Below are 144179 nucleotides of genomic sequence, written 5' to 3' on the forward strand. Positions count from 1 at the left end.
CGCACTGTCACTGGAACTCGGAGCGGCAAAAGCACCACGAGCGATAAATGAAGATACCGTAATACCGTACCGTATTTGCGTACCGTATTTCCGTAACTTGCTAAAAGATTCTATTAGCGTGCGTACTGTAAACACTACTGGTCGTTTAGCGTACTGAGCATGCGCATTTCGATCCCGCTATTCCCCTAAGCCCCTTAAGCTATAACTGTCTATTACAGCGTTAGCATAGTTCGAAGCGGCCAATGTTACGCGCACAGACGCTCCTTTCCTTGCGGCACGGTTGAGGCATGCACCCAGAACCGAAGCTGGGTTAGAAATTCAGAAAGCGATGCGCACGGGGCCAGATTACGCTACCGCGTTCCACCCTTGAAGGCGAAGATGAAGGATTCCCCAAGTTTTTGTGACAATCCTAGACCGATCAGCTTTCTTTCACTGCCATACAAAATATTTACGATGGCAATTTCAGACAGGATAAGAAAAGCATTCCACTTTAACCAACTTAGAGAACAAGCTGCTTTGGGAGGGGATACTCTACAAGGGATCAGAGAAATGTGATCAACCACGCAATTGGAAATCTGCTAAGTACAACAGCCGCCTTTCTATAGCTTCAAGACTACGCAAAGGCATTCGACCCAGTATAAATACCAGCCATTTTGGAAGCATTGCGTCACCATTGTGCATTTGTAGCCATACATAAATAGTTAGCCAACATCTACAAAGATTTCACGGCTGCAATGCTTCCCCATAAGAACAGCAATATAATTGCGATAAGTCAGGGGTCTCAAACACGCCGCCCGCGGATCTCTGGCTGTCGGCCCGCGGCCGGAACATGAGTGTCTTCGTCCGATTTTATTTTATTTTATTAGCATGTTCATGAGCTACGCAGGCATAACTGGCCTAGAGGACAATTTTTTTCGTGAAGCATCCCCTGCGTGCTACATAACCCTGAAAGAAAACATATTTCAGAATCGGCGTCCAGATCTAAGTCATTTTGGAGATAGGTATCGAAATCTTACTGGGACCATGGCGCCCGCCAAATTCATTTCAGAAATGACCCATACATGATATATGGGAAATGTCTTCTTGCAAATGGAAATGTTAGCTGACATTTTGCACAACCTACTCCCCCACCCTCGCTCCTAACTTTCTCACTGCCGTAGCCCTTGCGGGAGTGAATTTGCATGACAGCGGCCCCTTAGCCGAGGTGCGTTTGAGAACCCTCCCATAGATAAAGGTGTCAGCACCAATTTATATGGTCTATCCAATGTTGTTAACTGCATGCCTAGAAGTAGTGTTTATAAGGCTACACTGGGAAGAAAAGGGAAAACTCACAGGGCCCCTTATACATTCACCTAAGACGACTCGACACTGGATCACCCGCAAACGTGTGAAGCCAGCACACCGCGCAGGCAAAGAGTGGCTGTGATTACTTACGTTCACAACCTGTCGCACAACTTGAAGAAGGTAGGCCAGAGGTACGATGCGAAAGTCGTATTCTCCGCCCCCTACAAGACTTTCGAAGCTTTTCAGAATGACCGACTAGGAGGCAGGTAAGCAACGAGTCTGTGACGTGTGATTTCTTGGATGACTCATTGCTTTCAGTTGCTTTGATCACACAAAGCGAATGACGTAATCACAGGCAGCTTGTGATTTGTGCAAAAGGGATAGCATACGAAATTCCTTTAAGAGTATACGGAATGATAAGATAGCGGGAAGTGTTTTGTAGCAAAACAAGAGTTAAAGTGCTAAAAATGGCAATAAGACAGTGATTTGAAAAATGGACCGAGAAAGATCCTTTTTTTTTTTGCGATTTTCAGTATGCCTAGCGCCCGCGCGGCCGCAGCAGCCGGGAGGGCTGCGGTGCCTGTTGTTCATTGCTGTCGGCGCTACTCCGCTTACCATTGCGGTGCGTCTGAAACGTCGGCGAAACTTATCTCTTTGCATGGCACAAGTTTTCCCGCGGTCAGTCTTCGGTTTTGAAGCGTTCATTGTGGAGGAAGGAAATGCCTAGCTACTGCTGCGCCGAAGGCTGTCATAACAGGATCATCGGTCACGACACACCGTCGCATGCGTTTCCTAGAGTGCCATGCGGCGTAGACCTTGGATATGTGCTCCTCAGCCATCACGCCATGCCTGGAGACATTTAAAAATTGACTGCATTTGTTAGCTCGCAACACTTCGTCGCTTCACTTAGCTGCGCCGGAAGAAAAAGAACAGCAAAAACTTGGGATCGTGGCGCCATCTATCTATAAAGCGCGCAAACGAGACTTGCTTTCGAATATTGGCCTCGAGGAGTTAGGGAGTCGCCCTCTGTCGGACGCGGCTTGATTGCGTGCTAGGCAGGATACCGCCGGCGCGCTCACCATAGGTTTTGCTGTCGGCGCTCTACAAAAACACCTCGCGGAAGCCCTCCAGGCCATTTCTGTAAGTACTTTCGAAATGAACTGTGTTCTTTACTGTCAAAATAATCATTTTCGACGAACTGAAAGCACGAGATAGTCTACAGTCGCTGTCTCTTTGCAGAAAACCGTGCACCCGCGTCACTCTGTCACCGCGTTGGAGACCCCTGAACCGGCTTCTTGCGTGAATGTCATTTGACAAGTTGTCTCGCACTGCGTATTGATCGGTCTTCTCAGCGGGCAAACGCCGCTGCTTCTGTTTCTTTATTCAGCGCATTCGTTTTGTTTGGTGCTCACACAAAACGTGAGCAAATGCGACGCCTTTTTTTAATGCTCCTTAATTATCGTTCCGTTTCCATTCCAGTGAACTTGCCGCTCTCTGTCATCAACAAATTCATAGACCAAAGCTTCACCACTTCGAGATTGCTGGTGGAAGAAGAACCAGTCTACGAGACCGAGCATGTAGTAGCATGCGACGCCTAGGAAAATAAAGAAAATACAGTAACGTTTGCCGGACTTGTTCTGCAAACGTCCGCTGTGAACTAGGACCCATATGAACTTGAAATAGTGGTCAATAAAATAGAAGGTATTGCAGCAACCAGCAGCCGCGAAACAGGATAGTAATTATTTGGCGTGTACCCGAGCAATTTTGGCAGCAGTGTCGTGTCTAACGCCAACAGGGTGGCATCTTTCCCACGTAAATAAATGAGGCTCCAAGAAAATACATGGGGTTGGCTGGTGGGCCGATCACGGAGGCAATGCAAAATTTATGTAGCTTATGAAGCAATCCATGCCTCATGAAATGGGAAGGTTGCCCGTCGGCGGCGTCAACACGAGTGATGCAAAAAATAATCGTCACGTGATGGTGTCACCATATGACATCATCTTGACGTCACAAATCGCCAATATATATAGAGTCATTATGACGTCACATAATGTGACGTCACATGATGACGTATTCACACGTCATGGTCGCTTTGCATTGCCTCTGTGATCGGTCACGGAGGCCATGCAAAACCGCGTTAGGTGCACAACGCTTTTGGAGGGGGGCGCGGGAGAATCAGTACATCGACTGACAAGAGGAAGATAGCTTTCTCCTTCTAGTCATCTTTAACGAATGCATAAGGGACCCTGTGCGTTTTTTAATTTAACGTATCTAAACAATGACTTGCGCATCTGCAGCCGATTTGTGGACGCTGAGCACGGGGCCGACGATCAAGAGGTCGCAATGGAGGGTTCTGAGATGGCATCGCACGTGGTAAAAGGTAGCGCTTTTACCATCCTGTGGCAGATAAGCATCATTTGCCGGCGGGAAGCGCGCGCGAGCCATCGTCTCAGTGCGCGCTGTCTGCTACTCACCGAACTTCGTAGGCCCGACGCAGTAACAAAAGTCTTCTTCGCGGAAGTGCTTGTTGCACACAAAACTCGTAGCGGATGGATACTTGCCGGTTCTTAGCTTTACAACCCATGCTTCACGCTGTTTCTTGTCCCGCGGTTACCGGTGCCGCGGGACAAGAACACTGGGCTCCGTTGCGTAAACGCGGCACTGCGGCGCCGAGCGGTAGAGCCCCATGTTCGTCGCCTTCGGAGGCCGCCACTCTATTACAGTGGTTTCAATTGAGTAGAAAATGAGAGAAAACTTCCGAATTTGAACAGACCGCAGCGCATGTGGTACTTGAAACTCGTTTTCAAAGCACGTGACAGTGCGCCACAAGCAGCCGACGCGGCCGCTGAGACCACGTGATCCTTCCAAGCACGTCACGCCGACGGTGGCGCCGGCGTTTCCAGTGATGGGCCTCGAGGCCAATTCCGCGCTCTCCATCGCGACGAAGCCAACCGATTTCGATTCATTCAACCTCTAAATGCCTTGTGGTCGCGTGGACGTGACCGTAGCTGCCGTATGCACGCATCCATGAAACGGTTAGGAAATTCCACACATTCAGTGCCTCGTCGCGCAAAAACGAACTATGCAGTGGCCGAACACCACCCGCATAGGTAAACACAAAGCGACGAACTACGATGCTTCGATTAAGCTGTAATAACTGCCTTTCTGCCTCAACCAAGCTGATGAAAGCGCGCATTTTACAACCTCCATAACATAAGTTTAACTACTGCTTCCGCTGCACGTTGGACCATGTTGCTGGCCCGGAATGCCTGACTGGCACCTCCGCGGCCTCCTGTTCCTCTTCGTCGCTTGGCACGGGAGGCTCGTAAACATAAGCAGTTATATTTCTTGGCATCCACATCAACCATGCCTTTTATTGCACTCTGTTTCATACCAGCTGTGTCTGGGTGGCAAAGGAGGGGTTGAAGCAGGGCGTCCAATGAGCGCTGCGGATGCAGAGGCATTGATTTGCTCCGGTGGCCTACATTGCCGAAGCCGCAGCCACGCGGATCGGCGACGGCCGGTGCAAACCAGAACACCATGGAATGCATGGACATAACGGACGCAGCTTGGCCTTCTTTGCCGAAGTCGCAGCGACATGAAGATTCACAGTGCACATCGGCAAGCATGAATCCACAATCTCCGACTGACAAGTTGCCAGAAGAAGACAAATCAATCCTCATAGTGCTTCAATCACTGTTAAATACACTTTGCGTGTTCGTCAGGAGGCTGAAATCACTATACGCTGATTCCGTACAACAGGTACTGGATGTTCTATGTCCAGTACTTGCAAGCCTTCAGTAGGCATCATGACTCGACGATCTACAGTGGAACGTGATAGGCCCCGTGGTCCTGCGTCCAGTATTATTGAACGAAGGAGTGTAGTTTAAGCTCACGCGTGCCTTTTTTGTATGTTGCCTTCTTTCTATCTCTATCTTTTCATTCATTTATCCCCTTGCTCCAGCGTAGGATAGCAAACCTGACATGCTATCCCCCCTCCCTGTTTTTCTTTCCTTTCCACCCTCCTCTTTTTTGGCTCCTCTTTCTGCCTCATCACAGGTGAATTCATCAAGGAAATATATCCAGCCAAAAACGGACGAACACAGGAAACGTTGAAGGAGACATCTAGCCGCTTTCCTGTCTCGTTCACTGTTTCCTGTGTTCGTCCGTTTTTGGCTGGATATAATATTATTTACTTGATTCAATGCACCAACTAGCCCAACAACGAGTTCCACAGGTGAACTAATGCACACTGTGCAGTGATGTGACGGCGTGCGCGCTTCAAAAGAACGCGGCCGGGCGGCCGGCTGTCCTACGAGGGTGTCATGACGTCACGGCTTCCAACTCGCGTTGGCCGAGTGGCTTGGCGCACGCTTATAAAAACGCAGCAAATGAGACCACCCGCTCAAAACTTCGACAAGTGATGACTTTTAAATGCGGAGCATTTCTTAGTCGCACCTGCGGCGTCAGCCGCCGTCCACACCACCACTGCGCACGCTCGGCTCGTCTCGTGCCGGCAGCAAGCCTCTCCTCACCCTCCCTCACATGCTCGGCTCGGCTCGTGCCGGCAGCAGGCCTCTCCCTCCCTCCCTCCTCTCGATCGCACGCGGGCGGTGTGTATATAAGCGGCGGAGCGCGCGCTCGGAATTCAGTCAAGGGCGTCTTTACTTGGCTTTCGCTTGACTGGACGCTTTGCTTGACTCGAGTAGATGCGATGGAAGCAACAGTACCTTCAATCAGCGTCCCACCACTCGTTGAAGGCAACGTTACTCCACCCTCAGCGTCGGCGTCGACAACAGCAAGCAACGCAGAAGACAAGGCTGCGAAGAGACGAGCATACGACGCTGAACGCAAGCGTTTGAAGCGAGCTGCGGTCCCGGAACTTCGTGCACGAGAAGCTGCTGCGAGACGGCAACGACGGGCTGCGGATCCTTCACTCGTGGAACGAGAAACAGCTGCGAAACGGCAACGACAGGCTGTGGATCCTGAACGTCGTGCTCGAGAAGCAGCAACCGTTCGTGAACGTCGAGCAGCGGATCCATCACTCGGGCAGCGCGACGCTTCTGCGAAACCCAATTATGCAACATTCACCGATACCCCCACCACTCTGCGACGCATTTACTCGAGTTCCACCGTGGAAGATGCGGGCGACATTTTTTTTCGGTGTAATTGCACACTGAAGTTGCTATTCTGGACATTGTCAAATTCCGCCATGTTGTCTAAATTGATTGGTCACGCGAGGTGCGGTGCTTCGTGATATGTCGATGCAATAGCGCTACGACACAGGAACTTGCTATGACGTGCCCCGATCAAAAATACTCATTTTTTTCCGAAGAAGCGCTTCGCCGTAGTCTACGACGTAGAAATAAAGGTTTTCACTGAAGAACTGAAGCGAAATATGGTACTAGGCTGTGCGTACCGTTAACTTACGGCTTATGGAAACTACCGCTCACTCGACGATGAGCCGCCATATCTGCAACACGATTGGCCATCGAACTGATGCTGTCCATTGCGTCACATGACTTTGCGTGACGTCGCATCAGGCGAAATTTGCTGCTTAAAATGTGAGAACGACGAACGTCCCAAAATTGGCCGCCATATAGTTGTAAGCTGAGTTGCATGTTCGATGTGTCGCCTCGCATACGTACGAGTAGATGTCATTCCGTAAGCTATTTTACAAGCATGATTCGGTTAATAATATTACAGGGTATTGTGTATAAAGCTTGCTTGTAAACATAAAAGGCTGTTATTTAATTTGAATTGTTCGAAGTTGTTGTTCTCGCCGCAAGAGGACGCTTGATGTGCGAATAAAAATGGCGCTCTCGTTCATCGTGGAGTGGTTGGAGCTGCAGCAGGAAAGATATTTTCGCGAGGACTGCGATGCCCGATTAATTGTTTCGACTGCGCTACCTGCTGACGAAGGACATCGTGCGATGGCTGTGCCGGGAACGTCACCAGGACCTCTGCAGAAGCGGCGTACGGGCACGAGAACAGCCCTGACCGTTGAGCTGCAAGTGCTTTGCGCCCTTCGGTACATAAGTTTTGCTACATAAGTTTTACTCCACCACCACCACCCTTCAAGAAAGGGACTCGATGACAGAGCTGACACCAGCGATGGCCTCCTTTATTTCACGGACCACCCCCGTAGTTTCCTGTTTAAAGTCACTGAAGTCCTCGATATCTACCGGAGGGTCAGTGGCTTTTCGCTTACCGTCTTTAGGTTGTTCCTCGGCCTGCTGCACTTTCAATGCCCCTTCCGGCGTGCGTTCGCGCTGCCTAAGCTCCTCAACTTCTTCTTTAATATCCTGAAGCTGAATCCTCAGAGTTGCATTCTCACGCTCTTGCTGCTGTATTCTAGCCGTAGCTTGCTCTGACAACTAGCGCTTCACGACACTGCGAGACTCACGTTTTGGGCCCACTCGTTCAGCCCAGGTAGGTTCCTGCTGAGTCCGGACACAGGAGGCAGACCTATCCCTCGAACGAGAGCGGTGACCCGCACCCCGCCCAGGGGTATCAAGTCCACCCCCCTGGTTTAACCCAAGCCCGGCAGCTTGCTGGGGCACGAACTCCGCGCGCTGCTTGTTTGTTTTTCTGCGTCGTTGCCTTCTACGCCGAACGAAGCAGGGGACCTGGTACCTGCTTTTGCAGGCCCGATCCGGCGCGTCGGATGTGCTCCTCCACAGATGGAGCACTTCGGATGGCACGTGTGATTCTCAAGGGGCGATGAGACCCCACAGTCCGGGCAGGTGATGACTGTAGGAGTAGGACAAACGTCCAAGCGATGACGCAGCTTTCCGCTGGTTCGACAGGCGTCGATTTGTCGTCGGTAGAGCGTGCACCGGATCATGTTCGTCCCACACATGACGTAGTTTGGAACTTTCATACCGTCGAACAGGACGATCACCGTGGGCGTTTGCTTGATGCGCCGTACTCCAAGAACCTTCGGAGTTCTTGCGTGCACGAAGAGCTCACCAAGCCGGTCATCAGAGAGCTCAGGGTCGATACCCCGAACAACTCCTCTGCACGTATCCCCGGGTGGCGTCACGTAAGTAGAGACTTCATGAAGTGTTTCTCCCACCCGAATCCGCTTCATTTTAGCGTAGGCTTCCGCGTGCCTAACGTGTGGCGTGCTGATCACAAAAATGTTCTGCATTTCATTGGCACAAACAATATTCTCCTCAGCCTGCGGCGGGCTGAGACAAGCAGCCGTCACCAAAGCTTGGGTAACCTTGATTCGAGTGACCTTGCGCACACCCATACCTCCCTGTGGACGTACGACAACCCGGCAGTGATCTTTAGGCAATCGCGGCAGGCGCGATGCGGCTATGAGCTTGTTTATCGGCCCCTTCGGGTGCGCTGGACGGGCGCTACTATTACCGGCACTGCTGTAGCCGGGCGTAAAATCCTGACGCTGTTTCTTCCGAGAGCGGGCAACAATCCATCCGGAGGCTTCATCCTCCTGCCTGGAGATTTCTTCGCCGAAGGCCATCTCCTCGAGCGGCATCCTCGAAGCGTCTCTCTCGGCCTGCCGAGCTGAGCGCCGACGTGGCACGGGGTGAAAAACCCCAATTAAAGAAAACTTGACCTCCCCGCAAAAGTCGGGTATCCACTCGATGTTTGAAAGAAGCTGGATCAGATGAGTCGAAGAACCGAGGTCGATCGGCAAAGTTGCGGTCAAAAACATTTAAAAAAGCAGGAACCCATGCGAGCGCGTCCGGCTCGCGTCTAGCAAGCGGCGTTCTCTCAAGTGACTAGTTGTGTTATAAGTGATGTTAGTCACGCGACTGTGTTACGTCTATGTTCTGTGATTTTATTCACGTGGTTTATCGCGGGAACATGTAACGTGACTACCTGTTACGTAGTTTTAGTCATGTGACTAGGTGACTAGGTATTAATGAGCACTAACAGACAATAATGCCAAGGAAAGTATCGGGGATGTTTTTACTAGTAAATGTAAGGTAAATGTGAAGAAAGAAAAGTGGACGAAAAGATAGCTTGCCGCGGGCAGGGACCGAACCTGCGACTTTCGAATAACGCGTCCGATGCTCTACCAACTCAGCTACCGCGGCGGCCATCCCCCGTCCACTTTATAGGGTATATATGTACATTTAAACGTGGGAGCGTCAGTCAGCGCCGCCTGTAGCCATGACGGCGAGTGTGGAACATCCGCGGCAAGCTATCTTTTCGTCCACTTTTCTTTCTTCACATTTACCTTACATTTACTAGTAAAAACATCCCCTATACATTCCTTGGCATTATTGTCTGTTAGTGCTCATTAATATTGTGTATAACAAAGAAAACGAGCCCTTGAAATTAACACTTCTTTCCTTCATTCATAATGAGGGTCTCGTTCTGGCAGACTTCATGCTTTCAGGTAATATGCGAGGGATTATTGGTCAGCTGCCAGCTCGTAATAAGTTCACGTGCTACGTGACGCCAACAGGCAAAGAAAAGGGTGTTCCACACTCGCCGTCATGGCTACTGGCGGCGCTGACTGACGCTCCCACGTTTAAATGTACATATATACCCTCTAATGCGGACGGAGGGATTGCCGCCGCGGTAGCTCAGTTGGTAGAGCATCGGACGCGTTATTCGAAGGTCGCAGGTTCGGTCCCTGCCCGCGGCAAGCTATCTTTTCGACCACTTTTCTTTCTTCACATTTACCTTACATATACTAGTAAAAACATCCCCTATACTTTCCTTGTCATTATTGTCTGTTAGTGCTCATTAATATTGTGTATAACAAAGAAAACGAGCCCTTGAAATTAACACTTCTTTCCTTCATTCATAGGTGACTAGATGTCACGTGATACTTTGTTACATGCGCAGTTGTTACGTGATGTTCAGTTACATTCGTCACGTGACTAGTCGTTCGTGATTTTAAGTCACGTGACTAGCTGTTACGTGTTTTCGGCGGGAACATGCCACGTGACTAGCTGTCACGTGATTTCAGTTACCTGAGTAGTTGTCACGTGGTTTGCGGCGGGTACATGTCACGTGTCTAGCTGTTACGTGATCTTACGCGATTTTAGTCATGTGACTAGTTACGTGATTTTTATTCACATGACTAGCAGTTACGTGATCTTTAGTTACGTGACTAGATGCTACATGATGTTACGTGATTTTCGTCACGTGACTAGTTACGTGACCGTACGTGATTTTTAGGCATTTAACATACTCGCCCATCATAGTTATTGCCTTCTATGGCCGGACAAATTGACGCATGTGCTGTGGGAGGGAAGCACAAGATGAAGAACAGGACGAAGCTAGCGCTTGCCGGTTCATTTCTCTTCGCAATCCGCGATGCGCAGCGCCTATAGGGGCACCACTGAAAGCCGCGTAGCGGCGGCCGTTGGAACCGCTCGCGGGTCGCGTAGCAGACGACTCATTTGCGCGCGTGCGATTCGCCAGTTGTGCGCGTCCCAGATAATTACTTTTGCGGCAACAGTGTGCGCAAAGGAGCCGCACTTTATAATAGTGGACATGTGTCGAATGTCACAGCTGTGTGGGACGACAATGTCCCCTACGCGACACGTGTTTGTCACAGACAATCGATAACAAGCTTCTCCTACGAAGTGGAGCTCATCGTAAGTACATCGCTTTCTTTATAACGTCCCGATCACTAACGCCTGCATGCGTTGACGCGTGAACCAATGTTTTTTTCTCGATACAGTAGCTTCGTTTACGTGCCATGTGCTGATATAGTAGATTTTGAGGGAGCACTGTCGCACCGGCGTATAGATTTCACAGGGTCGGTCACGTGAAGGGTCAGCGTTGGTAAAACTTTGAAACCAGCACGATAAACTTGTGAAAAAATAAACTATAAGCTTGTCATCATCGGTGCAGAAGCGCACAGCGAACATTCTGCACCGATGATCGCATTCCAGTGCCATCAATAGGTAGAATGCAGCCGATTTCGTACAGCACACATGTGATTCCACGGCGCTTTTTTAAAGGAGCCGTCACCTGCCCTACATTCTCTCGCATTGCGCTTCGCGCCATTCGTTTTTCAAGAGAGCCAAGGTATCGCGTCTTATCAGTAATAACAACCTCATGTCAATTGTAATGTCTACAATGCAGGCGAGGCGACCAAGTGTAAACGTAGTAGCGTTCGCTGAAAACGTAGCGACAAAAAAGAAGAAATAAAAACACGGTAATCGTTCTAACACTGCCGTAAACAAAGCGCGATTGCTTAGCTTCTACGTCGTACAGCCGCAATCCACCGCCGCCGTCGCTTTCGCTCATGAAATAGCACCGGAAACCTGTAGATGTGCGTTCCTGGCGATTTTTTGTGTGTGTTTGAGCAGCCGACAACGCAGCAGTTATTTTTCGACATCGCTGAGGCCCGCAAGAATCGTTAAATCACGATGAAAAACACATCCATCCGTGCACTCGCGTATAGACGCTCGCGGGAACACTGCTCGCCGGTCCCCGCGAGCGTTCCGAGGCGTGGCGGCAGATGGCGTCGTCGGCGCTTTGCGCATCGCCTATACCCGGCGCAACGAAAAGCTTCAACGGCTCCGCTTATTAATAGAATAGTAGCTGCTTAACTGACCACAAGGCGCACTGCCATCTACGTTATTTCCGCAGGGCTGTGATTGCGAAATAAGCACTTTTAGGTACTCTGAGTACTAAGATTACTCCCGTGTGTTCCTGCTGTTATTAGTTTATGCTGGCTATGTAACGCTAATCTCACATTGCAAGCCTACGGCAATCATAATGCAAAAGAATCTTACAGACCATATGAGAGCGCGCATAAGTGCATACATAGTAGTGCAGAGGTTATCTCAAAGGTTTCTGGCAGCTTTTCGCTTAAGGAATAACTCCTTCACGACAGTTCAAAACTACGTATTACTATTCTCTGTTCGGTCTCAGCATCATCATTACAGCAGTAGAGGTGTTCGTGTGACGCTACCCAGCTAACGAGAGCTTCAATAATTGTGCGCCATTGAAACAGTTTCATAACTTGACAGCTCCTTAGACGAATTGCTAACTGAAACAGGTTGAAATTCGTTTGTGGTAGCTCCGGCGCAAATTAGAAATGCAAAAATATGCGAGAAATAAAACTTCAGGACAAAGCGCTAGCAATCAAACGCTTTTTTGTCTGCGCTTAATTCTGTTTCTGGCGCAGTCTTTTAGTGATAGAAAGCTATCACGCCACAACACATTGAAACGCATCGTCATAATATTGCCAAAACCTTAACGGCATCAAATAATTCCTCTTCAGACAGCCCTCCCTCGCTTATTCGCAGGATGTAAAGGTTGTCATTGTTATCTTACCACAGGTTGGTTACAATTTCAAATGGCTATTTGCACTTCTCGTGGGCATAGTTACTAATTATGAATGTCTGCCGTCCCAGCTGTGGCGCGAATAGAACATGTTTATCTGAACGTAGGGATTTAAGAGTGAAGATAATTGCCGCCTAGTGCTTATGGCATTGCTACAGTTAGCATCATACTAAAATTCAAAACCATGTGCATGCGCAATCACCAAACTCATTGACGCGGCCGCACCATCAAATTTCCTCGTTGAACGCACGCATAGCATAAGCACCATTTATTGCCCAGACAGACAGACAACGAACTTCATTGGATCCTGAGGAGTTACTGACAGGACCCCCTAACTGGAGGCCGTTGTAACCGCTGGCCGCGCCCACGTAGAGGACAGAACGCCGTGACGCTCCGCCCTTTGCTGGGCCCTCTGGGTAGCCTCGGCTTGCTTTCGGAGTGCAGTCGTGCGGAGATTTTCTCGAGATTCTTGGTGATGATATGAAAGGAATAATTTGCTGTAGGGGAACGCGCCTGAAAATGTGATCAGTGCAAACACACTCAATGCCCGAGAAACGGGTGTGCTCTTTGATGTTAATACTATGAATCAGTATGAACAAGGCAGAAAGTAGTTCTAAACTGAAGCACTTAGATTCAAAGCTACGATTGAAAACTCAACATGGGACTGGTTGAGCTATGACGCCACTGGCGTGAGAGAAACAAGGTGTGACTTTGGTGACATTACCTGTCAAAGCTTCGATCAGTTTTAACATTGCAGCTGCTTAAGCGAAGCGTTTGTCCGTCCGTCGTGGACGAAAAACCTCGCGAAGCGATGACGTCACAGCGTTCAGCTGCGGCGGACCTTCGGGCATAGGAGAGTACACGTAACCATTTGAGTGCTGAAGGTAGGCAGCTTGCATTGGACCTCGTTGAAAATTGGCCTCGTTACGATGGCAGGGCCCCTGGCCGTCTACCACAGTGATCACAAGGCAATACTGCGAAAGTTTTGAGTCGTCCGTGAAAGTTTGAGTCATCATCATCATCAGCTTGTCTACGCCCACTGCAGGGCAAAGGCCTCCCATGTTCCGCCAATCAACCCGGTCCTGTGCTTTCTGCTGCCACGTTATACCTACAAACTTCTTAATCTCATCTACCCACCTAATTTTCTGTCTCCCCCTCACGCGTTTGCCATCTCTTGGAATCCAGTCAGTTACCCTTAATGACCACCGGTTATCCTGTCGATGTGCTACGTGCCGGGCCCATATCCATTTCTTCTTCTTGATTTCAACTATGATATCCTTAACCCCCGTTTGTTCCCTGACCCGTTTGTTCCCTGAAAGTTTGAGTATGTGCGTGTAAACAACCGGCTACATGATTCAAAATAAACGCTATACTACTTAACGACACGTGCCTTCATTCAGATTCAACATTTAGAAAATGCAATCCTAAACAAGCAATCGAACCACATATGCATCGCATTGGGTCGCTCATCATTTGTCGGGTTCGTTGCGTGGTCGTTGGCTTTGGACATTGATTTTGACTCAGTCTACATGGGAGAAGGCTTCGCAATCAATCTTTCCTTAAGAAGGGGCTTTGATTTTTTTTTTCTGACGGTGTCACAATTATTCTTGCGTTATTCAATGATGCTTTATCCTGTAAGAGTACTTTTACAACTAGCCATTTCGCTTTCGGATAAGCCATGTGTCGGCGCCAAGCATATTGGTTTTAAATTGTCAAAGTGCTGAAAACTACATGACACAAGAAGGAAACCGTGTAGTAAAGGCTTTCATGCATTCTTCCCCTTCAGTAACTGCTCATTGTAATTGTTGTGCGAAAACGACAGTAGTCCGGTTGTATTACCAAATAATGCCGCAGCCAACAAAACAACAAAATTTCTCAAATCAAGACTTTTCTTGGTGGATAAGCTACCATAGAGAGTTTATTCGCAAGACGCAGCCCCACACCACCCCTCCCCCGTGCAGAAAAAAAGACTGCCCGGTCGACATACCCGTACAGACCGTACTTCAAACGAAAGTGTCTGGCTCTATTATCGTAGCCTGTGCGATGAAATAGCGAGCTTCTTATGGTTTCTTTCATATAATTGGATACCGCGGGCTAAAAATACGGCCTGCTTGCATCGCTACAGCTGCGCAGAAATTATGCTATATATGTGCGGAAACGAAGCCGCGTGCAATCACAGGCGATTGCGAAGGAGACCCTTCCGAGATGCTCGAAAGGCTCGGCCAGAGAAAACATGCCGGACTAACAGCACCAGCTGCCGTAGCTGAGCTCGCTTTTCTATACGGCTCACCTACGTAGGCAGCTGGTCTTGCCGATTCACTCGCAGAGACAAATCATATCTGGATGACGATCGCCCATCTGCTATTGTTTCGCAAGTTCCCTTTGAATCTCCAGCTGGTGCCCTTTTGCCGCTCGAAGCAGTTGCCGGTCTTGCTCTTGATGCCGTAGTGATACGTTACTCGTGCAAAGTGACCGCGTTTCGAATACATTCCAATCTGAGTTTCCCTACAGTACGCTCCTAATGAGGCAACCTGTGCGGGCTTTTCTTAATTAGTTCAATCACTAAAGCTTCACGCACGCATTACATTGGCGGAAAAGTTTCGCTCGAGCTCTTGAGATGCCGCGTTACATGACATTCATATGAGTGGGAGGTATGCTGTCTCTTGCGAGGAACAAGCTAACCCGAGGTATACTTGGGGTAAACTAAACAACAAAGAGCTGAAAAATTGGGGGACTTTTAAGCTTCGCCTTTAAGAGTTGAACACGACAGCGATATCCGCACTCACGCACGAACGCACACACACAAACACGCACACAGACACACGCGAACACTATCGCTAGCCTGCCTTCGCTTCTCGGTGGATACCTAAACTGTGCTGCAAGATAGAGAAAGAGAAGAGGAAGGCAGGGAGGTTAACCAGAAGGTAGTGTCCGGTATGCTACCCTGCACTGGGGTTGGGGAATAGGGGAGAAAGCCAAAGTGCAAGCACCCTCCGGCTCCCATCTTTATTTGCATATACCTCGAATTTTGGCTCACGGTTAACGCTGCTTTTTCGCTCGCAAGCAAAGACGCCGCCGCCGACGCCGCTGACACCACTATTTCGGCGAAATGAGCTCTTTAACTCTGCGGTATTGCGTTAAAAGGTGTAGTGAAAGGTTTCTGCTATATACAGTGCATTGAAACAATGCACTGGAGCTTAACAGCGACAGCTAATAAAGTTTCTTCATCGCAGTGTTCAACCATGTCTGCCGCAGATATAATTTTCACGTGTGCCACAATGATTATCCAGAAAAGAAAAAAATTGGGGAGGTGCGAAGCATGTAGGGAAGGGTGTTTAAGCTCCACCAACGTGAGGCCTGTGGAGGGGCGAAGCATGCAGTGTGCGCCGGTGTTTCCCACAGCAAAATCACTGCTCATGGGTAATGAGAGACAGCAGAAAGATTAGACACAGAGACCCGCAGTCCGCCTTTAGTTACCGTGCATGCTGCGAATCTTTATTGTTCAACACCGCACAAAGGAAATCTCCCACCGGCACTACATTGCAGGTCAGGATCCCGTGCCTATGTATCAGCGTTGGCGGTAACGCGTTACAAGTAACGGCGTTACCGGTAACGCGTTACTTTTTTCGGTAACTTAGTAACGTACTCGTTACCATTTAGGAACTGTAACGGGTAACAAACTTACGTTAACGTTTTTCGGTACGTGAGGTGCCACGTTACTCGTTACTTTTTTTTTAATTATCCCGGAAGTTTTACACAAAAGCTCACCCCGACGTTCTATTGTCGCAGCGGAGTACCGTGCTGGCCCGCCAAGCGTTAAGAATAGTCTGTTGGGCGAGTTGATAATTCATGATGAATGAAAATAGCGCAAAAAAACATAGGAGGAGACGAAGAAGGCTGCATCACTTGCGCTTGTGCTGTAGCCTTCTTCGTCTCGTCCTACGTTTTTTCGCGCTATTTTCATTCATCAGGCGTTCAGAGTACCATCCAATGCGTCCTTCGAATGCCTATTTAGTGTAGGTGCAGACGTAGTCATTAAAAAGAGAGGCAATCTGTGCGATGGCAGCTTTGAAATGCAGCTGTTGCTTTATTTCTATACAAGAAGTTGTAGTTATTAGAAAATTCTCCTTGCAGTAATCTAGCGATGGTTATCGACTTTGTTTCCAAAATGAAATTTGCTTATTTCTATCGGCAACTGTGGGTACACGTTTCTATAGTTACATAATTTTTCAGCGAACGAGGCTGACCTTGAACACCTTCACACAGGATGTCGGAACGAAATGTTTTTCGTTTCGGTTTTTGTTTCGTTCCACCGCAAACAGTTGCGTTCCGTTTCTGTTCCGGAAGGAAGGAAAAAAAACGTTCCGTAACGGTTCGTAACGGTTTTTTTAAGCAAAAATTTGAAGTTACGGTAATCATAAAAAAACATTGGACTTGTGCTATAGTTACTTGCCCTCCTCTTAAAGGGGCACTGACACCATTTTTCGAAGGTGATTTTACTCTGCCATACAAATCTCCTGTATGCAGAGACGGCTCTGTGTAAGTGTGAAGCTCAAATAATATCTGGGGTTTAACGTCCCAGAACCACGATATGATTATGAGAGATGCCGTAGTGGAGGGCTCCGGAAATTTCGACCACCTGGGGTTCTTTAACGTGCACCTAAATCTAAGTACACGGGCCTCAAGCATTTTCGCCTCCATCGAAAATGCAGCCGCCGCGGCCGGGATTCGATCCCGCGACCTTCGGGTCAGCAGTCGAGCGCCATAACCACTAGACCACCGTGGCGGGGCAAGTGTGAAGCTCAGCAAATGCTGATAAGATATTTTATTTTGATATCAAAGTCAATTTTTCCATGGCGCACCTACTGACATCGACACAAGCTTGACGACAGGCTACAGCAGAATCTAAAAACGTTGGCCTACAGTACAATTTCTGGTGATTTCACTCAGCAGTCTGGCTAGTTGTGATGACGTTAGGTACCAAAACTTCCAAGATGGCCGCTTGTGCGTCATCAAAACTTCCAAAATGGCCGCTTGTGCATCACTAACAGTGCGAAGGTGCGGAGCGACCGTGGAAACGTCACTATATATTGTGCGAGCACGTGACAAGAAGCTCATACCGTGTTGTGAGGTCAGGGTTCAGTAGGAACCGAAAGTAACTTTTAAAAACATACTGTAATTACTGTTTCAGGACGCACTCGCGCGTTGCACTACGTTTTCTACCAGGCGCATAGCCAAGGGGGGGGGTTGGGGGGGTTCAAACCCCCCCGAAATTTTTCAGTTTCGCTTGCGTATATAGGCAGGCACACATACAAACGCACGCACGAACATACATAAAGTATGGCTGAATCCCCCCCGAAAAAAATTTCTGGCTACGCCCCTGTTTTCTACGCTCTTGAGTGCCTGACCTTTCATTTGACGCAAAAAACGACAACTGGAAATATTCGTGTCCGTACCCCTTTAAGAAAATGGGACAGGGGTAAACCACGTTCTTCAGAGGAGCGAAAGTAACTGTACCACGAATTCCTGCCAACTAGCACTAACCGGCATACCCTTCAAAGTCATAGTATTTATATTCTCGAAAGTCAATTATGATTTTTTTAGCGGGCTCAGTGCTTTGTGTAAAGGGAGTGAGCACGATCTCAGAAACAGCACGTCATTGTTGTACTCTGTGATCAGACCGCTGTTCTGATCAAAAAATCACCAGGCTTGCGCGGAACACGCAGCACAGTCACAGCGAAAGCTAGACAAGTGGCCTTTCCAGAGCCCGTTGTAGACTCTGTTGGGGCAACTAATACAAGTACACATGTAAGGTACTTACTACACTATGAATCATCGAAAGTTTTCTGAAGTAGCGAAGCACCCACTATGCCATTTTTCGTCATTATTCGGATAATCGTGGTACCCGCTACACATCTGTAAGGCATTGTGTGCACTTTGTGCCGCGGCTCATGACGATGAAAAATTATGGCTGAGCTCTTTGTAAAGGGTTGGAAACATTCAACGACTGACTCGTTGCGCAAGTCGCTCTGTGTGACGCCAGGTTGTTATTTTACAATTCTGCCACGCTATATTACATACGTTAACACGATTCCTTGCCCGACATGACGCCTGTATACAGTATTTTTCCGAAGGAGTTACAAGCACCAGCGTGGCACTGTGGCGGAATACTGGACTTCTACGCAGAGCGCGCGAGTTAAAATCTAATCCGATCCTAGTAATTCGTTTCTCATTTCATTTTTTCTTACTTCACGCGATGGCGGTTACGGACACCGGTGGCGGCGGAAAATTATGGCGCAAAATCGGCTGTTGTGATCTCATAACAGCTTTTGCTGTAACAAACTTCAGCGCCGACAATGCCCTCTCCACGCTGGCCTGCGTGACAGGCGCGCAAAAGCCCACTTGCGTTACTATAAAACGTCTCTGGTTGCCACTGCTTTCGTTTCTCGCACAATTTCAACACGTTTGCCGCGAATTCCTGCCTGAGGTGCACGCTAATACTGTACCCTGAGATATGCTCAATTGCTCACGTTGCATGACCTCAGTTGTTCCGGACTGCCAAGTCTTCTCGTGAACGGAAAAGCGATTTAAAAAATTTCGGTTTCACTCCGGAAAGAAATAATAGTTAGTTTCGGTTACGTTTTCGTTCCGGTCAAAAATATAGTTTTTTTTTTTCGTTTTTGGTTTTCGTTCCGTTCCGACACCTTGCCTTCACATAAACGCTATACTCGCGGACAACGTTTCTTGGCAATGAGGGAAGGCTACGGGGGCGGAGCTACTGCACATGTACGGCTCCGCGAAGTAGTCCGGTTCGGCGCGTGTTTCGAATTTGGTTTTGGTTTGTGAACCTTCCGTACTTCCTGTGATGGCCATTTGATTATTCGAGCGGCCATTACAGGCTTACACAGCCATTTGTTATTGAACTTCATTACAAGCTCCCTCGGCGAATCATCGGGAAAGCTGGAGGGTGACGAGCGCTCACCTGAAGACGAAGACGCCATTTTGACTGTGAGGTGCACGTAAAAGGTGCGACGTTTTCACAGGTGCAAAAACGTGCAATTACACTGCATAGAGCAAAACAACAATAAATATCTCCTTGGTGCGCGCTGACCCTCTCTTCAAACAGCGCCCCGTAAAAAATGAAGCAATGTTGTTTTCTTCATTCTCACGCAGAAAACACGGACGCAATTGTGGGACTATAATCTTCAGCGGTAGCACACGCGTAGTTCGGCTCTCTAGCTTTCCCTTCATTGCCAAGAAAAGTTGTCCGCGAGTATAGCCATTTTGAGGCATGTATACAGATTTTGAAAGGGGGAAAATGCATATCTGTGCAAATATTTTATTCCCCAAAACTAAGCCGTTTAGGCATTTCTTTATGACTATTTGATCATCTGTCTTGTTAGTAGAAGCGCACCTTCAGAATTACTGTAAATTTGTGGAGAGTTGTGGTGTTTTCTTGAAGAAGAGCGTTGATGATAAAATCTAATTTTGTGTTTGACGTCACACTGAGAAAATGGATTTACCATGTGCTTCAGAATTAGCAACCATCACATGCAACTGTACAGGCGAGTTTAGGTCACTCCACTATTGCCAAGCAGTGGCGTTGCCGGGGGCGGAGGTTGAGGGGTTCAACCCTCCTCCTCCTCCTCCCTCACCCCTGAAATCTTTCAATTTTCCATGTGTATATATATGTACAGGCACACATACAAACGCACGCACAACAATAAAAGTATGGCATAACGCACCCCGCCCAACCCCGGAAAAACTTTTTGGCTACGCTACTGTTGCCATGGTACGACACATTTGTGCACCCTATTCTCGTTAAATCGGTACTTCGCGCAAAAAATTGTCGTCTGTGATAGAAGTTTTGTGTGAAATATATATATCAACTTTGTAAAACTGTTTGGGGTTCGTACAGTGGATATGCGGTGAATAAAATTTCACCATAGAGTAACGGCAGAAGTAACGTCCGTTACTTTTTTAGGGTAACTGTAACGGTAACGCGTTCCTTTTTTACTAGCGTAATGGGTAACGTACTTAGTTACTTTTGTTTAGGTAGCGCCTACAACACAGCTATCCATATACGAGGTGGCCGGTAAACGGTTGTGCCGCGGAAGCAGTCGGTTTTTTCAATCAACCAACTCGCTATCAGATGCTGCCTGCGTCGGCGTTGTGTCTCGCGGGTGAGGGTGCGTCCTCCTTCCTTGCGTGTTGGTAGTTCTGCGTTCATCGCAGAAAGAGCCTCTCCATAGTCAACGCGCCGTTCACTCTCTCTCGCCGTGTGGCGAGCGCTGAGGCTGTTCCCCCCCCCCCCCCGTCTTTTCGTGTTCCTTCTTTCTTTTACCCTGTGTTGTTTTCCTTGTTTTTTCTGGCCCGTGTCCACTGGTAGCGCACTACAAGCATGAAGACGCACCAACTAGCCTCTGTTGCCGCCTTATGAGCATGTTTTCCGCAGACACCGCAGGGGCATCTGCACGAGCAGGAGTGTGGTGAGCGGCGTCACCACTAACCCGAACGAACGGAGGATTTCGACCTCCTGCCACGTCTTCACCACGCTTAGGGAATCCGTGTATATCAATGTACTTTCAAATTTCATTCTTTGACGTGCTTAACGGCCGCAAGTATCGCATAAGTCTCTGCTGTGAAGATGCTTGTACTGGGGTGCAGAGCGCCGGCATCTGAAAAAGATGGACCGACCGATGCGTAGGACACAGAAGCGTGAGACTTTGAGGCATCTGTAAAGAATTCAGGGTATGAGTACTTGTGTTGTAATTCGAGGAAGTATGTACTGATACGTGCAATAGGCGCGTGCTTGGTTACTTCCACGAATGATATATCACAATCTATGAGCTACCACTGCCACGGCGGGAGATATGCAGCGGGAGGAACCAAACGGTGTTGAAGAAGTGGTACACCATTTCTTCAGCTATACCCCTCACACGAAGTGCGTAGGGCTGTCTCATGGCAGGACAATTATCAAACAGGACTGAACTGGACAAATCATTGATAGCAGACCGTAAGGGGTGATCTTTGTTCGCGTTCACCTTTCGGAAATATACAAAGGATAGGTAGGATTTCTGGAGGTTTACCTACCACTCGTTCGATTCAGCGTAAAAGCTATCTACAGGGCTAGTACGGAAAGCATCCGTAGAAAGGCGAATGCCTAGATGGCGGACAGGGTCAAGCATCTTCAAGGCGCTTGGTGTTGCAGACTGATAGGTTATCGCCCCGTAATCTAGGCGCGTGCGTATGGCGCGCCTATACAGATTCATCAGGCACTTTTTGTCACTACCCCAGGTAGTGCGTGACAAAACTTTGAACCGTTCATTTTTTTTATGCTCTTGTTTTTTATATACTTGATGCGTGATATGAAGGTCAGCTTCGTGTCTTAGATAGGCCTAGGATTTTATGCCTTGTTTTACAGACAGACGGTTCACCATGAAGGTCAATGTCAGGATCGGGATGAAGGTGCGCTTGCTTTTTTTGTGAATTCTGTCTGAACCCGTTTCCATCTGCCCACTTAGAAACCTTGTTCAAACCAAGCTGAACCTGCCAATTACAAGACTCATAGCCATCCTGCACACCATCTTTATATATGGAATAGAACATGTTACGTGGAATGCACAGTCGCAAGGAATTCATTTTGATAATAAAAAGTGTACAGCTCAGGACACCACCTAGTGGCACTCCAGTTTCCTGGGCAAATGTTCGGGAGAAAACATTTCGTACTCGGGCACAGAATGTACGCTCCGACAAGTAACTCTCTATAATAATTAACATTCTTTCACGCACAACTAAGTGTGACAGTCTCTTCATATTTCAAAGCGCCATGTTGTGTCGTAGGCCTTTTCCATATCGAGGAACACAAAAAGAAAAAATTGCTTATGGACCAAAGCATCACGAATTCCTGTCTCGATACGTATCAGGTGATCGGTCGTGGATCTACATTCTGGAAACCCGCATTGATATCGGTCAAGTATATTGTTTGTTTCAAGGAAGTGTAGGGGTCGCCTGTATATCATCTTTTCGAAAACTTTGCATAGACAGCGTGTTAAGGCTTTAGGCCTGTAATTGGAAACTGAGGATGCTTCCTTGCCCTCTCAGAATTGTAATAATAATGGCTTCTTTCCAGGCAGAGGGGATCTCGCCGGAAAACCAAACAGCATTATACAATGAAAGGAGGGCTTTTTGAGTTTCGCAGGGCAGTTGTTTCAACATTTCATATACTACATGATCGCTGTCTGGCGCGGACTTATTGCAGAATTTTAGCGAGGCGTGCAGATGAGCTAGACAGAAGGGTTCATTGTATGCCTCGTGTTTTGTGCATTGGCGCTGTAGTTTCTGTTTTTCGATTCTTGTTTTGTATCGTTGGAAAGCTTCAGAATAGTGCGACGAGCTGGACACCTGTTCGAAGTGTGCGCCGAGGAAGTTCGCCTGGTCTTCCATGCTGTCGCCTTGTGTGTTTACTAGAGGAAGTGAATGTGCTTGTCGTTCTGCTACCCTACTAAGCATATTCCAGATTTAACCGTCATGTGTATATGAATTGATGCCCGATAAAAACTTATGCCAATTTTCTCTTCTAGCCAGTCGGCGCGCTCTCCTACCTTGTGACTTTATGTTCTTAAAATTTGTAAGATTCTCCGCTGTCGGAGAATCCTGAAGCAACTTCCATGGTTTGTTTTGTTTCTTGCGCGCATTTCCGCACTCATTGTTCCATCACTCATTGTTCCATCATCACGTCGTTTTCTAGATAGTCCACTTGTTTGTGTTATGCACTTGATTGCAGCGTCAATCAGAAATGTTGTAAAGTAGTCTACAGCTGCATCTATGCTTAAGGCACACATGTCCGTCCCACTTAAGAGTGTAACTTTTCGAAACTCTTCCCAATCGGGTTTGTCAAGTTGCCATTTGGCAATCTGTTGAGGACATTCATTCGCTATTTGTGTGCTCAGAACTATAGGAAAGTGGTCAGTTCAGTAAAGATTATTAATGACTTCCGTTGAAGTAAGGTTAGAAGCGATGCATATGTAATGATGAGATCTATGGACGAGTTGGTATTGTTAGCGAGGCTATAATATGTTGGCTCTTTCTGTTTCAACAGACAAGCGCAGTAGGAAGAAAGGAATTGTTCAATTAGACGACTTCGCGCATCGCAGCGAGTCACCCCATAGACTGCTGTGTGCGTTGAAGTCTGCAAGGAGCACAAGGGGCTCTGGTAGTTGATCTATGAAGGACTGGAATTCGTGTTTTCTGAGATGGTGGTGTGAAGGTATGTAGACAGAGCAAATTGTGATGAGCTTATTTTACAGAACGGGTCGAACGGCGACTGCCTCAAGGGTCGTTTGAAGAGATAAATGTGTACATGCTATTCCTTGATTAATTCTAAAGAGATAGGGCGTGCAAACACGGACACAAGAAAGAAGTCAGGACACCACAAACGCCGACTAACAACTGAATGCACAACGGCGGAAAAGAAAGAAGGCACGAAAACTTATCTGCGCATGACCAAACAATAGGCGAACCTATCAATCCGGCACGTGTTGGAGCCGACGCGAAAGATAACTGTTGAGGCATTTGATTTCATCTTTATGCAAGTTAATCGAAGGTTGGCTCACGCATGCGCTACCACTATTCTCGTAATGACATGCTTCAATCATCAGACGCGTTTCTTCATTCCTACGTCAGTACAAAACTGCGCATTCACAGAATTTTGGCGTGCACTTACAATCTCGACAATGTAACGATAGATTAGAAGGTGAGCCGCCGGTTAGTGATCTTTTGTACATGAAAATACTACATGAAAATAATTTTTAAAAAAGCCCCGGTAGAAACACCACATTTATTTGTGAAAACCGTCTCGTGCCCTTGTTCGTTCATACATTCATTAACACATTTTAACAAGTACTCATGCGACAAGGAGTAATAAATGTGTTCAATATCCACACTAAAAGCTTTACAACAGCCGGGGTTCTCCTCTGAGAGGATCTGAACTAGCGCCTGAGAATTACGCATACGAAAATGTCTGGAAAATTCAACGAAGTTAAGCAGTTCTGCAAATAACTAGATACAGCGACTTGCCTTAGGCGACGTGTAAAAAACGGTATCGCCATGTCCTGCCTTAAGTCTGCCCTCACCAAGTAGTGTGAGCACAAAATGAGCGATAGCTTTAACGCACAGCTTAGGCGTCTTTTAGATGTAGGTTATCCCCGTGATGCAGTGGCAACTGTCGCTGAGCGTTTAAAGAAATCCATTATGTTAAGTCCGAGCATGGTTGCAGAAAGCAATAGGAAGAAACGTGTCGTAGGTATACCGTACATTCATTGCGTATCTCACAGGCTAAAGAAAGTAGGAAGTAGATACGGCGTTAATGTATTTTTCACGGCTGCCTAATAAGCTAGGTAAGATATGTGCCGCGCTGCAGAAAAAGAATGAGCGAGTAAAAGACAAGAAGCGAACCGGTATTTGTTTCGTAAAACACACAAACAAATTCACTGAATGGCGTACAAGTGTGGTGTATAAGGTTCCTTGCAGCTGCGGCAGCTTCTACGTAGGACAGACGGGCCGCTGCATAAACCAGAGATTATTAGCACATAAAAGATCACTAACCGGAGGCTCACCTCCTAATCTATGGTTACATTGTCGAGATTGTAAGTGCACGCCAAAATTCAATGAATGCGCAGTTTTGTACCGACATAGGAATGAAGAAACGCGTCTGATGATTGAGGCATGGCATATCGAGTTTAGCGGTAGCGCATGCGTGAGCCAACCGTCGATTAACTTGCATAAAAATGAAATCAAATGCCTTAACAATTATCTTTCGCGTAGGCCCCCACCCGTGCCGGATTTACAGGATCGCCTATTGCTTGGGCATGCGCAGATAAGTTTTCGTGTCTTCTTTCTTTTCTGCCATTGTGCATCTATTCAGTTGTTAGTCGGCGTTTGTGGTGTCCTGGCTTCTTTCTTGTGTACGTGTTTGCACGCCCTATTTTTTTAGAATGAATACTTACCAAACAGCTCAGCTCTCTGTTATCCTTGATTAACTATAACGGCTACCCACCAGAAGACGCTATGGTATCATACCGGTCCTTTCGGAAAATTACGTAATTGCGTGGAAAGTTTGTGTTGTGATTTTAAGTGGGTCTCTTGTACACACAGCACTCTTGAATAGAGTTCGTGGACCAGTTCTTGTATGCCATCGAGGTTTTCAAGAACGCCTCGGATGTTCGAATGTAATATTTGTGTCTGCTTGTTAGGCACAAATTGGTGCTGTGTGTACAATAAGAAGCTGTAGGGCTGTAGGGTGTTCATGTCGGGCACTTTCTCTTTCAGGCAACAGGACCGTCGTCCCGCCCCGTTATTGGCTTGTTTGTTTTCTTGGCGCGCTCCAGAGTACCTCGCTGGTCTTTCGGCACTAGAGGTACCGATGTGGTGTCATAGCCTCCTAGGAGGCGCTGCATGCCCGCACGCGCGGGCTGGTTGTTCGAGTTTGGGGGCTCGCTTGGTGAGACGAGGCCTTGGGACCCAACGACCCTGGAGTCGCCGGTACCTGTTCGCGAGTTGGAAGAGTCGATTGAACTATTGCCGCCATGGGGGCAAGCTTCACGGGGTGGCGGGGGGTGGGAGGAAGGATTTGACGTTGTCCTCCGGCGCGCCACATCAGCGTAGGGTGTAGTGTGAAAGGGTGACCACCTTTTACGGGCTTCGCTGAAAGAAATGTTCTCTTTGTACTTCAATGTGATGATCTCCTTTTTTTGCCAGTTTGGACATGAACGTGAATATGCAGGATGATTACCGTTAGAGTTGACACGGTGTGGTGTGCCGGCACAGTTGTCGGATCGGTGGCTTCATACACGGCATTTAGCACAAGTTTGATGGCCACGGCAGCAGAGTGATCCATGGCCGAACCTTTTGGCATTGGAAGCAACGTACGGGATTAGGAATGTATTGTGTGACACTTTGTAGCCTGCTTCGATGGTTTAAGGAAGAACACTGGATGCGAATGTAAGAATGAGATGATTGGTTCGAATTTACTTGCCTTCTCTTCTAATAATGATCCGCTTTACATCTGTTACGTTTTGGTTCTTCCATCCCCATAGGCGTATCTACCGCGGGGCAAGGGGGGCGCTAGCCCCCCACTGAGAAAATGTTAGGGGGCCGGAGCCCCCCCCCCCCACTTTCGACACGTGGTTATTGTCGGCTGCAGACTGGGAAACTAACAAGTCAGGCAAAGTTTTACTTGAACGCAGCAATAACATAAATATGTAAGAAAATGTTGTAGTAATAAAATTATGTAGTAAAATTCTGCAGTGACGACCGTCCTCCGTGTGTCATGACCACGCACTGTAGGCTACCTGCGGTGCGGGCTGCCTATTCCACGCTTGCGCGGCTTGCGTTCGAGCTGTTCGAGCTATCGCTCAGCATGGGCTCTGTAACATTATAGCAATCTGTCAGGATTTCATTTTGTTCTGCCTGGCCTGAAATTTAAGTAATCGGCGACGCAAATATGGACGGGAGCCAGTAAACGTTTTATAGCCCGATCAAACGCTCTCCTTTTTCAGGAAATCCAGTTTCTTTCTTTGAAAACGAATAGCATCGCCAATGCTCCATATCCAATCTGCTGTGAGTTGATGAGTGTGCATAAGTGTCCAGTATTTTAGTTGTGCCTAGCAAGAACAGCTAAAATAGATTCCCACTTTAATCTTCAATTATCCTGCTTCACTTGGCTTATCATATGGTAGCCTGCAGCGATCGAGGCGGCTTGTAACAAGGCAGTGGACTCGAGCACATAGAGAAGCCCAGCTTTCAAGTTTGTCCCGTAACTTGATCTACGTCACCAGGGAGATGATCAGCGTCCTCGGTTTTCTGGACTAAGAAGGCTGCCTACCTGCAAAGGATTGTGTCTGTTCCTAATAATGTTTATTTCTCTCTCTACCTTTTTGTCAGGAACGATGAGTTTACAGAGAGTTGTACACGCGCAAAAACACCTCATCATCGTTATACTACAACTGAAAGTATCAAACAAATATGAATCCATCTCGCCCGCTGCTATAAGCAGCCGCTGCCAATGTGATTGGCGGGCAGTCTTCTTAAATTATGTTCAGAAAGAGACACTGTTTGGCTCTTCCGAAAAAAATGAATAGTTATTGTTCAGCACATTATTGTGCTGCTCATTTTGCACCCGCGAGTTTTCGCAGACTTGTGATGTGCGCAGAGGCGATTTTATGGGACATTGAAAATTTTTGAGGAATATTGAAGAACCAATGACAAACAATACGCCGTATTGAAAATAGTTCATTATTGTTATTTTTACGCAGTCATGCGTAAGTGGTAATTACGTGGTCGATCACTTACGCGTCATTTGTTGCGTCGAGCATGACCCAGAAAACTTCGACCAATCACTAAGAGCTAACGACCTATACGAAAGGAAACAATGCGGGTAGTTTAGCGTTATAATCGCCCACATTTTTTTTCTAGGAAAGTTTGAGCTTACACAGTCTACGTATACGTAGGCTATTTACTTGCAGGAACCGGAGGGGAGGAGCAAAGGGCCACTTCGCCGCTTTTCCGTCCCCCCCCTCCCCCCCCCAAGCTGGGAAAAGTACGAGGGCAAGGAACGACACCTAGTGTATAAATTCGTAGTCATTGATAATCTTACAACTATACGCAACCAGCTCAATGTGATTTTCTTACAAGGGTACCGACACAAAAATTTTGGCTTCGCTTTCTTTTGCTGCAATGTGTTGCTGGGGGCTTGTTAGTCATAACAAAACATGTCGTTTGCTGCAGAGCGCGACAGATAATTACAAGCTCCTTATTACCGACCAGTGTCAGTGTCACTTTCAAAAACGACAAGCGCCAGGTGCAACTATGACCACCTAGAGGGCGCAGCGCTCGATCAAGTCAGCGCACAGAACTGTGACGCACTTCCGCGCGGTTCGCGAGCAAGTGCCGAAGGCTGCTGGAGCGGAGCGAACGCGGCAAAAAAAAAATGGCGGCTATAACGTCCTCATAATTTGTTGCAGCGTGTCACCGAGGGTCACTTTTGAGGGTGTCAATAGCGCGATGGTCTCGGTCGCATACGCAAACTTCAAAATTCATTTTAAAATACCTTCCAAGCCATATTCGCTGTTGATATTTTGCAGATGATATACGCATGTTCACGAGAATCGATCCCGCAGGCTATCTCGGCCGCGAAACTTTTTGTCAGTACCCATTTAAGTAATAAACGACAGAAATTGGTCTTCTTCTTAAAGACTTTATATTAGAGGGCTCTAAGAGTAAAGAAGTTGGCACTCGGCTTATTGTGAAGACTTATGCGTTCTGCGAAGTAGCTTGCCTTGTCAGCCACATGTTTTGTGAATTTATTTATTTATTTATTTTACAATACTGCTAGCCCCGAGGTTAGGGGCCGTAGCAGGGTGGTACTGGCATCAGTACAAACCAAAATAACAATTCAGTAGAAGAAAACAAATCTTGAAAAAGACATCATATGTAATACAAGAATAAAAGTACAAAGTACGAAGTGCATATGAAAGGAAGAAGGAAACATAACCATAAAGATAATTCACAAACTATTTTCAATGAGCGCCTGAAATTCGTCTACATTATGTACCTCAACCAATGTACTATTCAGCATGTTCCACTCGAAACCCGTGCGAGGGAAAAATGAGTACTTTGATTAATAAGTGAGAATTTAAGGTACTACAGTCATAGCAGGTTCCTCATACTCATCATATATATATATATATATATATATATATATATATATATATATATATATATATATATATATATATATATATATATATATATATATATATATATATACGTGAAAACTGTGACAACCGGGACGACCAGCGAAGCGCCGGCCAAACCAACGCTGTCTGTCGCCTTGTGCACAGCACACGCTCGCTGCAGCGGCCGAAGCGCCGAAGTTAGCGGTGCCCTTGGCTGCGTCACTTCCGCCGCCTTCCCAATACTGACGTCACAGACGCAATGTTGCGAATAATTGTGGGAAGTATATATTGCCGCGAGTCTTATATTTCATGAGTGTAAGCTTCACCCACAAAGACTGTGGGCAACGCGCTGCGCAGGCCTCGCCGTGATGTGTAGGAAGCTTCGCGATTGTTTTGGAACAATCCGTTAAGATTGCGCGCCGCACGAGAATGTTCCAGTTTTGTCGAGAGATAACGCCGCCACCAGCGATATCGCTGGAAAGTTCGATAGCGCCTGTATAAAAGCCGACGCGCTTGACTGCTTGTCAGTTGATCGACGGTCGACGCTCTGTTCGCCGCTATCAGTTTATTGCTGTAGCTGGAGTTTCATTTTCTCGGCCACAAGTTCGGCCTAATGAAGAGTTTAATCTCGGACGTGCTGACTGCTGCCTTCGTCGACGTCACGACCACGTGACATCTGGTGGAGGTGCTGTTCCTTCATGATCCGGACGCCCCCGTCAAGCCGTGAACCCAGCCCCCAGCGCGGAGAAGACATCGACGCCAACCACGACCAGCGAGCTAGCCGTAGGCAACAAGGCCTAGCACCGGAGTACGGGCCTCTACCCGACAACACTCGGAACAGAAAGGTCAGCACCACGACTGCGGCAACAATGACGGACACTGCGCCACCGCCCGCGGTAGTGATGCAACAGCCAAGGGAGCCACCGACTTTCCGTGGATCGTCGTTTGAAGACCCGGAGAGCTGGCTGGAGACGTACGAGCGAGTCGCCACCTTCAACCACTGGTACACTGAAGAGAAGCTGCGCCACGTCTACTTCTACCTAGAAGACGCCGCGAGGACGTGGTTCGAGAGCCGAAAATCCGCCCTACAAACATGGGATCTCTTTCGCACGACGTTCCTAAGCACGTTCACGAGCGTGGTCCGCAAGGAACGGGCCGCGGCTATGCTGGAGACCCGTGTGCAGCTGCCCAACGAAAATATTGGCATCTACACGGAAGAGATGAATCGCCTGTTTCGACACGCCGACCCAAGTATGCCCGAAGAGAAGAAAGTGAGGTTCCTCATGCGGGGTGTCAAACTGGAACTCTTCGCTGGATTGATAAGGAACCCGCCGAAGACGGTCGCTGAATTTGCATCGGAGGCTTCCACGATCGAGAAAACGCTCGAGATGCGAACGCTGCAATACAACCGCAGCTTCTCGGCTACAAGCTACGCTGACGTTCAAGCCCTAGGACCCGCCGACCTGCGTGAGACGATTCGAGCAATCGTGCAAGAGGAGTTGCGGAAAATTCTACCTTCGTCGCAACCTCAAGTAGAGTCCATCGCCGACGTCGTGCGCCAGGAGATGCAGCATTCACTCAGCGCGCCTCAGCTAGCAGAGCCGCAGCCGCAAGCTATTAGCTATGCTGCTGCAGCCCGCCGTCATGCTCCTCCTCCACGCCCCCGCCAAGACGCCACACCGCCGCAGTACCGTCGCCAGACGCCGCCGCCGCCACCGACGCCGTGCCGACCACCTGTCGGCCAGCGCAACACCCCGAGGAAGACCGATGTCTGGCGTGCCCCCGACAACCGCCCGCTCTGCTACGACTGCGGAAAGGCCGGCCACACGTACCGCCCCTGCCAGTACCGACAGATGGGACTACGCGGATTCGCAATCATCGCGCCGCGCCCGCAGCCAGGCGAACGGCCGCGCGACATCGACGGCTACCTCACCGGAACACAGTGGCAAGAACGACGACCTTCCCCCTCGCCGTCGCCCGGCCGCTACATGTCACCGCACCGCCGGCCGTACACTGCCCAAACCGGGGCCGGTCGCCTAGCCCGTATCCGGAAAACTAAGGGCAGCAACCGATGGAGGTGCGGTTGCTGTACGACGAGCTACCGAAGATCCTCCGCCGCCGACGACGACGCCGCGACGAAACCTTCAGAACACGACGCGAACCAGACAGACCCCTGACGACGAAATCTCGCGAACTGAAGAAGACCCGACGACGCAAAATGGAAGCAGCGGAACACACCGACGCAGCCATTACCCCATGCCACGACCTAACTGCAACGCGAGACGACGAACTAGCGACCTCGACGTTCTTATCGACGGCCACAGCGTCACAGCTCTCGTAGACACCGGAGCCGACTATTCTGTCTTCAGTGGACCGTTCGCCACCAAGCTGAAGAAAGTAAAGACCGCTTGGAGTGGACCCGAAATCCGGACAGCTGGAGGCCACCTATAACGCCGATTGGTGTCTGCACGGCGAGAGTCACCATCAATAACCGGACTTATCCTGTGAGCTTTGTAATCCTACAAAACTGCTCCAGGGATGTGATACCCAGGCAGCACACAACGTCGGGCCGATATTGGTTTTACGGTGGCTGTGCGCGGCCCCACCTCGGGCCAGCGTTGCCAGCCTGGCGCCGATATCGGCGGAGCCGTTGACTTTTGCCGGCAAAATAGGGCCGACTTTGCCGCCTTCCAGCCGATGTTGGTCTTTCACCGGCAACATAGGGCCGAGTTATCCGGCCTTCTGCCGTCTTCCCGCCGATATCGGCTTAGCCGTCTTCTTTCACCGGCAACATTGGGCCGTGTTTGCCGGCGTTTTGCTGTTCTACCGCCGGTATCGGCTTAGCCGATGCCTTTCACCGGCAACATTGGGCCGAGTTAGCCGCCATTTTGCCGTACTTTCGCCGACATCGGCCGAGCCGATGGTTTTCACCGGCAACATTGGGCCGAGCATGCCGTCATTCTGCCGTGCTTCAGCTGACATCGGCGGAGCCGATGGCTTATCGACAATGTTGGAACTTTCTTGTCTCCCTTCGGACAGTTATACATGCCCTGTTGAGAACGTCCTCCTGCGTCGCGGCGCTCCAAAAGTCCTCGTCACCGACAGAAGTACGGCTTTTACGGCAGAGCTAACGCAAACCATCTTGCAATAGAGCCACACAAGTCACCGACGGACATCACCCGCAGGCGAATGGCCTCACCGATCGGGTAAATGAAACCCTCGTCGACATGCTGGCAATGTACTGCACGTCGAACACATGCCATGGGACGCCATAATATCTTCCGCACATAACCTGGAGTTAACACGGCAGTGTAAGAAACGGCGCACATATGACGCCGTTCAAACTAGTTCACGGAAGCCCCTCAACGACGCTGGACACCGTGTTACCGTGTTGCACGGTAACGACCGTGCGGATGAGGCCGCCCGATCTGCACATGACAGTGACCACCACGCAGATATACCGTTCTCCAGAACCGACGCAGCTACAAGACTTCGTTCGCTGGCACGTGAACTCACACTTGCCCAGTGGAACTCGGCTGAATTCTCAAACGCTCGTCTACACAGCTTGGATCCCAATCTCCAGCTCCGTCTTCCGTCAGGAATATCGCGAGCTGAGGAGACGCTTCTGTGCCGCCTGTGGCTTGGCGTGGCCTTCACGAATGCCTACTCCTGTCTGATTGGAATGGCCAACAACTCCACATGCAATTACTGCAGCTGCGAAGAAACGATCTCCCATCTTCTGTGTGAGTGTCCCCGTTTCAGTGCGCCAAGACAAGAACTTTCCAATGCGCTAGATCAACTTGATAATCGCCCTTTGTCGGAACAAAGGGTTTTGGGACCCTGGCCGAGTCCATCGTCAGCACAGAAGGCTTTAAAAGCATTATTGCGCTTCTTGCGGACAACTGGTCTTAGAGACAGACTCTAAGAAGTGACATATTCTCCTTTTCTGGCTCTCCCTTTTTCTAACATCTCTCTTCTATCATCTTTTATCCCCCTTACCCCTTCCCCCAGCACAGGGTAGCCAGCCGGTCTAAGAACTGGCTAACCTCCCTGTCTTTCCGCTTGTTTCTTCCTCCTCCTCGTGTTGCCGGCCGTCAGTGACGAGAATAACCTGGACGTTACGCTCTACCTTTAGCCCCCCGAAGAAGCCCGGCAGCTCGCCCGCCTAGCATACAATCGTAATTCAATAGAGCATTAGGCGCTTGAATATTTGTAGCTTAAGCTGTAGAATACCGCTACATAGATTGCTGTACTAGCACAAATAACAAAGTTCAAATAATGTACCGTGCTAATGCCGCACGTACGACTCGGGGCGCTAAGTATCGCCGACTGAATAGCTTGCATTCTCTTATTAGTTTCTGCTATGACAATGACTAACAACTACCACTAGCACAGTCACTTTTCTACCAAAAAAGGTGGTCTTTAGAAGAATAACTGACTGAAATTAGATGGCCACTTCGTTGACCAGTTGTTCAACGCTATCAAAAATGTTGAAACGTTAACACACACCATTAACTTCATGGGCCAAATTCGAAGTACTTCTGTTTCGTAAATGTTTTTGCCACTGGTCGGCCGACTTCGCTAATGTATCCAGCATCAAAATTCCCGCACGAATGCTTTTAGCGGAAGAAGTTTTATGTGAATACTAATTCTGTGCATAAATCGAGCCTGTCATCATATTTATAGCGCTATATCCTTTCAGCCGCTGAATGTGTGCCGCCAGCGCTCATATACTACACGGACAGTTTCCGATCTCTGTGTTTACACATATTTACTCACGCGCGTGTTTGGGTCCCAGCCAGACAGACTTCTGTCTAAATGTTTACATTTAAGCGTAACAAGCGCGTTTGCTTCAGTGATGTCACATAATTTTACTTCATGAAAATAGTAAAAGCTCAGCAAGGCGTGTTGCTGAGCTAGTTGGTTCATTACTTGAGAAAAATAGGTATGGTGCAAAAAAGACCGGGCGAAGTGAAGACACGTTTTGTCGTTTGAATGTTTACAAATCAACTAGCCACGTGTTTGTCAGTTCGCATTTGCACTTCGTTGCCGTCCATTTTGCGACATACATATCTTTTTCAAGTAAAAATCTCGCTCAACGATTGCTTCCCACGTGCTTTCAGAAACAGTCGCATAAAATTATTATTATGGCACGTGAAATACGATGAAAAATGCGGCTCCAACGTGGTGTACGCAAAGTTTTCATGCAGCGACATGTGGCAACAAGTGATGCATTGAAAATTCCACGAACGCCTTTCTCAAACGGCATGCCCATAGACATGCTGGGGGAATCGCACACCATTGTGGTAGGCTGAGCCGTGCTTTCAAGAAGGGAGAATTCACATTTTTTTTCGTCTTCTTCAACCTCTACCCCCCTCCCTCCATTCCCCTCGTTCAGCGTCATTGTCGCGAAACTCGCCTGACCAGGCAGGGTAGGGTAGCCGTCCCGACGGAGGGACAATCGTAGCTGCGGGAGCAGGTTTTTTTCACTTTGACCAGCAGAATTCTTCAAGAAGTGCGGTGGTTGGGCATGTGTGGTGGAAAGTCAAAATCGTGCACGAGACGGATACGCGGCAGGATTCCGGCATTGTTTTCGGCAGAGATCACCGCAGCGAGAAACCTGTGGCCCCCTGCTTCCATTTTGAACTCGCTCACTGCTGTTACGTGTCATCAGATTTTTGTTCTCTTCTTATCACGTATTCTCTATTGACCATCGTGTTTTGTGTAGATGGTGCGCTTGCATTTTTTATTCGCTCGTGTTTTTAGCGATCCAACGGGCACACGTGAGTGGTTTTTATGCACGATTCCTTTCTGTTACAATCTTACCTTTAGATTAGGAATGCGTGCGTGTCTATCTTGTTTAGATTTAGAGTTCATGGGATCTTGTGGTACCGCTCGCAATGTTTCTCGCGTCGCGTGCAGCAGTTTGTCCATCTTTTTGGCCCTTAAGATATCACTGAAAAAATTGCAATTCCCGCTTAAAGGATAACGCTAATTGCCAGTCATGTGTTGCGAATGCCTACCGTTCCTTGGTGAACTTAATAAACGTGGGGGGGGGGGTTGCTCCCATGCTCGTAATTAGCTCACGCGTATACACAATCTTCTAGTCCAGTTGCCACTCTTAATCTCGCTTTTTCGGCAAGCCGCCTAACATTATCTTTATTTTCTTCGGGTCCGTCTTTAATCCTACTTTAATGCTGCCTTCGTTTACATCTCCAGAATTTTTTTCGTGATTCGGCACCGTCGTTACTGAAAAGCGCGATATCGTCCGCAAAACGCAAGTAGTAAGATATTCTTTGTTAATCCTTATTCCTATTTTTGCCCGTTCTAGTTTTTTCAATATTTATAGTGAATGTGCCGCGCATAACGTTGAAGTGATTGTAACTCTTCGCATAGGCGTGCGCACAGTGGGGCAGGGGGGCGGCCGGCCCTCGTAGTCACTTATGAAGAGGTGGGCGCAAGGTCTGCCAAACACATTGACTTAATAGGGAGGGGGGGCGCCGCGATGAACCTTCGCCCCCCCACCCCCTCTGAAGGGGAACCCTGCTCCCGCCTATGATTTTGCGCCTGATCCCATTCTCGATTAGGATTGTCCTGCTTTTTCTGAGGAATACGGTGGCTGTGGGGTTGTTTTAGATATTGGCTACGGTATCTATAGATGTTTAGATATTCCTTTATGGCATACTTATTCCGGAACTGCTGGCGTGTGTTCATATCTGTGAATAAATTTGTGTTTATGACCTTGCAAATGTGTTGCTCCTTAATTTCTCAGACGCATGCGTAGTTGGTGCAGCAGGCCTTTCATCAATTTAGTTTTGTTTGAGACAATATTGACTTTCGTTCTCGGCCTTGCATGGTTCGACAGAATTGTGGGTCTTAATCGCACACTAAGACATCAGTGGAGCCGTCGTTCTAATTAGGAAGCATTTTTCGAATATGGCAGTCGATGAATGTCGTTGGGCCGCGAATAGTCTATTTTAGCGCTGCTGACTTACAGTACAGTAAACACAGTAATACCGAACTGCCGTGGTCGGCACGCAGCCATTTTACTTTATAACACATGTATCAGCCTGCCTGATCAGGTTACTTTACGCATCGAGCAACTACCGCCGGTGTCTCCACATAACCTAGCTACGTGCCGACCACGACGGTACAGTACTACCATAGTACTACCGTACTTAACGCACGGTAAGCCACCACTGCTAAAACATAATAACGGGTGTAAACTGTCACGCCGGCGGCTACCCGACGTCGGCGGGGCCGACACCGCGCCAGCATCGGCTAGCATACATAGGCCCAATGACGGCTTGCCATCATCGGCTGAATAACGGCAGGCCCGTCTCGGACCGACGCTGGCTAGCCCACGTCGGCCCGAAGGCGGCAAGCCCGCATCGGCCCAAGGGCGGCTAGCCGACGTCGGGCCGATGTGGGTGAAATTAGCGCGAGCGTGATTTGCGGACGTGGGGCCAATATTGCTGCCGTCATTTGCCGACGTTGGGCCGAGATCGGTCCAATGGCGGCGTGCTGCCTGGTACTTGGAATGGACTTCCTAAGTGACCGCAGCGCCGTCATCGACCTGAGGTCTGAGTCGATAACACAGAACTCACACGAAGCGCTCCCGCCCCACGCGATGCCAGGCAACCATGCATTGAATGTGATAGAAGAGCAGGTGACCATTCCGCCGCGCTCCAGCGTCATTATTTCCGTCGGCTCCGAAAAACCTGCGAACCTTGAAGGCGTCATCGAGGGTGATCAGCACCTACTCCTGAACCGTCAAATTTGCGTCGCACGAGGTATAGCCGAGCTGCGTGACGGTAAAGCAAAAGTAGTGCTGACAAACTTCAGTCACGAATATAGGCACCTCAACATTGGTACGACGGTCGCCTACATCGACGAATGTGTGGCCGCCATCAATGCTTTCGACCTCTTCGATGCAGCCGAACCTGCTTCAACGAATCGAGGTCCCGAACCAGATTTCAACGTCAACCGGAGCCTCCCGAAGGTCAAGCAAGACCAGCTGAAAACCCTGCTCCTGCAATACAAGGACTGCTTCTCGTCGTCATCACGAATTCGACAAAGTCAAGTGGCGAAACACCGAATTATAACGCAGGAAAGTGCGAGGCCCCTCCGTCAGAGCACCTACAGAGTTTCGACTCGAGAGCGCGACGCGATAAAGAAACAAGTCGTGGAGATGCTACGCGACAACATCATCCAGCCGTCCAAGAGTCCGTGGGCGTCACCCGTGGCGTTAGTGAAGAAGAAGGACGGGACACTGCACTTCTGCGTTGATTATCAGCGCCTGAACAAAATCACGAAGAAGGACGTGTACCCCCTCCCACGAATAGACGACACCCTGGATCGACTTCACAACGCGACGTACTTTTCGTCGATGGACCTCAAGACCGGCTACTGGCAAATCAAAGTCGACGAGAGAGACCGAGAAAAGACTGCCTTTATAACACCCGACGGCCTCTTTGAGTTCAAGGTCATGCCTTTCGGTCTTTGCTCGGCACCTGCGCCGTTCCAGCGTGTCATGGACACCGTACTGGCCGGATTCAAGTGGCAGACGTGCCTTGTGTATTTGGACGACGTCGTCGTGTTTTCCTCGACCTTCGACGAGCATCTCCGGCGGCTTGAGGCAGTACTTCAAGCAATCAAGGCCTCTGGACTGACCCTGAAGCCAGAAAAGTGCCGATTCGTGTACGACGAGCTCTTGTTTCTGGGTCATGTGATCAGCAAGTCTGGAGTGCGCCCAGACCCGCGGAAAACAGCTGCCATCGCCGACTTCGCGCCACCCACCGACAAGAAGGCCGTGCGCCGATTTCTCGGGTTATGCGCCTATTACAGACGCTTCGTCAAAAACTTTTCACGTATCGCCGAACTACTGACGCTTCTCACGAAGAATAACGTGGAATTCAGGTGGGAAACGGCGCAAGTGCAAGCCTTTCAAGAACTTAAACGACGCCTGCAGACGCCACCCACACTTGCGCATTTCGACGATTGCGCCGATACGGAAATACACACCGACGCAAGCAGCGTAGGACTCGGTGCCGTCCTTGTACAAAAGACTGACGGGCTTGAAAGACTGACGGGCTATCATTTATGCTAGCCGGTCACTATCCAAGGCAGAATCAAACTATTCCACAACAGAAAAGGAATGCCTTGCCATCCTCTGGGCTCCATCAAAGTTTTGCCCCTACCTCTATGGCAGGCCCTTCAAAGTTGTCAGTGACCATCACGCCTTATGTTGGCTAGCTAACTTGAAGGACCCTTCAGGTCGTCTCGCACGATGGAGTCTGAGGCTTCAAGAATTCGACATTACCGTCGTGTACAAGTCCGGACGAAAACACTCTGACGCCGACTGCCTCTCTCGTGCCCCCGTCGACGCGCCGCCGCAAGACGACGACGATGACTGCTTCCTCGGAACTATAACTGCCGACGACTTCGCCGAAAGGCAACGGGCCGACGCGGAACAGGGGGGCCTTATTGAATACCTCGAGTGCAAGACCGCCGTTGTTCCGAGGATATTCAAGCCAGGACTGCCGTCGTTTTTCTTACGGAACGGCGTTTTCCTGAAAAAGAACTTCTCGCCACTGCGAACCGACAACCTTCTCGTCGTGCCCTCATCATTGCGACCAGAAGTCCTCCAGGCCCTACACGACGACCCAACGGCTGGACACCTCGGTGTTTCTCGCACGCTCGCCAGAATACAGGAAAAATACTACTGGCCACGCCTTGCTGCCGACGTCGCCCACTACGTCAAGACTTGCCGAGATTGCCAGCGACGGAAGACACCGCCGACTAAGCCAGCGGGACTTCTGCAGCCAATCGAACCACCGCACCGGCCGTTCCAGCAAATCGGGATGGACCTACTGGGGCCGTTCCCGACGTCGACTTCCTGCAATAAGTGGATTGTCGTAGCGACTGACTACCTCACCCGTTACGCCGAGACAAAGGCCTTGCCCAAAGGCAGTGCCTCCGAGGTAGCCAAGTCCTTCGTGGAGAACATCGTCTTGCGTCATGGCGCCCCAAAGGTCCTTATCACAGACAGAGGTACCGCCTTTACTGCGGACCTAACTCAGGCGATCTTGAAATACAGCGAGACGAGCCACCGCCGTACCACCGCCTACCACCCGCAGACCAATGGCCTCACCGAGCGTCTAAATAAGACCATCGCCGACATGCTCGCCATGTACGTCGACGTTGAGCACAAGACGTGGGACGCCGTGCTTCCGTACGTGGCCTTCGCTTACAACACGGCCGTCCAAGAAACGACGCAGATGACGCCGTACAAGTTGGTCTACGGAAGGATCCCGGCGACGACGCTCGACGCCATGTTACCCAGCGTCACCGACGAAGAAAATGTCGACGCCGCCGCTTACTTACAACGTGCCGAAGAAGCTCGACAGCTGGCCCGCCTGCGCATTAAGACCCAGCAGCACACCGACAGCCGTCGCTACAATCTTCGACGAAGCTTCGTCGAGTACCAGCCCGGCGACCGTGTCTGGGTCTGGACGCCAATACGACGACACGGACTGAGCGAGAAGCTTCTTCGACGATACTTCGGACCGTACAGGGTACTTCGACGTCTCGGCGCACTCGACTACGAGGTTGTCCCCGACGGCATCACGAACTCCCAGAGGCGCCGAGCTCGACCCGAGGTCGTGCATGTGGTGCGCCTTAAACCGTACTATGCTCGTTAGCGCACCTGAGGACTCTAATGTTTGCTTTCTTTATTAGTTTTCTTTAGTATTGCATGTATTCATGTTCTGTTTTTAAGCATCGGGACGATGCTTTTTCAGAGGGGGGCATTGCCGCGAGTCTTATATTTCATGTGTAACCTTCACCCACAAAGACTGTGTGCAACGCGCTGCGCAGGCCTCGCCGTGTTGTGTAGGAAGCTTCGCGATTGTTTTGGAACAATCCGTTAAGATTGCGCGCCGCACGAGAACGTTCCAGCTTTGTCGGGAGATAACGCCGCCACCAGCGATATCGCTGGAAAGTTTGATAGCGCCTGTATAAAAGCCGACGCGCTTGACTGCTTGTCAGTTAATCGACGGTCAACGCTCTGTTCGCCGCTATCAGTTTATTGCTGTAGCTGCAGTTTCATTTTCTCGGCCACAAGTTCGGCCTAATAAAGAGTTTAATCTCGGACGTGCTGACTGCTGCCTTCGTCGACGTCACGACCACGTGACAATATATATATATATATATATATATATATATATATATATATATATATATATATATATATATATATATATATATATATAGGTTTCGAAAGAATGTTCCTGGCTATTGGTTTAATTACATTAAAGAAAACAAGTCACAGTGAAAAACCTAACAACATTTATTCTGAGCTTTCGGCCGGGGACCGGTCGAAAGCTCAGAATAAATGTTATGTTTTTCACTGTGACTAGCTTTCCTTCATATATATATATATATATATATATATATATATATATATATATATATATATATATATATATATATATATATACTTTGCGAAGTAGAGGACGTGCAACACGAAAACTTTTTATTAATCCGACGTTTCAGCCGGGGACCGGCCTTCATCAGGGCCTGATGAAGGCCGGTCCCCGGCTGAAACGACGGATTAATAAAAAGTTTCGTGTTGCACGTCCTCTACTTCGCAAAGCATTGATTCGACTGGATCCAAGGACACTTCCTTCCTCATATATATATATATATATATATATATATATATATATATATATATATATATATATATATATATATATATATATATATATATATTATGAGGTCTTGGTAGGGCAGACGTTTATTTGACCCGAAGACCCGGCAGCGAACAGGCACGATCAACCCACACTGATGGTGATGATACACGACGAAGATGAGGATGCATAACCAAATGCATCATGATGGTGATAATGTACACATGAAGAAGATGTGCATAATAAATGCCCACACTTATTCCGCCCACGTGAAAGCGGCCAGCCTGGCCGCTGCAGGTCAAGGAGAGGAGGAATGTCGTATGAAGGGCTTGATGCGGGAGACATGGACAATCTCGGTAGTACGGTAACGGCGGTCTGCTGGGGTTACAAGTGGCGTCACGCGATAATTCACAGGTGAAGTCTATTCCAGAACTGTGTACGGCCCGATAAACCGTGGCTGAAACTTCTCACACAAACCAGGTGTGCGAAGAGGCGTCAAGAGCAGGACCTCGTCACCGGGTCGGAAAGAGACAGCACGATGCGCTTCATCATAAACAATTTTCCTGTCTTGCTGTCTGGCTTCGGTATTCAGGCGAGCACGCTGGCGGCACTGGGCGAGTCGTGAAACGGATTCCTCGGCAGAGGATGGCGACGGATTTACGTTGGAGGTAAAGAAAGAAACGTCCAGAAGGGAAGTAGGGGAACGTCCGTAAACCAGGTAAAACGGTGAATAGCCGGTTGTCCGCTGAATGGCTGTGTTACAGGCGAAAGTGACGAATGGTAAAATCGCGTCCCAGTTTTTGTGGTCTGGTTGAATATAGGCGGAGATCATGTCGGCAAGTGTGCGATGATATCGCTCGGTCAGGCCGTTAGTCTGAGGATGGTAGCTGGAAGCGGTCTTGTGAGTGGTGCCGGAGGATCGGAGAAGTTCGTTCAATAGTTGAGAGAGGAATGCCTTTCCACGGTCACTGATCAGAACACGTGGAGCGCCGTGGCGCAGTGTAATGGCTTGGAGAACGAAATCGGCAACTTCAGAACTAGAACCAGTAGCCACAGAAGATGTCTCAGCGTAGCGGGTCAAATGGTCCACAGCTGTCACGATCCATCGTTTGCCGGCGGCAGTGACTGGAAGGGGGCCGAAAAGATCGACACCTACAACTTCAAGTGTTGTCGCCGGACACGGAAGAGGCTGCGGTTTACCGGCAGGACAAGATGTTGGGAGTTTTCGACTTTGACAGATAGTGCAAGACCCGACGTACCTGGCTACGCTAGTAGTAATGCCAGGCCAATAAAGACGACTTCTAAGGCGGTCGTAGGTTTTATGAAAACCGAGATGACCTGCAGTCGGATCATCGTGGAAGGCTGTGAGGACGTGAGAGCGGAGAGAGCGAGGTAGAACGGCCACCCAGCGCTGACCGTCAGGATGGTAAATTCGGCGGTACAGCACGGAGTTGTCGAGCTTAAATTGCGAGAGTTGGCGACGTAGCCGCGCGTTAAGTGGACAGGAAGTTCCAGAGAGATGGCCCATGATCCGTCGACAGTACGGGTCAGCTAGCTGGCGAGAGGCAAATTCTTGGTCGTTGTCCGGAGGCAGGTGGTCTATAGAGGCCAGGGAGGGGACTGATGTAAAAGTGGGCGAAGCGGTTGCGGAAGCACCGAGCGGGGCCGTAGGTAGCGGGCAGCGAGAAAGAGCGTCGGCGTCTTGATGTTTTTTGCCACACTTGTAGATGATATCGAACTCATAGTCCTGAAGACGCAGAATCCAGCGACCGAGGCGTCCCGATAAGTTCTTGAGTGTGGAAAGCCAGCATAACGCGTGGTGGTCAGTAACAATAGTAAAATGACGGCCGTGCAGATAGGGACGAAACTTCTGCACCGACCAGATGACGGCCAGACATTCCTGCTCGGTGATCGTGTAGTTCCTCTCGGCTGCAGAGAGTACGCGGCTGGCGTATGCAACGACTCGCTCTCGCGAAGAGTTGTCGCGCTGCAGAAGAACGGCGCCTAAACCGCGGCCGCTAGCGTGTGTGTGCAGGAGAGTCGGAGCGGCTTCGTCAAAATAGGAAAGAACAGGATCGGTCGTGAGGGCATCCTTCAACATGTCAAAAGCCGATTCACATTCCTGAGACCACTCAAAGGGCGTACCGGAGACAAGTAGCTTGCGTAGTGGTGCAGCTATGGAGGCAAAGTTTCGTATAAATCGACGAAAGTAAGACGCGAGGCCAAGGAAACTTCGCAAGTCTTTAGGCTTCTCAGGGCGAGGAAAGCGAACCACCGCAGCGGTTTTGTCGGGGTCAGGGCGTATTCCGTCCTTGCTCACGACATGACCGAGGACTTTAATGGACTTGCTGGCGAAATGGCATTTCTTGGTATTAATTTGAAGACCAGCGCCCGCAAGGCACGTCAGACTTCATCCAAGCGTTGCAGGTGTTGAGAAAACGTTGATGAAAAGACAACAATGTCGTCTAGGTAGCACAGGCAAGTCTTCCATTTCAGGCCACGCAGCACGGTGTCAATCATACGCTCAAAAGTCGCGGGTGCGTTGCATAGCCCGAAAGGCATCACGTTGAACTCATATAGGCCGTCGGGAGCGGCAAACGCTGTTTTTTCTTTGTCATCTTCGTGCATGGGGATTTGCCAGTAGCCGAAACGCAAGTCGAGGCTCGAAAAGTATTCCGCACCTTGTAAGGAATCAAGAGCGTCGTCAATCCGTGGCATAGGGTATACGTCATTCCTAGTGATCTTATTGAGCGCCGGGTAATCGACGCAAAAGCGTACGGAACCATCCTTTTTCCGCACCAGAACAACGGGAGACGACCAAGGGCTGGCTGAGGGGCGGATTATGTCCCGTTGCAGCATGTCGGCTACGTTTTCTGCGATGATTTTTCGCTCGGCTAGAGACACGCGGTGCGGGCGGCGGTGCACAATCGACGTTCCGTCGGTCTGAATGCGATGTGCTGCAGCGGTAGTTTGGCCCAAGGTGGACGAATAGGCATCGAAAGAGGTTGCGTGCTTGTTCAACAAAGCAACCAGGTGCTGCTTCTGCGAATCTGTCAAGTCACTGCTGATGACTGCTGTAAGGGCGGAGGAAGAAGTACGATCAGCAGTAGAGTGGCCTTTGGAGCAGACAGGCGTAAGAGGCACGACGCATACAGGCTCCGGATCGGCAACGCAGGCTACCGTGGTGCCCCGCGGAAATAAAATCTTTTCCGATGTTGTGTTCGTGGCGGCGACGAGAGCTGAACCATTGTGGAAGCGAACGACACCCGATGCAAGAGTTATGCCTTTACTAAGGCAGCGGGGTGGCGGGGTGACCAATACGTCACCAGAGTCGACGTCGTTGGACACGACCGTTACGATTCGCTGTTCACGTGGTGGCAGCTCGGTATCTGTAGCAGCGACGAGGCGAAGTGACTTGTACATGTCGTCGCCGAGCGAGTAGTCTGTGCCGGTAAGGTGGACGACACGTTGGCCACAAGAAATAGCCGCGGAAGCAGACGACAGAAAATCCCATCCTAAAATGAGTTAGTGAGAGCACGGGTACAGCACAGCGAACTCTATGTGGTGAAGAATGTCATCGATTAGCACGCGGGCAGTACACAGAGCGGAAGGGCGAATTGTGTTCCCCTGGGCTGCAACCAGTGTAGGTCCATCGTAAGGCGTCATCACTTTCCTGAGACGGGCACACAAATCAGCACGAAGAACAGAAAACGTAGCACCAGTGTCCACTAAGGCATCGACGTGCACTCCTTGAACTCTTACAGAAATCATATTGCAAGGGCGTGCTGGAGGAATTTGAGTCCTGTGTGTGAATGCAGTTTTTCCTCCAAAAACTGCATCGCTTAGTTTTCCGGACGGTGGTCAGAGGTGAGGGAGGCAGGCCGAAGCGGAGACGAGGAGCGACGGAAGGACGAAGGTGAACGGCGTCTGGTTGGCCGATAACTGTTGCGCACTTCACTCGATGCGGGCGGAGATGGAGACGCTCGCACATGTCGTATCCTCGACGCTCGTCTTTCTGGCGCTTGCGGCAAAAGCGTGAGATGTGGCCGCAATAGCCGAAATAGTAGCACGTAGGGCGAGATGATCGCCAAGGCGGGTAGTAGGCAGGTTTTGGGGCACCGGGTGATAGCGCAGTCAGATGGGCAGAGGAGGACTCAGCCGGCGGTGACGGGAAGCTCGCAGGGGGCGCGGCAGCAACCGACGCGTATGTTGATGGCTGCAACGTCGAATTGGCGTTCCCTAGAGGTGTGGCAGCAACTTGCGCGAATGTTGGTAGGAGGCGAGAAGCAGCGGGTTGAATGTGCGCCGAGTGAGTCAAGGACGCTAGCTCCTCCCTGATGACATCACGCAAGGCCGTGCCGGAAGGCTGACTGGGACACAGCGTAGGCACTGAGAATCCCATGGATCGCAATTCGTCACGTATCAGTGCCCTTATCATGCCTCGTAGGTCTGCGTCCGTTGTAGAACGTGTTTCGTCACTGTCCGGTGGGAGGCGAACAGACTCAAGTTCGTCGAGGCGCTGACACGTTGTGACAACTTCAGCAACGGTAGCCGGATTCTTGATGGCAAGAGCATTGAATGCGACAGTTGTAATGCCCTTGAGAATGTGGCGTACCCTGTCCGACTCTGATATTGATGGATTGACACGTCGGCAGAGCGCAAGAACATCCTCGATGTAGGACGTGTACGACTCGCCGAGATGTTGTTTCCGAGCCTCGAGGGTTTTCTTGGCGAGAGCCGACCGAACGGCCGGTGTGCCAAAGACTTGGCGCAGCTGTTCTTTGAAGGTAGCCCAGTCGGGGATGTCAATCAGGTGGTTGAAGAACCACGTCTTCGCCACACCGGTAAGGTAGAAGGAGACGTGAGTTAGGTTGTACGTGTCGTCCCACCGATTAGCAGAAGTGACACGCTCGAAATCGCCCAGCCAGTCCTCCACGTCTTCTCCGCGCAGACCAGCGAAGAGATGAGGTTCGCGCTGGGGGCTGTTTACGACGTGTGAAGGCGTGGCTTGCGGTGCCAGAGTGGGGACGGTAGCAGCGGCGACCTGCTCGTGCTGTGACATATTGCTGCACAGCTGGCGCAAACGGCGACCTGAGCGAAGCTCCAGGAGGTAGAGCAGACGAGTAGAGGACGGGGGATCCAGAAGCAACCTCCACCACGTATGAGGTCTTGGTAGGGCAGACGTTTATTTGGCCCGAAGACCCGGCAGCGAACAGGCACGATCAACCCACACTGATGGTGATGATACACGACGAAGATGAGGATGCATAACCAAATGCATCATGATGGTGATAATGTACACATGAAGAAGATGTGCATAATAAATGCCCACAATATGTATATATATATATATATATATATATATATATATATATATATAAGTATGAGAGGTGGCACTTCAAGAAAACTTCATTTATTACGTCGACGTTTCGGTCAGAGCCTGACCTTTCTCAAGACGAAATGTTCGTGCATATTTCCGTGTTTATATGGACATCAAATGAGAGAGGAAGGAGGTGACAGAGAAAGAGAAGGAGCGGGAGGGAGAAAAAGTTTGCTTAGGGCCCATCAGGAGCGAGGAGTAACACGCCACCGCCGACAGCGGAGTGCTTCGCGACAGAGCTTATACTTATGCGTCGGCTATTACTCATCGTTAAAATTCGTCGCTCTATTCTGTCCCGTAGGGCTGGACGAAGAGCCGGCTCGAGTTAAAAACAGCCGGTGTGCGATTCAAACAGGCTGACCGGAGAAAAAAAAAAGGCGGGGGGGGGGGGTTAAGTGGGTGTCGGTGAGCACTGTTGACGCGGCGTATTGTACTTTTGGGCCATGCCGAAGGAGTCTTGTATACCATCTGACTTGTTGCCGAGCCTGCTCGTTTGTCTGATAAACGACGCCCGCTTCCAAAGCGAGAACGAACACGTTGAGTGACATTAGGGACTTCCGGGCGTCGTTTATCAGACAAACGAGCAGGCTCGGCAACAAGTCAGATGGTATACAAGACTCCTTCGGCATGGCCCAAAAGTACAATACGCCGCGTCAACAGTGCTCACCGACACCCACTTAACCCCCCCCCCGCCTTTTTTTTTTTCTCCGGTCAGCCTGTTTGAATCGCACACCGGCTGTTTTTAACTCGAGCCGGCTCTTCGTCCAGCCCTACGGGACAGAATAGAGCGACGAATTTTAACGATGAGTAATAGCCGACGCATAAGTATAAGCTCTGTCGCGAAGCACTCCGCTGTCGGCGGTGGCGTGTTACTCCTCGCTCCTGATGGGCCCTAAGCAAACTTTTTCTCCCTCCCGCTCCTTCTTTTTCTCTGTCACCTCCTTCCTCTCTCATTTGATGTCCATACAAACACGGAAATATGCACGAACATTTCGTCTTGAGAAAGGTCAGCCTCTGACCGAAACGTCGACGTAATAAATGAAGTTTTCTTGAAGTGCCACCTCTCATACTTATACTTATACCGCAACCAAAGGCAACCACTCCTTCAACTAAACATATATATATATATATATATATATATATATATATATATATATATATATATATATACATATATATATATATATATATATATATATATATATATATAATATATATATATATATATATATATATATATATATATATATATATATATATATATGTATATATATATATATATACGGTGGACAGAGTGAGTGTCGCCAGCCCCCCCACTTGCGAACGAGTTGATACGCCACTGTCCATCCCTCTAGCAGCTCATCTTCAGACAAGTCAATGAGGTATACTTCTGTAACTACTCCACGTGAGCTGTTCATAGACCTATGGGGTGATACTGAGGTGGGTGCGTTTCCTAGTAATAGGAAACTGCTTAGTTTCTGGCAATGCTCTTTCGCTAAGACCTCGAGAGAAGAAGGTCACCGCTTGCCATTTTGATTACCTTTTTGCCAGGCCCCAAGGCTTCGGTCAAGGGTTTTGCCACAATAAAAGAGGAAATAAATAGTTCTTGCGAGTTTTTCGGGGTTCTGGATGTGGAGTACATGAAATTTAGGAAACGTTTCTGTTGGTCGGGTCAAAGATTTAAGTATTTCGTCAGCGCACACCCTCTTGTGACGATAACGATCTAGAAGGCGGGGAAATAGAGCTGTACCATTATAGTTGTGTGTTTTTCGGCAGCAGTGGCGGCCACCCACCATGGAGTCCAACGAAGAGACGCTGCAGCACTTAACATATAAGGCTACAGACGCCAGCCGTACAATGCCGCTATAACCTAATATATTATGTCCAAGAGAGGACATATATACGCGGTTAACCCGAGCCGCCTACGAAAATGGGGAAGTAACAGAAGAGATTAGAAGACAGGACAGCGTGGAAAGATGGACAGTGAAAGATCGGAAAGGGGGATAGGAAAAGGCGACCGCCGATTGCCCAGGGGTTGTTGCGGCGCGGGGTTAGCAGCATCGCACCGCTGCCACCAGTTCGTTAAGACTCGGGTCCGGGTCGTAACAAACTGCAGCGCAGCGAGACCTTGTGAACCTTTATCACTGTGTCTACGTCTTAAAAAAAGCCGCGTATCTGTGTGCTTCGCTGCAAATGTTGTTGAAAGACGAAAGTCCGCCGTACTACACGAGTGCCGGCCGTACTACACGAGTCCTCCTTGTCTATGTTGAACCGCCGCATCTGGCTCATAGCGTCGCATTTTCAGCGCAGCCTAAGAAACATTAGGGTTTTTAGAATTATTTATCTATGTAATTTCTAGTAAAGGAACACACCTCCTCACACTTATGTATTGGTGGTGCGCCTCAGATATTCGTAATATTTGCTTTTTGATTGATAATGTTCACAAGTATGAACGGCCGTACCAGTTGAAGATGGCTGGGCGTGGAGGAAGTGGTTAAACTTTGGCCGGGTGGCTGAATCGGCTGACAGACAGACAAACAGAAAGACAGACAGACCAAAATATCTGCGCTTAAGTTCTCCAAGAAAGGTTATCGTATTTAAAACGTCGTGAATGCACGCCATCACAAGTATGACAGACACAGTAAAATGTTCTGGCAAGTGACAATTACTTGAACTTTCTTCAGCGCATGAAAATAAGAGAGAAGCATTCATGATAGACGATATTTAATTTGTCTATTTTTCGTTCCATTGTGTCCGTGTCTCGGCGTCTAACTTTTTCTACGATCATTCAAGACATGTTTGGCCTCACGCATCTGGGTCATCCACCTCAGGTTCCAATCACCGCGTGCGCGTGTGTCAACGTACTATCAACAAAGTTTAGTGATCACAAAGCGAGCGCTAGCACGTCAAATAAGTTTGATTCTTTTCTTAGCTATGGTACAACGAAATATTTATCAGGAAGCAGTTCATGCCGCTAAAGTTTGGCACTTTTGAAGGTTTCCTGACGTCAAAAGGTGGGTATATCTCGCACATTCGGTTTCATTCAAGCTTTCATTCGAAGCTCGTGCGCTTGTGAACTCTTATTTCTGGGGACCGCCATCGTGGCAGGAATGATGACGCAGATCGACAGCGTCACTCATATTTACGCAATTTTTCTGGAGCAAGAAGTTTTTCGCATAGCATCCCAATATTCACCGTACATTGGGATAACTGATTTAAAACGCACATGTCACTTCCAGCACTCTCGAATCACTGCACCAAATTGCTGTTCTTTGCCTGCTTCATTTTTTCCCATTTATCATTCGCATACACGGCATGCACTACTGATCTCACCAGTGTGATCATGGCCATGAATTGGGGACATTGACGTAGTTGATGAAGCTGCCACCAGATGCCGCTACAGAAGCTAAAATGGCGCCTCATTGGCGGACTCATTGAGGCATTGAAGCACCCTCTTCTTCTCGCTCTCCCGCACACGCTCCCGAGCATTGTATCCAAAAACTTTCTCAGTACCGTGAGCTGTTCCGACGCACCCCGATAGAATGTAGCATCAGATGCGGGCTTTGGCAACAATAGTAAGGCCGACAAAAACGACCGAGAAAGTTACACGGTTTTAGCTAAGCATTAAAGTAGCGCATCAATTGAAACAGCTCTTTTCAGCCAATCTCAATTGGGATTCGTTTTGTAAACCTATTCTCTGAGCTTTCCAGTCAAAGTTGAAAGAAGCCAAAGTGGGTCTAAATTGAGGCAGCTCTGATAGCCTATGTGGTAAAATTTTCAAATGGCATGGGAAGGTAGGCGCTTTGTCGCACTTATCAGAATTATGCCTAAATGTTCTATTTGTTCCCTAATACCTGAAACCGAGAGTCGATTTCAGTATCATATTTCTTTCGCGAAATATGATTTTTTTGTGTGCGTCAAATTCGGTTCGCCGTCAAATTCGCCGACAGATGGCGCGACATGTATATGTCCCGAATTCCTGGGGATGTGTCCTTGACATTATAGGTCAGCAAGCTCACTCAGACCCACCCGTGGAATATATTTTGCCCTTAGGGCTCAGTCGGACTCAGACTCACCAAATGTTTCCTCAGCCAGACTCACTCAGACTCACCTAAATATTACTAATTCGGACTCACTCAGACTCACGACTCGATTTGAGTTTGAGTGAGTCGACTCATGACTCCGTTAGCGTATCATTAGCTTTTTCGATCAGGAGGTGAACGCACTTAAACGCCAATATCTCGCATAAACGGTGCTCTACGATATGCATTTTGATCTCTTACGTTCACATACGAGTTATCAGCGATTGCAATCCAGTAAGGACATATTTATTGGAAGGTATGACTCACACGAGATATCTTTATGAAGAACTTCGTTTGAAAAATCTTGCGGAGGGTCGGGGTGGGGGGCGGGGCGGGACGGGGTGTCAAGGCACGCCTCTGATCAATGTTCAGCTGGCATATGAACACTAGTGCGTTGAAGTACCTGAGTAGAAGTGAGTATCAACGTGTGCCGCCGTAAGGCTAAGAGTAACGCTGAATTTGAGCAGTTATAACGCACGTGGCATCCCATACATAAGTTGTCTAACATCGATTATAACTCCTTCTCACACACAATAACCTTGCGGAACATTTCCAAACGCTAGAGCATCATTAACAGATCAAGAAAAATTTCGCCAACTAACCCGCTATTTGCTCTAACAGTATAAACCCACCATATCATCTTAACTCTCCCTCATGCTACCAAGTGCTACTCGTCCTCATCTGTACTGTCTTCTTCGTCGCAAGCTTGCGGTATAGCTCTCGACATGAACTACCAAATAAATCAAGCCTCCACTCTTGTAAACCATATGCTACATTTGTTTGCCCTACTTCTTTTGTTTCATTTGTTACCAGCTGCTTTTTAATGTTAGTAGGTTTGACGATTGGCCGTTTCTTTTACAATGATATTTATTGAATTGTTTTAAAACCCAATGCATGTCCCTCCTTGGGTAATGCATTCGGGCCCTTAACATGTGGTACATAAATGAAATGACAGAAATAAAACGAAGTGAAGTTACTGCTGTTCTGAAAATGCTGTCTGGAGGTGTCGTGATTGGACTTCCCTGCATTGCCATCTTTAAGCACTTACAAGCTCGATTTCTAAGCAACCGCGGAGCCGCTAAGGAAAGAACAGTGGAGAAAGGAGACCACGAGCTCTACCTCGAGCATGGTTATCCTGAAGGAGGGGCCGTACTGACAGGACCGGCCTTTCGGACTTCCGCACTGTTGTTGGTTAATCACCACCATTCACGCTAATAAATTAAGGCTTGTTGGAGCTCTGCGCCTTACTCTGGAGCTTTCAGTGGGCTTTGCCGGAGTGTAGTAACCGAGACCCAGTGTTCTGGAGCTATGAACCACTATAATGGGAACGCCCTTTCTATCTTTCTTCTCTCTCCCTTCGTCCTCTTTACAACCTTCGTATTGCCCACCTTCGTGCCGAGTACCAAACAAATCGTAGTTGGTTAACCTATGCCCGTTTCTTCTTTATCGCTCTCAGGTTAGCTGCTAGGAGGGCGATGCTTGGTGTCACAATTAGGGCAGAATTCAAGCAGTGGCCTTGAACTGTGAACAGCCTGTATTTTTACAGCTTTTTAGACATTTCCAGAAGCTAATTAGAAAGTAACAGGTCACTGATGCGCTATGCTTCTATGACAAGACCTGACATCACGTCGTACCTTCGTCTGCAGGTCTTAATTTATTTCGGCAACCTTGCAGGCAGGCACAGGCAAAAAGGCACTACTTGGGCATGATGAGAGCAGCTCGATAGCCCTGCGATCTGCCTATCTGTCCTGACACTTTTTCCTGCGTGCTATTGGAAGTGCGACAACGTGACCCTACGATGAGGCGTTCATCATATTGCCACGCCCACTTCTTGTCTTGTTTTGATGTATTCGGGTTTGACCGGCAGGGACGGTTATCAACGCTCGACGCTGTCGGCGAAGTAGTGTTCTAGAAGCGTCGCGATTGTAGTAGATCGGTTTGTTAAGATTGCGCCCCGCACGCGAATGTTCCAGCTTTGTCTAGAGATTACGCCGCCACCAGCGATATCGCTGGAAAGTTCGATAGCGCCTGTATAAAAGCCGACGCGCTTGACTGCTTGTCAGTTGATCGACGGACGACGCCCTGTTCGCCGCTATCATTGTGCAGCGTGTATTGCTGTAGTCCTAGTTCTCATTTTCCGGCCACAAGTTCGGCCAAATAAACAGTTTCATCCCGCAAACGCCGACTGCTGTCTTCGTCGACGTCACGACCACGTGACATCTGGTGGAGGTGCTGCTTCATGATCCGGACGCCACCGCGGAGCGCTGACCCAAGCCCAAGCCGCGAAGAAGACGACTCTAAGGACAACCCGGATCCTCGAACCAGCCGCCGGCAGAAGGGACTACAACCAGAGTACGGACTCCTTCCTGAAAACGCCAGGCAGCCGAAGACCGTCACATCGACCGCCGAGACGATGGCAGACCCCCTGCCACCTACAACGGTCGTGATGCAGCCACCCAGGGAGCCGCCGACGTTCCGTGGTTCGCCATGTGAAGACCCCGAGACCTGGCTCGAGACCTTCGAAAGGGTCTCAACATTTAATAACTGGAACTGCGAGGACAAGCTGCGCCACGTATACTTCTATCTAGAAGACGCCGCGAGGACGTGGTTCGAGAACCGAGAATCCGCCCTACAAACATGGGATCTCTTTCGGACGACGTTCCTAAGCACGTTCACGAGCGTGGTCCGCAAGGAACGGGCCGCCGCTATGCTGGAGACCCGTGTGCAGCTGCCCAACGAAAATATTGCCATCTACACGGAAGAGATGAATCGCCTGTTTCGACACGCCGACCCAAGTATGCCCGAAGAGAAGAAAGTGAGGTTCCTCATGCGGGGTGTCAAACAGGAACTCTTCGCTGGATTGATAAGGAACCCGCCGAAGACGGTCACTGAATTTGCATCGGAGGTTTCCACAATCGAGAAAACGCTTGAGATGCGAACGCGGCAATACAACCGCAGCTTCTCGGCTACAAGCTACGCCGACGTTCAAGCCCTAGGAACCGCCGACCTGCGTGAGACGATTCGGGCAATCGTGCAAGAAGAGTTGCGGAAAATTCTACCTTCGTTGCAACCTCAAGTAGAGTCCATCGCCGACGTCGTGCGCCAGGAGATCCAGCATTCACTCGGCGCGCCTCAGCTAGCAGAGCCGCAGCCGCAAGCTATGAGCTATGCTGCTGCAGCCCGCCGTCATGCTCCTCCTCCACGCCCCCGCCAAGACGCCACACCGCCGCAGTACCGTCGCCAGACGCCGCCGCCGCCACCGACGCCCTACCGACCACCTGTCGGCCAGCGCAACACCCCGAAGAAGACCGATGTCTGGCGTGCCCCCGACAACCGCCCGCTCTGCTACCACTGCGGGGAGGCCGGCCGCACGTACCGCCGCTGCCAGTACCGTCAGATGGGGCTACGCGGATTCGCCGTCAACGCGCCGCGCCCGCAGCCAGGCGAACGGCCGCGCGACATTGACGACTACCTCACCGGAACACAGTGGCAAGAACGACGACCTTCCCGCTCGCCGTCGCCCGGCCGCTACATGTCACCGCACCGCCGACCGTACACTGGCCCAAACCGGGGCCGGTCGCCTAGCCCGTATCCGGAAAACTAAGGGCAGCAACCGATGGAGGTGCGGTTGCTGTACGACGAACTACCGAAGATCCTCCGCCGCCGACGACGACGCCGCGACGAAACCTTCAGAACACGACGCGAACCAGACAGGCCCCTGACGACGAAATCTCGCGGACTGAAGAAGACCCGGCGACGCAAAATGGAAGCAGCGGAACACACCGACGCAGCCGTGACCCCATGCCACGACCTAACTGCAACGCGAGACGACGAACTAGCGACCTCGACGTTCTTATCGACGGCCACAGCGTCACATCTCTCGTCGACACCGGAGCCGACTATTCTGTCTTCAGTGGACCGTTCGCCACCAAGCTGAAGAAAGTAAAGACCGCTTGGAGTGGACCCGAAATCCGGACAGCTGGAGGCCACCTGATAAGGCCGATTGGTGTCTGCACGGCGAGAGTCACCATCAATAACCGGACTTATCCTGCGAGCTTTGTAATCCTACAGAATTGCTCTAGGGATGTGATACTTGGAATGGACTTCCTAAGTGACCACGGCGCCGTCATCGACCTGAGGTCTGAGTCGATAACGCTAACCTCAGACAAAGCGCTCCCGCCCCACGCGACGCCAGGGAACCATGCATTGAACGTTATAGAAGAGCAGGTGACCGTTCCACCGCGATCCAGCGTCATTATTTCCGTCGGCACCGAAAAACCTGCGAACCTTGAAGGCGTCATCGAGGGCGACCAACAGCTACTCTTGAACCGTCAAATTTGCGTCGCACGAGGTATAGCCGAGCTGCGCGACGGTAAAGCAAAGGTAGTGCTGACAAACTTCAGCCACGAATATAGGCACGTCAACTATGGTACGACGGTTGCCTACATCGACGAATGTGTAGCCGCCAGCGATGCTTTCGCCCTCTTCGATGCTGCCGAACCTGCTTCAACGCATCGAGGTCCCGAACCAGATTTCGACGTGAACCGGAGCCTTCCGAAGGTCAAGCAAGACCAGCTGAAAACCCTGCTCCTGCAATACAAGGACTGTTTCTCGTCGTCATCGCGGGTCCGACAAACGCCCCTTGCTAAGCACCGCATTATAACAGAAGAAAATTCTCGACCACTCCGACAGAGCCCCTACAGAGTTTCGACGCGAGAACGTGAGGACATAAAGAAACAAGTCGACGAAATGCTACGCGACGACATCATCCAGCCTTCAAAGAGTCCGTGGGCGTCACCCGTGGTGTTAGTGAAGAAGAAGGACGGGACACTGCGCTTCTGCGTTGATTATCGGCGCCTGAACAAAATCACGAAGAAGGACGTGTACCCCCTCCCACGGATAGACGACACCCTGGATCGACTACACAACGCGACGTACTTTTCGTCGATGGACCTCAAGACCGGCTATTGGCAGATCGAAGTAGACGAAAGAGACCGAGAAAAGACCGCTTTTATAACACCCGACGGCCTCTTTGAGTTCAAGGTCATGCCTTTCGGTCTTTGCTCGGCACCTGCGACGTTCCAGCGCGTCATGGACACCGTGCTGGCTGGCTTGAAGTGGCAGACTTGCCTTGTTTACTTGGACAACGTCGTTGTGTATTCCTTGAACTTCGACGAACACCTCCAGCGACTTCAATCCGTACTTCAAGCAATAAAGAACTCCGGGCTCACCCTGAAGCCAGAAAAGTGCCGCTTCGCGTACGAGGAGCTCTTGTTTTTGGGTCACGTGATCAGCAAGACTGGAGTGCTCCCAGACCCGCAGAAAACAGCTGCCATCGCCGCTTTCCCGCTACCCACCGACAAGAAGGCCGTGCGCCGATTTCTCGGCTTGTGCGCCTATTACAGACGTTTTGTCAAAGACTTTTCACGGATCGCCGAACCACTAACGCAACTCACGAATACCGACGTCGAATTCAGGTGGCAAACAGCGCAAGTCGAAGCATTTCATGAACTGAAACGACGCCTGCAGACGCTTCCGATACTTGCGCATTTCGACGAATACGCCGATACAGAGATTCACACCGATGCAAGCAGCATAGGACTCGGCGCCGTCCTTGTGCAGCGGACGGGCGGAGTGGAAAGGGTTATCAGTTATGCTAGCCGGTCGCTGTCTAAAGCAGAGGTCAACTATTCCACAACAGAAAAGGAGTGCCTCGCCATCATCTGGGCTACGTCAAAGTTTCGCCCCTACCTCTACGGCAGGCCCTTCAAAGTTGTGAGCGACCATCACGCCTTGTGTTGGCTAGCTAACTTGAAGGACCCTTCAGGTCGCCTCGCACGGTGGAGCTTAAGACTTCAAGAATTTGACATTACTGTCGTGTACAAGTCCGGAATGAAACACTCCGACGCCGACTGCTTGTCTCGTGCCCCCGTCGACCCACCACCGCCCGACGACCAGGATGATGACAGCTTCTTGGGAGCCATAAGTGCCGAAGACTTCGCCGAACGACAGCGAGCCGACCCGGAACTGAAGGGTCTAGTGGATTACCTGGAGGGCAGGACCAGCGCTGTCCCAAAAGTATTCAGGCGAGGATTGGCATCATTTTCCCTGAAAAACAACGTCCTCGTAAAGAAGAACTTCTCTCCGGCCCGAGCCAGCTACCTTATCGTTGTACCTTCGGGACTGCGACCAGAAATTCTGCATGCCCTACACGACGACCCGACGGCTGGACACCTCGGACTTTCCCGAACGCTCGCACGAGTACAGGAAAAGTACTGCTGGCCGCGCCTTGCAGCCGACGTCACTCGCTACGTAAGGACGTGCCGAGACTGTCAGCGACGGAAGACACCGCCCACAAGACCAGCAGGCTTCCTTCAGCCGATCGAGCCTCCTCGGCGACCATTCCAGCAGATCGGGATGGACCTCCTGGGGCCGTTCCCAACGTCGACTTGCGGAAATAAATGGATCGTCGTGGCTACCGACTACCTCACCCGCTACGCCGAAACAAAAGCCCTGCCCAAAGGCAGTGCTGCTGAGGTAGCAAACTTCTTCGTTGAGAGCATCGTCCTTCGACACGGCGCCCCGGAGGTTCTCATCACCGACAGAGGTACGGCGTTTACGGCTGACCTAACTCAGGCGATCCTGGAATACAGCCACACAAGCCACCGCCGCACCACCGCGTACCACCCACAGACCAACGGCCTCACTGAGCGTCTAAATAAGACCATCGTGGACATGCTGGCCATGTACGTCGACGTCGAACACAAGACGTGGGACGCCATCCTTCCGTACGTGACCTTCGCGTACGACACGGCCGTACAGGAAACGACGCAGATGACGCCGTACAAGTTGGTCTACGGACGGAGCCCGGCAACGACGCTCGACGCCATGCTACCAAACGTGACCGACGAGGAAAACATCGACGTGACCACCTACCTACAGCGCGCCGAAGAAGCACGACAGCTCGCCCGCCTACGGATCAAGAACCAGCAGACGACTGACAGCCGCCGCTACAACCTTCGACGACGCCACATGGAATACCAACCCGGTGACCGTGTATGGGTATGGACGCCAATACGCCGACGAGGACTTAGTGAGAAGCTTCTTCGACGATACTTCGGACCGTACAGGGTACTTCGACGCCTCGGCGCACTCGACTATGAGGTTGTCCCTGACGGCATTACGAACTCTCAGCGGCGCCGTGCGCGACCTGAAGTCGTCCATGTCGTGCGCCTTAAGCCGTATTTTGCGCGTTAGCGAGCCTGGGGACTCTATTTTTTTTCCTTTGTTATTGTAATTTATTTGTGTATGCACTTGTTTTTTTTTCTCTTCTATGTTCTTTCACAAGCATCGGGACGATGCTTTTTCAGAGGGGGGCAATGCCACGCCCACTTCTTGTCTTGTTTTGATGTATGCGGGTTTGACCGGCAGGGACGGTTATCAACGCTCGACGCTGTCGGCGAAGTAGTGTTCTAGAAGCGTCGCGATTGTAGTAGATCGGTTTGTTAAGATTGCGCCCCGCACGCGAATGTTCCAGCTTTGTCTAGAGATTACGCCGCCACCAGCGATATCGCTGGAAAGTTCGATAGCGCCTGTATAAAAGCCGACGCGCTTGACTGCTTATCCGTTGATCGACGGACGACGCCCTGTTCGCCGCTATCATTGTACAGCGTGTATTGCTGTAGTCCTAGTTCTCATTTTCCGGCCACAAGTTCGGCCAAATAAACAGTTTCATCCCGCAAACGCCGACTGCTGTCTTCGTCGACGTCACGACCACGTGACAATATCTGGAAGGGGACACGGCGATTGTCAGAACCAGGCGCATGGTAGATCTGTGCAGTATGCGTGCTCGCACTTGTCGACAAACATAACCAAGGCGGCAACGTGCTTATACCATCCTCGGCGCCCAGCCTTGCATGTGCGCCTTGCTCTCACAATGTGCAGTTGGTTCTATAGAAAACTGGGAAAATGTGCAGAAATTATCGAGCAGCCCCAAGGAACGAGAGAGCTAAAAAAAACTCACAGGGTCCCTTACGCATTCAGTCAAGACGACTCGAAGGCGAAAGCCATTTTTTGCTTTCAGCCGCGGCATTGATGCTGCCCCGCAACCATTCGAAAGTTTTCTGCACCTAATGTAGTTTTGCACTGCCTCGAAGATCGGAGGCACCTCACCTGGTTTTGCATTGCCTCCGTGGTCATACCACCTTTCACCAAGCTACGATGCGATGTGATGCCGTCAACATGTGACGTCACATTACGCCACTGTGACGTCATGACTTTACAAATTTTGGCGATCTGTGACGTCAAATATATTTTTCTTTGCATCACTCGTCCCCGACGCCGCGGGAAGTGAGACACAGCCAACGGTCAAATTTCGCGTTTGATGATCGAGCTTTCGCCTTAAAAAGCGAGAGCAACGGAACGAACGAACTCTTCTCTTGTTTAGCCTGAACACCTACTACCAGTAGAACGGATGCAAAAGTCAAAGGAAGCTCTTCGCGTAATACACAAAAAAACTTTTATTTGATTATATAACACAGCGCTTAGATAAAATTTTGATAACCTGAAGGCGGGCGTCCCAGCTGACACTCTTCATCCGAGCAACTCACTTGCCACTGAATTCGGAGGGCCCCATTGCAGACACAGTTTCCTACCTAACGCCATAAGCATGATTGCCGGGGTAAATATCATTGCCGTGAAGAAGACAGCATGCATTTTTAATATCCTTCTACGTGTTCAGTTTTGTGGAATGTGGAGTTTTTGCAATGACGCTGCTCGTCCCGCAGTGTCATTGCAAAGAGAGCCCGCAACATGTCACGACGGGATCACCCGCGCGGCCGCTACTGGTAGCGCTGACTCTACTAGTGTCGCAGCGCCACCATACCAGCTGTCGATGCCTATAGACATGTAGCTAAATGTCCGAAGCGAACCATTTTCCAAATTTCGGAAGTACACTTCGCAAGTTTGAGACCATAAGAGAACAGATGCATGTGCTATGCTGCCTCTCACAATGTGCCAGCGCGCTAAACTTGCAACAGCGCCCCCCCCCCCTTTTTTTTCCGGCAAAGCTACACCTCTGCCTACGAGGCAAGATCGGAGAGCAGCAGTCCAACACGTTGTGCAAGCGCCGAGGCATTCGCTTACCTCGAGTTTTAACAAAGCCTTGTGTCTGAACTGGAGGAGAATCCCGCTTATCCGCAATGGCTAAATACAGCATTCTATGTACGTGTGAGAATGATACCTAACGAAAAACGGAAATATTTTTATCCTACTTTGAACCAGTGTACATCTTCCGACGCTTTTTTGCCGGACATAGCAGCCCGAATTCGGAACATTAAAAAAAAAAAACTCCTCGATGCACGCGGATACAAAAAAAAAGCATTGTTAGCCGATTCTGCCTTATGAAAGGCATTTCATTACAAAGCTATCCTTGCTCCTATTTGCGCTATCCGCTGCATGCCAACGTCCTCCTTTTCTCAGAAGCAGAACCTTTTTGAAAATGGTTGCTCGAAATTGAGCATAGAACATCGCATAATTACTGCAACGTGCGTGGTACACCTGTAGAGACAGAAAGCACGCTTTGTATAACCCACTCCAGTAAGGATCTGCACAGCTGCAGGGATCTCCGTGGTTACTGTGGCAAAACTGATCCCAGCTTCGCACATTGTCCTTGTGGCAGCAGCAGTTCAATTTGCCAAGACTCGGGCAGATTGCACAATATCCCTTTGTTGAAAAGCGGAGCAATGTGTCCACCTTTCTTACTTTCTCTTTTAACAGCGATGAATAATAGCGGAAAGGACGGCACAAATTTTTCACAAAGAAGCTGCAAGCACAAAAGTAATTTTTTCAGCACGCCATATCTCAAAACGTTTATGACGTCGCTTTTTGACTGTACGATGTACCTTTCTTAAACCTTAAAATTCTTACCGCTTCTCAACCGGAAAAAGATCAAGACGGTTATCAATCTCATTTGACCGCATCAAGAAGTGAGACGCCCTTTTCAGTTTTCATTTTTTTTTCTACTGTTTCCTGTACATAAATGAAAGTGAACGCAAAGATGACCTGCTGCAATCAGCTTTCAGCCATCAGCCTTCAAACGTGAACGGGGAAAAGAGGGAGACCGTCGCTCAGGAATACAATCATGAAGACAGCTATCTTCATCGTTGCAATTGTTACCTGCAACGCCCAAGACCTAGTGGTGCGTATGCTTGCTCGAACTATCTAGAAATCATGCACTCTTACTTTATAAGTAGCGCGAGCCGGCTTAGCCGAAGTTTCTATTCATTGCTGCAAGCAAACGATTTATTTACAGAACCACTGAGCCCTTGCCAACGAAACAGTCTGAAGTTTCAACTTTAAGCGACACGTGTCTTGAAGTCTGCAGGTCCATAAGCCCAAAATCAGCCTACTGCACCGAGTTTTTAGATCGAAACATTAATGATCATACATATACTGCCGTTGTCTCTATATTGGCTGTGAACTCGAGTTTAACAGTTATAGCACACGCGAACTTGCGAGATTCGACCGTGTTTTTTTCTTCGTTTGCTCAGTTTAAGTAAGGAGCATCAAATAAAACCACTTGTAGAAATGTGGACAGCATGTCCCATTGAACCTTACCTAATAAAATAATGCGTATATCTCCCAGCAGCCATCATAGACCACATTCGCCACTATTTTGTTATAATTCAGATCCGCGCATTTGCGTTAGTTTCTCCAGGTGTTGTCAGCTGCAGTCAATAAACGAAGGCGGAAGATGCGAATGGTACCTAGTGCCTAAATGATACTCAAGTACTTTTGACGTCGGGAATTTGACACCTTGCTTGTAATATAAAGGCAGGTGTTGTGGGAAAAATGGCAGCTCGATGAGATCAAAAATTCGTTAACAATGGGTGTCGCTGTAGCCGACGTTTCGACAATCGGACTTGTGTTCTTCATGGCTGCAACCTTCAGTGGCAGCCTTGAAGAAAAGTCCGTGTCACTGTAGCCAGCAGTCTTTTCACGTAATGGCCTGGGGAAATAAGCTATCGGATGATCCATATACAAGGGATATCATTCTCAATTATCTCCTACCCTGCTTTGCTCTTGCGAAATCCTGATAGGCTCAGTGCTTAGTGCTGATACTGTCCAAGTCTTTTATGTAGAAATAAGTGGTGAGGAGGAGATAGCGCCTCTAGGAAATGTAGTGAAGACGAAAAAAACACCACTCTCTATACTCCATCTCACCAGTACTACTGGTGAGATGGAGCACTAATAAGGCTACGTTCAGCACTACTAAGGCCACGAGGTGTAAAGAAGCCAGACGCTTGCGCCGCAGAACATAGTTCAATGTATAATTACCTTACCATTCGCAGGGTTCAGACATTTCCACTTGTTTGGAACGTGTTACGTCACATCGATGCTTGATATGCCTATTCTTCTTTGCATTTATGTCGTGTGCCTTTAAATGCTGTATCAGTAACCGCCAGTAACTGTGGTTACAAATCAACATGGCAGCACCCATGCAGACACGACCGCCCGCTTCGATCCGAACCAGCGCTTGCTATTGGCCCACTGCGCTGGCAGCAATGGTCAAATGAGCCATTGCTTTGTGCCATCTCACGCTGAGGACAAATCATCAGGTACATTTTGGCGTTATTTGCGAGATCAGCTGTTTGTTTAACCACGCGTGCTAAGCTTAACGCGCAGATAATCTGATAACGGTTCGTGGAATTAGGGCCTATAGTCACCAGTACATTGCTGTCGAAGCGTCAGCACGTTAATCTAAACCGAATACAAGCATCAGTTTGTAACTTACGGGTCACATAGCGCACGATCTCGACTCGGAGTGGTTTAGGGATCCTTCAACACACTTGGGCGCCGCGCGGCAGCATCCAGACCATACAATAGCTATTTGTTAATTGCTTGGCTTTACGTCTGTGCTTGTGAATTCATCTCCAATTAGAATTACGATGATACTGTAAAATTAAGTCGAGTAGAAGCGGCGGATTATACTTTATTTTACGAAGACTGTCATCCAAGCTAGGCTGCGTCCACGGTCTCACACGACGTGGTCCTTTGCCGCTCGTCGCGCCTTGCTTACCAATCGCCGCTGGTTCTCAGGGTACAAGCTGCTCAATAGGTCCTCCCACTGCTCCATGGTGTAAAATGCTCAAGGATGGACGTTAATGCGGTATTTCTCGCGTACGTTCGCCTGAGTTCAGCACTATATTGTTATGGAAAAAGACACCAGCTCAGAGGGATACGTATCCCTGTATTGTTTTCAGCTTAGGCGAGCAGCACAACCGACGCGAACAGCACGCGCCAGTCTGTCTGTTTCGTCCTCCTCTTCGTCTCCTTGGCCGCGATGCCGCTGGTACGTAGCATTACCCCCGGCGGCCGAAGCACCGTCCCGGAGCTTTAAAGGTCGTTTTCGGAAGCGGTGTTGCAGGGCTTGAGCCGTGAAACGTGAACAATATCGCTGGACCGAACAGATGGCGATGGACAGATGGGGCAATCTCATAGGTGTTACCTGACGCAGTACACGGAAAGGTCCCGTGTAACGAGACAAAAGTTTTTCGGATAGGCCCACCCGACGATGAGGGGACCAGAGTAGCACAATGGCACCGGGAACGAAATGTGCGTCTCGATGAGTAGCATCGTACCGGCGTCGTTGTTTGGTTTGCGACGCCGTCAGCCGAGCGCGGGCGAGCTGTCGGGCTTCGTCGGCTCGCGCGATTGCGTCTCGGGCATACTCGCTGGTGGACGAGGTGGAGGTAGGAATGATTGTGTCCAGCGGTAAAGTCGGCTCTCTTCCGTACAGGAGATAAAAAGGGGAAAAGCCTGCCGTGTCGTGACGCGATGAATTGTACGCAAAAGTTGCGTAGGGTAGGGCAACATCCCAGTCTCGGTGGTCCGGCGACACATACGTAGCGAGCATGTCCGTAAGCGTGCGATTAAAGCGTTCAGTTAGCCCATTGGATTGAGGGTGGTATGCAGTGGTCAGTTTGTGCTGCGTAGAACAGGAACGTAAGATGTCGGAAATAACTTGAGACAGGAATTGGCGGCCATGGTCTGTGATCAGTTGTCTTGGGGCACCGTGAACCAAGATAACGTCCCGTAGCAGAAAGTCAGCAACGTGGGTTGCACAACTTGTCGGTAGAGCTCGCGTGATCGCATAGCGTGTAGCGTAATCTGTAGCCACTGCGATGCATTTGTTTCCTATGGTTGAGACGGGAAAAGGTCCAAGAAGGTCTAATCCAACGCGGTAAAAGGGTTCCGTGGGTATGTCCATTGGTTGAAGATGGCCAGCGGGTAGCAGCGACGATGTTTTGCGGCGTTGACATAACTCGCACGTGGCGACATAGCGGCGTACTGAGCGAGCAAGGCCTGGCCAAAAGAAACGGCTGCGTACGCGCTCGTATGTGCGAGAGACGCTGAGGTGTCCAGCTGTCGGCGCATCGGGAAGTTCAGCGAGGACACTGCGTCGTAAATGCTTAGGCACGACAATTTGAAGATCAGGTCCGTCAGGTCGGAAATTTCGATGGTAGAGGACGCCCTCTTGAAGCACAAAGTGGCGAACAGAGGCGTCGTTTGGGAAAGATTTCGTGCGGGTGATGAGGTCAAGGAGCACGGGATCCCGTTTCTGTTCTTCCCCAATGTGAACCAAGTTGGACACTGAGAATATGGAGCAGATCGTGTTGGCGTCAGTGTCATCAGGATCGTCGACAGGGTACCGGGAGAGGCAGTCGGCATCCTGGTGCATGCGGCCACATTTGTACACGACTGAGTAGGAGAACACTTGGAGGCGCAAAGCCCAGCGACCAAGCCGCCCTGAGGGGTCTTTAAGAGAGTTCAGCCAGCAGAGCGCGTGGTGGTCGGTAACGACCGAAAACGGGCGCCCGTATAGGTATGGCCTGAACTTGACGACCGCCCAAACGAGAGCCAAACACTCACGATCTGTGATTGAATAATTGCGTTCGGGGGCGGATAAGAGGCGGCTGGCGTATGCAATAACGCAGTCGTGGCCACGTTGGCGTTGAGCAAGCACGGCGCCGATGCCATGACCACTTGCGTCCGTGCGGATCTCAGTAGGGGCAGCAGGGTCAAAGTGGCCCAAAATTGGAGGAGTAGTGAGGAGCGCGATGAGATTGGAGAACGCAGAAGCCTCTTCTGAGCCCCATGTAAACGGGACGTCTTGCTTGAGGAGCTGCGTAAGAGGTCTCGCTATATCCGCAAACTTTTCACGAAGCGTCGAAAATACGAACAGAGTCCGAGAAAGCTACGGACATCCTTCACAGATCGTGGAACGGGAAAGTTCTTGACTGCGCTGATTTTCGCCGGGTCTGGCTGTACTCCGTTAGCGTCCAGTAAATGACCAAGTACTGTAATTTGGTCGTGGCCAAAATGAAATTTTGATGAGTTCAGCTGCAGGCCAGCACGACGGAAGATGGCTAGTACGGCTGAGAGACGTTCTATATGAGTTTCAAATGTTGGGGAAAAAACAACGACATCGTCCAAGTAGCACAAACAGGTGGACCATTTAAATCCTCGGAGCAAAGAGTCCATCATTCGTTCAAAGGTGGCTGGGGCGTTACAAAGGCCAAAGGGCATGACCTTGAATTGATATAGGCCATCGGGGGTGATAAATGTCTTTTCACGATCCATATCGTCCACCTCAATCTGCCAGTACCCTGAACGGAGGTCGATGGAAGAAAAATAGCGGGCATCATAGAGGCAGTCAAGGGCATCATTTATTCGTGGCGGAGGGTAGACGTCTTTTACAGCGAAAGCTGTTATGAGATCATTTCACCGGCCGTTTTTGGCGCCGTAGTTGTCCGCCGCCGCCGCCACCGGTGTCCGTAACCAGTATCGCTTGAAATGAAAAAAAAAAACGAAATAAGGAAAAAATTCCAGGACGGAACGAGGTTCGAACCTGGGCCCTCTGCGTGGGAGCCCAGTATTCAACCTCTGAGCCATGCCGGTGCTTGAAACTGCTTTGCAGAAAGGTCCTATACAGGCTTCATGTCGGGAAAAAACCACATTAGCATATGCAATATAGCGTGGTAGAAGAGTAAAATAAGCACCAAGCGTCGCACAACGCGAATTCTGTAAACAGGCGTCACACAATGCGAATTGCGCAACGTGTAGGTTGTTGAATGCTTCCAACCCATTACAAAGGGCTCTGCCATAATTCTTCGTTGTAATCAGGCACAGCATCAACAAAGTGCGCATGATGCCTTACATGCGTTTAGCAGGTACGACGGCTCTCCGTAGAATGGCGAAAAATGGCGCAGTGCCTGCTGCCCTACTTCTCAAAAATTACAATGATTTATAGCGTAGTGGGTTCCTCGCAAGTGCACTTGTATTGGTTACCAAGGAAGCCCATAAGCGCATGATCCATTTCCTCGGGGTCTCAGTAAAATTACAATGATTTAGAGCGTACTGGGTTCCTCGCAAGTGCACTTGTATTGGTTGCCAAGGAAGCCCATAATCATAATCCATTTCCTCGGGGTCTCAGTAAAGTTCTTCGCCCCCCCCCCCGTCTCTCTCCCACGTCAACGTATGTTATACAGCATGACGGGAGAGGGAAATAGTGACCGGGCGTCACCCAATGCAAATTACATACCTGGTGGCCCATTTCAGGCTTCCAACCCATTCCAAAGGGCTGAGCCATAATTCTTCATCGTCATCAGTCGTCGCGTCAACAAAGTGCACATAATGCGTTACAGACGTGCAGGTGGTGACTCGTTTCTCCGCAGAATGACGAATAATGCCTTAGTAGGTGCTTCCCAACTTCACAAAAATTGTGATTTATGGCGTAGTGGGTACCTTTCTAGTGTACTTGTATTGTAGCCCCAAGAGAGCTTGACGGGCTCTAGAAAGGCCGCTCTTCCAGCTTTCGCTGTGACTGTGCTGCGGTTTCAGCACAGGCCTCGCGTTTTTTTTTGTAATTCTGTTTAGGTGGCGATAATCGACACAGAAACGCCATGTGCCGTCCTTTTTGCGCACTAGCACGACAGGGGATGCCCAAGGACTGCAGGACGGCTCAATGATGTTCTTGGCGAGCATTTTGTCGACTTCAGCTTGGATAATTTGACGCTCAGTAGCCGATACGCGATATGTGCGCCTATGAATAGGAGGCTGGTCAGCTGTGTTGATGCGGTGGGTTACACCAGTAGCTTTACCCAATGGACGGCCGCTGAGATCGAAAACGTCGACGTAGGACAGCAGAAGCTGGTGGAGCTCGTCACTCTGCTGCGGCGTTAAGGTGCAAGCAATCATCGACCGTATGGCGCTGTCGGGACAAGGATTAGATTGTTGCTGGGCATGGGGATCGGACGGAGCGGTCACCGTGAGAGCAGCCACCGCGCTGTCTTCTAAGGTCGAAAGTAATGCCAAAGAGATGCCTTGCGGGAGCACTTGCGGTGTCAAACTAAAATTGACAACGGGAAGGCACGTAGAGTTCCCTGTGACAGAAAGAACCGTGTGTGGTAGCGTAATGCCACGACTTATCAGGACATCGGTGATAGGGGTCAGTACATAGTCGCCGTCGGGAACTGGTGGTGCTGCGACAAATTCGACATAGGTAAGTGTTTGGGGTGAGAGGCGAGCGTATCCGGCAGTGCAGAGGCGACTCGGCCGGGGCACAGGAGGGTCGATCATGGGCAAGTGGAGACGGAGCGTACTGGCCGAGCAGTCAATGAGGGCAGAATGCGCAGACAAGAAGTCGTGGCCGAGGATGACATCATGGGGACATTGTTCAAGGACGGCGAAGAGGACAACTGTGTGGCGATCAGCAATGCTTACATGAGCGGAGCACATTCCCACGACAGATGCTGTTCCGCCGTCGGCAACACGGACAAATGGAGTCGTCGCAGGTGTGAGAACTTTCTTGAGCTTGCGTCTAAAATCAGTGTTCATAACGGAAACTTGAGCGCCAGTGTCGACTAGAGCTGTCACAGGCACTCCGTCGACTTGTACGTCAATAAGGTTCCGTTTCGTCGGTATGGTCAGTAGAGGATTTTCGCTTGGTCCGATTGATGCAGCGCCACCTCCAGGGGCTGCAGCATTTAGTTTTCCGTCGGCGAACGTCGTGGGGGAGCGGGGAAAGGTGGTCGTCGGGGCTGAGGCGAACGGGACTGGCGACGGTGGGGTGAGGGAGAGCGGGAGTAGTGGGGATCGTGGGGGGCAAAGTGGTCCTGATGGGAAGAGTAGGCCTGAGGGGCAAAGTGGGCCAGAGGGGCGTAGTGGGCCTGAGGGGCGAAGTGGGCAGGAGGGGCAGAGTGGTCTGGGCTGGTTGCAGAACGACGAGCGGGGCGATTATTGAAGGAAGGCGGTAAATTTTGTGCAGGAGGACCCCAGCGACTTCGGCAATGACGAGATATGTGTCCTATTCGGTGACAGTAGAAGCATATGGGCTTGTCATCAGGTTTTCTACATTCGGACGGATTACGCAACGCTGGTGGCGAGCCAGACGGGGGTAGACGTGGGGGCGTGATGTGCGGTGGGAAGTCGGTACGGGGAGGCGTCGAAATAGAGTTGACACCCATGCTGGCAATTTCCTGTCGGATTACTGCTTGAAGAAGGGGTAAAGGGATGGAAGGAGGTGTGTCAGAGGATGGTGGTGCCACGGTAACAGGGGCGGCTGCTTCAAGTTCACGCCTAACGAGTCGGGTCAAGTTATCGCAGGCGTCCGGTTGCCGGTATGTAGCGAGGCAAGAAGACGTCACTATGGTATTCGGAAGGCGCGGGAACAGTGGGGAGACACGCCTACTTTTAGCCTGTTCCAAGCGACGACATTGTTGAAGTACCGCATCGACAGAGGACACGTCAGTGCACAACAACAAGTTGAACACGTCGTCGGCGATACCTTTGAGTATGTACGTAACTTGTTCTTGCTCAGACATGGTTTCGTCAGCTTTGCGGCAGAGGGCCAGGACATGTTGAATATAACTGAGGTAGGACTCAGTGGAGCTTTGCGTGCGAGTCGATAATTCAGTCTTTGCAGCGAGGCGACGTCCAAGAGAGTTGCCAAAAAGTTCGCGAATCTTTTCCTTAAAGCTGTCCCAGCTGGTAATCTCATGCTCATAGGTGTCAAACCAGAGAAGAGGGGTTCCGTCCAGGTGAAATATGACATTCGCAAGCATAAGGGTGGGGTCCCACCTGTAACTGGCGCTGACGCGTTCGTACAGGCGCAGCCATTGGTCGACGTCAGAGCCTTCGAGGCCCGAGAAGACGCCAGGCTCTTTCACGGCGGGAAGCGTGACGAAAGTGGGTGCGGCCGGTGGGTTGGCAGGTAGGGCAGGAGGCAATGCGGGCGGCGGGGATGTAGCCGAGTCTTGCGAGGCCATGGGGAAATCCTCGAGACAACGTCCGCTGCGGAGTTCCGTGGCGAGGTAGGGGATCGCACCACTCCACCAAATATGTTACGGAAAAAGACACCAGCTCAGAGGGATACGTATCCCTGTATTGTTTTCAGCTTAGGCGAGCAGCACAAACGACGCGAACAGCACGCGCCAGTCTGTCTGTTTGGTCCTCATCTTCGTCTCCTTGGCCGCGATGCCGCTGGTACGTAGCAATATTATGACTGGCGCATAAACTTGTATTGAGCATGTGCGTTTGACAAAGATCTATTACCAAGAAGCAACTCATGGTGATGCTTCGTAATCAGTCTCTTACCGGCCTTGGCGGCGGATAAGTTTCTGCGTTGTTGAGCTGGATGTAGTGGGTTCGAATCCCGGCGACGGCGGCCTGAACATTTCAATGTGGGCGAAATGCAAGAACACCCTTTTTAGCTACATTTAAGTACACGTCAAAGAAATTAATGTGTTCATAATTAATCCTAAGTATAAGTGCATTGGCGGGCAAGATTTGATATCTTAATTTTAATTTTTGAACATTCTCAGGGACGTAAGAAAAAACCTCCTTGTGGTTCGTGCTAGACCGAGCTGTCAGCGATTTCCATATACAAATCTGCTATTGTGTTGCATGCGCGCCACATAAAACGACATTCCTTTCAACAGGAGCGTCTATTTCATAGTTACAGTCCGTACAACATCATGCTGGTGAAGCTGCTCAAGGACAACCTAAAATAATATTACAAAATCAAATACCTAGCTTCTCCTGAGGACAATAGCTATTCTTATAAGCACATAGACAGATATGATCCGATTAAGCGCAGACTGGTATGGAGTACTTACTCTGTTCCTTCCTATGCATTTTATCCTTGTTTAAAGGGGGTATCCATGTGCTTGTAGGACTTTCCGTGCAAGCCGCTATGGTGTTGCCGTGGTTGCGGTGCTCGGCTGCTGACCCCAAGGTCGCGACTTCAATCCAAGGGGCGGCTGTCGCATTTCGACGGAGGCGAAATGCTACACGCCTGTGTCCGTTCATTGAGGGTCGCGTTAGAGAAACCCAAATAGCCCAAACTTCCGCAGCCCTCCGATACGGCGTGCCTCATAGTGATATTGTTGTTTTAGAAGGTAAAACACCAGATATCATAATTTAACTTTCCATGAAATCAAAATCAAGTGGTGCAAAGCTTCTGGACCGATGGGAAGACATCCGAGAACACCCGTGTGCATACATATAGCTGTACGTTGAAGAACCCCAGGTTGTGGAATTTATTCTTGAGTCGCCCACTATGGCGTGGTTCATGATCATATTTTGGTTTAATCGCCAGAAGTTATTATTATGCTTAAATCTTACGGAGCAACCTACGCTTGTATGGAACGCAGCGAGCGAAAGTAACCTCACATTGTATATCTAGTTTTTCAGGAATGTTTGTTGTATTGGAAAAGAAGTAAAGAACTTCAAATGAAGTGCTGAAATTCTGACTTAGTCCTCGTAATATATAGCGCCAAATAGGTTATTTTGTAAGTGAGTATTGTTTGCGTTATTAAAACTTTGGCGCTATCATATATATATATATATATATATATATATGATAGCGCCTGATATATGATATATATATGATATATATATATATATATATATATATATATATATATATATATATATATATCGGTGGTGGCTATGGTGGCTAATTATTCCTGCTCTACATTTGCCCGTCAAGGAGCAACAATATCAGAAATTTCAATTGCAGACTGATTTGCAAACCTAGTGCTGATTCTCCGGATTGCAAGTACCCATTTCCTTGGCGAAGCGAATCCTGCCACAAGGGGTTTTTAGAAAGCTTCATATGCACCTCACTTTGTGTTTTTGTGCGCGCTAGTCATGGCTGCCTACCTTAATCCAAGGCTGCATGTCGACCGTGTTGGAACATTGAGTTTCTGTAAGCACACTGTACTGCAACTGTTCAGTGGGATTGCGCGCCTAACTCGTGGTAATTTGTAACCTCAGCCCTCACGTTAGAGTACACACGTCAGTAGTATCGAAACTATGTGCACTTCATGGTGCAGTCATGTGAATATCATGCGCAACATTTGTAAATATATTGCTCCGGAGTCGAGCAATGCTTCAATATAGGTTACTGAATCACAGGAATGCAAATGTAATGTTTATAGGACTGCTATAAAAGCAGAGCCAACACTGGAACCACAGATCTGATATACCGCCTGCATCGTAGGAGTACTTATGTAGTGTTTATTGCTTTCTTGTAAAATTAGATAGCCAGTACCACAACCACAATTCACGTTACACCAACATTACGCTTGCGTGGGCTCTTTTTCCAAACCAATTTACAGACCTGGCGTGGCTCTGTGGTAGAATATCTGATGGCCACGCATCCTTCTTGGGTTCGATTCCTGCTGGGATCCTAATTTCCATCTTTTCCATTCGTCGGGTCAACGCTGCCAATGTCGGTTTGTCTTAAAGCTTTCACATTTAAATTACGAACGTCTGTTGTCGACGTTCCTGGGTAGATATAAACTGTCAATCACCTGTGTTGCATACAAGGTATATGTAAACTGGTAGCGTAACTTCCGTAGAAGCCCACGTGTCAAGCCGGTGGCTAGTTGTTGCAACAGTCGCCATCTATGTGAGGAGGGGACAAACAGAATTTAAAAAAAGAAAAAGATGACGTCACAACCGGAAGCGGAAATGACGTCACGTTTTAACGCGATGGGCGCGAAATTATGAAATTTTTTGACAGGGCGCCGCTTCTTACTTTTTTTTTCATAGCTGCACGTTCTTTTTCTTATCACTATGACGGCTCCATAATGGAAATCTGCAAGATAACGGGAAGACGAAAAAGACAGATTTGATAAATAAGGTGTATTTTATTGGCGAAATATTGCAGTTGAACAGGATATTACCCCAAAATATATAACACAGAAATCAGAAGTAGCATAACAATTCAACGTGCACACAAAACTTGCACACGTGTTGCTCTTGCATCCGTAGACAGCGCAGCGTTTCTTCGCGTAGCGTGGCGGACTCATCGTCCCGAAGGGCGACAGCACGCCGGCCGTGCGCTGGCAAAACACAGTCACTGAAACGGTTCCCGATGGCTGCGATGGGCTATATTACCTTCTGCCAACTACCACGACTAGAAAACAACGCTTATGCGAGGAAATCACCTACGGACGACAGGCACAAACCTACTGCGCAAGAACGAGCGACGCCATTTGCATCTGAAAATGCGCAAACCGTTGGTCCATGTTACCAGACTGCCTGCATGTGCCCGCTGTTTCTGCTAATAAACGAAAAAAATTGGCCACTCAGCCACATACCCAAGACTAAAGCTTGATTAAAGTAATCTACTAATTTAATTCGTGACAAATAAAATTAATGAAAATAAACGTTTATATAATTTTTTGTTTTCATTATTTGTCCCCCCCCTCACCTATTAGCGCTTTAATCGTCACGCGGGTGTTGATGTTTGTCGCAATAGGTTTCCGACCACTTTTCGTTCCGACTTTCGCGACCTATTTAGATTTACCTTGGTGCACACCCGCACACCGCGGCCCGCGGTAAACGGGTATGTGCCACACGTGTCAGGAGGAAAGGGTTTGACGACGTACGCGACAGGATTTTCATGTTATTCATGTCGTGACCCGACAGTCATATTCGTCAAATCATCTTACCCTCCCATGCCAATTTTGGTCTACACCAAGTTAAGGAAGCGATCATGAGAGCACCCAGACGTAGGCGGCTAGATAGATATACAGGGTGTTTCAAGAAATGTGTCCAGACTTCTCAAAAAATCAGGAAAATGCGATATTTGATTGCTGCCTTCAGAATTGGTTTTTCTGTAGTGGCAGGGATTTTAAGATGGTTAAAGAAATTATTAGGGACTGTAATTAAGAAAGTTAAATTAATTAACTTTTTAATTAGTGGAGTTAGGTGGTTGTGTCAAATGGGAGAATTGAAGTTCTTAATGCCTAAAACCCAACCCAACTGTGAGATTTCGAAAATGTGGCATCTAGTAATAATTACGAAGTTATGAAATAACCAAATTCAATGGCGAAACCTAAACAGAAACATGGAAGAAAGCAACTGCCATATTCTTCTGAGACGTCAAAAATGACTGAATGACTTTTTCTGTAGCGCTAAGCATCTTAAGATGGTTAGGGACATGACTTGAAACAGTAATTAAGAAAGTTAGGTTAATTACCTTTTTAATTACTGGAGTTAGGTGACTGTGTCAAATAGGGGAATTGAAGTTCTTCGTGCCAGAAACCCATCCCAACATTGAGATTTCGAAAAAGTGGCCTCTAAAAATAATTACGAAGTAATGAAATTCAACCGAATTCGATGGCTTTCGCTGTTGAAAGCCGTTGCATTTCGTTGAATTTCATTACGCCACAACAATTACTAGAGGACGCTTTTTCGAAATCTCAAAGCTCGGATGGGTTCCTCGCATGAAGAACTTCAAAGCGCCCATTTGACACAATCGTCTAACTCCACTAATTAAAAAGTTAGTTAACGTAACTTTCTTAATTACTGTCCTAAATGATGTCCTTAACTACCTTAAGATTCCTGCCGCTACAGAAAAAGCAATTCTGAAGGCCCCGAGCAAATATCGTATTTTCCTGATTTTTTGAGAATGTTGGACACATTTCTTGAAACACCCTGTATAGATAGATACGTAGAAAGAAAAAATTCGGCAGATTCGGTGTTATCGGTGTATCGGTGTTATCCGAAGCATGCGCAGGAAGGTGACTCTGCCGCAATTTTTCACATTTAGCGAAGCGTTACGGAATTACGCTGGAGAAATCTGCGAATGGTATACGCACACACATATTTTGAAGAGTCGCACATGTGGTATATAGCCAGTTGCTTACAGTCGCTTAACGATGCCAACAGCAACATAGGTGTTACCAACACGAGACGCAGTAAGCTGGTTGTAGTGCTCATATTCTTCAATACTGGCTAGCGCGAATTCGAATAGGACAATGAAGCAACACAGATGCACAGAACAGGACAGTTGCTCCTCGCAACTAAGCTTAATTCAAGAAAGTTTCGCTAGACATACACAGCCGAGTGGCACGCGCAGGTGCACTCCACGTACAGTTGCAGTTGTTAGAGTTGCGTAACAGTTGTTATGCTTACACTTATCCGTTATGACAGAGAACGCATGCACGCTTCACGAACCCGAGTGCATGCGTGGAAGGGTCTCTTGGCAGTTCTTGAATAAGGTCATCATCCCCGTGATAAGTGAGCACCAGCAGCTGGACAGGAGTTGTCGAATACGTTCGTGATCGCGGCTACGAACGGTCTAAGCGTAGTGAAGTGCGAGGTATAGTAGAGCTGGTGGAAATCGCGGATGGCTTTCACGAAGAAATGATCTATGATGCCTCCTGTCCTGGACATGGCACCGAGGTCTTGTGATGCCCTCTCCACATCGAAGTCGTCTTTCACGGCGTCTAAGAACAAGGCGTTGTTGGATTTTGATAAATCAATGCTGAAGTCACCGGTAATCATGAGGAACATGGTCCTCTCGGTAGAGTTATTGTACGAACCACTGACCCCGGTTTTTGCGTAATCCACGTGGTCGACATTGCGGACCACGTGGACGACTGAATGGTAGCCCAGCGTCTTGCAGGGGTGCTCTGTCTTGAGCTCCCTAACTTTCCTTACGTCGGCCGCTGTGGTGTAGTGGTTATGGTGCTCGGCTGCTGACCCGAAGGTCGCGGGTTCGATTCCGGCCACGGCGGTCGCATTTCGATGGAGTCGAAATGCTAGAGGCTCATGTACTGTGAGATCTTAGTGCACGTTAAAGAATACCAGATGGTCAAAATATCGGAACCCTTCAATACGGCGTCTCTCATAATCATATCGTGGTTTTGAGACGTAAAACCTCAACAATTACTAGTAATATCACTTTCCTTCCGATTCAATGTGTATGTTCGCGGTTACTACATTAAGACTCTGTTATCACCTGTGGCACATTCCCGCATAACATGAACTTTAGTATGCGGGTATATGCCACACGTGACTGAGGGAAAGGGTTTCATGACGCACGCGACAGGTATTTTGCGTTATTCATGTCATAACCAGTGAATTGTGTCCGCCATGCACTCATCTTATGCTATGCAAATTTTGGTATATTACAGCCTGTGGAGACGACCGGGAGAGCGCGCAGACGTAGGCGGCTAGATAGATAGATAGATACGTAGCAGGGGCGTAGCCAAGGGGGGGGGGGGGGGTTGGGGGGTTCAGACCCCCCCCGAAATTTTTTAGTTTAGCCTGCTTATATATACACGCACACATACAAACGCACGCACGAACATACATAAAGTATGGTTGAACCCCCCCCCCCCCGCCCCCGAAAAAAATTTCTGGCTACGCCCCTGATACGTAGATACGTAGCCCAAAGTGCCTGAGGGTCGATAAGAAATGCTTCGCATTTAAAAGCTCAAAGTGTGAAAGGTTCGCTAAGAAATGCTTCGCGTTTAAAACAAACGCAAATACATTGTGAGGAATACGCATTGAAATGTATACGCTGACATTATTACGCCGCCAGAAAAAGAACGCGCACAGCTGGATTCTCATTTGCTCAGCTGCTCTGACGTCTTCTGCACCTGCTACAGAAATGACTCACAAAACATTACTTGCGGAGAAGACCATGTTTTCACATGGATGGCAATTGTAAAATCCATCAAAAAATGAAGCAAGCTTAATGAGCGCAAAGGAGACACCATCCTATTAAAAGAAGCGACGCTCCGCATATAACATAGCTGCATAAATTCTAGAAAACATTTGCTTATTATCTAAGCAAGCGTTTTGCTATGCGCTCAATAAAATCTACATGAATACAGTTCACTCAGCGCCTCCTTTATTTTGGTTCACTCGTCGACTTCATCCGATGCAGTCACAATGTCGTCATGATAGCAGACAAGTGATGCATCATACGCGCATGCCCTGAAGTGAACGCCGCGCGCTACCCGCCCTTCCACTAAAGCAGGCAACATGACCTTTAACACTAGACGCGCTCAGAGACCCAGCCAATAATGAAATTACGAACCTTCGTTACCTTTCAGGCAGGCCGCTCAACGATGATGAAAATGAATTTACAGTAGAAATATTTTTTTGAACGAAAGGCGAAGCCCTGATAGCGATAATGGTGTTTCAAAAATCTTTAATATGATTCGTAGGTTCATCGGCCCTATGTGTAGGCCTGAATGTTCCGAGTACGAAACAGTTAACTTACCGAACATGGCGTCTGCGCCCACACGCAAACACAAATATCAATCGACTACCGTTGAAAGACGCTTTCACGGCGCTGTATTCATGGACAGCGCTAAGATGGCTGGGCAGATTCATTGAATTCCTTTTCGCTTCTTTGTACCGGCAACATTACACACTCATAGATCTGAAAATGCCAGCCAAGAACGTCAGACGAACCTACCAGCCCCCTCAGTTTTCTAATCCATTACCAACACCGGGCATTACTTGGAACATAGGACAGATGCATTGTTTTTCACAACCTGAGCAGCGTGGGGCGCACCGCCTTATGCGACTAAGCCCTCCCCATTCCGTGCTTATTAAAGGGAAGTCACACGCTTTCCCGCCCCAATGTCGCGCTCGCCTATCTTGAACTCTCCCTCCGCAGCGGGCGTGGGTTCACTCTCTCTGCTTTCCAATGTGCGCGAGAGCGCGTCGCTGTCGCATGCTTTTCTCGACAGCAGAGCTACAGCACAAGCGGAGAGCTATGGTCTTGCCGGGCTTGAAACCTTATACGGACCACTACGGCTACTTCGAATTTTCACTCGCAGTATCCATTTATTACTATCGCGATAAAGCGATGTTCTGTTGATCTTTGGTGGTGCTTAGTACAGGGCCCCAATGACTGCTCAAATGGCTTCGAGCGCTCTCCTTATCAGTGCCCAGCCTACGTCGCGAGATACATTATGGAGGAGGACGTCATCCCAAATCTTTCATTGTCGGAGACCGTGTAACAAGAAGAAAACGGGATTGATATGGGCCGCAGTGCCTTCTACAGTTACGTGAAACACCGCGGCTCGAGCACGCCAACCTGAACGGGCATTCGAGTGTACTTTACGATAGAACGCGTTGGGGGGCAGTGTTAGGATAGGAAACATGTGTGTCTCTCGGTGCCACAGCGCTACCAGCTCTTGGCGAAGAAAGGAACATGGCGGTGGTGAGAATAGGCTGCGTATACGTGTATGGTGCAGACTGACAATATGGCGGTACGCAAGAAAAGGGCGCCAGCTCGCTGATTTTCTCATCTCATCACGCACGACAATTCGGAGGACGAGTTCTTGGGCAGCTGCATAAGCACGTTAGTTACCTGGCAAGAAGGCATTACAGGGGAGAGAGTTGATGGACTTGGTATGGTGCGCCATGTCGACGAAAACTTGAGATAGGATGTGGTCGCTTCCGCCTAACTCAAAGGTTTAGCAATGCCGTCTGTGGAGGGGAAATACGACTCCTAAACAGAATGAACTGTTTGTCGAATGGTGAGCATCACCCCAAAGATTTTTCATGCGAGGCTGTGGAGTCCTTTGTGCCGCTGCATCACCTAGGTTGTGGTCACCACTGATCACTGCGGAAACGAGAGCTCGGGCGCTCCCTTTAGGGGTGAAATTTTTGCACTGTGCTTACCCTTCACCCTCGTCATCGCAGCAAGTCGTGTGAACCCCAACACCCGGCTTTACGAGGTTCCTGCGCCAGACACTCTAGTTAGGTTCCACGAGGAATGAGACCAAATGTTCAGCCACGCGGACTTTGATTGTTTTTCCGCGTGTGTGTGAGATAGGTGCATGCACATTCTGCAGCAAATGTGCAACAGAACAGAGAATTGATACCAAGATCATTTTTATAGGATATTCTATACATAGAGCGGCAATACATTCGTCAGCCTTTGGGCTGTAAAAGCAAGGCTCATTGATCTTTATGACAGTCGTGACAATCCGTCGCTATCACACCCTTTAATTGCTTAAAAAAAGCCTTCACGAATGTTAAAGCGCATATTGTGCTTTATCAACAATGTTGTACACTTTAAGAACATGGCATATCACAGCTAACAAAAGAAGATCGGCAAAGAAGAGAGGAAGCCAACGGCTGCATGGTAATTCTACAGCCCCTTTTGTACAAGGATGCAGTATGAAAGCGCACAAGCTCGACACATAGCAGCAACTTTTCGGGCGAAGATAAAAGTTTACTTTAAAAGCACAGAGCGGCTACGCCCCGAAATATCACTAACTGCAACAAGATTTGAGACCGGGCTGGTTGGTGTTCCCTGGTTAACAAAAAACCCCAGCACACACTCTGACATAAACAAGAAGAGACAAAGAAAAGTGCCGTCGCAATGTAGCGTGATCACTTGCTTATGCAGCGCATTTGCATGAAGCAAATGCCTGCCGTCTTTGCTTGTCCTTTTTCTTTTCTCGCTTTTGTCCAAGTTGCAGAGTAACTCATAGAACAATGGAAAACCAGCTGGTTCGAACTCAAACCTGCTTCCGCATAACATCTCTCGCGGCCGAAAACAATGCGCATTAGGCATGAACCGATTTTTTGCCACTAGGAGTAGAGAATGCTAAATGGCCATAGAACATACCACATATAGCACAATTGTTGCTAGGTATTTGAAGAAGACGAATATTTAGCGACTGGCCAGCTTGCCACGCACAAGAAACGCCCAACAAAAATCAGTGTTAAAAAAATTAAATCAGCTTCGCACTAATGGTGCCAAGCTTCAAAGAAGTGCGGAGCCTGGCGGGCTTCTTTGTTTCTCTTTACTTTTCGTTTTGTTTCTTTTTCAACTTTTCTGTATATTTTTTCTGTCTTTTTATCTCGCTGGTTGTTTCTATATCTTTCTTTTTCTATATATATATATATATATATATATATATATATATATATATATATATATATACATATATCTTTCTATTCCTCGCTCCTTCTTTCTTTCTCTTTCTTTGAATATTTCTCTCGCTTTCTGTCTTTCTTTCTCTTCCATTTCTCTCTTTCTGCTTTTTATGCTATGCTTTACTCCATCCCTTCTCCTCACGCACGCTTCCCTTTCCTACCGACTTCGTATACTATGCTATACAAGGCTATCTATAGTATGTTCTGCTGACATGCCTGGATAGCCGAGTGGTGACGATATTCCTTCTTTCTTTCTTTCTTTCCTTCTTTTTTTTCTTTCTTTCTTTCTCTCTCTCTATACTCCTCTCACCCATCAGCGTTATTCCACTCCCCGCCGGACAAATGGGCGCACGTGTTCTGGGAGCGAAGCAGAAGATGGAGAGCACGAAGAGGATGAAGCTAGGTCTTGGCGCTTCATGATGATAATAGTTTTCTGTTCGCAGATTACGACGGACGGCTGACATAAACAGCTCCATATCGTTAAAATATCTGCTCTCGGACGCAGTTTCCTTACATACCGCGCGAGCCACAGCGGCGCATGCACGCTGCACTGCCACCACTGCAAAAAATAAAAACCAAAAAAATCAAAATAAAAAAAAATTTGATTAGAGGAGGTTTTTGCTCCGTGGCTTCAATATTCACGAACGCAATATTCACGAAAAATACTTGCACTTTCGCTTAGCTTGAGAACACAGCCCACAATTCGAAGCTGAACCCGGCGTTACTTCGTAATCGAAGGGTCAAATATCACACGGACCTTTATTCATTTGCCTAAGACGACTGGAGGGCGAAAGCCATCTCCTCCTTTTTCTTCAATGAACTGTGTCATACGCCCCCCCTCCGCCATGCCGAAAAATTTCACCACCTAACGCAGTTTTTGTACTCCGCAGCAGAGTTGTACGTAACGCTTTACAAGTAATCGATTACTTCTAATCAATTAACCAATCACATTTGCTTCTAATTGATTACCTGTAATCGATTACTTTTTTTTCCGAAATCAAGTTGTAAAGCGTCTTCTATAGCGCTTCTCGTCCCGAAAAATACGGGACCTCTCTGAAGAGACACCCCGTCCTGTCGCACGGGCATCCCTACGGAGCCTATTTTTTTCACCTTACCTGCAACGCCTTATTCGAGCGCCAGCAACAGCGAAGCGCGACGCTTCATAGAGGACATGGACACTAGCATCGAAGTAATGTGGAACTACGAGCTGGTGGGCAAGATGTTCCTACGTTATAATACCGCCCTCCCCTTCAGCGTGCGTACCGAGAGAGTGTTCAGTGCAGCAGCTGACCTCTTAACCAGGAAACGTAGAAGAATCAGCGACGAACACTTTGAAAGACAACTCCTGTTGCAACTTAAAGGAGTACTGACATGAATTTTAAAATTTTTCGGGTTGTTCCTCTAAATGAAAGCACGGGTGTCGAGAACTCTAAAGAGAGTGTCGTGGTGCCTGGGGATGCATTGCATATATTTTTAATACCGCTTCTTTCAACCAACAGTTTCGGTTTCGGTTTCGAGAGGGCGGCTTCATAGTGACGTGTCAAGTCTGCCCGTGACGTCACGGGCAGACTGCAACCCACGAAATATGCACCTGCTGTCCTTTGCTGTCAGTCGAACGTGGTTCATGATGAGTGAACTGTCGTCCAGTGCCTCCTACAGCGATTTCTGTGATTTAGGCTGCATGCAGAACCCAGATTTTGCAAACCAAGTGAGCTGACTTGAAACGTCATCGGGCTCTCCATGCGGTGAAGCTGCCTTGCAGATGCTGGGAGATGAAAACTTTCAAATTAAACTTAAATATTTATACGTGTTCCCCGGATGCGGTGTGGGGAGAGCGTTAACACTACATGCCAAGGAAACCAAAAACGTCCGCGTTGCTGCACTTCAGTATCGTGTCAGTACTCCTTTAACAACGTGTAATACGTACACTATCACAAAAGCCACAGCAAGATTCCCAGCATTTACATAATTTCTCCAGCTTTCTCTCTATGATGCAAACCGCAGTAGTTTGTTGTAGTTTGAGTGAATTTGTGTTGTCTCACGTCAATAATATTTTGAAGGAAAGTAACACAAAAGTATTCGATTGCATTCCTGCAATTGCTCAGTTACTTTTTTGAGGCTGTAATTGACCACTGTTGTCAATTACATTTCAAAGGTAGTAATTGTTTTGTAATCGGTTACTTACATTACTTAACGTGTACAAGCCTGCTCAGCAGTGACAGTCACCAGGTTTGGTCGCGGCGTCAAGATTCCAAGACGATTTGTGAGGTGTTTTTTTTTTCTTGTGTGCATATCTCGGGGAGGGATGTAGAGTGCGCTACGCGCGATGCTTTCTATGTATGGTGTATTCCAATGAAGATCGGCGCATTCGTTCGGTCAGCACGGCTCCGAGTGACTTGTATAGACGTGGCTGGCTTATGTCAGCATCCTGGATCGCACAGCGGCGACCACTGATCAGGCAACTACAATGTGCCCCCTACGATACAACTCCTTGAAGGAGGTCGTCGTAAGCCAGTTTTAACACATGAACGAGACAGTGTATAGCAAGCGCGTGACCTTTGGCACGATCTTACAGGTGTAGTAACATATGAAAGACGGCCGGTGCATGTCTTGTGTTAGCTTGTTTTTAGTGGACCAGTGGTGAGTAGTGTGATTTACCCAATTTCTATGCCACATACTCGTTTATGATGATTATAGTGTTTTGGTTCGCAGGATAAGGAACGATTTGCTTAGCAGCTTTGCTGTTAAGAGGCGTGTAAGCTATATAAACAAAAAGTGACCTTTGAAGTTGCAACTGTTACAAAAGGTACAATTGTAAAATTTATATTTATGTAACTTTTAAGTTATAGGTGCACAAAAGTGTGAAAATGTGCACCTTTGCAAAGGTTACCGCATTTAGCGGACTTTACCAGTGCTGCTGTTACAGATGACGTCACTGCGTTCGCTCAGCATCTCAAGAAGCCCTGCGGCCGCAGCTGCAGTTTTTTCTGCCAAAAAATGCTATTTGCGTTCACTTTAGAGAATTCTCACATCTGTTTTTGAATTCGAAGGGGATGAAACTGTATATACCACTCGAAAGTCATTTTTTTTTAAATAGATGCTTCAGCTTCCCTTTAAAGCGGAGGCTACACGGCCCGACTAGAGGCGTATTTTTTTGCGGCACTTGCTACTCCTTTTTTCCATTTTCTATCATAATCTATAGGCTTCAAGTAAACGCTACATATAACAACGCTTAACATGTTTCCTTGGCTTCGTTATCCGTTCGCTTCATACTGTTGGTGTCGCGGTCATTTCATTAATGAAGGCAGTTATGAAAATTCTACTGCTTTCAAAGAAAAGCAATTGCAGCACAACTTTGATAATGTAATTATACGGTTCAGAATGTACGAAATCGCACAATAAGCACTCTTTTTGAGATTATTGTGTTTAGTGATGCATTACTGCAGTTGCTGCCTCGGTGCTCCTACAACAATATTTTGTTCCCATTTAAGCAAACAAAAAAAAAAGTGTGCGTAACTGCTTAATAAGCAAATATTTGCTGTGGAATAACGGTACTCTTGTTTACGTCTTCGCCAGAGCAGAACAAAGAGATGTGTACCAATGGGCACGGGCCAACGGATGGAGATTTGCTTCTTGACAAAGCCATAAAGCAATACTTCATGTCCCAGCGGTTCAAAGCCATATCTATTCCTGACTTCAATTACACCGTCCGTGTGGCCATGTGGAACTTACACATGGAGTTCTACAACGGCACCGTCTTGGGATTGACTGCAGCGGAAAGACTGGGAACCAACTATATGGAAGCCAAAGCTAACAAATCTATGCGAATCCGTGTAGCCTTGAAACTTGAAGGACTGAACGTTTCCATTGCCGCACGAACAAAGAGGTTCCTTGGGTACACGTACATTGAAGCTGACGTATTCGCACCTGCGATTACGTTCGTCGCCGAAATACAAGAGTAAGTTTCCACTTGTCATTTTCGTAAACGCTAACGCAAGAGAAAAGACATGTCCGGGTCTACGCTTTCACCTTTTACTATAGTCGCTCAGCGACACTGATTAACCGCATCAAGACCACCGCATGTGAAAGGCGCGCGGGGTCCCCCCATTTACTGAGTTTATTGCACATCAAGCTGTGACTTCTTTTTCCGAAACACCACATCACTACAAGAGAACGAAATACCGCATGTCATTCTGAAACCCCCTATAGATCTTCACAGCATGATAGCGAGCATTACGCACATAATGCTTTCCTGTAAAGGGAAGCGTGAAATGTGGGGGGCTGCGTGCCCTACAATAAGCCAAAATGAAGTTCGCGCATTACTGAGTAGCTCCTCAGTATAAATAGGAGCACAGCTTTCACTTTTGAACATACGACGGTATGTTTGAATGCGACATTTTTGTTATTATCCACCTGCTCGAGTGCACAACTCGCCGCCTAAGATGTGCGTTGCATTCAAAGAGACTGTTTTGACGATGCAATAATACCCAATAGTATACACGTAAGATATAAACACTGTTATATAGGCACCCAACTAAGGGCCTTAGGGTCTCCATCGTTCCTTCATTCCGAACCCGTGACGAAAGCAGCAGTGGTGCCAAAGCGTGTTGTCGCAGCACGTCGCTTTCCGGAACGTCTAGGTGGGAGGAGAAAAGGTGTTTTAAAGGGGCGTAGCGCGTGTAGCGTGTAGAATGGGTAGCGTGTGTAAACGACAGGTCATAACACATTAGTTGTAGCTCTGAGAAATTCGCATTAAGACGAAAAAGCTGAGGTGCTCAGATTCACATATAGGCAGAGTAGGCTGCCAGAACGAGTCAGAAGACACCTCGCTTATATATCTCCGGGCCAAAACCATTTCTCCTTGAATAAATCCTCGCAATCGCTGCAAATTGCTGCAGACAACACGTACGTGTTGTCTTAAAAGACGTAGGCTTTCAATCGTACCAAAAATAATGTCCCTGCGCTCCTACCAAATGCCACTAATATCCCTGCGGAGCTCGCCTTCATTGTACACGCTTAAAAAACAGTGGTTGCCTTGTTCATACGCCCGCTCTTGCGCAGATGTGGCCTTGATGCATTTGCTTTGTGTCGAAGAGATATGATGCTGTTTATAGGGACATCGAACACACGACAAACACTTCGTGAGAAAGTTGCGTCAGTGGATCGAGTGGCTTTGAAACCCTCCCACGTTGTACGGTCACAAAAAACAATGAATCCATCGCTCAATCAGAAGAACGTAGCAGCGTACCGCTACGTTAGAACGAAAACAGCGGTGGCCTTGGGAGCACGCCGAGCCAGATGCGAAAGAAGTGGCTGGTCGTTCCGTCCCGCCTACGCCACACCTGATAAGGGAGGCAATCGTAGGCTCGGGTCGTTCCTCAAAAGCAATGGACATCACAATAATGAAGGCGTCAGCGTTTAATAGTTATGTGTTGTGAAAATGTATGAGCAACGACAGGAAGAAACCGAGTGTAAACTTTGATAACGATAGTCCTCATAATCTCTCGAGAAAAATACCAAAATATACACGTGACAGAAGCAAGGTTTACCGAATTATTTTGGTGCAATGTCCCGATCGCTTCTTCGAACCAAATAAACAGTGGTAGTAAGGTGGTTACTCTGCTTGGCTGCTAAACCGAAGGACAGCGTGTCGATCTCGACTACGGCGGATGCATTTTTGACGGAGGCGCTGATAGTAGAGGCCCGTGTACTTAGGCCTAAGTGCACGTTAAGAAAACCACGTTGGTCGAAATTTCCGGAGCCCTCCATTACGCATGCCTCATAATCACACTTTCATTTGGCGCGTAAAGCCACAGAAATTCTTATTAAACCGAATGAAGAAATCCTGCTCTCCTTATCTGCGATTAACCGTGAAACACAAAGCTGGTGTAAATTGGTAAGGTCCAGGGAACCATGCCAAACCTTGGCACAGCCCCGCCCCGGTGATACAGTGGTTATGGTGCTCGGCTGCTGGCCTGAAGGTTGCGGGATCGAATCCCGGCCGCGGCGACTGCATTTTCGATGGAGGCGGAAATGTTTGAGGCCCGTGTACTTAGATTTAGGTGCACGTTAAAGAACTCCAGGTGGTCGAAATTTCTGGAGCCCTCCACTACGGCGTCTCTCATAATCGTATCGTGGTTTTGGGACGTTAAACCCCAGATATTAATATTATTAAACCTTGGCACACATTCACGACTATGGCGTGTTCGCCGGCTTATAAAGTAGAAAGTGTAATTCGACGAAACAAAGGCGGAACACATCTGCTGCTTGTCGCTAGCCACCTGTTAAGGACTTGTGCGAAATTACCAGCAGTATCCTCTGGTAGTTTTCAGCAAATCTTTTATTTGTTGCTTCATACATGTACAAGTTTTGTACCGGGCTCCGACTGCTCCATCTCGTCCGCGATGCAGCGATGTCGCTCGCCCGAGTTGATGTTTACAGAACGTCGTAGAACTGTTATATATGTGCACTGTCACAATGTGTGATAAAGCTTGGTATGGGTGGTAGTGCGCTGACCGGACCTGAAATAAATATACAGTATTCAACCTCCGCCAAATCTGTATGCTGATATGCTTCCGGTACTAAGCACGTCCATGTAGCTCAGCGTGAGTCCATGACTCTCTTGTAGAACCCGGCTCCGGCCTACAGATGGCTCGTGTTCCGAGCAGAAAGTGCGCCAGAGTTAAACGTTGCGATTCGCTGGGGCCGCCCTCCAGGCACGTCAGGAGCCTACTGTTAAGGACGGCTTCAACCTTGCATAAAGTTGCGAGGCGGCCCAGTATATGCCGGCTGTTGGTTTCTACGGTCCGCTTCAAAGCATCTTTAGTGGATCGAACAAGGCCCCCGCCCCACTAAGGAGCTCGCTCTGCAATATATCTCCGCTGCATGCGCGTGATGGTGGCATACTCTTGTGGAGAAAGGGCGAGCACTTTCAAGCTCCGTGCGCAAGAACGAAAGCTCTGGTCGTTTTCCGAGTACACCACTGCTGGAACACCTCGCCGCGCAGCAAAACGACGAAAAGCAGTAAGACTGGTCGCTGCTATCATATCAGATGTAAGCTCGAGGTGGACAGCACGTGTCAAGGCGCACGAGAATATGAGTATATAGGCCTTGATCAAGTTCTCAGCTGTGCGAACGTAAAGGGGCCCAAAGTAGTCGACGCCAACAACTGAAGATGCTTAAGCTTCTGTTATTCGCTCTGGTGGTAACAGTCCTAGTGGGGCAGACAGTGATGTCACTCGCCATTTTCTGCAAGATAAGCATCGCGAAATAACAGTCTACGGTTTTCGGTCCCCTCAACACACAGAATATTTGCCCGAGAACTGTCAGCGTGAGCCCGTTACTACCATGTGGGCCGGAACACCTTGAATAATTAGAGCTGTGAACTTGCGCTCGACAGGCAAGTGAATTCATAATAAAAAACAGCGCGAAAACTACAAGGACGAGACAGATGTAAAAGGACTAGCGCTAGGCAAACGGATATAGGACTAGGCAAATGAATATGACGCCGATTGCCAGTGCTGCAATTGAGCAGATCGAGCAGCCCACCGACACGTAGTAGTCCTCCTGCACCCAGGAATGGAGCCAGGACAAGGTACGATGACCATGATGGCGGCCTTTTCGTTTCTCGAGTAATCGAATTTCGGCTTTGGAGGACTGGTCTTCGACGACTCACAGCCAGTAACGTTCGCCTTCGTCACGCTCACAAGTTCGAAGGGCTCCACAGTGGAGAGGGCATTTTCTCCAAGCTCGCAAGAGCCGATTGAGCGAGCCGAAATCTTCGGCAACGCACAATTGCATTCCTCGAAGAAATAATCGATGGAGAGACCGTCGTAACTCTTTCAAATAGAGGCTCAACATTTCTTATTTCGTTGAGAAGACCATCGTGCTTGAAACTGAAAATTTCCTCGGAAATTAAAAACCAAGGGTGTCCATGCCACCACTTATGCAATTCCAAGAGCACTTTTGCAGATACACCGCAGGTGGGTATATCGGCAGGATTAGCGCCGCTGCTGTAATGCGTCCACTCACCGAGATCGGTGAGCCTGGAAATCTCGGCCCCGCGGTTGTTGACGAAAGGATCTCGGTTTCGTGCTTTCGATTGAACCCACTGTGGAGCAACGAGAGAGTCGGTCCAGAAATGAACGGAAGCAGTCTGAAGGAGTGGCACTGAGCTTAACAGGCAACCGTGCTCCAACGAACCACGCGATAAGCTCCAGCCGAAAACGTGACATCGTTTTTAGTGCTGCGACGCGATTTCTACTGATAAGCAACTGTAGACCCACGTATACCATCTGCAGAAAGCGCCTGAAAGTTAATGTGCGCACCAAAGGCCTTAGGACCAGCATCAGAAATTGTGTGCATCTCAAATTACAGCTGTGCTCGGCGATCGCGCGCAGAAGCACGAGCGAGAAATACGCCTCTGGACATCTGGTAACTTGGAGCGCCCACCAAGTGTTCCATGCAGCTTAGACTTCTTCTGGCAGCTTGTCATCCCAGGCGCGATTCCGCTTCCACATGTCTCGTAAAAGAACCTTCCTTTTTACAGTGATTAGAGAATACGGATCACAGACTCTGACTACTGTTTTGAAGTATCGCGCGCTTGGTGGCCGGTCTGCTTGTTGCAAGTGAGGCTGTGTTGTGCGCTGTTAACGCTACGGTATCGTTTTATGTGCCGGCGGCTATATCAAATTTTTGATGGGATGGTCCTCTCTCTTCCTTCACTCTCAATGGCAACATTTTCGTGGAGAAATTGTTGCTTCAGCATGACGGATTTCGATGCACATTTCCGCAGCTGCATAAAGGCGTATGCAAAAAAAAAGTCACAGTTTCGCCGCAAGGGCGAAGCAATGAATGCGATAGCAAGAAAATTTACACCATTTCCCGCTGAAGGGGACCATGAGGCGATGCGAAGCCGGAGCATTTGCACGATCGCGTTCCGTTGGCGTTCGTTGGGCATGCTACCGACCTCGCGTCGTGGAACGCGAAGAGGAACGCTACGCGCGTCTTGTCTTTCCTCTAGCGTGGCCGTTAATTCTCACAGGGCGAGCGGGGAACGCGGTGGACAGGCGTGCGAGAGGGGGGCAGCGTATGAAAGCACAGAAAGGGGGAGGGGACGCGCATGCGTTGGTGCTCATCGCGGAGTTGCGCAGGAGAGAATTTCGGCATGCCTAGCCCGTGTTTCAGAGGAAAAGTGGAAAGGGGAGGGGAAGTGGGGAGGGGTATGGGAGAGGGGAAAGAGGAAAGGGGGAAAAGGGAGAGGGGAGGAGGACAGGAAGAATGGTGAGGGGAAGTGGAGAGGAGGTGTGTGGAGAGGGTATGCGCATGCGCAGTAAGGGTGGTCACGCCGCACACCACCGCCACCACCGGATTGAACTCCGCCATAAGATACTTCGCATCTAAAAAGCGGCCCGTGATGGACGCGCTGCTACGCTGCAAGAACATCTGCCCCTCGGAAGCAACTACCGCGCGAGCAGATAGCGAAAGGTCAAGGTTCTCCCTGCGCAAATATTAGAAGAAGCGGGCGAGCTGACCGACGACTTTCAAATGCACCCGTTGCGCTCCCCACGCCATCTCGCTGGTAATGTAGAAACGCTTATAAGCGCCTGCCGTCTCTGAGTCCTGCCGGGGGTAAGGGGTGTGTGTATAACGCTCGCCGTTAGCTACCTGAAGGATCTGCGCTTTGTGGCGTAGTGATTAGCGCCACGCGCTGCAGAGAGAGAGGTCGCTGGTTCGATTCCGCGCTTCGTAAACAATTTTCTGAATTATTTTTCTTTGGGACTTTATATATATATATATATATATATATATATATATATATATATATATATTTATATATATATATATATATACAGTGCATGACGGCGGTGACGGCAAAAACCAGCAGAGACTGTCCATATAATCGCTATTGCAATAAAACGAGTGCTGGCTGCCGCTGCTCTGCATCAAGACTCACCAGGAGTCGTCGAGTTCCGCATTCCGCCCATACATGACTTGTGTGAAGCAACACATACTTGGCTCCTATGTCTCAGGCTGAGGCTGTGGTTACCGTCGGTGAAGTTGGGCTAGACGTATCAAGCTGTCCGGTCGCTCTGTGAGAAGCGGTCGTTGCGACGGCGCCTGAAAACTCGCAAGGACCGTTAGTGGTCGGCGTTGGAACCTCTTGCACGAATGTCGGCACTGCATTCTGCAAGGCTGTGAGCTCTGCTGTTGCACAGTACGGAAGGAGTGCGCTGCTGTACGGATACTGTCGCCGCTAAAGCAGATGCCGATGAAATGACGCGTGCAGATCTTGTCGGCGAGCCCGTGTCATTAGGTTCTCTGCTCGAATGGCGGGTTTGCGACGACGAGGATTCTTGCTTTCGTTCCTCGCGCAAGTGTAATGAGAGGAAACAAAGGCGGAATGCACCTGCTGCTTGTTGCTTCCCAGCAGTTAATCACTTCTGCAAAATTACCAGCAGTATCTGCTGATAGTTTTCATCACATCCTTTATTTTACAAAGACCATGGCAAACTGAGAACACAGAGCACGCTCGTACGCAATTCCTCACGTACAACCCGATGCATCATCTCTCTATAATTGATACGTACCTTCCTTCAGAAGCAAACTCGAGGTCTTCCTCCCATCCAGCCTTGACGGTACTGTAGGGGAGATATTCAAAAGGCGGAATGTACACACGCTTCGATTACATAAGCACTCCTTGTACCGAAAGTGCGCCTTAATCTTGTAACATCACGAAGCACCCCAATTTCACTTACCTTTCTTTTCTTTTTACCAGGGCCAACAATACGCTCATGTTGCACCGCCTCGAGATGAACAATACTAAGGAATTGCAGGTCCACTTTCGCTTCCTCAGTCCAATATTGCGAATACTGAACAGGATGAAAAGGCTTCAGCGATTTATCAACGAGAAGATAAATGAGCGGCTCGAAGCTGAATTATTTTTCGCTGTCGATGACGCCGTGCAGGTGCTGGCGCAACGGCGTGCCGAGCGTAAGTACTTATGTTTACGTAATTTTGGAAGAGAAATATTGACAGTGTTGTATTGCTAAGGAACCTTCTGTCGTCCAGGCAAGCAGTAAATAATCCATGTGTAGTCAGGGTCAATCTTCTTATGGTCATAACGCAGAGTTAACCGCCACGCAGGGGATGTAAATAACTGCAAAAAAAGAGAAATAGAACAAACATTATATCTCAATGTTCGTTACGCAGGTTAAATAGGTTAACAACAAAAAAGAAACTTGACTTGCTACAAAGTCTTGGTCACAATGTCTACTTTCTGAGAAAAAGAACAATACAGCGTCTGTCGAGACGTGCAGAACCCTCGAGAATATTCTGAAGAACGTCAGTTATGTGTAGTTCTATATTTATGCAGACTCCGGCAACGAGTAGCGCTCATGCGAACTCGGCTACGTTCGCAGTCACTGCGACATACTACTCCTTCACAGCTATCACAATATGGCGATCCATCCATCGTAGTGACACCCACATAATAGGTACGTGCGTCCAGGCCTGCGGCAAATTGTTGCTCAGCTGGATGCGCAAATTGTTCCAAAGACGGCGCCAACGACTGCACTCTGCATCGAGCTAGAAATTCGGACAAAAAAGTTGGCGTGTCCGAGGTCATTGGTTTGATGGAAGAAAAAGGGCGCAAAACGCAAACGTTCATGGGGGCGATGCTATAAAATGAATATATAGGGGCGATCCTGTAAAATGAATATATAAAGGCGGATCAAGATTATTTAACAAAGTAATCACCATAGTGGTCCTCCACATTAATGTTTACGCGCTCTTCAGCTCTAGCAAACGTTGAGTTTTCTAGAACTTCGGGCCATTCGTTTCTTTTTTTATTTATCAGCACTGTCCAGTCTCTTCACAGCTTTGAAAAAAAAGCCACTGAAATGCTTTTCAAGTGGGTAGCTTATTCTCACTTGCCATCGTAAACACAACCCTGTTGTTCTATCTCTTAGCATCACCACAGTCCTCTGATACTTCTTATGTTCACGAAAAATCACCTGCACACTATGGGGTACCTTCACTGTGCCACAGAGGGCATCGTTCGCTTGCCGAAACGCTTGCGCGGTGCGGCACGAACTGATGGCTGTGGTGCTTTCTGTGCTTCTGCTGCGTTATTTTTTGAGACAACAAAAGTGTGGGTGTAGAACTACGATGCCGAACACGTTTTGCGAGCCGGCGGGCGGTTCCGTTTGCAAGAGAACAACCGAAAGATGTGTTAGGTTTACCGAGTAACAAGGAGCAGCGCGAGATATGAACGTAGGCCCTACAGCTATCACACAGTGGTGATTCCACTTTTGAATGGATGTGCACGCGTATGTGCACGAAACACATTGCTGCCTCGGACATCTTCGCTGCCTGCGATTCGAATTTTAATGGAATAAATATTGGTCAGAAGTGACATCACGTCGGCGAGAAATTTATAGCTGGCGAAGCACCCCAGTTTAATTTTCTTGGTCATTAGACAAAGTCACTCTAGAGAAGCAGCCCTCGCAGTAATCGTTTATTGATCTCCTGTGAAAATACTTCTCACAGTTTAACAGAAACTTGAACAGCCGTGCTGGGTGGACAATCGGCTCTCTGCGCAATCAACAAGTCGCAGTTTCTCACTGGTAAATGTGGGTGCAGCTGACCAGATGTCTGCCTCTTTTTACAAGTGACACAACTGGGGCATTGTTACGACTGCGCAGCATTTAATTTTAGGCAAATATTAAAAAGTGGTACTTATTAAAGCGTTGAGACTAACAGCGCTCACCAGGCCACGGCTACCACATTCCGCTAGAAGTGAAGAAAAAAAGTAGAAAAGAAAGACCGTGTACTTTCATTTGGTTAAAGGCCTTAGATGATCAAAAATTGATCTGCACTTTCCCAGTTCGCTTTTCTTCATAATAATATGGTGATTATGGCGTTTCAAATCCAGAATTTTTGTGTTTTTTATAGGGGTGTGCGAATAGTGAATTTTGGAACCGAATCGAATACGAATCGAATAGTGAACACCGAATCGAATACGAATACTAATCGAACACTCTTCGAATAGTTTTCGAATAGTAAGACAACTCCACGACATTTTCACTTAAACGAATATTCACAAACTTTCACCAAAGAAAATTACGGTTACTTTTAAACGACTCAATGTACTTAAGTTATGAAAACTCAGGTAAGCTAGTACACAGCAGCAACCTAAGCCTTCGAAATATCTTGTAAGTGTAGGTTGAAACACAGCAGTGATACCGCAATCAAGGTTTGTCACCTGCTTTTAAATAAAATTGAGACACAAAAACTAATCAGTTTTTAACCGAACACCACGCATACAGCTAAGGCTGTAATAAAACGGATAAACCTGTCATTAACAACATGGGGCTCGGCACCGAAAGCGTGTGAACATCACTGTTGAAAGCTGTATCGGCAAGAAATATTTATGCAAACACACCACTTGCGTCTGTTGTAATTCGTGGAGCTGAATGTAGCCGCAGTCCCCTTCAGTTATTACAAGACGAAGACACGAACTGGGTAATGCGATGCAGGTGCATGCAGCATAGTAAAAATTGAGTAAGAGTGGAGTTTTCAGAAAAAACACCTTCATCCGGTAATCAATATAGCGTCGGTAGTCTCGTAAAATCTTGGGTTGCATGCATATTGGTAATTTAGTGATTAAAGAAGAAAAATGATCGTTGACTGTTCCAGAATTTAGTTGTTTTCGCGTTCTCCCGTCGGCGCTGATTATTCGAAAACTATTCGGAAAATATTCGGTATTTTGAATATGTACTATTCGATTCGAGTACCGAATCGAATAGAATGCTATTCGATTCGCTATTCGAAATTTTCGAATATTCGCACACCCCTAGTTTTTTAGGCTGAAGCCACCGCGAGCTGCACGTTTTGGGCGGCTACTCTTTTCGTCCGGGTGCTCATTTCAAGACTTACGATGCACTCAGGCACTCATTTACGCATGTTGTGTGTTAAAAGTACCTACGTGAAAGTAAAGCGACCGTCGCGGAAGTTTGGACAGCTAGAACACCGAGGCTGTCCCACACACAGCTACAGCGATAGCAGCGTTCGCATGCCCTCTCATACACAGCTTCGCCTCTGGCCCCATATGAAACTGAGGCGGCAGTTTCGTGACCATAAGAAGTATTAAAGGACGCTGGCATCACTGAGTTGAAAAGTGATGCCAGCGTGAGTACACGAAAAGCAGAGCAACGTGTGCAACGTTTGCACCAACTCGATACGGCAAATAATATTCCGTCTTGCAAGCTCCATGTTCGTGAGACATGTAGTAACCGAAGTCTTCCGTTATGTTCCTTACATTTTTCTCACTCTCACTTCTCTTTCACACACACACACACACACACACACACACACACATACACACACATACATACATATATATATATATATATATATATATATATATATATATATATATATATATATATATATATATATATATATATATATATATATATATATATATATAAACTCGTCGGTATTCTGCTCTATGACAGACTAAAACAGTAACCCGCGCCACTTACACATACCTACCGGCAGCTGCATCCGCAGTGTCTCGTACGATGGTTGAATGCCGTCATTATCAGGCATCCGTGGCTCTTAGCGGTAACAACTTGATGAGCAAAGCGCAGAACCCTTTAGATGCCTAAGGCAGTTCATTAAAGCTTTCTTGCCACGGAAGCTTGAGGTCACTTAAATAGTCTGAAGCACCATGTTAAAGGTATAGTTCATCATCAATAACCTTGCAACACAGGCGCGGTTCGAGAAACATATTTACTGAAAGGGGGTAGACAGGACTAGCGTTCACAAAAAAAGGGCTCTTGCGCTGCTGTTATTCGTCAGAAAATCGTTCAGCCGATTGCAATGAGAACCGGTAATTAGTGACCGCGATCCAGCAATGGCAAAGAGCGCTTACGAAGTAAAAACATTGTAAACTTCGTTCCGTATTCCTGACTAGTTGTTGGGCGCATTTAACGGCAGAACTGCTTAAGCTTGGAGTACCGCCGTTTGTAGACCACGTTAACTTAACGAACCGGGGGAGGGTTAAGCTAAGAGAGGAGGAAAGCCGAGTACAGATGTGGAATGCGACTGCACAAAAGGTGGAGGAGAGTAAATGCATAGTAAAGCATAGCATAATCACTATGAGCATTATGTAGTCGCTCAAACTTCGTAAAACAAAGGAAAAAGCAGAAGGAGAGAAAAGACAGACAGGCTCTACATTCGCAACTATTTATTCAAAAGGAAGGCTTCCTATATATACACAAACACGTGAATGCGCAGATGCATAAAAACCAGACACCGGGCCAAGTTTTGAAAATTAGACTCAACGACTTTCAAAGGGCGGCTACGCTCGCTCGGTGATGACATCGGTACCGGAAGCTCTGCTCCAAAAGCTGAAAGCAGGAAGCCTAACGTGAACGTTAACGTAAAAGCAGCGGGAAAAACGTGGAAGCAGCAAGACGCCTAACGTGGGCGATTAAAATTAGCGTAAAAAGAAGGCACAAGTAGTGTCATACCTTCGCAAGGTCAGCCAAAACCTTAAAAAGGTTGCATACAGATATGGAGTACCTGCCGTTTCTTTCTGCCCCAAGTAAACTGTCCCGCCTCTGCCCACGATTCACGGGCGGCCTTCCGAGCGGTTGTACAGTAAACCACGTTAATTAAACGTTACGTGCACTGCTACACTGCAGCAGTGCATATGATTCCGCTCAGCTGTGGCAAATGTTACATCGGCCGAACTGGCCGATGTTTTAACGACCGAACGAGGGAGCACGCTAATGTTTTAAAGAAAGATGCGAGTGTGCACCTGCGCATTCAGATCTGTCTGCACATATATAGATCCAGTCTTTGTGAACCGCCCGCGATTTTCTGAAGTTAGGATGCCAGACGGAAGCAAGAAGAAAACCACGCGTGAAAGGTATAGCCCTGTCACATCCGAATGAATGGTCATGCATGCGTCAGTCAAACATCTGTTGCGCTCTATGATGCTGAAATGAGATTGGTAAATATTTGAGGGTGGTGACATGCGTATATTGCCCGTTTGGGCCCATGTCTGCTTATTGTGCTTCTGCGCGTGCACGTGTCTGTGTATATATAGAAAGCCTTCCTTTTGAATAAACAGTTGTGAGCGTAGCGCCTGTCTCTCTTTCCTCTCCTTCTTCTGTTCCGTTTCTTGTACGAACTTTGCAGTACTACAATATGATCAGTAAACGCCAACTCGACCAAGAAGTTATCCTGAAGCACAGCATAGTATTGGCCGCGAGATCGAGTGGAGTCGCCGCCTGGCGGCTACTGGCTGAAGCGCACGTAGTGTGGATTGCTTCCTGCGTCGTCTGCTAGCCACGACGTGTTTGTATGTGCGAGTACGTCATGCGCGTTCTCAAAGGGCGGTGTGTTCTGTTGTGTTAGTGCGAGTTTAACTGCTCGTACGTATACCTAACATGGTGTACAGAAGCAAATGGGCTTGCTCGGCTGCATGCGCATTGTAATAAAATCAGTGAGTGCGACTTTCGAGAGGGCTGTGTATTGGTGTCGTACCCTTCATTCGCCAAAATTATTTCAGTGCTGGTGCCGCTTTCTTGGGCCGCGAGATCGACCTATAGGTGGCAGCACCGTTGCCGCGTTAGTGTGGAGAGGCCGTCGGCGGTGCGTATACAAATGCACACAGCGGCGCTTTGTTGTGAGCGGTTTGAGCCGTTACCCGGCAAATGAAATGTGTTGATTGCAGCTTACTGGTAATATATAAGCTCTTCATTGTAGAATCGATGCACAAAGATCAGCCAATGTTATTATTACCAGTGAGAGAAGCGCAATCTGCCGATGAAAGGGATGTTCGCCCTGGATGACAGTCTGCGCTTAGCACTTTATGACGCTTTTGGTTGTTTTCTCTGTACGTGTTGGGCTTGTGTTCTATGTACTACGCACTGCAGTAGCACAACTGAACTACTTAAGTGTTTACTTCTTGTCCATTTGTATACCAGCCCATATTCCTGTGAAATTAGCACTGCTCGCGCAAATACGCATTTTTTAAATGTTGTTCAGTTCCCCATGAAATGTAGGACAGTTGATAAGTTTAGTCAGGAAAGCTACGTGATCGACAGCGCTTTAGCGCCACGGAGACGTTCCACGCGTACGCACTTGTTCTTGCTCCAGTAATAGAATAAAAAGGTAAGAGTTTAGCACAGAGCTTTCATTGATTGATTACATGCACGATCTGTGTGATGCAACAAAGGTCTGGTTATTTTATGGAATAAGTGTTTTTTTTAACAAATAACGTCCGCTGTCTTCCATCAATTTGTAACAACTCCACACGAACACTCAAAGTAATGTAATAAAAAAGGATGAGACCTTGCGTGAAATTATACGACAGAAATTTAAGGCACGCCGTCGGGAATAATTTTGAACATTAGGGTTCTTCAAAGCGTACCTAAATCTAAGCACACGGGTGGTTCAGCGTGAATTTTTCCCCAAGTTCAAATTGCGCGAGGTAACTCCGTTTTATCACTGCCGTGTCATTCTATTGTCTGTTTTTTTAGAAGACAGCTTGAGTACCGAAGTGTCAGACTTCACTTGATAGAAATATTTCGCTGTAGCGGGACCACGACCGTACAATAAAAGGACATCTTAAGCACAACTAAAGCTCATCGCATAACCGATGAACTACAGTGCCGCAGTTATACACCTAAAAACAACGCGAAAGTACACGGCTGATGATGATTGATGATTACTGGGGTTTTGTGGCGCAAGGGCCATGAGTGGCCAAAGAGCGCCATGTCTATTATGTGGTGTTAGCGATGACCAATGATTACTATGACCGGGTGCATTGTGGCTGTATAGAGGCCTAAAATCACGTGCTTTAAAGAAGCGTAAAAGATGTGTATACAGTATAAAATTATGGCAGTGATAAGTGGTGTGATCTATGGGTGTAGGATAAATGCCGAGTGAGCATGGTACTTACAAGTGAGAGGCGGGATAACTGCACGAATGCCTCCTCAAGGCCTTTGAGCCCAAAGGCCGGGAGGCAGGTGCTTCCTTTGATAGAGTTCCCGCAGCAACAGCCTCAGTCATGAGACCGCGCTACGGGCGCCTGGAAAAATAACGTTGAAATTATGTACATCTTTTAGATACTCAAAGAGGGACTGATATTTAAAAAGTGGTTCTCTGCCAATGAACATACCGGGATGAAGTGGGAACTGCAGGTATATTGATGAAAAATGCTTTTTTCTGAGAGCGTCTAGCTCTGTGCATTGCAGTAGGGTGTGGAGTACAGTTAGTGGCTAGCCACAGTGATCACACAGAGGTGGGTCGCCTCCAGACAAAAGATATGAATGTGTACTATGTATGTGGCCTATCCTCAGTCTGCAAAGTGTAACTTCTGTGTAGCGTGACTTCGATACCGGCGGCCAATTACCCAGGTGCGGTTTGACAACGTGTAGCTTATTTCTTGTCTGCGTATCCCATGTGCTCTGCCAAAAGGCCCTGATCTTTCTTTTGAGGAAGGGTTTTAAATCTAGTGGGGGAATAGCTACGAGTGTATTGGGACTGTTTTCGTGGGCGGGTACTGCTAGGTGATCCGCCAACACGTTGCCTGGAATCTCGCGGTGCCCTGGCACCCAGCACACTACAACATGTTGTTCGAGTGTATATATAGTGCATAAAAGAGAGTATAGCGAGACAAGGACAGGGCTTTTGTGTTTTTTCAGAGTTCTTAAAGCTTTCACCACGCTTAGGGAATCCGTGTAAATAACTGCCTTTTGTAGTTTGTAGTTTTGATTGTTTTATGTGCTTAACAGCCGCAAGTATCGCGTAAGCTTCCGCTGTGAAGATACTTGAGTTTGGGTGCAGAATACCGGAATCGGAAAAGGATGGACCAACCGCTGCGTACGACACAGAAGTATTGGACTTTGAGGCGTCTGTAAAGAATTCAGGACAAGTGTACTTGTGCTGGAGTTCGAGAAAGTGTGTACGGATATGTGCAAGTGGCGCGTGCTTGGTAACTTCCACGAAAGAAACATCACAATCTATAAGCTGCCACTGCCACGGCGGGGCGAAAGTACACGGCCTAGAGCCTCATTTTTGTTTACCAACGAGTCGCTAAAACGTTGCCTTCACACACTATTTGATGCTCCTCATGTCTGGGGCTACGCCAAGCGCACTTTAGGATGCTCTTAAACCAGAAAGCGGCACCAACACTGAAATGATTCTGGCGAACGAAGCGTACGACCCAATACACAGCCCTCTCGAAAGTCGCACTCACTGATTTTATTACAATGCGCATGCAGCCGAGCAAGCCTATTTGATTCTGTAAACCATGTTAGGTATACGTACAAGCAGTTAAACTCGCGCTAACACAACAGAACACACCGCCCTTTGAGAACGTGCATGACGTACTCGCACATGCAAACACGACGTGGCTAGCAGACGACGCAGGAAGCAATCCACACTACGTGCTCTTCAGCCAGTAGCCGCCAGGCGGCGACTCCGCTCGATCTCGCGGCCAATAGGTCGATCTCGCGGCCAATAGCAAGGGGTGGGAAAGAGAAGTGAAGCTGAGCAGGACTGATGTAAGGACGAGGAGGAGGGTAGTGGTTAAAGCACAGCATAGCCACGTATAGTATGGTATAGAAAGGAGTGGGAAAGAGAAGCGAGGGTAAGGAGCAGTGATGTGAAGGTGAGGAGGATGGAAAGGAGCAGGGGCGTAGGATAAATCATAGCATACCATGCATAGTGTGCTACAGCGACGGGGTGGGCAAAGAAATTCAGGATGAGGAGGGGAGAGGGTAAAGCAAGGCCATGTACAATATATCAAGGGGTGAAGTGGGAGGCGGGTGAGGAGAGTTGATGTGAAGGTGAGGAGGTAAGGAGGAGGGGAGAGGGTAAAGTATGACATAGCCATGCATAGTAGAGTATAACAAGGAGGGGGAAAGAGAGGTGAGAGTGAGGAGGAGTGGTGTGAGGGTGTAAAAGAGGAGGAGAGCGGGTAAAGCACAGCGTAGCCATGTGTAGCAAAGTGTGGGAATGGGTAGGGAGGGTGAAGAGGAACGAAAGGCGGAGGGGTGTAGCATAATTTAGAGGAAGAGGGGACAGGGTAAAGTAGAGAAGTGGGCAAGTGGAGGAGGGGCGAGGCCGTTTGTGGTGTCTTGACTTCTTTCTTGTGTCCGTGTTAGCACCACGCCCTGTCATTTAGAATGGAGGAGGGAGGCGAGTTGGAGAATGCAGAAATGCCATCAGCTGCGCTGTTTCGTTAGTCTTCCCCAATTTTTTAACAAAAAGTTCATAATATTGGGTAGTTTTAATTTGCTCCCTTCATTAATGCAGAATAATGTACGAGCTGCATGACCCTTAGCATCAGTTTTCATGATTTGAACTCACACTCACCATCGAATGCAGAACAGCGTACGAGCTGTAACAAGGTTTCGCATATTACTATTGCCTTTTGAATTTGCTCTCTCCACCCCACGCAGTACAATGTACTCACTGTACGACGTTCGAGGTGGTCGTACGGAATGCACTGGACATACTCAAGCTTGACCCAAGCCCGCTGCCCGCCCTCACAATGGACATGTTCGCCAGACTCGCTCGGGTCAAAGTGACGAACGGCACCGTCAAAGGGCTGCCGAGGCTGCGCCAGTCGGGTGACGTGGTCGCCCGCATAGATGAATGCGGTGCGTACATTTACGCCGATGTGACCGTTCGCAACCTCACCGTGGCGCTTGTTGCAAGCGTGAGGACGTTCATGGCCGACTTCACGGCCGCAGTCAAGTCCAGAATTTCAGCGAGAGTCATCATCGAAGTTGTCGAGTGAGTACATCTTACTACATAGAGACACAAACAGCTCGAGGACACCCGCCGTGGTAGTTTAGAGGGTGAGGTATTGATGTTCAAGGAGGTGGGTTGAATTGGCCGTACCCGATATAGGCGAACTGCAAGAACGACATTTAGGCGCGCCACTGAACAATCCAAGATCAATGTTCGTTTTCTTCTCTCCTACTTCACGCCTGAATCATATCGCGGCTTTCGAAAATAAAACGCCACAACTGTTATGGGGTTTTACTAACCCCATGTCTCCAAGCTAAAGGTCGCTTAGTTTAGTGTCTTTTTAATTTCCCTGAGAAACTTGCCATCGTTTTCGAGCCTAACTTAATTTTTTTGGTGACTCATTCATAAGACTATCGCCTAGAAATCCGTGAAATGCCGCATAAGTTCTATGTGGACGCGTTGTCATTATCTGATTGCAAATTTCTGCGTACTTACATAAATTGTGACTGTTAAGGATTAATCTAGATGTACACTGCTTACTTACTCCTAATTTTACGTGCAGAGGTCCAATAAGCATCTATCAGTACTCTCAAAAGCAAGCGCTATTTGTCAAGAACGCCCGTCGTACTGTTGCTTATGTACGGTGAACGTTTTGTTGTTGTTGTTACATTGAACTCCACTTCAGTGAACGTATTTCAGATGGGGGCGGCAATCCTAGACGCCCGTATACCTAGATTTTGATGCACGTTCAATAAAGAATGGGTGGTCGAAATTTCTGGAGTCCCCACTATGGCGTGCGTCATAATCATATCGTGGTTCTGGCACGTAAAACCCGAGCACTTATTACTACCACCCGCTTGAGTGAACTCCACGGGACACACGAAAATAGTTCCCTTAAGTAAAAAAGTTCACTAACTGAAAATTCACATGAATATGGAACGCATAGGCTACAGCATACATCGAGTCAAAAGTGTGAAGTTCTGTTTATAGAGTTGTGCACATCGACATATGCGAAGCGCGTAGCAGTTAATTTGCTGCCTGTCTCTCTTTGAAAAAAAAAACTGTCATTTTCGTTTGCAGTGGTAAATTAAAGCACACAAAGTAATAAAGCTATCCAGAGTGTTTGCTTTTGTTCCCTCCCAATGGCACACAGTTCTTGCTCAGACATGAAGTCTCGCTACTTTGCGAGGTGTCTTACAACCTCGGCTAGCGTTGCAGGATTTGAATGTCCCTCTGCCGTTGCATCTTCCACATCGCACTCTTCTTTTTTTGGGAAGAACACTGCAAACAATTTCCAAATCTCATAGTTGAGCACCGGTAACGTGCCACTATGGAGCTATTTGGCCGTTACTGGCCCTTGTGCCATTAAACAACATATGTCATCATCATAATCATGGATAACGAGCCGCTATCACAGTGCGCATATTCTTTACACAAAGTGTTGCTGACAACCAATCACTGTGATGGTTCATGATCTATGCATACGTCTTTCAGCGCTGACGTAGCTTTCGACGTCCAGCTAACGTCAGCGCTGAATAGCACGAAACTTCCATGAAGGTATTTATAAAATGAGCCCGGGCCATCTGATCAAGTTCCGTAAACTGAAACAGTTGCCGTTCAGAAGTTCGTTTAAGTGAAAGATTTTTGCATAGTATCCATAGAAGAACTGCGGAGGGTGCTCTAAAAGTTCGTTATTCTGAAGTATTTGTTAAACTGACGTGAGAAGAACTCAAGAGCTTACTGTATCCAGGTTAAAATATCTGCGAGTTAACATGAAATATAAACGTTTTTTTTTAATTGTAAGTCAGCCCGAGAAGTCAGGAAAATCCTTTTAAGTTGGTCTCTCTATAAAGTGTAAATCGGGATAACCATGGGATTAGTATAATACAATTTGCATAAATTTATTCTCGTGTAAAACGATAAGAGTCGTCTCTAACGTAGGAAACAGTACGTACTTTACATAATGCTCTGTCTTGTGGTATTTCCTAACGCCATCCGTTCTGATCTCCTTTTTCTTTTCAGACAAAACGCCACACTAGCGTTAAAAAATGTTGTTGTCAATACGACGGACAAAATATACGTCACTGTTACGCCGATCGGAGCAGTCAGTTCTGTCGCCGCTTTCTTCTTACCGCCGAAATTCATCGCTGAAATTACCAGAAGAGAGCTACAGCCGCTGACACGCTCTACGATACAGGGTGCTCTAGATGCATTACACGGTTTCGTTCAAGGAAACGACCAGATAAGAGTGCAATAAATGTCTCATCGTGATTTTCTTGTCCTCACACTCATATGAATACGCATGTCCACAAATCAGTTGTCCTCTTATGTGACGCGCCGCTGGTGTTTTCCAATTGTAGTTCCTCTTCAGGTAACGTATATGCCCTATGGACAATTTACGTGAAGTAGACAGTTTTCTATTTTAATTTTTGACGCGTTAGTACTCTCTTTTGCGCGTATTGGCAATCATTTTTTTCTTGCGCACCTGTCATGCCGTATATGCGTTATCATAAGTAATAACCTGCATCGCTCTGATCACAAAGAAGTCTTGAGCAAATAAGCAAAAAGAACTGTCAAGTGGACGCTATGTATCATACAGAGCACTTAAATCACTTGAATGGAACGTTCGCTTTAGTGCTACAGGTGGAGCATTCTGTCTACGAGGGCTCCAATGCGGGCTTTTTCGTACTTCATCGTGGAACAGCTTGTAGCATAACGCAATGGCAAAAAATCACACTCGAAGGAAGGATAAACGGACACAGGCATTTGGATCCGCTGATCTTCCCTTATTGTACCCTTGTTTCCCACTGCACTGTGCTCCGAGCCATGCTATTTTGTTATTTATTTTCGAATTCAGACCTATGCAGTGGCGTTTTATATAAGGCGCATATTTACCTTCGCTGATTTGATGAATTGTGCATGCCAGCGTCACGTTACAACGGAAGGACTGCTTGTTATTCATTTCTCTTGCAACGTCTAAGAACTAAGACACAAGAAGAGAGACATTCCATGGCCCTCTATCGTGTTTCCTTATGTGAATCTGCGATCTCGAGCGCTTGCCTATGATTCATCGCCAACTGTCCAAGCAAAGCTTCTAAAAATAAGAGCGAGTGCAGGAACACTGAGAACATGCGCTGAAATGCATCCTCCGCGTCGTTAGAAGTCGGTGCACTGCCAGCAAGAACAGCTGATACACCCATAAGATCTAAAGACATATTGCGCATGCTCATACTGGTATTCTAAACATCCGAAAGTTAGCTTCGTGGCCTCATCTTTTTGTCTTATGGGTCCTGCCATCACAATTATTACGCATAAAACATGTTAACACCGGAGTAATTCGAAATAATACATCACCACCACTACAAGATGACACAGGAAGGACCGATAGTGTACACGGACTCATATGTCCACGATTGGGCGAGAAGTGTTCCAACGATGTCGAGCAGACAGCGACTAAGCCAAGCGTTCCGAAGACGACAATCAAGGCAATATTTTTACGTGGCCTAAAATCACTGCTTTATAACGTTGCAACCTCCGCGATTCTATATAAGGTCTTTCATAATGAGGGAAATTCAGCAGATGCGACCATCACCAAACAATAGGTGCGGCTCTTCCTTACTCCGCGACGCCACGCTCTAAGAAAAAAAAAAGGTGTCGTTTCACTCCTTATTGCTAAATATATGACCCTCATATGCAGGGTGTCGGAACGAAATTTTTTCGTTTCGGTTTGATAAAAAAAATTGCCAAGCCTGCGCAGAACACGCAGCACAGTCACAGCGAAAGTTGGAACAACGGCCTATCTTGAGCCCGCTGTAGACTCTCTTGGGGCAACTAATACAGGTACACATGCAAGGTACCCACTACGCTATAAATCATCGTAATTTTTCTGAAGCAGTGAAACCCCCACTATGCCACTTTTGGTCATTCTTAGAATCGTGGTATACCGCTACACATCTGTAAGGCATTATGTGAACTTTGTGCTGTGGCTGATGATGATGAATTATGGCTGAGCCCTTGTAAAGGGATGGAAGCATTCAATGACCGACTCGTTGCGCAATTCGCATTGCGTGACGCCAACTTTTTATTTTACTCTTCTGCCACGCTATATTACATATGTTAACAGGATTCCTTGCCTTTATTGAGTATTTTTGCGAAACCGTTACAAGCACCAGCGTCGCTCTGTGGTAAAATACTCAACTGCCATGCAGAGGGCGCGGGTTCAAATCCCACCCGATCCTAGAAATTTGTTTCTCATTTCATTCTTTTCTTATTTCACGCGATAGCGGTTACCGACACCGGCGGCGACGACTGACAACGATGGCGCCAAACTCGGCTGTTGTGATCTCATAACAGCTTTCGCTATAACAAATTCCAGCGCCGAGAATGCCCTCTTCACTGTGCGTGACAGGCACGCAAAAGTCGACTTGCGTTAATATAAATATCTGTGGTTGCCACTGTTTTCGTTTTTAACACAATTTGAACATATCTTTTTTTTTTTGGAATTGCTGCCTGAGATACGCGCCAATACTGTACCCTAAGATATGCATAATTGCTCACTCTGCATGACCTCAGTTGTTTCGGATTGCCAAGCTTTCTCGTGAACCGAAAAACGATAAAAAAATTTCGTTTTCAGTCCGGAACGAAATAATAGATAAAGTTTCGGGCACGTTTTCGTTCCGGTTTTTTTTTCCGTTTTTTTTTTTGTTTTTGTGGCGTTCCGACACACTGCTCATATGTATGACTCTCTTTATAGAGACACGTAGACTCTCGTCACGAGAGTCGTCCGACGCAAGACTTTCCAAAAGAGTTAGAGTGTCTCTTTAAAGGGACTTATCGACCCCACGACTCTCCTAAAGAAAGTCAACGTGCCTCTCTAAAGAGAGCTATACATGTGACAGTGACATATGCAGCAAACAAATTCAAAGAGAACCTTTGTTTTCTTAAAGTGCGGTGCCCGCCTTGTTCATATCGCTCGTCCCTTACGATTCCCTTTGTTCAGGTCGTCTCAGGCGTCTCTGGCTATGGTAGCGCACAGCCGAGTGCAACGCTGTGAACATCGTGCAGAGAACCACAGACTCAGGGCCGCCGTCGCCGGCCATCAAGCTCTCACGTCCGGAGGCTCAGCAGCGCCATACATTGCTGGTAAAACTGCGGAGTGGACACATGTACTTTGGTATATAATCGTGTTACCCGTGCGTATATCCACATCTGGAGCCAATTGACCTGTCATATTTATCATGACCACGTTAGAGCGTTCGCTAACCGTAATTCAATTACGTGGCAACCCTATCCCGCAAGATTATTAGCGAGCATTAGCGGGTAACTCGACGTCATCACTAGCGACATTTCCCTACCTTACATCTTAAAATACAAATGAGAAGACAACTGCGCCTGTCGCCCATGTTTTCAAGCAATATATGCTAGTCTCAACAAATCCTCAGCAGTGCCATATCATAGCCTGCCGAAAAATCGTAATATTCTTTATATAGTGTCCCATTGTACCCTTTATACGCTGCCATACTAGTTTTATACAGTTCAACGAATGCGCAATGTTCAAAATCTAGATTATGCTTTATGTCTATTCTCTTATGGCAGGTGCTTTATATACCCTAACTAAGTTATCTAGATGCAGCTCGTTCTCTTTTTGCCCATTTTGTTCTCATAAGTTCTGCCTGAGCTGTCACCGCAGAAATAATAGAGTCTTTGTTCAGCTTACAAGAGCTCTTTGCTTGGCTAGTTGGTCCACGACTGATGGAGACACAAAAGGGCAACCAAGATGACCGTGTAGGAAAAAGAATGTTAGACCACGAGGACATCTAGGAATATGCTCGCAAAAAATCGCAGTGACTCGTACGTACCCGGTAAAGAGCGATATTATTGCGATAGCAATTATATGGACAGTCTCGGCTGCCTTTTGCCGCCGCCGTCATGCACCGTATATGTATAAGTGTGTATAATAATAATATCTGGGGTTTAACGTCCCAAAACCACGACATGATTATGAGAGACGCCGTAGTGGAGGGCTCCGGAAATTTTGACCACCTAGAGTTCTTTAACGTGCCCCTAAATCTAAGTACACGGGCCTCAGACATTTTCGCCTCCATCGAAAATGCAGCCGCCGCGGCCGGGATTCGATCCCGCGACCTTCGGGTCAGCAGTCGAGCGTCATAACCACTAGACCACCGTGGCGGGGCGTATAAGTATGTATACATATATTGAAGTCCTAAAGAAAAATAATTTAGAAAAATGCTTCCGAAGCGCGGAATCGAACCAGTGACCTCACTCTCTGCAGCGCGTGGCGCTAACCACTACGCCACAAACCGCAGACCCTTCAGATAGCTAACGGCGAGCGTTATATACACACCCTTTACCGCTGGCAGAACTCAGAGACTGCAGGCGCTTATAAGCGTTTCTTCATTACCAGCGAGATGGCGCGAGGAGCGCAACGGGCGCATTTAAAAGTCGTCGGCCAGATCGCTCGCTTTTTCTAATATTCTCGCAGGGAGAACTTTGCCCTCCCGCTGTCTGCTCGCGCGGTAGTTGCTGCCGGGGGGCAGATGTCTTTCCAGCGTAGCAGCGCGTCCATCACGGGCCGCCTTTCTTGCTATTTACAATTTTTTCGAAGACGTATATAATGGAATGGATGAAAATAAGCTAAAATTTTCTTTCGACGAATACATTGTTGTCATGACTGTTGAGGGATCCCAGCAATCGCAACAGGGATCCCTCAACATCTAACGGTGCGACGTAACGTCGGCACTCACATTACAACACACACGTCAGTTCTATCGAAATTCATTGTTAGCAGCGTTCGTTAGTGTATTCCTGCGGATACGTGCAACGCTATACTATAACTTTTTGAGTCAGCGGAATATATATGTAATATTTATTTTAATACGATCAAACAGAGAACTTACACTGCAAGCATAAATGATGTTCGACAATCACCACTATACCACAGATGACGTTCGGCAATCGTTGACATAATACAGTTATGTAGGATCTGTACCGCGTGGCTGAAGGTCGTTGCTGCACTTTTGTAAGCGTTTGTAGGTGATAATAAAATTGACAATATCTTCACTGTTTCAAATGTCTGTTTTCGCTGTTCCTGGGTTCGATACAGTGTGTCACCTGTGGCGCATATCGGCATCCAGCTTGTGGTATGCAGGTATTTAACACCCGTGAGTGGGGGTACCATGACGTACGCGACAGCCATGTCACGTTATTTATGTCATGACATGAAAGAAGGGAATTTTTCGAGGGCTTGTTTCTTTGTTTGACACAACCTTAATGAAAACCAGCAGATAATGAAGCCAAGGAAGGTATAGGGGACGTTTTGCACAGTTTTGAAGTTTGAAGCTTATTTCAGGCAAAAGGGAAAAAAAGGAAGAAACGCACAATTTGCCTAGGGGACCGGCGAAAAGGCATAAAAGCCTGACAAAGCGCCTGCCCCCTGTAAATCCAAAACCTATCAAAATGACACAAATGCTCAGTGTGAAGTAAAGAGTCAATAATAAATTAAGCATAAATGAGTTTCTACACGCAAAGCACGTGCGTACAGGAAAACATAAACGAGCGAAAATTTGCCCAAGCAATCAAATCAATAAAGCATATATGTGTTTGACAAATGAAACAAACTGTAGAGGACATAAACAAACGCTAATGTAAGTCATGTAAAATACTTGAAGAAACTTGAAATTTCAATACACATGGCATCACAAATAAAAAGGCAACAACATCAATAAGCAATATGTGTGACCAATAGATTAAACACAGTTTAGATAACATAACCAAACGTTAGTGTGATTGACACAAAGAAAATACTTCAGGGAATGTGAAACAAAGATGATGACGGTGATTATGTTTGTGTAGATAGCAAGTGTTCCTGTATCGTCTTTTTAAAAATGCCATATGAGACGGTATTGTCAATTAGAGAAGCTACAATCGGTTTTTTGTTCAGGAAATGCGAAATCTGATACAATAGTTTTTGTGTGCCGTAATTTTTACGTGGTTTCTCATATGTATACACCCTATGCCGTAGGTTGTGACTGTGATCTCTCGGAGATGCCTGATAAAACCCTGAACGATCAGTTCGTACCTGTTTATAAATAAGCATTGCCAATTCTTTTTATGACGTTGGTTACCGTAAGTATTTTATGCTCCTTAAAGAAAGGCGCGGTATGATGCCTGAATGAAACGCCTGATATTATTTGTATAGCTTTTTTTGCAAGATGTCTATTTTATCAGTCTTTGCTTTAGTCGTATTCCCCCATACAAGAAGACAATAATGGAGATGTGAGTGAACAGCGGAGTAATATAGTTTTTAACCTTAGAGGGAGGAGTTGTCGCAATTTGCAGATTAGACCCGTGGATCTGGAAATGTTGGTATGAACGTGGTTGGTGTGTAAGGACCAGTCTAAGTGTTCTTAAAGAAGTATCACAAGAAAGTTATGCGCTGTGACACATTCAATTTTCTGCCCTTCAAAGGTTATGGTAGGCTCGCTTGCTAGAGCCTTATTGAGTGGGCGGAATAAAGCATATTTTGTTTTTTGTGTGTGTTTAGTTCTAATCTGTTACACTTAAGCCAGTCAGATAGATGCGTCAGCCACAGGTTTGCTTGTTGTTCAAGGTGATTGAGGGAATTACCGGCGAAGAATGTATTGGTGTCGTCCGCGTAGAAAACAACATCGGGTGTTAGCGGCATGTTAGTAGATCATTGATATGAATAAAAAAAAGCAAATGCCCTAAAAGTGATCCTTGTGGAACGCCACAAATGATATTACCTACGTTAGATTTAGTGTCGCCGTGACGGGAGTACTGTTGCCGATTACTTAGATAACTGTTTATAAGTTCTATAGCCTTTCCTCTAATTCCATATGAAGGGAGATTCCGTAATAAAATATGGTGCTTAACAGAGTCGAACGCTTTCTTGAATTCGAGAAAAATACCTATGGTAATTTATGTTCAAAATTGTCAAGTATTTTTTCTTTAATTTCCAGTAGCGCTGCTTCAGTTTATTTTTTCTTTTGGAAGCAATACTGTTGTATTATCACATTTTCTTGCATTAAGTAATTTGAAAGTCGTAGTTTGATAACTTGCTCAAAAACATTAGAGAATATAGGTAATAATGAGAGAGGCCTATAGTTTTAGGGCCATTTTTATTACTGGCTTTAAAGATGACAGATATTTTCGCAATCTTTAGCTCATCAGGAAAAATACCTGAAATAAGAATTGTGTTTGCGATATGTGAAAGCGTGTAAGTGTATTGTAACAATTGCGATATAGATGTTCGGTCCCCGCTCGCAGGGACCGAACCTGCAACCTTCGAATTACGCACTCGGTGCTCTTACCAACTGAGCTACAGCGGCGGTCGTCCCCTAGTCCACTTATCGTGTATTTATGTGCATGCAAACACGGGGAGTGTTGGTCAGCGCCTCTCTTAACCATATCAGCGAGCGTAGAACACTCTTTGTTTTGGCCAGGTGTGACGCCATCTGGCAAAACCAAAGAGTGTCACACACTCGCCGACACGGCTGCGAGCGGCGCCGACTAACCCTCCCAGGGTTCGCATGCACATAAATGCACAATAAGTGGACGAGGGTACGACCGCCGCTGTGGCTCAGTTGGTAAGAGCATCGGGCGCATAATCCGAATGCCGCAGTTTCGGTCACTGCCACCGGCGAGTTGCCTTTTCGTCCACTTTAGTTTCTCAGGTCTATATCACAATTGTTACAATGCACTTAAAACTGTACAATTACCGTCCCCTATATTTTCCTTGCCTTCATTATCTGCTGATTTTCGTTACGGTTATGTCATGACATGTGATTCTTGTCGGTCATACACGCATGTCCTATGACCATTTTGGCATATACAGGATTAAGAAGACGACCAAGAGAGCGCCCAGACGTAGATAGATAGATAGATAGATAGATAGATAGATAGATAGATAGATAGATAGATAGATAGATAGATAGATAGATAGATAGATAGATAGATAGATAGATAGATAGATAGATAGATAGATAGATAGATAGATAGATAGATAGATAGATAGATAGATAGATAGATAGATAGAAATGGTCAAAGCGCCTTCGGTTCGCTAAGGAATGCTTCGCATTTAGTATTCCTTGTCATTTATTGCGCCTTAACCGCCACACACTAGTCTACACTCTTGCTCGTGTTTTCTCTTGTCCTGCTTTCGTGACCTTTACCCACAGCACAATTGCGTCAAATATCTCATGCAAGAAGTACAGTAGAACAAAGCAGTTACATCAATACATTCATATACAGTCTTTAAATCGGCACTCTGACTGACTGCGTCCATTACAGATATGCGTAGAGGAGGCGACGAGGGTTCCTGCTGGCAGCAGATCAGCTGTGCTGTGCGTACGCTGTGCTGTACGCAGCTGTGTTGCTCGAAAGAAACACGACAAGTAGCGCACGCAAAGAAACAATTCCTGGCAGCAGCGGTGACATGCCGATCACCGCATAAAAGCGAATTCATTTCACGCTGAAAATGCTGTCGTCAACTTGTTCTACACCATGGCATCTATCAGCTTTATGGAAGCGGTAGATAACAAATAGAGTTCGCTTCAATCGGTTGTAACAAAATCTGCTGCCTTGTTTTTAGAGAGCAGCTCTTAGGCGAACCTTCCTGCGTTGAGCGGCATCGCCGTCGCCGTCGGTGGCGTAACCGATAGATATGAAAAAAAAATAAAATGTGAAAAATATATTCAGGATAGAATGAGATTTGAACCCTGACGCTCTGCGTGGCAGTAAAGTATTCTACCAAAGAGTCATGCTGGTGCTTGATCCTCATTTGCGAAAAGACCGCATACAGGTGTCTTGTCGGGCAAGGAATCACGTTTACATATGTAACGTAGCGTGCCAGAAGAGTTAGATAACAACCAGTCGTCGCACAATACTAATTGCGCAACGAGTATGTGGTTGAATGCTTCCCAGCAACAGCAAAGCGCTCAACGATAATTCTTCATTGTCATCAGCCACATGCAGCATCAACAAAGTGCACATAACACCTTACAGATGTGTAGCGGGTAGCTTGCTTATCTGCAGAAGGAAGGAAGGAGAAGGAGAGAAAGGAAAGGCAGATATGTTAACTAGTCTAGAAGGACCGGTATGCTACCCTACACTGGGGGAAGGGATGGGGGAGATATAAAGATAGAGAGAGAGAGAGAGAAGAAAGAAATGGCGCACTGGGAGCTGTCCTATTTCACAAAATTATAGTTTATGGCGTAGTAGATGCCTTGCATGTGTACACGTATTAGTTGCCCTAAGAGAGTTTAGAACGGGCTCTAGAAAGGCCGCTGTTGGAGCTTTCGATGGGACTGTGCTGCGCGTTCCGCGCAGGCCTGGCGTTTTAGAGCGCAGCTCTTAGGCGCCCATTCCGGCGTTGAGCGGCATCGTCGTTGGCGTCGGCGTAACCGATAGAGCGAACGAGGAAGAGAGAGAGTGAACGCGTAGCACTCGAGCGCTGGCAGTTTCTGTGGCAGCATGTAACGAATGTTACATTGCTACGACTGCGGAAAGCCAAAACTTCAAACACAGTTGGCGTTGCCCCAACACGAAGCTGCGCTCAGAATTCGCACTGAGCAGGATCATAATCGTCGGTGAACTTTTTTGTTCCGTCTGACAATTCATATTCGATATCTGCGCGGGAAACGTGCTCATGTGACGGCAACACTGAAACGCCGTTAGCCGACTAAACTAGCCCTCTATTAGTCTTCAGTGTAAATGTTGTCTGTTTACTTTGTTAAATAATGTTACTCTTGCGGCTCGCCTTGCAACATCATTTATTTCCTCTGCGTACTTTTTGTCGTACGACTTGTGACTGTTCCCAAGAGACTGCTTTTCACGATTTGTGATAATGTGATCAGCGCCAACGAAGTGTTCCTTACGCGTTCGGAGCATGGCTACTGTGGATGGCTACGCTGGGGTTCTGTTAACGCATTTCAATAGAATGAGCAAGCTCAAGCTACAACGCGAAAGACTGTAAACCCATTTGCTCCCCATAGTCATTAACTCATTTATAGCGATAGCAGCATTCTTCCGCGTTGCTTCCTCGTCTTCCCCCCGGTAAGTGGCACGTACACAATACCGGGGATTGCCCAATATTCCGCCAATTAGCGTAGAGTGAAGGCCATCTTGGTGATCCGGCCTAATGGTGATAGTCAGTATTTCTTTTCATCCTTCAACGGCACGAACCTGCTGTGGGAGACAGGCCACGTACCGGGTAAAAACATATTAATGATAACATAAAGGAAACACATGCATATATGTAGTTAGGATGATTGTCGATAAATGTATAGATGTATAAAAGAAATCTGAAATACAATTACACGAAATGAAAGGCAATAAAGTTAAGAGCATTCATTTCCTGACAAGGAAAATAGTACAGAAAAAGCGTGTTCGTGAACAGGTCCAAAGTAGCCAGCGTCCTCGCTCTAGGAGGTGCACAGGTGCAACCACGGACTTCCTAGAGTAAGGATGCTGGCTGCCTCCGACGAAGACTTCGTTGAAGTTAGTTCATTTGTTCAGTTGAATGCAGCTTAATCGCCGTCATTAACAACTGAAAACCAGACAAATTTCTCGCCACGGGAAGACAGAAAACGAAATTTGTGAAGAACAGCACCTCCGCTATGCAGCAGGCTGTCCCCTCAGTCCAGACGGCAAGTCACCTATGCTGCCCTTATCCCTCAGTATATCACTTGGAGCTGATCCGCCGAGTCATATCTGGACCCAACGTGATTGTGGAAGCTCCCGGTTAACTCTGACAACAAAGGGGTTCCTTACCTGGATCTAACTGCAGCCGCATTTCGGTCTGAACTAAATCCGGCTGCGTGTCGGGGAATGGAGCGTGCGCCTTTGAGCTTAGTAGTGCGGCACCATGGTGGGTTAGATCCATGGTGGGTTAGTAGTGCTGGGTTACCATGGTGGGTGGCGATTTCCTGAACGACGATCCATATGGTAATATTCCTGCGCTTTGAAGACCGAGACAAAACAAAGCAATCGAATATGGGTCATTCCACGCCAACTGTCCCAGCCTTGGCGCTCGACCATCTGCGATTTGAAAGAAAAAAATCGAGGACTATCCATCTGAAGCCAGAAACCTTCCGCCAAAATATTTTTGGCGAAAAAAATTTTTCAGTGCCGCAAACCCTATGTGAAGTTTTTCGGAAAGCTCGAAACTATGGCTCGGAAAATGCGTTTTTAAAAAATCTCTTCTTCATATATTAGGCTAAGACAAATTTTTCCCTACATAACGATCGTAGGCTTCTCACTTAAAATAAGTTTCACGAACGTTTAGGCTTTCGTGAAATTTTCATGCGGCCTTAAATATTGACAATATGACCCATATTGGGGATTTTTTCATAGAAAGGCGACATTCAGTGAAATGTAATATTTTGATTTAACTGATTGCCAGGAAGTTTTACTGTAGCCCAAAAATAGTTTGAGACGTATATGGCGTGAAATGTTCTGTAGAGCAGACGACAAAGTTCAAAAAAGTTGATTTTTGCACATGTTTAGTCGTAAATTTAACATTGAGGTGCTCCTAGTAAAATTATGCTAAATAGCGCATTTACTAGCAACATTAGTTGTCTACCGACTGAGAAAGTTTTATCAAATTACTTTTTGTTTTAAGGAAGAAAAAAATGTTTGAAGTTGTGGTCTGCCGATGTCTATTTTTGCTCGTGTTTTCTCTTCGAAGAAACGCGTCCAGCGGTTAGTACAACCTACATGGGCGCGAGGTTCGCCACGGAACAGCTAGACAACATAATAATCTCTGCCCGTGCTTACTTGAATGCTTTAATAGTGAGTATTGGCCTGAGTAAAAGAGAAATACGTACTCCGCTAGAGTGAATTTAACCACATGCAGCTGTCCATTGGAGGTCGGCATAGTGAGCTTACGCAACAGCGGGAAGTGACACCGAAGCGTGCAACAACCCATTGCCTGCGCAAAGGTTTAAAAGTGGCAAAAGGAACAGATTAGTTGCTTTAACAAAGGAGATCAGTTGCACTTGTGACGAACACAATCGTATATAAGCATGGGCGTGCGCAGGGTTCCCCATCAGGGGGGGGGGGATGCGAAGGTTCATCCCAGCGCACCCCCCCCATACTAAGTGAATGTACGAGGCAGGTTTTGCGCCCCCCCCCCTCCCTCTTAGGTGACAAGGGGTCAATGTATGGGGCAGAATTTGCGCCCGTCCTCTTAGGTGATTAGGGAGGGGGGCGCCCCCCTGCCCCCCCCCCGGGGGGCGCCCCCCTGCCCCCCCCCCCTTTTGTGCACACGCCTATGTATATAAGTGATGATGTTTGACCAAGAACCGTGAATTGGTGGAAAAGTACAACATGCGTTTCATATTACAGCAACTGAATTTTTCCTTAATCGTAGTGTTCTTCCCACTTTTATATCTGTGCGCAGGTAACGGAGCGTTGCACGCATCGGTGTCACTTCCCGCTGTTGCGTAAGCTCACTATGCCGACCTTCAATTGACAGCTGCATGTAGTTAAATTCACTCTAGCGGAGTTCGTATTTCTCTTTTACTCAGGCCAATACTCACTATTAAAGCATTCAAGTAAGCACGGGCAGAGATTATTATGTTGTCTAGCTGTTCCGTGGCGAACCTCGCGCCCATGTAGGTTGTACTAACCGCTGGACGCGTTTCTTCGAAGAGAAAACACGAGCAAAAATAGACATCGGCAGACCACAACTTCAAACATTTTTTTCTTCCTTAAAACAAAAAGTAATTTGATAAAAGTTTCTCAGTCGGTAGACAACTAATGTTGCTAGTAAATGCGCTATTTAGCATAATTTTACTAGGAGCACCTCATTGTTAAATTTATAATTAAACATGTGCAAAAATAAACTTTTTTGCAACTTTGTCGTCAGCTCTACAGAACATTTCACGCCATATACGTCTCAAACTATTTTTGGGCTACAGTAAAACTTCCTGGCAATCAGTTAAATCAAAATATTACATTTCACTGAATGTCGCCTTTCTATGAAAAAATCCCCAATATGGGTCATATTGTCAATATTTAAGGCCGCATGAAAATTTCACGAAAGCCTAAACGTTCGTGAAACTTATTTTAGGTGAGAAGCCTACAATCGTTACGTAGGGAAAAATTTGTCCTAGCCTAATATATGAAGAAGAGATTTTTTGAAAACGCATTTTCCGAGCCATAGTTTCGAGTATTCCGAAAAACTTCACATAGGGTTTGCGGCACTGAAAAATTTTTTTCGCCAAAAATATTTTGGCGGAAGGCTTCCGGCTTTAGATGGATAGTCCTCGATTTTTTTCATTCAAATCGCGGATGGTCGAGCGCCAAGGCTGGGACAGTTGGCGTGGAATGACCCATATTTCTTCCAAACTCTTCACGAAGCCTGTACGCACCCATTTTGATGCTTTCGAGCCACCTGTGCAAAATCTTGTGACGTATATTTTATTCGAACAATGACAAACTCTTGCATGATATCCACTGTTGTCATATATTTTTCCTTTGATGGATGAATGTCGAGTCACATGACAGTGTAAGGTCATGACAGTGTAGAGCAGCTTGGTTGGCCTTTCAGCAACTTCGAGAAGTCCGTGCGTAAAATCGTATTTCCGAGTGTATTATTCGAATCGTTAGGGAAGTGGTCCAACTGCATGTATCTAATATAAATACTCTAAAGGTGAGTCACACTGATGTTATAACCGGCTCAACGGAAGACTAGCTGTGGTAGCCTAACAGACTGGGAGTAGCGACTGTTACCGACCCCGGAGGTTGCATTTCAAAATGCAAGTACACCCATGTACTTAGGTTCAGGTGTCCAAAATTAATCTGGAGAACCCCACTAAGGCGTGCCTCATACTCATATCGTGGTTTTTGGAGTGAAAGAGAGTTCGATATGGGTGGTGCGTTTGCCGCATCGGCAGAAGTAGACACCGACGATGAATGCGATCAGTGCGTTATGTTTCGCCGACAACGGAGGAGTACACGTTGTTCCTTGAGACGCTAAATTTCCTTTTCAAGTGTGGCTAGGTGAAGTGTGGCTTTGACTTTTTCATTTCCCATGGGGAACGTCGCGTCTTCCATCGACAAGGTATACACGTTCAGACGATGCGTCGAGCGGCTTTGCCATATCAGTGCAGATTTGGCAAACCTTACACAAGTTATTGAGCGCATTGTCCCCAATTTTGGTAAACGGGCCCACAGGCAGCGGCTCGGAGAAAAAGAAAGCTCCGGCGTACTGCACGGGCACTGATACTTCCGCGTGGGTTAGACTTGCCGGTGGTGTCACCCGCCGCGACGAGGTTACGTTAGGGAGACTTCGTGTCGGGGTAACGCTCTCAACCGGCTGTGACCGCTGTCTGGCCAAAAAGGTATCGCGGCCTCTGTGGTGCGTCCTGTTCATTTTGGGAAGCCACAATTTGCAATGTGAAAGTGACGCACTGTCCGTGGAGGTGCATGCAAGTCGGTATTTAAGCTGTCCCCACTTTCATGCAACAGGTCTCCGGCCTTGCCGACCACCCGAACTTGATCGTTGGATACATGCACCATTTCCCCGTTCACTAGCTCCTCAACTATCGTCAAGAATTGAATTTGTTGTGCGTATTTTCGACAGTATTTTTCATTAGCCTAAGGGCAAGCTTTCGAAAAAAAATTGTCGCGATTTCGGTGCATAAAACCTCGGAAATTAATTATATACTTTAAAGGCCCACAAACCAAACGGATGTTTACGAAGGAGAAATATTCTCGTCTACATGTTGCTAGCACGCAGCACCAGGAAAACTCTTTGGCTTTTAACAATAATGTTACGAGTAGCTCGTTTAATCAACTATTTACAATGCACAGCGCAGGGTGGACAAAGTGGCGCCAGTCCAGCAACAACCAATTGCGACGTCGTCTTCCTCCACTTTCATGCAGGCACGCTGCGGCGGCTGCTCCGTATCAATACCAAGCTTTGCAACTGGGGAAAATTTTTCCTTGTCAGAGGTATTTACGAGGGTGGTCTGAAAAGTTCTCGGCCTGATGTAGAAAAAAGCGTTTTGGACCTTCAAAATTATTTTTATTTTTCAACATAGCCTCCTCTCAACTCTACTCACTTGGTCCATCGATATTCTAGAGCCAGGATTTAGTCCTTAAAATGACTTTGTGGAAGTCCTGAAAAGTACTCATCCACAGCAGCAATCACTTCCTCATTTGATGAAAAACGTTGCCCACCAAGAACGACTTTGAGTTTTGGGAACAGGTGGTAGTCCGACGGGGCCAAGTCAGGAGAATAGCCTGGGTGCTCCAACAATTCGTACTTCAAATCGTGAAATTTAGCCATTGCAAGATGTCCTTTGTGCACCGGTGCATTGTCCTGATGAAAGTTGATTTTCTTTTTCTGCAAACCTGGTCTTTCTTCACGAATTTTCTGATTCAATTGAGTCAGAAGGTCAGAATAATACTCCCCAGTTATGGTTTTAGCCTTTTCAAGATAATCCACAAGCAGAATGCCTTTAGCGTCTCAAAAAACAGAGGCCATCACCTTTCCTGCGGAGGGAACTGACTTGGCTTTCTTTGGTGCAGAGGGCCCGGCTTCAGTCCACTGCTTTGATTGTTGTTTCGACTCCGGTGTGTAATGGTGAATACAAGTTTCATCCATTGTTATAAATCTGCGCAAAAAGTCCGCTGGATATTTGTTATACAGCTGCAAAGCACGCTGTGACATCGTCATGCGGTTGCGTTTTTGCTCAGGAGTAAGAATGCGCGGCACCCATGTTGCACAGAGCTTGTTCATGTGTAGTTCCTAATGCAAAATGTGACATACACGTTCCACTGAGATGCCAACAGCCTCGGCAATTTCGCGCAACTTCACTCTCCTGTCTTCCAAAACCATATCGTGCACACGGTCAATCAATTCAGGAGTTGTTGCACTTTTTGGGAGCCCTTCGCGCGGGTCATCTTCAATGCTCTCTCTCCCCCGCTTAAGCTCAGCAGCCATTTCTTGACTGTGGAGTATGAAGGTGAATCTTGCTTGTAAACTTTAACAAACCTTTAGTGAATTTCATTCGCAGATAAACCTTCTTTTACAAAGAACTTTATCACCGCACGGTACTCAAGCTTCTCCATGCCTTCCGGTGCTTCACACTACGCCCACTGTGAACGACTGTCAAAGCGAAACTGCTAATCGGCACTAGATGGCGTTTCATCTGAGACTTGCAGAGACTTGTACGAACGTGCACATGAGCGCTACAAGTTCTCGCTCGCGTGATTCTTATTGAGGCCGAGAACTTTTCAGACCACCCTCGTACTAAAACCGGGACGAAGCCAATGCCTGCGAGAAAATAACAATAACAAGTCCCTAAGAACTTATATAGCTGAAGCCATTTTGTCACCAAATGTTGAATCTTCTACTGAACAATCGCCTTTTTCTACGTGGAAAAACTTCAACCATATATGCAATTTTGCAGATGAACAAGTTTTGCGTGTAACCTCTATACACGGTACCGTCTCGAGAGGGCAGTGTTAAAATGAAGTTACTTCGAAACGATGAAACGTCTTGTGCTCAGAATAAAGCCCTCTGGTGCTCCGTATTGCTGCTAAAATGTGCGTGACAACTTCAGGTAACGGCGTCGTTAAACTGGCAGACAGGAACAGCAAACCTCAGTATCTATTTTCTCGTCCTAACGGCACAACGCGCAATTTGTGTAGTTGGCAGCACATTGTGCATGAGAGAATGAGAAAGAGAGAGAGAGATACGAGGGAAAAGCAGAAAGGTCAACCGGAAGAGGCCTTTCTGGTTCGGTACTCGCCACTAAAAGTGAAAGGTAGAAAGGCATTATTATTAAAGAGGTTTAATGGAGCCACGGCTACAATGGCGATATAACGTCGAGACGATGGGAGAGAGCGTGAGGACAGCGATCAATTTAAAATGATGACAGAATTTGTTTGCTATGTTAGCAAGCAAAATCAATGTAGCTTTCGTGTGATAGCAGTGGAGACGTGATGCGCAATGGTGATAAAGTAAAGAAGAAATTTTTTATCCTAGTGTCGCCGCAAGTACGAAGGGACCAATGCGATAGCAACGAGTTGGGATGTTATACGAAGAAAGGCTAGCAGCTATCTCTTTTGGATACGAATGGCGTAACAGTAGAAAGCGCTGGTTTAAGCGACTACGGCCGCTCCAGAAAGCGAAGCGGTTCTCGTGCTGTCTGTAGTCTCAACGCGAAGTAAGCGGCGAGATCACGCACGTATACGAGCCGTCTACTGATGTCCGTCGAGATAGCGCGCGCGCCAGCGCTGCGGACCGCGCCCTTATGCTAAAAGTTCGGAGTTGCTGCTCGAGCCATCTCGATCGCCTCAGTAAAAAGTCACCTCGATAAGCTCGGCAAAAGGTCGGACTGCCGTATCAGAAACGGCTGATTGCGGAGAAGCCCACGATCGGGAGAGCATCAGTTATTATAAAACGGGGCATGCAAATACGCATGTCACCAGCGCACCTTCTAATGCCTCATCTGTGTACACCCGTATTTCCGGACACTCGCGGGTGCTGGGTTACTGATGTTTTTTTTTTATTTATGTTAATTTTTTTTTCAGTGCACGCACAACGCCAATTTGCGAGGCAACACAAACCAGAACGACGTTGGGATGCAGCAATCGGATAAAAAAGTGAGGTATGAAGCGGGATGCGCCTTCTAAAAACCTCTGGAAACTGGCGGTTCCGCTGCATCTCTGTGCGTTTGTATTCGACAAAGCATGTAAAATAGAAGCTATTTCCACATCTATCAGATCTTGGTGCACTTTAACCGGTAAAATTATGTGTGTGCGTGCCGTATATTTGTCGTATTCGGAATCGGCAAAAAACACCCTTCTTTTTACATCATGGCAAGGGAAGACATTTTCTTTGTCTGGGGTTGCATTGCACGGATCTTGATGTTTTAGAGTGACCACTGTCTCTGCCACCTGTAACGCAGACTGCTGAGTGATAACGAAGACGGAAAGAATAGCGGAGGTAAAAAGGAGGCGATAGAAAAACAACTGACATGTGGAACGGGAGAATGGTCTTCTCTCTAAGGCCAATGCCACGTAAAAGGTTCAATGATGCCGTGGCCTAATTCAGATGCTACGAATGTTTAGGGTAGCATTTCACTGTAATTTCAAATTTCTATGCGAAACGAGCACCCCGTAGAAAAACGTTAAATGAGTTTTAAATTACCCTCTCCAAGCTTTGATATATAATCCATTTGAATGCTTAGACGGCCACTTGCTTATTTCTACAACATGTAGGTCTCGTCATAGCGGCTACCTTGTGAGCTTTCAGAGTCGGTCCAGAAGGCACTTTAATAAAATCAAACTATTGATCGCAATAATGTTAACGAAAAAACGCATTTGATTACGCCGACCATATTCGGCCCCGAGAAAGTAACCGAGGAATTGCTGACAAATGATCTAGTACTCACATGTTTTTTACATTGCAATTTTTATACACACGAGGGTCCCAAAGTAAACGACTGCAACGGGACCCTCGGTGATGATTACAAATAAATAAAACAAGGGTAAGCAGCTGTTAGAATCGCAAAAACAAACAATACACAAAGCAGAATGAAAAACAGAACGGCATGGAATCAAAAAGAATTAATACAGTGTAAAGGAACACCAAACAAGACAGATCAACTACTTAACAGGTGCTCTTTTAATGAGTTTTTAAATAAAATTAAGGGAACTTTACATTTTAGTGAAGTGGGAACTATATTCCATATGGAGATGGTACAGAAGAGAGAAGATGATTTACCATGGTTAGTATGAACCTTAGGAAGTAAAAAGTAATTCTTTGCCGCAAACCTGGTTGTGTTAGTATTAACTAACATCCTAGGATCAATGAAATTTGGCAGAAAGTTGATTTCTAATTTGTTTATGCAGAAACATAATTAGATTAAACCGAAATAGGTTGCTAACAGTTAAGATGTTATTTCATTGAAGAAGGGGAGCGGCGCTACTGTCGCGGGAACGCTTAAAAATAAAAATAGCAGCTAAAAATAACAGTTAAAAATACATAAGCAGCGACTCTAATATTTCTTTCAATTTATGCGCTGAAGGAAGTACCGGTGCGGTGAGAAACGAATCCATGCGCGCAATGCTACGGTTACGCACTCTAGACACGATAAGTACACCCTAGACACATGCCTTAGAGGACCCAGACAGGTGCAAGCATATCGCTCTTGTCTAGGGTCCTCTGTGAAGCCTGTAGCGCTTCATTTTCGAAGAGACTGCGACTGCAGGGCATGAGACTATTTCGAAACTACTATTAAATGCTGGCAACTCGCCCAGAGGTATGGTATTAAGATCTGAATTAACCATCGCTCTCAAACCGAAGCAACACTGCTGCAACTCGCTAGCCAAAATCTGGTGAAGGTGCCCTATCCTGGCCCTTCCTTGAGTACCGCACTTGCAGTACGAAGGCTACTTGCAGTACGAGACTTGCAGTACGAGTGCTTGGAAAAGCATTTTTGGTCTCATAGCCTGGCTGGCTAGTGACGGGACCAGTGGTGAAACATACCCGCATAACTCAGCAAACGGCACCAACGGTGCCACATGGAGCATGTATAAATGCATATATTATAGTACACATGTAACATTTAGTATTATACAAATAAAAATAGCCAAATTGATTACTTATCAAGCATTACCACTATCCGCTAACAAAAAAAAAAACGCTTCGCGCCATCACGTCCCTGTTAATTCGCCGTATGGGCAAACGGACGCTCTACCATTTTACCACCGCTGCGGTACCTACTGCTTCGAATGCGTAAGATACCGGGTTTGATTCCCAGCGCGTACTCGAAATTCACCGGTTTCAATAGAGGGTAGAGGACCACAGCGACCAAGCGCTGTTCTTTATTGGGCAGTCATCTCGAAAGGTGTCCCCATAAAGATCTGGTGAGGTCTCTGGGCGCACCTTAACCCAGCGCAGCCTTGGGGGAATAGCCTAGCCTCCGCCGATGGTGTGGAAGGCAGATAATTGCTGCCGGCCGGTACCTACCCGTAAAACAGCTACAAACGCACTTAACGAACTATATGGCCGCTTGAGAGGGCAACCACCCTGTGGGAAATCGACGGCATATGACCCGCAGACCTAGAAACGAGATCGTCCTTTATTTTTAGGCGATATTTGTAACATATGCCAGCTGATGTTCAAGTTCCGCGAAAAGTTAGCGAAATCTGTGGCGTAATTTGAAACAAAGCTGCATAGTAACTTGTCCTAAAAAGACTGTTCGTGTATTTCATTCGCACGATTGCGTGCAGGAGCGTCAGATCAAACGATGAGCTTTTCTGTTGACCTAAAAGTACTAACGACAAATTTAGCAGGAGCTATCAAAGCCTCTAAGCGCAGCTTCACACAGCCTTGTAAAGAAGGGAGTGACTCTGGATGCCGGACAGGCATGCCGATTAAGGTGTACCTAAAGAACGCTCAAGATGGAAAGTCGCAGGTAGATTGCTTTCACCCCTTCGTTGGGTGTGAATTGAAGAGTGCGGACCGTATATGAAGCCGATGGATAACAAAGCCAAGGAAAACATAGGGGACGTTATTTCTGGTGTGTTATTGAATGATGCTTAAGATACAAAGAAAACATGAATTTAAGTAGACGAAAGCAGGTGGAGAATGCACCCACAGCCTCTGTATTACGCGTGCCGTCCTCTACCAAGCGAGTTACGGCTGCAGTCGTTCCCTCGCCCACTTTCTTAACTATTTGCGTAAATGTCACATTATCTTAGATTGTTTTTTTACTGCAATGCAGCCAGACAACAATGAGCACCCTTCCAACCAGTCTCGCTTTTAAGAAAGCTTTCTTCCTCTCTAGCTCTCACGTGCGTGAAGAAGCACTGCTTTGATCTTATCTGGTTTCGTGAATGAAAACCTCGTTTGAAATAATTGCGTACAGGGTGCAGTACTGTAATTACAGTGATCGTTACCCGGTATCGAAAGGAAGCTTGAAATTACAAAACTACCTAAAACGAAATTTATTGCAATTATTACACGTTACTGCTTAGGTACAAGCCTGTTTCAGTGTCAGGAAACATTTTCGACGATGTTGTTAATTTCTGAATTTCCTTAAACTGAACACAAATTTTATTTCAGGAAGCAGGAATACTCGTAAAGGCAGTATGACGCAGTGATAGGGAAGACTATGAGCAGCTTGCACGTTATTACCAGTGAACTCCGATATGCTATTCAGACCGCGAAATACCAACAAAATTTCGTCAGCCCGAAGAGAGAAAGTGACGGCTACGAATGATGAGATGGCGCAAGCATACCGGATTTTATAAATTCATCGACTTGGGTGCTAAGTTCGCAGGCATCGATAAATATTGCACAGCATGTACTTGACCCTGTGACACAGGAATATTATTTACTATTATCTACTTGACCCTGACGGACACAGGAATATTATTTATTGAAAGACATCTTGGCGAAGTTTACCCTATCCATTGTTATGTGGTACTTCGTCCTACCTCTGGTGCAAAGAGAAGCAATTTTGTATTGCTTCAATTCTTTGTACGCGAGATCGGATGCAACCGAGTTAGCTCCTAGCCTGACTTCGTATAACATTTCAGTTTGTTGCTATCGCATTCACTGCTTCGCCTTTGCGGTGAAACTGTGATTTTTGCTTTTGCCAAAAGGTTCTATTCGCATTCAGTTTTGAGAACTCTCACATTGATATTCGAATTCAACAGTTCACTAACTGTGGCCACACACTACAAAGTCATTTTTAACTGATCCAGCTTCCCTTTATGGCACAAGCACAAGTTCAAGTCGCGAGAGGCAATGTCGGCGGTGTAAAGTTTCCCTAGCGAGTACACGTGCTACCTATCTCAGCTCCACGTCCATACGTAGCATGTCCTATTTTTTAAATGCTTGGCCTCTGTGAGATTTTCTCTCAACATCGGCTTCGACGGGCTGATATTGGATTCAATTTCGCTGAATGAAGCAGCAGTCTGCAGCTAACATCAATCATGCCACACTACGGAACATTCTTGCAGCGGCTGGCAATGCAACGTATGCAAAGTTGGGTTAGACTTGAAGTGGAAAGGCCTGCGCTGGCCTTTGCAGAAAAGTTTAGCAGGCTGCAACGTCTTCTAACAGCTGCGCTTCACATCTCATCATCCAATATGCTAACGTATGGAGGCCTTCGAAGTTCCTGTTTTCTTCTGAGAACAAAAAAAAAGCATTATGTTCGTCAAATGCGGGAGACCTTTTTTTACACGCGAATGAACTGCATTGTGCGTCTTTCGCAAATCTTACATTCAATGCCGATGCGCATCCACGTCAATTCCTACAGCCGTGCCTGACAGGCATTTGACGCACGTAACTTGAAATGCGCACATTTACATTCAGTTTTCTGTACTTTAGCTATTTGTACTCGAATATTTAACCGCTATACATGTTGGTAGAGCTTGATTACTAACTGAAGCAGAGAACTTGAGCTACACCTTGCTCGAAGGCGCTTGAGAAATGCTACATAAATGATATGTTGCCATTTCCGCCCGCTCTGCTGCTACGTAAGCGTGTATTCAAAATGGCGGACTATGGAGAAACCACGGAAGTCATGGCTTCAATGCAGCTAGCAGCACAACACATTACACATATGTATGTTCCAAACTGAACCTACTGCCCTTTTAAATGGCCTTCAGGATACCTCGCTTTCTCTTCGTCAAAAAAATTAGTTGTAAGTGGGAACTATTCGTCAGGACATTACCATCAGATACGACCACGCTGTGAAACAGTACCTGTGGTGATGTTCATAAGACGCCCTGATATCTCGGCATCTCCTGCAAAATCACCGATAAATAGCAAGAGGTAGAACTAATGCTGCGTCGTTTAATATTAAACAACAAGCATTTGAGATTTCAAATTCACGACGACACAAGGAATCAACTTGCGTCCAACATGCCTAACAAAACGCCGACTGCTGTCTTCGTCGACGTCACGACCACGTGACAAAAATATCATTTGCGTTTCCTCTTACGTCAAGGCAATTTTGGAGACATTTGGGCGTGCCAGAGCATACAGTACCAAAAACTTTCCTTACCTACAAAAATAGCGAAATTGAGCTTTCATTAAAATAAGGGAAATTATTAGGAGCCAACCTAAAGATGTCAAGAGGGGATTCGAGAAACATTGTTTTACAAATGCTCCGTTTTTCTCATGAGTGTCCGAACTAGCTGCTCTTGGCGCATGCTTCGTAACATCTAGGAAAAACACATTTCACTCTATAAGCTACCACTGACTTGGAAGGAACTGTCCAACGGGAGTCACCAGTTGGTGTTCAAGGAGCGGGACACCCATTTCCTCTGCCAGACCCCTCACAGACAATGAGTACGGCTCTCTCACTCGAGGACGGTAATGAAAGAGGGTAGAGCTGGACAAATGATTTGCTGTAGAGAACGTGGGATACTCTTCGTTCGTGTTCTCTCAGAAAATACACAAAGGATAAGTACGATCTCTGCAAATGAAGGGACCACTCGCCTGATTCCACGTAAAGGCTCTCTACAAGGCTTTTTCTATAGGCACCTGTACCAAGGCGAATGCCTAAGTGGTGGATGCGGTCCGGCATTATCAAATCGCTAGGTGCCGCATACTGATAGACAATGGCCCTGTAATCTTGACTTGAGCATATAGGGCTCCTGAGACTAAGAGGCGTATGAGTTCCGGAGTAGTGCGACAAGCTGGACACATGTTCAAAGTATGCACCCAGGAAGTTAGCTTGGCCTTCCAAGATGTATTTAGCCCTTGTGTAACGGAAGCCAATATGTTTGTCGCCCTTTTACCTTGTTAACTCTGTTCCACACCTTACCCTCGTCTGAATACGAGTTGGCCCTGATAAAAACTTCGCTCAACTATCTCTGCGAGCGTGCGGACTCGTCCTCCTTATGCTGTTACATGTTTGAAGTTCGCTAGATCCTCCGCTGTCGGGGAAGCGCGGAACAACGCTCTATATTGCTTTTTGTGTTTTTCGGTATTCATCATTCCGCCACGGAACACGTCATTTGCAAGCCAGACATTTTGTTTCAGGTATACATTTAGGAGCAACGTGGATCAGGGAAGCTGTAAAATACTCAACAACGGCCTCGACGCTTCGCCTACATATGTCATGCCACGAGGTACTGCTAAGAGTTTGAAACTGCTCCCAGTCAGCTCTAACGACTTTCCACCGAAGAGTAGTAGTGGAAGATATTTATTTATCCATTTACACTGAGAGGTGTGCATGGGGCGAGTCGGAAGGGCACGCCCCTCACAAAAACTAGAAGGGATCCCTAGTCCGGGATGCCTGTAGCTTCCGCGGTGGCCCGGGTTCTAGTCACCAATGCCTGTTTGGCTTGGAGGTCGCAGCAGCCGAGCAGGACAGCTTGCCAGTCCTTTCGGGTCAACTGAGGAGCCTGTGTTGGAAATTCCATCTCCCCTTCTCTTTGAAGCAGTATCGGGAAGTTGTCGCTCCCAAAAAAGATTTTAAATCACTTCCCATTTAAGATAAGGTAAGAGTTTGGGATACGATATTACGATGTATTGAAAAATACGTTTTGCTGGCAAGGCTGTAAAACGTGGGTTCCTTTTCATTCAATACACATGCTGCAGAGAAAAAGAGGCGACCTGGCAACCTGTAAGACGACCTGTCGCATGCAGCGAGAATCGCCCCATTGGCTATTGTGGGCACTGAAATCTCCGCGGATAAATAGGGCTCCGGGAGTTCTATGTCATTTTAAATTGCCCTTGTGAAGATGGTAATATGGTTGTATGTACAGGGAGCGAATGGTGATGAGGCTACTTCTATTAAAAGTACGGCTTGAACGGTCACTGCAGCAAAGTCCGTTTGTAGTTGCACGTATTGGCATGCTACACATTTATCAACTATGATGGCTCCACCACAAGATGATGCAATACCACTATCACAATTTTTTCGAAGAACAACATGTGGATGGTGAATGATCGCGTCTTTAACTGCGTCTCTAGTACATACAACACCATTGGCCTAAGGTCATGTAAAAGCTCCTGGACATCATCGAGGTGATGGAGTAGACCTCTCATGTTCCATTGTAATATTGATCTATAGTTATGGTAAATTTGTGTTTGTGCAGGGACATAAGAAGGTTGTTTAGCTTTTAGGGCTCTTCTGTCGCCCTGTACAGCGGGATTTCTCCTTTCTGGAGCGGTCGCAAGAACCGTGCCGCTGCAAAGGCGCTAGCAGCGCCGTCAGGCTTGGTGGGTATACCGGGCGCGCTCTCTTGTGTGCAAGACTTTTCTAGCAAGAGTGTGGCCTTGAACGACGAGACCATCACCCCCACAGACGCGGAGCTCGACGGGATTGCTTTAGCGTCCGAGTTGCGCTAGCTGTGGCCACTGCTGGGGCTGCCGAGTCCGGAGAATGTGAGCTTCGATTTACACGTCCCGGACGGCTCCGGACGGCCCCGGACGCCGGCGCTGCATTCGTTTTTCTCGGGGACCAACCGGAAGCTCCGCCCACTGGTCCAGGACCGCTCGGATGCATGTTCGCTTTTCGCGTGCCTGGCGGCTTGCGGACGGCCCGGGACTCTCAGAACGATTTGTTTCTGGCAGTTGGCAGGCGACGGCGCGGTGCGTCACGCGTGCGGCCATCTTGAGTTCGACACGGGAAATTTTCGACGTGCTCTTGTTCTCTCTTTGCCTTGCTGTCCGCTTCTTGCGCGTTTGCGGATTTCGCATTGGCTTCGCGCCCAATTCTTGTCGTCGGCGTTGCGAGCCGCGCCGAGCATGCGCGTATTTCTGAAGGTCGGGGAAACACGCGCGGTACTCGCCAGAAAAAACCGCGACGGAACGACCACGCGCGTCTTCGATGCGCGCGCACTCCAGTAGGTTACTTGGTAAGTTGTGCAGGTATCATTCACGATCTAAGCACCGTTGCGGTCGGCGTTGTGGCTGGTGTTTTAGCCATAGACGGAGCAGACGGCGTGGCAGACGCCATAGGCGACGCAGCTGAAGCAGTTCAAGCGCGCAGTGCGCAGACGGCCCGAGGCCGCTCGGGACATGGCTCGAGACTCCTCGGGACTCTTGAATCACGTGATAATGATGCCACGTGACGTAGTTACCTATGAGCCGAGGCGTCCCTGGGCCTACGGCGACTGGTCCGGGACGGGTCCAGGACTTGGTAAATTGAAGAGGCTCAGTACTCTTGGCTGCTCCTATCGTGAGAGTTAGTGGCGTGACTGCCGGTTCATTGCCCACGAATTTAACAGCCGCCTTTGGCCGAAGCGGTGCTGCGTCCTGAGCCGCCGAAACGGCATATGATGTGTCTTTCAAAATCGAACAACGCTAACGTGCGTCCTTGAACGATGCGTTTCCTTCGACCTTTAAACATAATATTTATTTTTGTAGTTTCCACTTGGGAACCTACGGCGAGTTTTGAGGGGTGTTCGCCGTCACAGCTGGTACAGTGAGCTACATCCTGACAACTGTCTGCTGAGCGGTAATTTGCAGCTCATTTAGCGCAAATCAACTGACCACGGCAGTTCTATGAGCTGTGGCCGAATCCTTCGCATTTAAAACAACGGCGGGGATTGGGGACCTATTGTATGACACGAATCGTGTTGTAGCCTTCCTGAATAAACTCTGGTAGTTTGGTCATGGCGAAGGTCAGGATATGTTGCTTTGGTACAATTTCTTCGTTTTCCGGTCTTAATTATTTGCACACAGATTACGTACTCTTCCTTCCATCCTTCGAAAAGTTCTCTCTCAGTTATTTGAAAGAGATCTTCATCCAATATTACGCCACGAACTGTGTTCAGTGAACGCCGCAGAGTATTAGGCGCTAGAACCTTTCCCAATGCTACGGCGTTGGAGAGATTGCTGAACTGTGTCTGGTCGCACAGCGTCCAGCAGCAGTTCACCAGACGCCATTTTCGTTGCCATGTATCCCGAACCCATTACTTCGGAGTGAGATTTCCCCAAAAGAAATGGTGATGCTGTAAAAAATGTTCTTCTCCATGTCTTCACTGTGCACAACATGGAACTAGGAGCTTTCTTTCGTTGCAGAAAAGATGTCCCTGTGGAGCACCACCTCTTTGGAAGGGGGCGACCAGGAAGCGGAAGACACGTTGATCCCATAACACAGATAATGTACGTTCGGCAGTGATGCCTGCCACCTTTCACCGACCCCAACAAAGGAACGCGACGACATGGAAACGGGAAGATGCGTACACGTGAGCAGTACACGATTGCTTTAACCCACGTTGGTCATCTCACACAAGCTTAACCCTTTCCACCAGAAAATTGGGTGTAGATGGAAGGGAGGATGAGAGAGGAAGGATTTAAGAGTAGAAGAGTAAGACGGAGACGTGGGCAAAGAGAGGGACAGGGAAAGATGACTGCCCATTTCCCATGGTTGCGTTAGCCCAAGGGTGCCGTCTACCTGAAGAAGAGGCACCGCTGCGTCTTCCGGGGCCCTTCGAGGAACAACCTCCCGTCATCGGCTCAACCCCCACGTATATACACTTTTCCCAAACCCCGGCGAAGCCACGCACGGCAAAACGGGGGTGGAGGTCTAAACCCCCCGTTATCTCGCGTCCCCGGTGTCTCCACACTCTAAACACCTGCAGGTCGAATTCGCAGAAGTCAGTACGAAAACAGGTAACATTCGTATACGTCAATACATTGGAAATGCCCAGGCACAAGGAGTTGAAACAATGACGACTCCCTCAACCTGTCGTCCATATTTAGGTGCTTCGACATGTCTGAAAGACGGACAAAAGGGGACAGGCGCGTACAAGTTTGGCCCTCTGCTCAAAACAACCAAACACGGTTTTTGCTTTATATTTTGTTTCACTGGTGTGACGTGTCGTGCCAACAACGAAAGGCCTTTATATGTAAGGAGAGGGTTTGCAGGTCCCCCTGGACAGACCAGTGAGTGCCGCGGCGGAGGAGACAAGCCGCCCAAGATGCGGAAAGCAATACTCTTGTTGTGTTGTGTGGTCGTTGCCTATGGTAAGCATAGACGTTGACTTCTAAGTCTGGCATTAAAATGTAGAGACGCAGAATTTATGTTTCGGCTCGCTGTCGTATCACAGAAGGTAAAAGGCGCAATACAAAGGCGGATGTACTACAAGCCTAAGATGCGCCCATTCTGGTTGCATGCATTTCCAAGGCCGCCTCTGATTTGCGCCATTTATGACGTCTGAAGTAGCTAAGCTTGTCAGCGACGCACTATACTTCTGTATCAACCTCCGCATTTACTCATAAAGCTGATTTAAAAACCATTGTTTGCAGTACTCCCCTAATATTTGAGTACTCGGCCTCAAACATACGCAAACTCCGCATTATTCACGCACTGCGAAAGTATGCGACGACGGGCTGTTTGGTATGGGATTTTCCGATGGAAAACAGCGGGAAATACGCGGACTGCGAGTAACAGAGCACGAGCGGTGACGTAAAAAAGCACGAGCACCGCTCTGCTCTTCGTGTTGTGGCCGCGAGGTGTACGCCTGAATATTCAACGACAGTAAGCGCAACACTGTGCTGTTTTATGCCTGGAAGTACGAAGCGTTCGTGATTTTCGTTGCGTATGTTTCGCTACAGACACACTGATATACTTTACTTGCGAGACCAGTGAGCCCGGCAACCTGCAACAGACTTCAGGCGCCGCTGAATTACACACACGTGTTTTGCAGAGTGTAAAACGAAATTTTATGCTATTTTAATTTTAAGCATATGTTGAAGGTGCTCCTTCCGTCTAAAGTCGCTCATTTCAATTAACCAAAGTTTACGATATGAAACGGGAAGCTTCTCTTGGGGTAAACCTACCTGCAGAGCTCCGTACGTCTCCGTTTATATATATATATATATATATATATATATATATATATATATATATATATATATATATTGTAAGAAACGAGACAGAGACAGCACCCGTTCCTGGGCTAGCTGTTCTATATTCTCCACCTCCTCTTCCTCTGCCCCCTGAACTCTCGCGGAAGCCGCCGAGCCCCAGTGCCGCTCTTGCTCCTCACAATATATATATATATATATATATATATATATATGTATATATATATATATATATATATATATATATATATATATATATGGGCACAAGTTCGGCCAAATTAAGAGTTAAGCATTTCCGAGTTCTGCTGGGGTCTTCTTCACCTTCACGACCACGTGACGTCTGTTGGAGGTGCTCGTTCGTCCATGTTCCGGACGCCCACACAGAGTCGGGATCCAAGTCTAAGTAGTCAAGAGGAAGAACTTAAAGACATCCCGGACCGTTGAACTAGCCGCCGGCAGCTAGGAGTCAAGCCAGAGCACGGACCCCTTCCAGGCAACGCCAGGCAACCTAACGCTGCGACCTCGACTGCAACGATGACTGCCCCAGTAGCCCCTACATCGATCCGGCTACATCAGCCCTGGGAGCCACCAACTTTCCACGGGTCATCGCTAGAAGATCCGGAGAGCTGGCTGGAAAGGTTCGACTGGGTCGCCGTTTTCAACAATTGGACCAGTGAATACAAACTACGGCACGTTTATTTCGCCCTAGAAGACACCACTCGGACACGGTTCGAGAACAGAGAAGCCACGCTGATGACCTGGGACCTTTTTCACGCCGCATTTCTGGGCAGCTTTGGCAGCGTCGTCCACAAGGCAAGAGCGGAAACCCTGTTGGAGACCCATGTACAGCTCCCGAACGAGAGCTTCGGGTTGTACAGAGCCGTCCACTTCTACCTTGAACACAGTAGAAGCGGCCAGCGCTCCGCGGAGCGCCTCTCCCGCACGCGTAAGAAAATACTGGCGCGCAAGCGCAATGACAGCTGTAGGCAGGGCCTTCTCCACGTCGTCTGCTAAAGCGCGGCGGCTCCACCGAATTGCGCTTGCTTTGCCGTGAAGCAAGCGCCGCTCTTCCTATGTGCGCACGCAAATCGAGAAGCGCAGCGACTGTGCCTTTTCTGCAAGCGATCGTACAATTAATAAAGCTCGCCTCATACATGAGCAACACTGTCAAGCCGCGCTGGCACTGCCACAACTAAGTTATTCAGCGAAACCGATAGAAGATTCCCGCAGCTCACACGACTGTTTTTGATCAGCCCGAAGTTGGGCGCCGCAAAATTGGTGATGAAAATTTCGTGTAAGGCCTGACATAACACCTTGCAATGTATGAAAATTTTGATTTGTTACTCACCTGTAAACAAAAGGATCTGACCAGTCCGCTAATCTTAGAGAATTGATAATATACCATACGGGTGTTACCAATAGCGCTGCTTTCATGTGCTACAGAATTTAACTCGCCAATATTCCGCCCTTATGTACTGCTCAATTACAACCGTGTTTCTTCCTTCCATTCATGCAGACAAATTAAAGGGACACTAAAGAGAAACCGGAAGTTGATCTTCGATGGTAGATTGTCTTATTACGATTATAACGGTACCATTGTTACGGCGAGCAGAGCTTTCGTAGCGAGAAAATAGCGAAAAACAAAACGTGGGTGGCGACGCCACCTTGAAGTTTCCGCACTATTCGCCGTGACATCACATGTTTTGAAGGCGCCTACTAGGGACTACGTAGTTTGTATTCGGTAAAAATGAAGTACATTGTCCTCTAAGGGGGCCATAGACTTAACATACAAAGTTTGGGGTAATTTTGTCGAGCCAATGGCGCCAAAATACGATAAATACACTTTGAAATAAATGACGTCACTGCGCGGAGATTTCGGCGCGAAATTTAAAAATGAAACTTTGAACTTGATGTTCTCCTCCATCAATAAACCTATGATGGCGAAATTAACGGCATTAGAGTTTTCAGAGCACAATTTATCGATCTAAACCGATTCATTGTTTCTCTTTAGTGTCCCTTAAGGGATCATTCTAATCAAGTTTTCAGCTGTACTCATAAGGGGCAATCAGTGCAACAAAGAAGCGCTGATCACAAATCTTTACTTCTCTGAACAGGTGCAGAATAAAGCTTCATTCCCTTTTTGTCTCTGGGCGACACAAGGCCCGCGTATCACTTCATATGCTGCATATGTTCGGTAGAACTTCATTCCAGTATTGCCTCCCGACTGAAGGACAATGCCGAAAGTGCCGGAAGACGAAAGACTACGCATCATAGATTTATGCCTGAGAGAATATTCTCAACGTGCTATATGTGCGACGACAAACCGTCCTCTTGCAACAGTGAACCAAATTATTCAAGCGTACCGGAATGAAGGACGCATTGGAGACGCCCCTCGGCAGCCCCGTCGCCGGGGGACTCCAAAGAACGAAGACCTGCACACAGGGGCGGCGCCAGAGGGGGGGCGGGTTTGTTGGGGCTGGAGCCCCCTCCCCCCCAAAAAAAAAGTTCCGCATGCCACCGCCCCTGCCCCTCCAAGAGCAAGCATAGTAAAAACACAATGCATATGTTCCCAGCCTCCCTGCCCCCCTGAAGGAACTCACTTGTCGTGGGTGCCCCCCAGCAAAAAAATCCTGGCGCCGCCCCTGCCTGCTAACTGTAGCAGCCGTAGCGGAAAAACCAAAAACTACAGTCCGAGAAGTGCAGGCTGAGCACGGGCTCAACCACGTTTCGACTACAACCGTGAAGCGCCCCCTCTTTGAAGCAGGACTTAAATGCCGAACGGCTGCCAGGAAGCCGGTCATGCGAGCTGAAAATAAAGCGAAGCGGCTCCACTTTGCTGATGATCACGCCCGCTGGTCTGCAGCTGACTGGAAACGCGTGGTCTTCACGGATGAGCCCACTTTCACGACTCGGTGGGATCACAGAATACGAGTTTGGCGCCCCATGAACACGCGGTATGCAAAGCAGTGCTTGTAAGCTTTCGAGAGGCTGTCGTCTTCGTGCAAATTTTAGCCGCTGCTTTTAGCAGCGCTAGTTATCTGTGAATTACTATGCAGTTCGTGGTAATACTTTTAAGATTACAAGTTAGCCGCGAAATATTGTCAAAATCTTCTTTTGATTACTTAATGCAAGGTGCGCGTGATATCCAGCACGAGTTTAACAGACACTGAGAACAGCTTCTGTAACTTTCGTTGTTATCTAAAAACACTAAACAAAGTTCTTATTTAAAAGCACTTAACCGAGTGTATTTTTTTGGTACGCGTGATGAAAAGTGTATGTATATATAAGCAAGTTTATATTGAAAATTCTCCGTAACCCTATTTCAACTCACTAGGTAAGCCGGGAAGGCGAGTCTCAATTTCAAAGTTGAAGCACGTATGGCCCATAGCTTTCGGGAAGCTCGCCTGAAAACCTCTGCAGACGACCCGCGGGCAAACTGGTCGGCGACATCGGGCTCTCGGGCCTAGTCTTCTAAAGCTCGATGTCTCTATTCTTATGGGAACTTCATTTTGCCTTCGGAGTTTCTTTCATCATACCCATGACACAATGAAAAATATGAGTAGCTGTAACGATTGTTTAGTCCCGGTTCCTAATGTCACCAAGGCAACCAGAATGACATCGCGTATCATTGGCTCTGTCAGTACCTTGTCGCTCTACTATTTTCGGCGTTTAAATGTTGTAGCATCATGAAGCCCAACTTTCTCCGTTAATAAACTATATATGTTCATCTCCCGCAGGTATATGCCGCGATACATACAGCGAGTAGCCGCCAGTGGGCGACGTCCGGTGACTGTCTAGGTGGAAATACAAAGCATGACCTCGGTCCTCTCGTCAGGGTGCATGGCCGTTTCACGGCTGAGAGCTATTGCTCCATTCTAGACAATGCGGCGTTGCCATTCCTTTTGGGGAAGCGTTTCCAGATGGAGATTTCATCCATTAGCAAGACTACTCCGCAATAACAAGTGCAAGCTGGCTTCCTCTTGCCTGCAGCAGCGTCGGGTTGCCGTGCTGCAATGGCCACCGTAATCCCCAGACATGAATATCATTGAGCACATGTGGGGAACATGAAGGCAGCTTTGCGCTCCCACAGCCTACACGGCTTGTCGTAGGACAACCTATGGTCAGCAGTGCAAGATAGCTGGGAGGAAGCCAGGGCAAACGTTGCGATATGCGACGCCCTGTGTTCGTCTCTTCCGGATCGTATGAGGGCGGTGATTGAAGGTCATAGTGATGCCACCCGCTTCTAAACAATCCAATTTAAATTATCTAAGTAAAAAGTTGAGCTAAGTGAAAAGACATTTCTAAGTGTCCCAGCATTTTATTTTTATTTTCAGATAAGTTTGAACTGAACTTTGCTTTCTTTCATTTCTTGACCACATGAGAATAAACCATGGTTATGCACTTTTCTATGAGTTCGTTCTAATGCACTTCACTGTAAACGCTGCGTTGCTACAGCGTGCACAATTAAAATAATAATAATAATAATAATATCTGGGGTTTAACGTCCCAAAACCGCGATATGATTATGAGAGACGCCGTAGTGGAGGGCTCCGGAAATTTCGACCACCTGGGGTTCTTTAACGTGCACCTAAATCTAAGTACACGGGCCTCAAACATTTTCGCCTCCATCGAAAATGCAGCCGCCACAGCCGGGATTCGATCCCGCGAGCTTCGGGTCAGCAGTCGAGCGCCATAACCACTAGACCACCGTGGCGGGGCCAGCGTGCACACTTAATACCTTGCATAATGCACCCAGTTATTTTTTTATTTTGGACTTTGCGGCGCCCAACTTTGGGCTGATCAAAAAGCAGTCGTGTGAGCTGCGGGAATATTCTGTTTGTTCCGCTGAATAGCTTAGTTGTGGCAGTGCCAGCGCGGCTTGAAAGTTCTCCTCATGTATGGGCCGAGGTGTATTACTTGTACGATCGCTCGCAGAAAAGGCACAGTAGCTGCGCTTCTCGAGAACCGCGGCGGCTACTGGATTTGCGTGCGCACATAGCAAGAGCAATGCTTCACCGCAAAGCAAGCGCAATTCGGTGGAGCCGCCGCGCTTTAGCAGACGACGCGGCAAAGGCCCCGCCTACAGCTGTCACTGCGCTTGCGCGCTAGTTTCCGAAGCGTCCGGGAGAGGAGCTCCGCGGAGCGCTGGCCGCATGGTGCCCTGTTCAAGGTAGAAACGCACGGCTCTCTACACCGAAGAAGTGACCCGATTGTTCCGGCACGCCAACCCCGCTATGTCAGAAGAGAGAAAGCTTCGTTTCCTTATGCGGGGAATGAAGCAAGAGCTCTTTGCCGGACTTGTGCGCAACCCGCCAAAGACAGCCAAGGAGTTCATTTCGGAGGCCACAACGATTGAAAAGGCCCTAGAAATTCGTACGAGGCAATACTACCGCCGCATGCCGACGACGAACTACGGGGAAGCACATGCGCTGGACACCGACGACCTGCGTGAGACGATCAGGGCGGTCGTGCGTGAAGAGCTGCGAAAGATGATTCCTGCATCGCAACCCCAGGTCCACTCCATAGACGACGTCATTCGCAAGAAACTTCCGCTGGGAGCATCCGCTGGGAGTTGCAGTACCGCCGCAACCTGAGGCGCAAGCCATGAGCTATGCTGCCGTTGCACGCCATGCTGTCACCCCTCCGCGCATTCACCAAAGCCCCGCGCCGCAGCAGTTCCGTCGCCAGACGCAGCCGTACCTCCGACGCCATCCCGCTCGCCTGCAGGCTAACGCTACGCCCCTCGAAAGACCGACGTTTGGCCTGCCCCTGACAACCCACCGCTCTGCTATCACTGCGGGGAAGCCTGCGACGCCTACCGCAGCGGCCAATACCGCCAGATGGACTTAAGTGACTTCGCCGTCAACGCACCGCCTCCACAGCGTGTTGAGCAGCCACGCGATATCGCCGACTGCTTGGCCACCAGTGAGTGGGCACCTCGACGTACGTCGCCTTCGCCGTCGCCTGGACGCTACCGGGTTATCAGCTATGCTAGCCGGTCGCTATCCAAGGCGGAAGCCAACTATTCTGCAACAGAAAAGGAGTGTCTTGCCATCATCTGGGCTACATCCAAGCTTCGCCCTTACCTCTACGGCAGGCCCTTCAAGGTTGTGAGCGACCATCACGTCTTGTGTTGGCTAGCTAACTTGAAGGACCCTTCAGGTTGCCTCGCACGGTGGAGCCTAAGACTTCAAGAATTCGACATTACCGTCGTTCACAAGTCCGGAAGAAAACTCTCCGACGCCGACTGCCTGTCTCGTGCCCCCGTCGACGCACCGCCGCAGGACGACCGCGATGATGACTGCTTCTTGGGAGCCATAAGTGCCGATGACTTCGCTGAACGACAGCAAGCCGAACCGAAACTCAGGGGCCTTGTGGAATACCTCGAGGGCAGGACCGTCGTTCTTCCGAAAGTATTTAGGCGAGGATTGGCGTCATTTTGCTTGAAAAACGACGTCCTCGTAAAGAAGAATTTCTCTCCGGCCCAGGCCAACTTTCTTATCGTTGTACCTTCGGCACTGCGAGCAGGATTTCTGCAGACTCTGCACGAGGATCCGACGGCTGGCCACCTCGGATTTTTCCACACGCTCGCGAGGATACACGAAAAGTACTACTGGCCACGCCTTACCGCCGACGTCGCTCGCCACGTACGGACATGCGGGGACTGTCAGCGACGTAAGACACCGCCGATAAGGCCAGCAGGACTTCTGCAGCCCATCGAACCACCTCGCTCACCGTCTCCATCAAATAGGTACGGACTTACTAGGGCCATTCACTAAGTCGACTGTCTGAAACAAATGCATTGTCGTAGCTACCGACTACCTCACCCGCTACGCCGAAACGAGGGTCCTGCCAAAAGGCGGTGCCGCCGATGATGATGATTAGTGGGGTTTTGTGGCGCAAGCGTCATGGGTGGCCACGGAGCGCCATGTCTTCTGTGTGGTGTTGGCGATGACCAGTGATTTCGATGACAGGGTGTACTATGGCTGTAGAGAGGCCTAAAATCACGCGCTATAAATAAGCGTAAAAGGGGTGTATACAGTATAAAATTATGGCACTGACAAGTGATGTGATCTATGGGTGTGGGATGAAGGAGCAGTGCCGCCGAGGTAGCTAAGTTTTTCGATAGAACATCTCCCCGCATCATGGTGCCCCAGAAGTTCTTATCCCCGACAGAGGTACGGCCATTACTGCTGACCTTACTCAGGCAATCTTGAAATACAGCGAAACAAGCCACCGCCGGACCACAGCCTACCACCCACAGGCCGATGGCCTCACCGAGCGTTTAAATAAGACCATCGCCGACATGCTGTCCATGTACGTCGACCTTCGCATACAACACGGCTGTGCAAGAAACTACGCAGATGACGCCGTACAAGTTGGCAAACGGAAGGAACCCGGCAACGACAGTCGACACCATGCTACCCAACGTCACCGACGAATAAAATCTCGACGTGAATGTCCTTTATCGCGCCGAACAAGCCCGACAACTCGCCCGCCTACGCATCAAAAATCAGCAGACTACCGACAGCCGCCGTTACAATCTTTGATGAAGCTTCGTGGAATACTAGGCCGGCGACCGTGTTTGGGTCTGGACACCGATACGCCGACGTGGACTTAGTGAAAATCTTCTTCGGCAATAGTTCGCGCCATACAAGGTTCTTCGGTGTCTCGGCGCTCTAGAATACGAGGTCATCCCGGACGGCACCACGAACTCTCAGCAGCGCCGCGCACGACTTCAAGTCGTCCATGTCGTGCGCCTTAAGCCGCTTTATACGCGTTAGCGAACCTTAGGACTGCTTTTTCTTTAATAATTGTACTTTATTTGTGTATGCACTCCCCCCCCCCTCCTTCTATGTTCTGTTATGAGCATCGGAACGACGCTTTTTCAAAGGAGGGTAATGCCACGCGCTCTTCTTTTTGTCATTTTCATCTAACTAGTCTGCTGCACACGTAGCCGCCGCCTTGCGCAAGCCGTGCCCTAATGTCTAGGAACCTTCCAGATTATCAAGAATCTTCTTATAGGCTTGAGAGCGCAAACGCGAGCAGTTGAGATTACTCGCGAACTAACGCGGCCACCAGCGATAAGGCTCGAATCTTCGATGCTGCATGTATAAATGCCGACGCACCTTACGGCAGAGCAGATTATCCACTGCCGACGCTCTTTTCGCTGCTATCAGTATACTTCGTGCCTTACTTGCTGTTTGGCTTTCCGTTTCCCGGCCACAAGTTCGGCGAAATAAAGCGTTACGTATTTCCGAGTCCTGCTAGAGTCTTCTTCACCGTCACGACCAGGTGACAGTATTGTTGCCCGCTTGGGATAGTTCACGCCACTATGTTACGCGAGAAGGAGACCGAGGCTAATAAGACTAAAGGGGCCGTTTATTTGGTCGCGAAAGTGAGCGCAGGAGCGGCCAGCAGGTTGAATATGCCAGCGTCGCCGTCGTCTCTCTAGCTCCCTCGGAGCGGCCAGCACGGTGATCCGCCTTCGTTTTCTTATTCCACATGCGTACCAATACTGAGATTGTGGATGACACTTTCAATAGATCGGTTGTAGGCTCATGGCAAGGCTCACCAGCAAATAAAAGCGGCTTGTTAGGCAAGAATTAGAAAAAAGAAAAAAAGAGTCCCGTTTCTTCGCAATTCAATGTGTCGTCCAGCGAGTACTCTTGCAACTCCAGCTTCTCGTTGCGGCAATCTTCAATTACACTCACGTCGACAGCTGCGCTTTTGCTACACATTCTACAACTTACGTCGAACCATTTTTGCAATTGTGCAACCAGTCATTGCTAACGTTGGAATCTTGAATGCGTATTTGAGTGGCCATGGCTGCTGCATTGAGGAGGCCCCCGAAAACGGGAAACTTTCTAGCCGCTGCTGATTTTAGACATACGATCAGACCCTCCTCGACAATGGCCTAACTTCCTTGGCTTCTATTCTATTGCCAAGGACCAGTTGACTTTGCCGCCGCCCCCAAAATCTTTTCCTTTTTTATGTACTCCGAAATTGTCTGCATTGAAATTGAAAACTCTTCAGGGATGTCTACCTGCGATCAGTAGCTTCCAATGGCTCGAAAATGCTTATTTTTTCGTCAGCGACGTCATGAGGTACTTGACTCGCTTCACCATAGCTCCTACCGGCGATTCGCAAGGCAAACACAACGTATGATAACACAGAGGCAAACGGTCGAGGTAGTGTTAGCAGCGACGCTGTAGCCCTTTTCTTGGATACCGTGATTAATAAGTAAAACGAAGTGCAGGCGCACGTACCAAAGCAAAAAAATAGCTTTACTCGACGTTTCGAACGGGGACTGAACTCTTGAAAGAGATCGGTCTCAGGTCACACCTGGAATAAATGTTTTTTTTCTATATCCACTTGCTCTTCTCTTATATATGTAAATGAACAAAAAAGGATCATAAGCTGCTAGCCTTAAACAGGTCAAGACAACTGTATCTTACATGGTTCGTGATTATATATCTTGCACAGTTCGTAAACAAAAGAACTGAAAACTTTAAATCTACCCACTACGAGCAAACTAGAAAGTAATACTAATTACCACTTTAATAAACCCTGTATATTAAATTTCGTTTTTTTGTGGCCAGGCGCAATTTACTGTAATTACCACGCTCGCTTCACTCTTACAAAGTGGGCTTACTGCAGCGTTTACACTGCCTCCTCAGCGAGGATTGATGCATGACGGCGCCTAAAAGTATACATAGTTTCAGCAAATCGAAGCTCACCTATTTCGTCGCTTTGAATAAATAGCATGCACTCGAAGATTTAAGGCGCACCGTATATGAGCTAAGAGAAGTCTTTCTCGCTTTACTATTTTTTGGTACAGGTCAGCAGAAAGGCGGTGCTTCTGCTGGGCTATTCGGAGCAGGACGAAATGAAATTGGTGGTGGACTTGGACAAGCTGGCGACGGAATGGGACCAGGAGGACCAGGAATGTCAGGAGGTCTAGGAGTGGGTGGACAGCCACAGCTCAGGCAGCCAGAAGGGCTAGGCGCAGCACAAGGCGGTGCAGGCCTCATAGGATATCCTTCCGGATATGGACAGCAGGACCTCTTCACCCTGCTACTCCGCCAGATCATGTTGGCCTACGGGGCAGACCCGCTGAAGCTTCCCGACACGACCATACCATTCAGCGGTATCCTGCGCATGTCGGGCACCGTGCACACCTACAACTCCTACGTATTCGGCCTATCTCACGTAATCCGCACTGGCCCTTGCGTAGTGAAGGCCGACAACACCGGAATGCGTCTTCGCCTCGACCTGGGAATCAACAACGTGTTCGGCAACACGTCAGCCACCGTGAAGATGGCAAACAGCAAGACAAACAAGCATCGCGTGCAGTTCACTGTTTTTGTCAGGCAAGCCAGGGCCATCCTCGAAATAGCGCAGTAAGTAAACCTCCTTGTAAGAGTAAAATCATACTCAGTGCAAAAATAGGGTGCACTATACAACAGGAGCAAGAGAAGAGAACGTAGAGGAGTAGTTTAGCGAGAACCCACACTGTGTAGGTCGTACATCGCACAAACAGACATATTTCGTTATTTCTGATGAAATTATCAAACATTTGCAAAGTATACCACATATCTCTAACACGAAAGAAAATCTTGGCAGATAGCACACGCGTATCTATTGCCACCACCTGATGCTACGTCTGCCCTATTGGCCAAGTCTTTGCATTTTCTTTAATCTCAAATGATTTAGCGCGACCGTAAATGAAAATTACGAACAAGAATATTTGCGGAGATTACCTTGAGTTTCTTGCAAAATGTGCACGCACTAATTTCATACCATCAATGGCGTTCGACGTGGCTGGAACACGTGTAAGTTCTACGACACCAGAATTTCAGAAGTTCGTCATTTTGTTTCAGCAGTATCTCACTTAAGACAAATGGAAATATCCTGCCGTATTTGAGGCGAAACATTAAAAGGTATCACTGCAGTACAAACCTCGCATAAACAACCAAAGAACTGCACTCTAAACTCGAGGAGCGTGTGTTGAGGGGCTAGTTGGTAAGACATATTATGAAAACTTAAACTGCGCTTAGGACGAGAAACCAGAGTAGAAGCAGACAGGACGAACGCAGACTAACAACTGATTTAATGAAATCACATTAATTTCCCTCGTGGAACAATGCGCGTGCGCAAAATCAGTCATGACCGCGTCACGAAAGCACACTCCCCCACCAAGACACCTATCTACGTAAGAAAATCAATCTCTCTCCTAGAGAGATACACAGATGTATCGTTGACGCACTTATCTGGGCCATGCCTAACTATCCACGAGGCTTCCAGGATTTCACGTGCCCTCTGGCCCTTCGCTCGCCCTAGCAGCTTCGTGCTACTAAAAATGCGCTTGCACTTCTTCGCACATGTGCTACTGTTAAGGCGTTTATTGACAGCGGGATTGACGGCGACGATGCACAACGACAGAGCGCAGACTCGCAGACTCTCACGAGCACGAGCACGAGGGGCGTGCTCTCCGAGGGTAGGCGAAGAGGGTGACCCACTAGGAGGCGCTTGAGAGGACGACCCATTAGAGCGTTCCAATGCTTCTCTACAATTACCCCGGGTACGAAAAGGGAGCTGCCTGGCGACCTAACAGCTGGTCACTATGAGCGGATCATGCTAGGGCTTGAGGCGCTCCACGTTGACAATGTCGCGCCCTCGACGGCGCATGTCGGAAGATGGTTCAATAGGTTCAATCAGGTAGTTGACCGGGGATGTGCGTTCGACGACACGGTAGGGGCCTTCGTATTTTGGTAGTAGTTTGGAAGAGAGGCCAGTTGCAGTGGTAGGAACCGAGAGCCATACGAGCGCTCCAGGGAGGAACGTGGGTGCAGAAGTGTTGGTGGCAGTGCGAATGCTCTTCTGCCGCTCTTGGTCCTGCGTAGTAAAGGTCCTGGCTAGCTCGCGACAGTCCTCAGCAAGTCTGGCTGTGGCAGAAATAGGCGCACACTCCGATCGATCCGGCGTGTATGGAAGGATTGTGTCGATTGTGTGCGACGGGTGCCTGCCGTACAATAAGAAAAAGGGTGAGAAACCAGTGGTGCTTTGAGGGGCGGTATTGTAGGCGTAGGTGACGAAAGGCAGAATCGAATCCCAATTTGTGTGATCGGCGGCGACGTACATCGATAGCATGTCGCCGAGCGTGCGGTTAAAGCGTTCGGTGAGGCCATTCGTCTGCGGGTGGTAAGCAGTAGTTTTGCGGTGAACAACGTTGCACTCTTTGAGGATGGCTTCGACGACTTCCGACAGGAAGACACGGCCTCGAACGCTGAGCAGCTCCTGGGGTGGACCGTGGCGCAGCATGAACCGGTGGAGCAGGAAGGAGGCTACATCGCGCGCTGTAGCCGCTGGGAGGGCGGCAGTTTCGGCGTATCGCGTAAGGTGGTCTACAGCGACGATGGCCCAGCGGTTACCAGCTGACGTCAGAGGAAGTGGCCCATACAAATCGATGCCAACGCGCCCAAACGGCCGGTCAGGGCAAGGTAAAGGTTGTAGACTTGCTGGTGACTGATGCGTTGAAGTCTTACGGCGCTGACAATCGATGCACGAGCGAACGAACTTCTGCACGTAGCGGTACATTCCTCGCCAAAAGTACCGTTGGCGAATGCGGTGGTATGTTTTCGATACCCCAGAGTGCGCACACTGCGGATCAGCGTGGAACGATTCGCATATGTCAGAACGGAGACTGTGGGGTATTACTAGTAGCCACTGGCGGCCGTCGGCGTTGTAATTGCGTCGGTGATGGAGGTCGTCGCGAATGTCGAAATGATGGGCTTGACGACGCAACGCGCGAGTGGATGGTGTTGCCGATGGATCAGTGAGCAAGTCTATCAGTGAAGCGATCCACTGATCCTTGCGCTGTTCGGTAGCGATGGTGTGAATGTCGATGGAGGAAACGGCATTGTGAGACGTTGAGCTGTGGGTATTGTCGGCAGTCAAGGGGGAGCGCGAGAGTGCGTCGGCGTCAGCATGCTGGCGTCCGTTGTGGTACAGCACGCGGATGTCGTAGTCCTGTAGGCGAAGTGCGCAGCGGGCGAGGCGGCCTGATGGATCCTTCAATGATGACAACCAGCATAGTGCATGGTGGTCGGTGACGACATCAAATGGGCAACCATGCAAATAAGGTCGGAACTTCGTAAGGGCCCAGATGATCGCCAGGCATTCCTTTTCGGTGACGGTGTAATAGACCGATCTCACCGCGAGTTTCACTACGCCACCGCTGCCGCAGTGCATGCCGGTACTTGTAGTACTCGGTACGTTCAGGTGCCTACAGCTGGTGCATTGGCGAGCTGCATTAACGAGCTTTAGCGGCCTTATTTGGAGGAATTGCGATGGTTGGGTTGACGTGCTGTGTACTGGAATGCTGCAACAGGAGCCTGAAGCAAAATGACTCGGATTTTGCGTGTTCTCAAAGGATTTCAAGCTCCGACAGGAATGTGTGCGACAGTCAACGAAGTCGGACGGAGAGGCAACTACCGCGCACTTTCTTGTTCAACGTGTTTGTGAACTCCCTGTGCATGATGCATCGTGGTTTAACAGTGCCCTATTGCGTCATAACAACCTTGCTGCGCGAACGATGGACCGATCAGCGACAGCAAAAGTTCATATAACGCCAGCTGGATCCCCTTGCCGGGCCCATCGCCGCCAGCGGCGACAGGTTGGATACAACGTCCTTTCCGGGCTCAACAGATATCGCTTTAATATATCGGAAGACCTAAACCGACCTCTCACCAAATGCGATGACGACTGTCAAGCGTCTAGCATGAACGAGACCTGTGATACAAGCCAAGATTA

At 48.0% G+C, this 144179-nt stretch overlaps 2 protein-coding genes across 3 annotated transcripts in view; both read left to right on the forward strand.

Annotated features, from left to right (window-relative positions):
* Positions 1-60314: 60314 nt before the first annotated feature.
* Positions 60315-101869, forward strand: LOC119386813 (uncharacterized). 2 transcript variants are annotated; one of them, XM_037654085.2, is made up of 5 exons: positions 60315-60662; positions 82316-82697; positions 89517-89731; positions 99226-99562; positions 101543-101869. In XM_037654085.2, exons 2-5 carry the CDS (start codon positions 82330-82332, stop codon positions 101775-101777), a joined length of 1155 nt encoding a protein of 384 aa, XP_037510013.1. In that variant the 5' UTR covers positions 60315-60662; positions 82316-82329; the 3' UTR covers positions 101778-101869. The 2 variants fall into 2 exon arrangements, with proteins under 2 accessions (XP_037510013.1, XP_037510011.1); XM_037654083.2 differs by having other exon boundaries at positions 60319-60662; positions 82321-82697.
* A 27565-nt stretch (positions 101870-129434) lies between these two features.
* The window catches only part of LOC119386815 (glycine, alanine and asparagine-rich protein), a 23468-nt gene continuing 8723 nt past the window's right edge, over positions 129435-144179 (forward strand). The window contains exons 1-2 of the mRNA XM_037654087.1: positions 129435-129521; positions 140206-140767. Coding sequence (XP_037510015.1) covers positions 129476-129521; positions 140206-140767 — 608 coding nt within the window. The 5' untranslated portion in view covers positions 129435-129475. The remainder of the gene's footprint in view (positions 129522-140205; positions 140768-144179) is intronic.

The sequence above is a fragment of the Rhipicephalus sanguineus genome, chromosome 3, assembly GCF_013339695.2.
Source record: "Rhipicephalus sanguineus isolate Rsan-2018 chromosome 3, BIME_Rsan_1.4, whole genome shotgun sequence".
NCBI lineage: Eukaryota > Metazoa > Arthropoda > Arachnida > Ixodida > Ixodidae > Rhipicephalus > Rhipicephalus sanguineus.

Coding starts and splice junctions, on each gene's coding strand:
- LOC119386813 (XM_037654083.2), top strand. CDS start 60,606: ATGAAGACAGCTATCTTCATCGTTGCAATTGTTACCTGCAACGCCCAA. Junction 82,698..89,516: donor TTCGTCGCCGAAATACAAGA/GTAAGTTTCCAC, acceptor TCTTTTTACCAG/GGCCAACAATACGCTCATGT. Junction 89,732..99,225: donor GGCGCAACGGCGTGCCGAGC/GTAAGTACTTAT, acceptor CACCCCACGCAG/TACAATGTACTCACTGTACG.